At 48.9% G+C, this 139545-nt stretch overlaps 6 protein-coding genes across 8 annotated transcripts in view; 2 read left to right on the top strand and 4 right to left on the bottom strand.

The window, feature by feature from the left end:
• The window catches only part of FAM98A (family with sequence similarity 98 member A), a 17949-nt gene extending 14872 nt beyond the window's left edge, over nucleotides 1-3077 (bottom strand). For both annotated transcript variants that reach the window (XM_075707357.1, XM_075707358.1), the window contains exons 1-2: nucleotides 3045-3077; nucleotides 2763-2841 (exon numbers count right to left, since the gene is read on the bottom strand). In XM_075707357.1, coding sequence (XP_075563472.1) covers nucleotides 2763-2815 — 53 coding nt within the window. In that variant the 5' untranslated portion in view covers nucleotides 2816-2841; nucleotides 3045-3077. The remainder of the gene's footprint in view (nucleotides 1-2762; nucleotides 2842-3044) is intronic.
• Nucleotides 3078-14645: 11568 nt separating this feature from the next.
• ZNF318 (zinc finger protein 318) lies at nucleotides 14646-41836 on the bottom strand. The gene is made up of 10 exons (XM_075707245.1): nucleotides 41468-41836; nucleotides 35633-35778; nucleotides 30068-30701; nucleotides 27526-28950; nucleotides 24384-24483; nucleotides 23327-23613; nucleotides 20230-20433; nucleotides 19647-19746; nucleotides 18491-18609; nucleotides 14646-18077 (listed from the first exon to the last, which is right to left on the bottom strand). The coding sequence occupies exons 1-10, from the start codon at nucleotides 41834-41836 to the stop codon at nucleotides 14646-14648; spliced, it is 6816 nt and encodes a 2271-aa protein (XP_075563360.1).
• A 7438-nt stretch (nucleotides 41837-49274) lies between these two features.
• On the top strand, nucleotides 49275-65500 carry ABCC10 (ATP binding cassette subfamily C member 10). The gene is made up of 21 exons (XM_075706917.1): nucleotides 49275-49471; nucleotides 50380-51748; nucleotides 53022-53249; nucleotides 53460-53616; nucleotides 54311-54450; nucleotides 54931-55010; nucleotides 55152-55323; nucleotides 56315-56413; nucleotides 56649-56838; nucleotides 57226-57303; nucleotides 57694-57885; nucleotides 58316-58451; nucleotides 58850-59045; nucleotides 59844-60187; nucleotides 60359-60528; nucleotides 60824-60984; nucleotides 61403-61656; nucleotides 61980-62125; nucleotides 62609-62706; nucleotides 62883-62995; nucleotides 65044-65500. Exons 1-21 carry the CDS (start codon nucleotides 49311-49313, stop codon nucleotides 65177-65179), a joined length of 4620 nt encoding a protein of 1539 aa, XP_075563032.1. The 5' UTR covers nucleotides 49275-49310; the 3' UTR covers nucleotides 65180-65500.
• A 2236-nt stretch (nucleotides 65501-67736) lies between these two features.
• Nucleotides 67737-77099, bottom strand: DLK2 (delta like non-canonical Notch ligand 2). Its single transcript, XM_075708159.1, has 6 exons — nucleotides 77072-77099; nucleotides 74454-74555; nucleotides 72771-72834; nucleotides 69856-69986; nucleotides 69046-69190; nucleotides 67737-68514 (listed from the first exon to the last, which is right to left on the bottom strand). The coding sequence occupies exons 2-6, from the start codon at nucleotides 74524-74526 to the stop codon at nucleotides 67737-67739; spliced, it is 1191 nt and encodes a 396-aa protein (XP_075564274.1). The 5' UTR covers nucleotides 74527-74555; nucleotides 77072-77099.
• An 11641-nt stretch (nucleotides 77100-88740) lies between these two features.
• TJAP1 (tight junction associated protein 1) lies at nucleotides 88741-129535 on the top strand. Of its 2 annotated transcripts, XM_075706857.1 has the most exons (13): nucleotides 88741-88778; nucleotides 89345-89419; nucleotides 112639-112733; nucleotides 114197-114250; nucleotides 116166-116324; nucleotides 119387-119415; nucleotides 120549-120710; nucleotides 121354-121420; nucleotides 121886-121915; nucleotides 123143-123250; nucleotides 123971-124054; nucleotides 125768-126344; nucleotides 126414-129535. In XM_075706857.1, exons 5-13 carry the CDS (start codon nucleotides 116199-116201, stop codon nucleotides 127082-127084), a joined length of 1854 nt encoding a protein of 617 aa, XP_075562972.1. In that variant the 5' UTR covers nucleotides 88741-88778; nucleotides 89345-89419; nucleotides 112639-112733; nucleotides 114197-114250; nucleotides 116166-116198; the 3' UTR covers nucleotides 127085-129535. The 2 variants fall into 2 exon arrangements, with proteins under 2 accessions (XP_075562972.1, XP_075562971.1); XM_075706856.1 differs by lacking the exon at nucleotides 121886-121915 and having other exon boundaries at nucleotides 125768-129535.
• Nucleotides 129536-131775: 2240 nt separating this feature from the next.
• On the bottom strand, nucleotides 131776-137723 carry LRRC73 (leucine rich repeat containing 73). Its single transcript, XM_075708305.1, has 6 exons — nucleotides 137452-137723; nucleotides 136845-137005; nucleotides 135670-135792; nucleotides 134331-134431; nucleotides 133485-133668; nucleotides 131776-131846 (listed from the first exon to the last, which is right to left on the bottom strand). The coding sequence occupies exons 1-6, from the start codon at nucleotides 137721-137723 to the stop codon at nucleotides 131776-131778; spliced, it is 912 nt and encodes a 303-aa protein (XP_075564420.1).
• Nucleotides 137724-139545: the final 1822 nt, after the last annotated feature.

Here is a 139545-nt window from a genome sequence, read left to right as displayed (position 1 = left end):
CACTGCTTTACAGTATGTTGAATAATTACTGCTGAACTAGTGCATCTTTTCTGTCATTTCCAATCATGTATTAAAGGGTTGCCATGCAAAACAAAGCCTTCAATACAAACGTTACGAAAGTGATCTGGAAAACAATATCCTCTTTTGAAAAATTACCTTCTTAAATGGGCACAAGAAAAATAAATAGAATTACTTCTTTGCATAAGCAAAATAAGCCAAAATCAGGCCTAGTGTAAGAAAGCATGAGTGTACAGATCAGGTCTTAAAAGACAGTTTTCAGGTCATCTGTTTACTCATACTCTGTCAGGGGGAGGAGGAAGAATAGTGAGAAGACTGCCTTATTAACCAGGTAGAAGCACGAAGTCAGAGCTTACTAGAGTATTTAAGACAAAATGCACAGTATTATTTTGATATACTGCATCCAAAACAGAAAGACATCCAAGACTGAGCATAATCAACCAAAATCCCTCTTTCAAGCTTCCACGTAAAATCACCCACTATGTCACAGCAACCCAGTGAGTCCAGTCAACTCTTGGCAAACCTCAGAAGTAAAAAAAAAAAAAAAAAAAAATCTCAAAGAGCAAATTAAAATGTTACTCTCCACACTTTGTTCTTGTGCTTAACATCACATATAAAGGATTTGGTCTTCACTGTAACAGTCTGTTACTTCATCCAACCAAAATGAAGAAGCCACACTCAAAAATAACTTTTACCTCACAGAGCAGCTCAATTAGTGACACAGAGTTAACCTAGCAGCTGGTGGGAAGCTGTAATCTGAGGTATTACAACACTACTACATTACCACGGTAGGCCAGACAATTCCAACAGGCTAGCGAGAGCGAGTTTAAGTCACATCCCACAGAGGTTTCGGACCTACACATGCATAGGAACATCTGGGACTCAGAATAGAAACATCCAGTTATAGATCAAAGTAGAAGGAAAGCGATGACAAGCCCCTTGCTTTAGCAGGATTTGGATTTAAGTCACTAAGTGACTGGTCACGTCAGAGGCCCCTTTTCTAGAATTTTTCTTCAACAGATATGACATCTTGACTGTGTTATCTCCGATAATTATGACTTCAGTTACACATCTATTTGGCCAGTAATCCGACTTGCAGATTCCTGACTGCAAGCAGCTTTTTCCTTCCATTCCTGCCAATGGCACATGTTCTTGAACTACACTCCTCTTTTGGTAGCATTATGCTGTCCAGTTTGTTTGCTTTTTCAATAGTTCAACAAACTGACTTACAAGGCAAGAGGCCACTATTTGACCACCTTGAGCACAAATCCTAAAAGAAACAACTCTTCGATGTCCAATGCTATTAAACAAAAAAAGAAAAAAAAAATCAAGTAATATATTAGAAATGTCTTCAGCATATGGTTAGAAAAAAATAAGTTGAACTGTGAAGGATCATGGAGCTACTGCCAAAGCTTAAAACTTCAAACACCCCAGCCTTTCCAGACACAAGGAAACAGACTCCTTTAGTCACATACAGTACTTTTCCCAGTTGTTACCCATACTGTTGAAGCCCCATGTCTTTTGCCGTCCATATTTTCTTTTCAAACACTGTTGCCAATCTTGGTTGATATTACTTACTTTTTAACCTGCTTTCATTGTTCTCTTTATTTATGTCAAAAATCGACAGCAACACTTTCTGTCTATTATTACACAGAGAAAGAGCACAAATCACACATCCTTCAAGCCAGTAATATCCTTTTAAACATATGGCAGAAAAAAGAAGCCGATCATGGCACATGCATCACGGCAGAAACCTTTTCACGTTTTAGTTGGAGAAATACCTGCCCAAACAGAAGCCTATTTGTCAAGCTTTGGAACTATCATCACCAACTTAGCCTGGAAATATAATCTTTGTTGGAGCGTAATGACTCTAGCCACAAAGTGATTTATGGGAATGTGGCCAATGTGAGTAAATACAGCTGTTTGCATAGAACCAGCAGCAGCAGAATTGTAACTGCCTCTTGTCTGAACTCTCAACAGTTTACAGACATGGAAGCTTACAGTAGGGCACATTCTCCTTGCTCTCCTTTTATATTTACATAACTTTTACTGACCCTGACAGAGTAACAGGTTTAAACACCAAAAGTTTCCTTACTATATTATATTAAAAAAGAAAGTAGACGGGAAAAACACTGTATCATTTACATTTTTTTTCTATTATTACTGCTATATTATATTCAAAACGAAAGTAAAGGGGAAAAACAATGTGTCATTTACAATTTTTTTTTCTATTTTTTTTGCTAAGTATGAAGCCTAAAAGTTTTCCTCTCCCCTGACTTCTCTTAAAAGGTTTCTTTCTCTCTTCCCCACCTTCAGCCAGGACCGCTCTATCGAACAGAGGAGGGCTCGCAGATGAGATGGCCTCACAAGAACCGAGGAGATCGGCACGCAGGAAGAGGCAAAATGTTCGCAAAGGCCGCACGGCTAAAAAACGCGCCTGTTTGGCTCGGTGCGTTTCTCAAGCCCAGCCGGCACCGTCGCCAGCCCCGCTGCGGGGCCGGCACCTCAGAGAAGCGACCATTCCAGGCGCTGCCCTGGGCCGCGGCCCTCCGCGGCGACACCGGCCCCGCCTGCCCGCGGCGGACAGCGGCGCCCCCCGCGCCAGGGGCCCACACCGAGGCCGCCCTCCTGCTCCGGGCCCACGCCGGCCGCCCGGGGAGGCCACGGCCCCGCCAACGGCCGCCAAGCGCCCCCTCCCCTCCCCCCGCCCCGGGACAGGGCGTCGCTGGGCCCCGGGCACCTACCCCAGGTCCTCCAGCGACTCCAGCACGTCGCTCTCCAGGAGCTCGAACTCCATCCTGCGGCGGGGCACGGAGGCGGAACCTGCGCGACAGCGGGACTCAGCGCCCCCGGGACTCAGCGCCCCCGGTACCCGCAGCCCCGCCGCCTCCCTCCCCCGACCGCCCCCCCGCCCTCCCCCGCAGCCCGGCCCGGCTCAGCGGTCGCACCCCGCCCCCGCCTTAGCGCTGTGGGGGGAGCGAGGAGCCCCCGCCGCCCGCCCATCCCCCGCCGGCGGCCCCACGTACGCTACTCGCACGCTGCTGCGCCGCCGACTGCCGGGCTGGCATGTCAGGGTGGGGAGGGCGGGCGGAGCAGGTCCTCGGCCTGACCCTTCACCCGGCTTACCCTGGGGCCAGCCGCCGCCCTGCCTGATCGGCGCCGGCTCCCTCCGCGGTGGTCCCCGCCTACCCGCCGAGCCAGGCAGCGTTGCTAAATGGAGACGCGGGTGTGAGGAGGAGCGACGGGGAGTTTCTGTGGGACAGGAGCCCGGGACGAGCCAAGGATCCCACGTTTCTTTTCAGGCGGCTCTTCGGACAGGCCCAGAGGAAGGACCCCCCCCCTCCCCGCCGCGGAACCCACGCTGGAATGTGCTGTGGCGAGCGGTGTCGCGGCAACAGGCGGAGGGGGACGGGGCGGCAGAAGGCTCAAACTGCATCGGCGAGCGAGCGGTTCCCCACCCGGGAGGCCCCCGCGGCACCGGCGGGACCACAAATCCCAGCATGCCATGTGCCGCGCGGGACCCCTCGCGGCCGCCGTAGGGCCGCCTCCCGCCGCTCCCTTGGGGCCGGGGTCGGCGGGGGCCTGCTGCGCCGGGCCCAGGGGTGGTAGGCGGGGGCCGGAGGCAGGTGTCGCGGTTGCCACGGGAAATAATAAATTGGAATCGCTGCTTCCGCGGGTCTTGTTTCTGCCTGGGCGGGAACCGGTGGGCGGTGGCCTGTCTCTGCCGAGGCGGCGGGGGCCTGCGCCCCGTGCCCCGGCGGCGCCGGGTGCAGCAGTGACTCGCTGTCCTGCCGGTGGTGCGGCTTTTGAGGATGCTGAGGCGGTGCTGGCCATACCAGCGCCTGCCCGACTCTGTGCTGACAGTGAAGCTCCTTCAGGCAATGCTCTGGCAGCTTTTTTAAAATAATTTTAAATCTTGGGGGCCGGGGATGGTGTAACACCGTTCACTTCTTTTAGTTGCTCAGTTGCCAGCATCTTCAGAAGGAAGGCCATGCGTGCAAATACAGATGCATCATTAATAATGGAAAACTCAATTACAGGATTATAGGGGATAACTTTTCTTGCTCTTCCCAGTTCTCTTAGGAAGCATTGCCATACAGCCTGGGACACAGCAGCCCTGCAGAGAGCACATCGGTACTAAAAAGGAAGCACGGATAAGAGAGCAGGGTATGTCATAATGGCTAGGCCATGCCAGAGAAAGCCAAAAGTGCTCATGCCAAAAATAATCCTAGCCCGTCAACAGCGTGTGAGTTGATGCTTCAGCAGAGGAGTCCTGGCTGCCTGTACTTCATGACATTGCCCTTGGCAGGCGTAAAGGAGAAAAGTTGCGGTCAAATAAGGAGGGATCTGGTAGCCTCAAGATAGGTAGGAGGGCAAAGAAACAGTACCTCGAAGGGCCAGAAAGAAGTAATTCTTCACTAAGAAACATGTCTTAGTCACTGGTTCTGCTATCTACAATCTACACACCAATCTACAAATTTAGGGGAAAATTACCTCATAAAGACTAAAAGCTTAACATGAAAGGAACAGTATGGGCATTTCTGTTTCTTTGTATATTTGCTTCTAGTTGTACAGTGGTTGGTAAAGAGTAGCCATAGGCTATTTCATTTTTTTAAAAAACAAAACCAGATTAAGGCTCCTGGCAAGCTGTCTTATCACTCCTGGGGTAGACTTGGCTATAAGAATTTCCTGCCTTGACTTCAGTCCATTCACTTTGGATTTACTCACAGCATCTCAGATGTTCTGCCTGGGAGCCTTGCCTAGGTGGATATTCTAAACTGGAGGTTTGGGGGACTGGATTTTTTCCTCCCAGATTCAACACTGCAGCTGAAGGTTTGTGACACTTTTTTTGGTGTAATGGTTGAGTTCAGCTTGCTTGCACAGCTGAAAGAGTACAAAGGAGAGCAGTATGGCCATAGTCTGATGCTGCTCCTCAGTTGCTGCTGCTTCTGGACATAACGTTTAGCCCTTATTTCAGAACTTACTTCAGAACTTTTCTTGTCTTTTTTTTTTTCATCTGCCTTTTGTTTATTTCTCTCTTTGATTCAGTCATGGCAATACCGCAGGGTAGGGATGAGATGGAACGCATCTTCTTCAGTCTGTATTGCTCAGTTCCACAACTGTCTTATTTTCCTTTCTGTGCTGTGGGAACCAGTGGTTTCTTGGAAAACCATATGGATCTTGTGGTTGGGAAGAAGAACAGTCGGAGGCATGATGGTAATGCGGAGCAGGCAGCTAAAATTTGTGCTGACAGGGAAGACAGTGTTGCTTTGTCATTCTGTGTGGTTTTTGTTTTCCCCAGCTACATAGGGTTTTTCACCATCCAAATTTTGGAGGCATGGGAAGTGTGAATGGCAACTGTGCAACATCCTGGCCCCTCTAGAAGAAACTCACTTGGACACTGTATGGTTAGTTTTTTATTTGCGTACAACTACTTCTCGAACAAACTAATCTTCTTTGCTATCACGCAGTCAGATCCATGGCTTTGCAGGACGGTTACTTTTGGGAGCAGCAGCCACACAGGCTGTCAGCTCGCAACAGGGCTGTAAATCAGCTGGGGTAGCTGATTTCCATGGGCTACGAAAGGCTCAGTAGACTTGTCATGCTGCAGAACTGAGCTCAGCTCTCCTCATGTTTGTTCTCTCCCTGGCTGGGTTTGTTACAGCTCATTCCCTCCCCACCCTTGCCTGCAGGGAGCTGTAGCTCTGGGAGTCCACTCAGTCCTCAGGCAGCTTCACTGCAGCATCCTGGCTGGAGCCGTACATGACTCCCTACACTGTGCCAGCACTGGAAAAGCCGGGTAATACCAATTTCCCCTACAGGAAGAACCAAACCAGCCCAGGCTGCTGCTGTCCTGTCTGTTGGACCCCTGTAAACCCCTTCCAGCCCCCTTAGTCCTGGAGGGATGTAGATGTGTATGGTGGATCTTGGTCAGCTGCTCTCAGGCTGTGACATATAGGTTAAGGAATTTGGCAGTGCTTCTGTGGCCTGAGGCTGCGCAGCAGCCAGAAATATTTATTCTGAGAGGTGTGAGGTGCTCCACTGCTCTGATGCCAGTTGTCATTTAACAAAGACAACTGGTTTCCTGTGTATTTGCCTTTTGTGATTGATTGGTTTTGGTGTCCAGGATCATGTGAGCTCTGACTGAAAATAAAGGACCTCCTCCTGAGCGGATTCTCTCGCATCTAATAAAGGGTGAGCTGACGTTGCAGCCCCTCCTTCAGCTTTGCACCAAAAGGACCTGCTACCAGTGTGGAGAAGGCTTGTTAAACTTGCCTGGAATGGGTCACTGAGTTTGAAGATACACACCCTGATAGTTTAAACCTCACTTCCATAGAAAACCTGGCCAAAGATGACAACCTTAAGGCAGACATTATTTCATTACAGCCAAATTATTTTCACAGTGTTTACACCACCCTACCTCAGGTCTTGCCTGTTTGTTCTGTGGTTGTTAAATCCCCATGACAGAGGCATCCCGAAATCTGCACTTACGGAACAGCATGAAACAAACTTGAGTGTTACAAGGTGCACGGTGTGCACATTGAAGTGCCGCTAATCACTTCTGTATCAAAATGATTTTTTTTACTAATTTCTCTGAGGATGCTGCAGCTTTTCCAGAGTGCCTGGACACAGCAGAATCCAGCCACTGTGTTGCAGATACAAACCCGCTGGCTGCCAGATGTACAGCTCTATTTACCAGGTATCTAAGAACGTCCATTCTGGCCCAGACCATGCTCTGGTTAGCCAAATAGCCTGTTGGTAGTGTTAACTAAAACCAGATACCACAGGAAGATCAAGAGCAGGACAAGCAAGTATGACACTTCCCCTAATACTCTTCCAGCCGCCAACTGCTTTCAGCTCTCCAGACTTTCTTCAGTCCTCAGTGCTGTGCCATCAGGTTCTGCCTGAGAGGATTAGAGATGAGAGGGCACCAGAGCCAGCTACAGGGTGGGCAGCCTAAGGCCACTGGTTATTGAAGGGATCCATAGTCTGTGTGTACCCCTGTTTGTGGGGTCTGAGTACCAGCAACCTGAGTGGGGCAGCGGGCCTCTGGGGCTTGCGTGACCAGGTGTCTGCAGCTGGAGAGAACAAGGATCTGGGGCCAGCTACTAGATAAATGAGCATCTAAGGCCTGTTACTTAGATGGGGACCCATGTTGTATATATGTCTGTATGTTCCACTAAGGACCTTCATTCCACAGAGGGGAACAGGGTGATGCTGTTGGTCATGTTTCCATTTGCAGAAGTGCTGGTTTCTGGTTTTATATGTGTTTATCTGTGTGGCTGGCCAGATGAATACACATGCACGTGTTTGTGTGCGTGTGTGCCTACTGGGAGTACACACACAGCCTTACTACTGGGTGGACCTGGGGAGATGGAGCTGCAGGCAGCTTCACCTTTGCCAAGCTACCAAGTTTAGTAACTCCAACCAACACTTCTCTCCTGCTGCAGACAGGAGGCAATTTTTGTTAAAGAACAAGGTTAAAATGCAGCCTTTGTGTGGCAGTTAATTTTTTCACTAGCTATACCGTACCATGTTCCTGAATACCTTATCAGCAGAAATACATACTTATTTTCTAGAGTAGCTGGATCTCTGCTACTGTGCCATTTTGGTTACTGAAGAAAGGGATGAAAGTACAGGCAGTCTCTTCTAGACAGGGTGTTCAAATCCATCCCTGGATTACACCTGTATTAGCCAAAGGATGTCAGTGCTACGGTAAGTAGTTTGCTGGCCAGCCTCTGCAGTAGCAAATTAAGGAAGGAGAAAGGGAAAGTTGATCTGTAACACAACAGCAAGCTGAGAGCTGATTCAATACTTAAGATTATACAGCTGGGTAAGACTTACCAGGTGCTTCCGATAGGAAACATGTTAGCATTGTGTGGAGCTTGCATGGGGAAAATAAATATTCCTAAAGTGCTCTCCTTCCCTGAGCAGCAGCAACAAACTAGTTTGTGTTTTTTCATCACATATAAAACAGGATGAGCCTATCGACATACTGTAAAGCAAACACTTACACATTATTTTCTAGAATTATCAACAGTTATGATAAATCTATGCAAAAAAGCAGGCAGGCTGTTGCTTGTCTTTGTTCTTTTACATGCTTGGTAGCTGCTGTCAGGACATTTTTGTTGGTGAAACACAGCACCATCTCCCTCAGGTGAAATAATGGCGAAAAGAGTTAATGAGGGACTTCTGTGAACATATGACAAAAAAAGTTTGCATGAGTAATTTAACATGGTAGCTGAGTTTAAAAATAGCTGGAAGATTCCAGATTAAGTACAGAGACAGGAGTTTTAAAAAGCCTTTTTCCCTAATTTAAGCAGCTCTTCCAAGAGATACAGAAACTACATTACTGTAGGGCCATAAAGGCCCTATGAACCAAGAAGCTTCAGAATCTAACACCCTCTCTTGCCACCATTAATCCTTTGAAGTAGCCTAGACTTTTTTAATCCTCTTTAGAGAACAATTTTTAAACAAAAAGCACTCAGGATCCAGTGTTATTTCATAAAAGTTTAATGTTTGTTTTTAAAATAACACTGTTTAATCAAGAGAAAGGAAGCATCTGCACATACACAGTCTGCTTGGATGCCGGCAAAAGAACTTACATTACAGACATACCCACGAACAGCATGTTTAAGCATTAAGAATATAGAAAAAGCCTCACTGATTAATCATATTAATAATAATGAAAAGAATGTACCCTCATACCAAAGAGAAGACAAAGAGATACCATTCCAGTCATGCAAATCTGCACCCACCTTCTCAGAACAGGATTCCAGAAGTCCAGCAGTTCCAGGTAACATTTTCTTCGCTCCTGTGGAAATTAACCAAAAGCCAGGAAAGAGAATGGGCTTGTTACAGCAAACTCAGTGCTCATCCTAAAATCCTTCTTGCTGAGCATCTGGTGGGTTTGACTGTTACATTCCCAAATCTGAGGCCCTTTTAATTGTTTTCCCCTCTGCATCAAAAGCTTTCAATACCAAAAGCTTTTGATGTAGTCTGGAAGAAATCTGGCAAGCTTAATACAGAATGAAAACAGCTGTAGTTGAACATAACTGTGAATGTAGGTAGCGCACTTAAGAGATTTGTAAGAACTAGGATAACTAAAAGCTATGTATTTGATGCTTTGGTGTAGGATGCTAACCTTACAAAGCAGAGGTTTTCAACTTACAAACATGAAATAAACTTCCAACCTGTAAGCCTTTCTTGGGTTCTGAAACACAAATTCAACTCTCAGAGGAATAATTACAGGTCATTTAGTATCTTGGATGATCCTTCTTCTGCAGACATTGTAGCCAGCTTGAAGCAGGCTGTCCACACCTGTTATCTTCTATCAAATGCCAGACAGATAAAATGTGAATTATAAAGTACTGTAGCAAAAGCAGATATAGAATTTTTTTTCCCCCCGGCCAAACTGAATCCTTTGTATGAATTCATTGTACTGAATCCATGAAATACAAGTGTGAATTACTTTTGTAATCCTTTCTTGGATGATATGGCTAGAGACACAATCAAGATACATGGTTTTGACCCTCTCTCATACACCTTGGTAAAGCAATATAATCTGTGAAACTAACTGGCAGAGGACATAAAGTTTAAACAGTACCTGGGAAGCACTGTATTAAATGGGTTTAATTGCATTAAGCCTTCAGTTCTTATGAGAAAAAGCAGTGACTGATACTCCTTTGCTAATGGACTTTGTTCTTTTTTTCCCCCACTAATCAAGCATTTCTAAATACCCATCTTTCAGGTGCATAGCTACACGAGTCCTTCTCTCATCTCATTATTTAGCATTTACCTTTAATTTCTGTTTTTTCATATCTGAAAGGAGATGAATACAGCCTAACCTGAGTACTCCTAAAGTGTTATTTTGTTTCTACATTCATCTAAAGTTTGTAAACAAATTAGGGTGATATCCCAAGTGATTGGTACTAATTTCAGTGTTGCTTAGGTTCTGGCTAAAGCTCCCCCACAAAAGCAGTTTCTTGAAGAAAAATGACATAAGAATTGAAAACATTACCTTGTGTGTGTGCTTTCCTGTCTGTAAACTGAAGATTCTTCAGTCAGCCTACTGGAAAAGGGAACAGTTTCCCTCGAAGCAGCTCTGATACAGGTTTTATTTCTTGCAGGTATTCAACCGTCCTCCACCACCTGCCCGAGCAATTCTAATGGCTCTGCTCTCTGCATCCCCCATTGCTGTACAGTTTCATGGGAATTATTACAGCAGCTTGACTCATTTTACCAGAGCCTAGAACTGCTAACATATGGTAATCAGCCTTCTTACTGCAAGCAACAAGACAGCCCAAGAAGCGGAGGTGGGATCGCAAAACAAAACCCAGAAACTAGTGCTAAATATGGAGCCTCGGTTTTCTGCTCTAAGGCAGAATGTAAGAGACTGCAGCTGTGTTATTTTGCTAAAGTTGGTTAGAGTCAGGAATACGTCCATATTGGCTGAAAATAGCTAACAGAAAGGATGGTCTAACAACCATAACCTGCATCTCTCTCTCCTTCTTCATGCTAGATAGAGGCAGAGGAGTCAAGTAAAATCAGTTTTATGGCTGCTCTGTACTCCTACAGTGGTGGCACATAGGCTGTTTGCGCTTACTCTGTGCAGCAGGCAGAAGAGGACTTGGGGAATGATTTTGCTCCCTTTAGCTTTCTGTAATGCTCTGAGAGAGTAATAAACCAACAGTATTACACCAAGTGCCACATAAAAATTTGTCTCATGCGATTTCTTTTGCCCTTTGCACTACAGAAATAGAGTTTTATCATGCTTTGGGATGCACTAGTTTGATGGATGGTTCTGGATTTGTTTTTTTAAAGAGACTTCTGCTATCATTACTTACTTTCACTTACTCTTTCTGAAAACTGTTTGGAATTTACCAGGCTAAAAAAATAACCTGTCTTTGCCCACTTTCCTACTATCTGTTTCCATGGGCAAAATTTTAATATCTTTGTGCAGCTTCCCTTAGGTAGGAATTAGGCTTTTTTTTCCACCTTTGGCAAGAATTAAGAAATGGCAGAGACCTCGTATCTTAATCTACTACTTGTACTTTTTACCACTAAGACACAAATGCATTTGGAAAAAATTAGTAACAGAATACTCGTTGATACATTTCTTCCCTGCTCACATGCCACTTAAAAGTCTAAAGCAAAGAAACAATCCCCCCAAAAGCCTATCTGCTGCTTACTTAAAACTTAGTCAAAGACAAGATTCCAGCAAGCTAGAAGCAAGATTTACCCGCCCAAGAAACTACCCCAGGAAAAAAAAGAATTACTGTATTTTGTTTAAAACACTACTTTTGCTTTTAAAGTTTTCTGCCAATTGTAAACATTTGAAGGCTGCTTCTCCTTTCCAAATGCAGCCACAGATGTTAAAAGAAACTGGAAGAAGTATTAAAAAAAACCCTGGACTTAAGAGTAGACTGACAGAATGCCAGCAGCTTTCCCATGGTTCTTCTTCCACTGCCTCTTAATAAAGCTTGATTTTGCAACAAACTTCATCCAGGAGAAAGGCCTTTCTGCCAGCCTCTATCATGGCAAACTAAAGGTTGCAGCATCAAATGAAGGCTTAGAGTTAATCCATTGTCCTTTGAATTTACTAGTTACTTGTGCCAGGTTTCAAGTAGTATAAAGAAAGAAACATTCAAACTAGGCCTATTTCCTCCCTACCAGCAGCTTTCTAAAAATCCAGAGAAAGGTTGTTCTTACGCCTTATGCAGCTTTTAGAGAAATAGGTCAGGAAGGAGAGGTAATGCTGTATTGCACCATTCAAACACACAAGTAAATCCCCTCCATGAACTCACCCCTCCTCCTGAGGATCTGGAGTCAAGAGTCCAAGGCCAGCCTAGAACTTAAGGCTTCCCAGTCAGTGCACTATGCTACAGCTCTGCCAGCACAGGGGACCAGTACAGTGGATAAATCATTTACTGCATGTCTCTGGAAACCACAGCAAAAAAAAAAAGAAAAAGAAAAAAGAAATAAAAATAATACATAAATAAAAATATATGCCATTTTACGAAATTGCAAGACAGTGTTAAAGCCTCTGTCTGCCAGTCTGCTGAGATGTCATCATCTACACCATCCGTTTTGTTCTTGTCTGTTCCAGCAGTTGTAGGAGTACCTTCTACTCCTACCTCAAAAAAGACCAAATTAATCTTTCTTCCAGTGTGGAATAGAGAGCCCTACTCCACTCAGGGATAGAAGAACAATTATTTGACAAAAGGGCATGAAGAGAAGTAGTATTTAATTTGTACCATAGGAAGGTTCAGCTTCTGGAAAGCTGAAGACAAATATGGGGTAACAATTCTCAGTTTCTCATTTCCAAAATTCTTGCTTTCCCTTGGTGCTAGCTGCTCTCCATTTGTGGCCAGCCAGGTTCTGCATTGAACACCACCACTACTCGTAGAAGCAACTGCAGGAGAACAGACACAAGGATATTGGATTTATAGTGATGTCCTTTTCCCCAAAATAAAGTTAATCAAGAGTATGTCCCAAACAGGTAACACAACATTGAATAAGGTTGTCCGAAGAAGACAATTGTCCAAATGATTCTGTTTGCCGTTGCACACACCAAGACCTTCATGAAAACCAATGCGCAAAAGGAAACTAACCAGAAAGCATGTCTGTATTCCAAAACAGCACCATCTAAAATGCAGAACTGTGCAAAAATTCAGCCCTCCCTCTAATATCTCACTTCCCTGCACTGATACCCCTCAATACAAGGCAGGCAAGAAAATCAGTTCCCCTCTTCCTCTGGATTTACAAGGGACGAGGTACTTCACTGAAGAAATTGGAGAGAAAATGGGGAAAAAAAAATTTAGCTGTCAAATGTAAACAAATGAACTCAGATATATGATCAAAAAGCATTTCAAAAGAAAACTGAGGAACAACTAGAAAGGACTTTTTTATAAACCAGGATTTAAGCAATATCTGCTCATTACCCAATGCTATTTTAAAAGTATCAAAATATGTCAAACCTTTCTTTGGTTTTGACAGCAAATGGTTATTTGAAGAAAGTAGGGCAATGGTACTAACAAAGACTTCTTATATTCAATGCAGTAACTGCTTAACAGCATAAAACCAGCTCAAAGAGCCTTTCTCAAAACCCTCTTCCCTTCTTAATTACCTTTTTTTTGGTGACTTGACCATTTATACTAGATTTCCAAATTCAGCTTAGACAGTTCTTACATTTCTAATATGAAAACCACCATAATAACTCTAAAAAATGTTTCATACCTTCTTCACACACAGTCATGGGAACGGAAGAAAAATGGTGATTTTTGCCCCTCTGGAGGTCCACGTGCTGCTGGTGATTACTGAAATATGAACTCTGCTTGGGTTCTGCCCCCGACCCCCCCACCTCAAGCTTTACATAGGGCTCAGAACTTCAAACAAACTTCCACTGATGATGCTGACAGTAGTTCTTCCGTTGACTTCAGCTGGGAATAAATCAGGTTTTTACAGAGCAGGCTAACTGTTGAACGTCTTCATTGTCTACAGTTTCCCAATTTTATCAGCTACTACAGGAGTTAGAAACTAACTGAAATAAAACACTTTGAGTAAAAAAAAAAAAAAAAAAGAAAATCAAGAAGAAAGACTTGTTAACCACCATATGTTTATTTTTTAAACAATTTACAAATAAAAATGTTATATTTATCCAAGCAAACACATTTAATACTTTAGTCTTGAACAAGCTATACAAATGAGAACCATCACACTAGAGCTTTTGATAGCTCAAGGACCATTCAGGGTAGGCATGCATGTGTCTGTATCACATGAAGCGAGTCCAATTCCTGACACCAGGGTTCTGATCTTCTGCTTCTTCAGAGCTGGTCAGCTGCTAAATGATTTAACACAAATAGTTACTGGATCACAATACAATGAAAGAAAGCCCATTTCAAATCACGTAAGTGATCTCAATATGTCTGGTCCAGGTGTCAGGCCACAGAGCCTTACCGATTAGTCTTCCTCTCCAAAAGCCAGTCGGACAGATTTTCTCCCCTTGCTTAGTGATGTGGCATCCATACATGTGCTTATACAATACAATGAAACAGCTTAAGTACAGATGTAATACAACAGTAATTACAAATCACAGAGACATAAACAAACAAACAAAAAAATCAACTCTAATCACATTCTTGCATTTCAAACAATGAAAGTAAACAAAACCATGCATTACAGTTTAAAGAAATTTTCAGTTTTAGCTCTTCTGCAAGTCTCCATTTCCTCAAGTTCTAAATTGCTGTTCTCAAGCTTGTCCCAGCAGCTGGGCTACTCACGGTGCTACTGACACAAACAGGGTGAGCTGGAAATCATCCAAGAATGGTCAAAGCCCCCAAAATAAACAACAGAGACGCACGCATTATAAACGAGAGATTCCATTTTAATAGCAGAGTGTAGAAAAGAAATTGGCAAAAAAATTCACATGAAAAAACATTTTACACAATTAATTATGTACAGAATAAAGTATGTGTCTGGTTTCCGATGACGTAAGCTTCACTTCAGTCAAGTCCTACCACAGGATGCAAAATACACCCAAAACCCTCAGCTGGAACAAAAAACCAAACAACATATACATAATCCCAGCTCTAGGTCCTCAAATATTGGGACTGGCTGGGTTCACTTCAACCCACTGGGCTTTCTGCTAAGCTTTCAGCAATTCCTGAATTTGTTGTAGCTTCCAAACTACTGTCAGCATTTTCTGTTTGCTCAGTCTTCTTGCTCTGGATGGTGCATACTCCCTTGCCTCCTGAGCCACCCTCCTTTCCGTGTGTTTCTTTGAGCCCAGAAAGGAAAGCTTCCACGCACCCAGAAGCCTGACCTTCTATGTTGCCTCCGTCACAACTCAGTGACGGCATTTCAACAGCGCCACCTTTGCTCTCCTCCACTTGCAGAGGGATCTCAGGCATGGGAGAAATCCCCTGCATTTCCAGAACTGGCATGACCACTTCTGTAGTGTCACTATTTGAGGACTGCAATCCAAGCTGCGGCATAGCTGTTTGAGAAATCCGTGTGCAAAATTTATCTTCCCGACTACCAGAAGTCAATGTAGCAAAATCAGTAATCTCTGTTTCATCCACTGTTTTTTCAATGCCCAGCTTCCTAAGTTTACTGGACTCCACCCTAATGGATGCAATAGTTTCTAGTTTTGAGACTTCTTCTGTATTCTCGTTTAAAAGTCCCGCTGCAAGGATGCTGAAGCATTCATGTTTTACCTTAGTATCTCCCAAACTGAAATCAGTGCTTTTGAACTCGAGCTCTGCTTTCTGGGAGGAAGTCTCACTGTGTTTCACATCTTCTGATGTCAAAGAAACTTTCTTGTTATCCACACAAACATTTGCAGGGAGAGTTTCAGATTGCTCAGTGTTCAATCCTGAGTGAGTGGTATTCAGATGAAAGTCACTGGCTACTGAGGTTCTTAGAACCTTATGCTTTGTTTCTGGGGAGAGGACAGCTTCTTCTGAAAGATGCTCCCTATGGAAATCTGCTGATAAAGCAGCTACTGACTCTTGGACAAGATCAGAGCGAGTCCTGGAAAAGCCTCCAGTCCCTACTTCTTTTGCATCTCTCTTGACAAAAACATTATCTAATGTTGCATCAGATCCAGTGTGTCCTAATGATTTTTTTCCAACTTCAACTACTAATTCTACACTGGATCTGAGTTCAACAATGTTCGCAGAGCAGGCATTGACTAACCATGCAACTTCCTGCCTTTGAGTTTGGTTATCTAATACTGCATGGCCTGAAGGTTCAGGCTGAACTTTTTCTTGAGCTTCTAGTATGCTACTTCTAGTTTCTGTGTTGGTGAGACATGTGTCTGGCCGTACCTCTGTCAATTCTGAAGCACTAACTTCATTAGAACCAGTTTTTATTTCTACATTTGGAGTATTTGATAGATCCCAAGCACTTTCAGAACAAGAACAGGTTGTGATATCCTGTTCTTCTCCATTACTAGTTCTGGAAGTGTCCCATTCACCAGGACTTCTTGTCAATTCTGAAATCTTATTTTGGGTTTCTGAAATTCGGGAAGCTTCGCCAAGGACTCCTGGCTGAGATACTTCCAAAGCTACACTTTTCAGTTTTACATCTTTTAAGGAGGCATCAATAGAATTCTGCTCTGTCATTACTGATATTAAAGCTTTTTCTTTTGAAGTGTTTTGAGAATCACAGAGCAAGTCTGGACTATCAGTTTCTGAGTGAGTCCTACAGTTATCACTTAACTTTTCCTCTGCCAAATGAGAATTTCCCAAATTTTGAATTTCATTCTGTGTTTCAGGTAACAAAGTCTTTGGGTGTAAGCTAAGCTCAGGCTTTACCACTTTTACTTTGCAGTCTTTCATCTCTGCATCTTCCCCCAAGGTACCAGGGACATTTGTATTAGTAAACACAATTTTATTTGAACCTCCCTGTCCAACTTTCTCTTGGACATCTGTTTTCTGTAGATCACAGAATTCCTGACTGCCTACCTGCTCTCTACCCTCTATATCCACAAGTCCAATTTCTGCAGGCATCTGGATACCAGAAGCAGTTTTTGTTTCTAGCAATTCTGTGACTGATGTTTCCGATAGCTGAGGCTGAACTGGTTTCTTCTTCATTTCAGCCTGACTCTCACCAAGAACCCAACTCCCTGTTACTTGATTATTACACTGTGAGGAATCTTCTTTCAATTTAGTCTGAACATCTGCTGAAAGAGGAGTCTGAAATTTTTGACCTACATCTTTCTGAATACCATTTTCAATGTCAGGGCTCATTTCAGTATGAAGTATTAAGGTCTCCTGAATATCAGTTTTCTCCAGTTCTGAGCTTCTCTCAGCTGAGTGGACTTGGCTAACTTCAGCAGCCGCACTCTGAGAATCCTCTTTCAAGGAGGATGAGCTATTATTTGTTCTAGGGTTTGCAGGTAAGTCTGCAGGTTTTGTTAGGTTAGAGTTTTCTCCATTTGGAATTGCAGAACTTGCAAGCTTGCTGTCAGCTGAGCCCTTTCCACCACTACTGTAGAAAATATCATAGAGATCTTTAGCATTGGCTGTGGCTAAGCAAGAGTTTCGTTTCTCTACCTTTTTTGCCTGTTCACTGAAAGCAGTTGAAGGTGGTGGTGGTGGAGGGGGTCTCACAGGCATTGCCAACATTGTCTGTTCACTTTCAGACACACCTGGAGCTACTTCATCTGCAGGGATGACTGCCTGCTGGACTGCTGGTGGAGGAGGGGGTGGAGGTGGTATATCAGAAGTCTGAGAAGACTCACTTTTCTCTGCTGCTTTCAAATCCTCCTCTGCCCCTTTTAAAATTACTTCTTCTCCTCCAAAAGCTTTTGAGATGATATCTGGAGGCAGCAGAAGATCTGCATTTGTTTCTTTTACCACAGGCAGTGGTTTGGTCGTAGCTCCAGAGGATTTTATGGATAAAAAGGTGTTCAAAGGTGCTGGTTTGCTAACTGTTGCAGTAGTAGACTTCCTGAAAATCATAGTGGGTACTGGTAGATTGGGTAGAATTTTTGCTGGTGTTGGTGTGGAAACAACTGGTGTCCATGGACTAGTGTGTGGGATAACAGTTTTCCCAGACAGCTTGATTTCAATGGGCTTGACATGGGGTTTTCCAGACTGACACTTGTTCTCCTCTTTGTTTCCTTCTGTACTCTCCTCCTTTGGAATAGCTCCTCCTGGGGTTTTATCCTCTCTCTCTGTCTTTTTCCAGCTGAATTTCCCAAAGGAAGTCTGGCTTGGTGATTCCTTTTTAGATTCCTCTTTCTTTTCTTCTTTTTTCTCCTCCTTCTTCTCTTCCTTCTTCAGCTTAAGCTTGATACCCATTTTTCGCCCAGAAGAATCTATTTTGCCTTGAGTTTCACTAGTCCCTTCTCCAAGCTCCGGGATGCTCTTTATTTCCTCTTTCTTTATTATTTTTGGTTTCTTCTCATCCTTCTCTTCTTTCTGTTTCTCGACTAGTTTCCGTTTCAGCTCGCTCTGCCGCCTGCGCTCGGTTTCCAGAACTACAGCCAATCCAGCTTGACGGTCTAGATTTCTCCTCTCTTCATAGAGTGGGTTTTCATCTATGTATTTCTGTGGAAATAAATGGCATAATTTTAGCCACTGTTTCCATGAGGAGAAAAAAAAAAAAAATCAGCTCTGTAACAGTGTTGACTTGCTCAGTAAGTGCCATCTCAACACTAAGTGCTAAAAACTCCACATTCTGCAATTTAATGTGAATTAAGTCGTGGTTTGCAGCAGTGGTGTCACTTTACAGAAGAGTTTGAAAATCAACACTGGGACTTAAACACCATTTCAACCTCATGCAGATGAAAGATTAGTCTCTATGTAGTGGGAAGTTCTGCTTGTTTAGTTCAGTAGAATGTAGTGAATATAACCAAACACATATACTCTGAGGAGTCAAATGTCATTCTTCAGGAAAGGAAGACAGAACAAGTAGAAGCTAACAGAAAGAATGACTCACTCCTGATACACCAGTTACCAACCTTATATTTCTCATTGTGGGGATGACTTTTCACATGCTGCTCTGCTGAGATTTGATCTCCAAAAAATTCATGACAGAGCTGGCAATAATATCCAGTGATGGGAATCAGAAACTCAGAGCCTGAAAAGGCCGAAGAAAATAATCAGAGAAACAAAACTTAATAAATGCCAAGCTCTTAACAAAGCCAGATAAACATATCAAAGAACAACAGCAAAACCTCCAGCAACGTTCCTTTTGGAACAATTAATGCTGCTCTCCTTATGCTTAGAGTATGGGGAAACACCACGACCAGGAGCAAACATGTAAAGTGAAGAAGCTTGATTACTATGATTCAAAAAATTATTTTAGTGCTCTCCATAGTATTAAGGCTATACTCTATTCAAGTAGGTTAACACTTCCTAAAATCTTAATCTATTTTTCCATCTTTGCGGTATACTCTGCTCAAATACTAAACACCTGGTTTATAAAAAGAACACAAGTATTTTCATTGAAGTTCAGCAAGACTGCATCCTTGTGCCTACAGAACCAGCTGCAGTTATCTATCACACTGCAGATCCTCCTTTAGCGGGCACTATTAGAAGTACATAACACATTAATAAACTGAGATTGATCACTGGCAGACCTATTTAGACATTCAGATTTTAAATCTTATATTAATTTCAAATCACTTACAGCCCCTTCCATATGGCTTTCTCAGATTCTCTGTATCCACACTCTACCAAGTATTCATCAGTGATTTTTCAGGGACACCTCTACCAAAATGTATTGAACAGAAGAGTCTGTTGCAAGACTGTGTGGAGTACTGCACAAGATCTGCCCAAACACAGCAAGCTCTCATGGTCGTATTCTGAATTCTGATGTTAGCAAAAAGCACTTCAGAACTACACTGGAGAAAGAAAAAGTCACCTGGTATTCAAAATAAAAAACTAAACACTAAAAAGAAAAGAAGGAACCATCCTATGTTTTCCTACACTCTTGCTTCATGACCTTTTCCACAAGAACAACCAGGAAATTAAATTGTTTGCCTTTTACCTAATAATACAGTATCTATATGTGCTCCTATAACAAGGTAAAGTTTTGAAATTCCTTTCTCTGAGCAACTGGAACCTGCTGGAGGGCAAAGGGAGATGATACCCAAGTTAAAAAAAATATCGTACCTTTGGCAGGAACAGTTATCTTATCGATGCGTTTTATGGAGTCTTGTTTGGTCTCACTCTGGGTCTTCGAAGCCCAAGGTCTGTTGTAAGGATCCAGGGTCTATTTGCACAGTGACAGAGGCATACAGGCTCATATATTACACTGGCAAGGCAAGTACACTTGTCTTTTTCCTTTTTAAAATCCTTTCAGAACACCAAACATTAAAATCAACGCGCAAATATTTACAGGAACTATGTTTTCCTCTCTTTCCCCTCCCATTTTGCAATTTATAATGAGAAAATAACCTGTGAAAAGGGTAAGATGTAAATGATAGCAAAGGACAGGTAAAACATATGAAACACAAATACCAAATGCTAGTTCCCAAGTGAACTGAACACAAGCCCCATTTACACTAGTCGGAACACACCGGTAGCTGTACAAACTGCTGAAGTCCAACATTAGGGAAAAATAATGTGATAAGCAACTTCTTGGGTTCATTATTACTTCAGGTTCTCTTGTAACATGTAGTTCTGTGATGTATGTTTTAGTGTTAATATTTATAGCAACATGAAATGCACTTAGTGAAGGAAGCCTGCAACATACCTGTCTGTGTTTCTTATTATGCATGTGTGTGAAAAAGTCAAACATGGTCCCGCAGATGGTATTGCAGTCTTTGCACCAGTGGTTCCCTGCATCATAATATTCATAAATATTGGCCAACTGGAAAGGATGTTTGGAGGACTGTGAAGAGGATTCTGCTGGCTTCGGGCTTCTACCTCTGGATTTTTCATTAGTAGTTTTTGATTCCTAAATTGAACAAAAGGAAACACTTCTCTAAGACAAGGCAGGACAGACATAATGCTCTATAACTCAGAACCTGCCTCCAGCAGAAGCCACACACACCAAAAAAAAAAAAAATATATCACCTGCTTTTCAGCGCCCAGGCTAATTCCACTGTTTCAGAGAGCTGGTATTGCCGACTAAGACGCTGCGTGGCCGCAGTGAAGAGCTTCCAATAAGGCTCCCAGATGTAATGGCAGGATGGTTGTAGGTAATCAGGGAACCAAATGAACAAATTCCCTACGGCATGCACCCTTCCCACTTTATGGGTTTCATATAAAGACCTGAATAGTTCCAATTTACCATACTAGCCAAACAGTGCCCAGAAGACCTAAAATGGTTCCCCTAGAAGCATTCAGAAGTTACTGTAAAAGTAGCTTGCATGAAAGCAGAATGAAAAAGGAAGTAAGAATTAGTTGACTGGAAGTATTTAACTCAATCAGCTTTATCAGATTATTTGAGAGTTCCTGAATTTTCCAGAAGACTTGTTGCTTAGCAAGAACAGAAAGATGGTGTTAATTACCTAAGTATATAAGGTGAAGCATCTTGTGATTTAAGCACGTGATATTTGCACTTACATTGATTTGTACAGAAAGACCCTGTACAGTGATACACAGACATTTCAGGACTCTAGCCAAAATTAATACTAAACTAACACTGCAGAGTAGCAAAACAAATAATCCCTGAAACAGATAATGAATGAGCCCTGCTAATTTAGATTAAGATAGTACTAGATGTATTTTGAGTTTAGAGTTACATTTTCAATGGCTGAAAGCCCATTATGTTATCATTTCTAATCTGCATGGCAGTCTGGAAAGAATAGCATGTTAACGTAGCAGACCCAAGCTGGTTGCATGATTTCCAAGTTATTCACTATCAGTGTTGAACATATTTACTTAAGCAGATTCAAAACTGTTAAATAACATCTGCCTTACTTGAAATTCCTTTTGATAAAAAGGGACAGATTCTCTCCTATTAACACCACCCCACACAACATACATTGTAAATCAAACAATGAAGAGACACCCAGGCCACTATGCACCCCACAGATATCCATATCCCAATACAATATAGTTCTTTGTAGCAGGGTAGGAAGTGACCCAGTGAATATTTGCATATATTCTGTCTGCAAGAACACAGCAAAGCTGACATTCTCTTAAACAATGAGAAGATCAACTTATGATCTGCAGGAAATGCATGGAAGGATGTCATGATGTCTGAGAAGTGTCATTGTTTATGTTATTTACAGACAGACACCCACCCAATATATCCTATAAAAATACTATCTCATCAGCACTTTAAAAGGATAATGTTTCTCACATAGATAGGTGACAGCCAACTCTTAACTCCAGTTTGTGCTTAACCCCAGCTCAAAGATGCCTTTATAATGTGCTACTATTTAAAGCCCAGAAGGGATGATCTGTCTGTTTAATACAAGACTAGCTTCACCTCCGCACTGAGTATGTAACTACAACACATAGACACAGGTTCAGCAGCAAGGGACCACAAGGTAGCTTGCAAATAAGCAGAAAGGCATACATTTTTTCCCTTAGGTTGGTAGCGTCAACCGATCTCAGCGTCAAAAGGCCTGCACCATCTTTCTTTTAATTAAAAAAAGTTAACAATCAGAATGACAAGGTGAATCTTAGAGACTAAAGCAGTGTCCTATGTGCCTACGGATATCTGCAAATATTAAATGTTCCTGGCCAGAACTCAGAATTTTCCATGTTAAAATAAGGAACTATGAAAAGGGGATCAAGCCATTATGGGTTTGGACAATACAAAAAATGAAAGTTAAAATAATGAAAAATATATTCACACATGCCATATCTCAAGAAAATAAAGCAATATAACTTAATGCAATGTAGAATTTAACAGCCATTGTTGCTTACTTTAGTTTTACAATGTGGTGACTGAAGCAAATGATTTGTAAAAGTAAGTGGATACCAAACTTCAGTGACGTTTTGAGAAACAACAAAAACAAAACACAAAAGCAAGCCTTAAAATGAAAGACATCTAATGAGTTCTCTGAACCAGACCAGGATGAAGCATAAGAAAAAGTTTACAGGATACACAGATTTCAGTGACCTTGTAGGAAATACCTCTTACCCTACTACCATCTTCCTCTCTGCAAAAAATATACAGTAAGATCTACACAAAAAGCATCTACCATCAGCTATTTGTTACATATTTGAATAAACATCTGAAAAGCAGGATAATTAATCTCCTGAATACATGCATAACCTTTCAGATGTTACTATCATACACTACTTCCAAAGTAAAAACTATCTTCTGAAATGCAGTAAGCCTGTTTTGGTATATCCAGCACCCAGTAGTATAGACCATGTCAGAGAGACCATACTGATGCATACTGACATTTCTTAAGACAGAATACATAGCATGTACATAATAATCATGTTAAGCTGACAATCAGGTAAGTCTTGCAATTTGTTAATACCATCACCCAGTGAGAAGACCAACATGCTCCAAACCTGCAGAGAGCTTTGCTGCTGTAAACACTCCTCCTTGACAGGCAATGCCAGAAATGTAGAGAAAAAGCGTCTGTCCTCCTGGTACGGCACTGAGACCGAACAGCTATGAACACTCATGATACTGTTCAATCCAATGACACCTCAGCAAAACCAAGATCAAAACCAGTACTGAACTGCACAAACCCTAAGGGAAATTATAAACACTGATACATTGACTCTCACCTGCATGCACCATCAAAACCAGCATATGAGATGTGATAACAAATGACATCAAATGATCCGCTAGTAAATGTTCGGGAGCAGCTGTCTCCCCAGTGCCCTCTTCTCTTAGTGGGAAAATCATTAGCACACAAGCCAGAAGACTTTACCTTGTTGGAGGAAGATGTTTTCTCCAGACCTTTTGCATTTTCTGACTTGCTGTTCTTCTCCGAGGAATCTTTGGTTTCCACAGATGGTTTCCGGGGTTTTTCAAATATGTTAATCCCCAGGATTTGTGCTACTTTGTCAAGCTCAGACTGCTTCTTGTCAGCTGCATCGGATTCTTTATGCAGCTCTGAAATCTCCTTCATAATATTCTCTTGTAGTCTGTTCACCTCAACCAACAAGGGGTCTTTGTGTCCATCCTTCTCACGACGTTTCTTCCTCAACATCTCTCCTGAGCCAATCAAGGAAGTAGAAGAGTTGGAAATGCAAGAGGAAAATTGTCTTAAGATCTGTACAACTACTCCAGTAACAAGTAAAATACTAATATAAAATATTACAGCTAGATCTTGACTAGGAAGTTGTAAAGATGGAACTGACTCTCAGGTACAGTATCACTAAATCTGCACGATCCACCTCTATAAGGATTGCTTTAATACACACTTCTAATAGAGGAACCATAATCCTCAAGAGAGAGAGTCAATTTAATAATCACTTGTTCCCTGCAGGACCAGACAAGCAAAAGTTAATCATACATTCTATCCTGAAAGTATCATTGTCCAAATCTGAGGGAAATTAGTATTTACCAAACAAAAGTTTTAAAAATAAAAGAAGTCAGCTCTGTCTAGAGAGGACTTTTCCTTCTCCAAATAAGATTCATGAAAAATTGAAAGGCATGATGACATGTCTTCAGTTACTATTTCTCACTTCTTCTAAAGAAGCACTAAAATGCACAAAGTGCAATTCATTTAACTTATCAAGCTGCCGAAGAAGATGCAAGAGCAACTGTTTGCTTCAGTGTAACAGCCAAATTTTGACATAATTAGTTTTAGTATAGTAATTAGGTCACTGCTTTCTCAAGAGTTCTGCATTGCCTGGAGTATGAAAATACTAGTTTTAAACTATAGACTATTATTATTTTGGTCTTCACTTCTCCTAGCAGGTACTAGGACTTGTGACACATCCCGGTGGAAAAAAAAAAAGCAGAGGGGGGATGCACTGTACCTTGCTGTTTACGAAGCCTGTCCAATTCAGTCTTGAGATAGTAAAGCTTCTTCTGCCGTGCTTCTCGTTCATTCTTCAGTTTTTCTCTCTCTTCTATCACCTAAACAGATTGGAAGGGGACTTGATTTTCTTCTCTTCCCAACACAAGTTAATCAGTCTTGCAAGAATGACAGCAAGACTTCAATTTGCCAGTCACAGAACACTGTTCACTATTCTCAAAATGTTCTGGAGTATTTTAACACAACAAATGCACCTCTTCCTCTGCATCTGCAGGTAACTATATCATGTGCCTATGCTTCAACCCTATATGAAGGCGATTTTTTTCTTTTGGGCAGTGTATTCTCCAAAACTGCTTTGTTTGTCGCACCATTTCCCAAGGCACTTAGGCTCAGCTGACTATCTTCTACAGGGGTGAGCAAGATCAGTCCTAAATGGCTCTTCAACACTCATGCAGTGTCTCTACAGCTAGCATGTTCCATCAGTGAGAAAGACTTCACAGCCCTTCACCTTGCCTCCTGCTTTGACTCTGGCCGATTTTAGCTATTACTTAGGCTTCTGCTTCAATCTGATTGTAACTGTATCACCAGATATATTTTGCAGGCATAACTGTCTGAAACAAAACACCTGGATGAAGTTTGTTTCTTGCTCAATAAGGTGAACTCTGGCATGAGGAGCTCACAAATCTGCTTGTCGCTGGTTTTCATTGATTGTCACAGAAGAAAACCAGGCAATATGCTAAAATGAAACCTGAAAAGTTCTTTCAATTTCTTTCCCAGCTTCATTTTTCAAGAGACAAATCCCAAATTTTTACCTTCACAATGCTCTTAAAGCTTACTGATAACTCCTCCCTTGAGCAAACAACAACTGACCTAAGGCCTTGTCTTCCCTAGAGAATCACTACTACTATGGCAATGTAAATGTTGGCAGGATCCCTAGATCCTGCCTGGAGTAAGCCCTGGAAGGAGTTCTACCAACACAGTCAGGCCGCATCTTAAATGCCACAAGTTTTTTGGGTTTTTGTGGGTTTTTTTTAATCACCAAAACACCATTCTCTCATTCTGGGTTTTCTGCCAGCATAGGAGTATCAACTGGAGCATGCAAGTTTTTATACTCCAAGACATCCCAGCAAAAAAACAGTGGACTAAGCCCAAGCCAAAGATGTCTGTAGTGCAGACAAAGCCCTAGAAGTTCTGCCAAGATGCATAGGTGAGCTACCAGGCTATGTCATGGCAGGAGAAAACCACACACCTTCAGCCAACAGAGCTCTTCCAGAAGCGTCAAGTTTCATTGACAACAAAATTTCAACTGTCAGCTGAAGAAATTATTATTCCTGCAAGCAGTGAAAGCTCACTTATCTGCTGATGTAGCACTTTGTGTAAGCACTCCTCTTTAAGTCACTTCAAACAAAAAGCAGAGAGGTTATCTCATACCAAAAAATTAAAGTGACTTCTTTTGAGCCTCTCTTGGATTCAGTGGTCCATCTTTCCATGGTCTGATTTGTTCTGAGGAGCATGATATAACTGAGTAAGCAAAAAGCTTCCAGCTTCTGCCATGTGCTGCTCTTCTACTAGCAGATCTACCAACATAATGTATCATTAACACAGCTATACTGAAAGAATGTCTCTAATGCAGATATGCATATGTAGATGAAAAATTATTTATGAGCTGGCAATGCGCGCTTGCAGCTCAAACTGTGTCCCAGGCTGCACAAAAACCATGGCCAGCAGGTCAAGGGAGGTGATTCTCCACCTCTACTCTGCTCTGAGACCCCACCCGGAGTACTGCATCCAGCTCTGGAGCCCCCAGCACAAGAAAGACATGGACCTGTTTAAGCCATGAAAATGATTAGAGGACTGGGACACCTCCCCTATGAAGAAAGGCTGAGAGAGTTGGGGTTGCTCAGCCTGGAGAAGAGAAGGCTCTGGGGAGACCTTATTGTGGCCTTCCAAAGCCCCTTTTCAGGGGGCTTATAAGAAAGAGAGAGAGAGAGACTTTTTACCAGGGCCTGTAGTGACAGGACATGGGGCAAGAGTTTTAAACTAAATAACGGTAGACTTAAATTGGACATAAGGAAGACATTTTTTACAATGAGGGTGGTGAGACGTTGGAACAGACTGCCCAGAGAAACTGTGGATGCCCTATCCCTGGCAGTATTCAAGGCCAGGTTGCATGGGGCTTTGAGAAACCTGATCTAGTGAAAGATGTCCCTACCCACAGCAGGGGGGTGGAACTAGATGATCTTTAAAGGTCCCTTCCAACCCAAATCATTCTATGGTTCTATGCCCTTATTTTAACAACAAAGATTGAGTGGACATGAGTTTGAAAACCCAAACAACTTTCACGAATCTTCCAGTCCTTTGACAGTTATATAACTAGAGTTTCCTATTTTAAAATATGTTCTTCCCCACTACTTTCTAACTATCATACAAACCAGGTAACTAGAAGAGGAAAACATTAACACCCATAACCTAAACTGGTGTCAGATGCACCAAGTAAAGAACAGTTTCCCTTAAGTCCTTCTGATTTTGTGATTATAAGAGATAATTAATACAAATGTAGAGGGAAAATTGTATGCAACTGTGAATGATGACATCCTTTAGTATGTATTTAAGAATGCCTGATATAGGTATAACCATGGTATTATTGTACCACGTACCATGTTCAGATGGAGCTTCCTGTGTTTCAGTTTGTGCCCATTGCCTCTTGCCCTGCCACTGGACACCACTGAAAAAAGCCCAGATCCATCTTCTTTATACCATCCCTTCAGGCATTTATATATCTAGATAACTTCAGGTATTTCAGTGTCTAAAGTTCAATGGAATAAAGCCAAGCTGTGGCCACCACGTGTTTTTTCTGTAAGATCTTGGCTGGCCCCAAGAACTTCAACTTTGTGCTTGATTTCATCTGTTCAGCCATAACCTACAGGCATACAACTCTGGGGAATTTTAAACACATTTCTTTAAAATTGTCACAGAGTAATACAGACAAATGCCTAGAAATCTTTAACAAAAGCACATTTAGCCCAACTGCTTTTAAACTGGAACCACTCGGGAAAAAAAAAGGCACACCTGAAGAGGAAAAGCTTCTACCCCAGCAATCAAGCAGTCCAACATATTTTGATGTATCAGAATAGATAACATACCTTCTGCTTTTGAGCTGCCCGATTTTTTTCATCCGACATCTTTTCTGTGGTATTTTTGAGAGGGTCTGAAGACAGACGAAGGGGCACTTTGGAATGAGCAGGAGTGGTAGGGACACGAACAAGCACAGAACCATCTCTTTTTAAATCAGGGACATCCTTTCCCATAGAGACTGTCTCAATCACCCGGAGGTTGGGACGTGTGGGGTTTGCTGACATGGCCATAGTAAGAAGACCATGAGCTTCTGGCAGTGTAGGATTAGGCTGCTGGGCAGGGGGGTACATGGTCCAGCCAGGGGCTGCATATGCCATATAGTGCCCATATGCATCGTACCCTGGAGGAGCCATTGTGGGAGGTGGATAGTTTTGGGGCATTTGAGTGGCAGTGAACTGGGAATAGTTGGGAATTTGGTACTGGGAAACAGAAGTAGGTGTAGGTGGCAAACTAGCAGGAGGTGGTGGAACTGAGGGAATGAGAGAGACAGAAGGAAGAGGCTGTTCTGGTGCACATGGAGGTATATCCTGTCCCACTGGCTTGTTCTTAGTATATTCTGATTTCTGAAGAGAGGATGCATCTTTAGACGGCTGGAAAGAGACTGGAGGTGATGCTGAGTGCTGCTGGCCTGACTCAGGAGAACGAGTGTCACTCCGGCTACGACGCAAGTCCCAGGGGTCCAGTCTGCGAGGATCTGAAGAGCGACGATCAGGAGAACGAGATGCCAACTTTTTGCCATGAAGGCGTTCCTGGGTACGAACAGCCAGTTTTCCAATTTCAGCAACACCAATGTCAAGTCCAATGGTTTTGAGTAAGTCATGGATCTTCGCATACTCAGCATTAGACTCTTCTAAAGGATCCAGCTTGACAGCTGGAGCAGGAGAAGGAGGTGGGCTCACTTTCTGGCTTATTATCTCATTGCCACAACTCACTGGGGGCTTCTGAACGGGGAGAGATTCAGTTTTGGTATCTTCATCCTCATCACCATACAGAAATTTCTCTTCATCCTCAATGTCAGGAAAACTACGTCTCCTCTTCTCCTGAGCACTGACAGAATCAGCCATCATGCCCAGAATTCGGGAGAAACCACTGCCATCCTGACTGGCCCTCTCGTGAGGCAGCAAAAAGTCAGTATGGCGATCAGCAGGCTCTGACTTGGGTTCTACCTTTTCCTTGTGACTTAAGAAGCTTCCAAACTTCTCTTCAAATGTGAAAGTGTCTTTGGGAGCCCCAGAAAGCGGGCTCCACTCATATAAACTGTCACGCAACTCCTTGTTTGCAGACTCCACAACAGAGTCTTTGTTAAACCGTTTGAGAAAGTTCTCCACTTCAGAAGCAAAAGGAGCTGTGTCGTTGCTCTGGGGCAAAGATGAATGACTAGAAAGAAGAGGAAGATCCTTGCTGGGAGCCGGACTGCTTGAAAATCCCTCAGACTGAAAGAGAGAGAAGTTACTATTTACTACAGAACCTTCTGAGGCGACTATGCACCTCACAGAACAAACAAAGGAACATGCTAATTTCTCCTTGAGTTCGCAGCTGAAGAAAAGAGTTAGAAAAGATAATATACATTTGAAAGAGAACACAGAAGATTACAAAACAAGTTGCCCAATGATTCTGGAATGTCACGTCCAGCAATGAACGCTTATTTCAGAGAATACACAAAATCACAATTATATTTCATTAACTTTTTGCAAGCATTAAGAACTGAAACTTTTAAATTGAAACCCTGTAACATAATTTTGGCTATGCTTTAAGTTTAATCACAGACAAATAGGATTTCAACACCTTAAGACAGGTAAAAACAACTGCACTGGGGTTATTCCCAGTCACTTCTTCAGAAATGCATAATTAATGCCATGTTAAATAGGATTACAATAATAGGTACAGAATGGGATCCTCAGTATTGGAGCACCTCCTGAGATAAACATGTCACTGTCAAACCAACATTGATCAGTACAACAGGCAGATCAAAAGTGATGCCCTAAAACATGAGAAAAGCCAATTTATCACAGTGGTCACAACCGCTTATCTTTCCATTGCTCTAATTTTGAGACTCAGTTGTTATAGCTTGGGTACAAATTAGGTAGAATCGACCCCAGCCTACAGTCCAAATGTAAAAAAATAAGGAAACTCAAAGATGTTTTCAGCCAGAGGTACTGAGGATGCATTAGGAATTCTCTAAGTCTATAAAGAAGCAAGAAAGAGATACTGTGACAGAGAGGTTCAATCAATGTCCTGACTGCCTGTGGTACAAGAAGACTCAGCTTTTCTATAAAAGCTGGCCCAGATCTCAGCATCCTGGGCTGAATTTCAACAAGGATATTTTGCTCTGCCTCAGATTTTATATATATATGATCTTGATTAAATGCCTTCACCGTTTAAAGTTGCAATCCTAACTTGTGCAGGGCTGCAAAAAGATACCTGTCCTCTCAAAGACAGGAAGAAGTAAAGATTTGACTTTTCTATTTTGGAAATCAAACTAACATTCTGTATCATGAAGTGACTCTTTTGGAAAGTAGAAACATATAGACAGACAGACAGAGATCAAACCTGAATAGGAGACTCTACTTCCATCTCCACTCGTTTCTTCAAAATAGATTTTTTGGGCATGGATGGGATTTCCTCAGGCCTATATGTATACCGAGGCTCAGAAGTCTGCAGTGTGTTAGTCAAGCCGGGGATCACATAACCACTGCCTGAAACATCATGATTCAAGTTTCTACTACGCTCTTCTTCTTCTCTTTTCCTCCTTGCACGGTCAAGCTCTCGGAATTCTTCATTCAGGTATGATGGGCTTGGGCTTCTACTGCGGCTGCGGCTTCGTCTACGATAGTTTCGTGTTCCTGATGAGAAACCCTGATGCTCTCCACTCACACCATGCATCTTCTCATCCTTTTCATACCGTGGACGCTTTATTTCTCGTCCCCTCTCTTCTGGCCTCGATGGGTAGGAGGATTTCCTGAGTTTGTCACCATCTCTGTCAGATCCACGAGGCAGCTCTTCTCGACGACCATAATGGGGACTATAATCTGAACGATGAAGGAAAACATCTCGGTTGCGGTAGTCTTCGTCATGTCTCATGATGAAGGGACTTGAAGGTTGATCTTCATGAGACGGGTATCTCTCAAGGCCTCGAGGACATGAGAGGCCTCTAGTGAATATTGGACCATCAGCCATATCATCCCTGTGTAAGAGAAGCACAGAATAAATGTATGTACTTGAGTCAGAGTAAACTAAGTCTTACTCAAGAGTAAGAAATTTCCAAATCAGTTTCAGAATAACATCTCCATCACTAAACAGAAGCAACATTTTATGTACTTAAAGGGCAGGAGAGAGAGGGAGACTTATTTTTAATGGTACTATACATTCCTCTTAGGAAGTCATCTGCAAACACAGTGACATGAACAATTTAACTCATACTGCAGAAGGAGAGCCTTGAAAAATTGATAGGATGGATTTCTGTGAACGAGAAAGACTACACATTTTTTAAAAACCTTACTATCATATTTCAGACCACAACCCCTTTCCTCACCTCTCCCAGCAAGATGCCAAGGTCACATTTCATATGAATTATTCAAGGTGTAACTCAGTTTCACACTGGCAAATGCAAACAGATCCTCTTTTTATCTTCAGCTGTGGACAAGGACCACAAATTCTAGCAACATTTTCTGTTGCAACAGATCTATAGACAGGACTGTCACTAATCACATGAACCACTATACCCAAAAAGAAGCAGAGTTTTTGATAAGGTATCTATGAATCAGGGATATTAAATGTAGTATTATTCATTCCTTAGTGCCAGCCCCTGCATTATTACACACAGTGGACGTGCAACTGGCACACCACCAGAATAACTAGCTCCATCTCTTGAAGTATCTTCTTTTGGACCAATTCCTACACACACCTCCAATTAGGAGTACTGTTTTAACTAAGGCCTTTTTCCCCACTCCTAAAAGCTTTTCTGGGACTGTTCTTCAGATCAGGCAGAAACAAACCAAACCACTTTAAAAATACCAGCTGCTGTTTTTACTCACAGGTATTTAAAAAAATCTAGCAAGATTCTCCAAGAATGGGAAACAAATGAGCTCCATAAGTGAAATCAATGGGACAGAAAACCTAGAGAAATGTCTTTCCTGAGTGATCAAGACATTGACTTGAGATAAACTATATATAATCGCCTGAATCCTCAAAATCACCTCCTCCTACTTGGAAAAGTCACTCCATAGATCTGAGAAGGGACAAATCAAGTCAAGCCAGATGACATCGTCAAAAAAATTTGCAGATAAATTACAGCCCCAGTTTTTAAAGTCACCAGACTAAAGAATAACAGACATAAACAGACAAGGTCTTTTTCTTGAGTATTTTCATAGCTTACACATGCATATTTAAGAACAAAACCAACACAAAACTTTACTTTATCTCTAACCTGCATCATTGCAAAGCATTTCATGTTATTAGATGCTTTATCAGCCCAACATGTAAGGAAAATACGGCATACCCCAGTACCCAAAGTATTACATGGTATTTTTCCAGTTTCCAGCATACTACGTACATCCATCCCCTCCAAAAGCATGAAAATATCTAAACAGTAGCTAGAATTAAATTTCATACATAAATGTTGCTGTTCACAGCCTACATAAAGGCATGTCTATCCCCAGTGTCACCTTTTCTGAGACCCTGCTAAACCTATACAAGCTGCATGAACACACCTGGTGGAGTAACAGATGTATTTCACCATACACCTTCAGCTGATTTTTGTGCAAATAATTTGCATGCATGCTTGCCAGGTGTCACCTACAATTCAAATGCTCTGACTGCAGTGACAAACCAGAAGGAATACTTAATCGTACTTTGGAAAGAACGGAACAGCAAACCTACTATATTTACAACTAGAAAGATGTTCCAAATACACTCTGAACAGCTAAGATGCAAATTTAAAACCCAAAGATTAAATACAGGTGTGAGGAAAAGAACCTCTTGCCTTACAGAAACTGTGATTCTTTGAAATGTTTTCTGTAAATACAGTCCAACAGAGATATATCCCTCTTAACTGGTTTGGGTGCTTTTAGCCAGCAATGTCCACTACAGGCTATTGCATCCCTGAGAGATGATACAAGGTGGTACTACTGTGACCATCCCAATTCCTTCACCAACACAGAATCCATTAATTACTAGAATTTGCAGTTTCAGAGAAGGAGAACAGACCACAGACATAGACATGATGCCTCAGAGAACTACAGCTAGTGTAAGTATGGTTGGACTTGATGATCTTAAAGGTCTTTTCCAACCTAAATGATTCTATGATTCTATTACCTTTTGGCATATTTATTCACATGTACAGAAAGAGAAATAAATAATGGTATTCTGCTGTCAGCAACCAACAGGACTCCACCTTAACACACAGTCTTAGAATAGGAAGTCAGATGAGCTGTGCATATTCAAGCCAACTGTCACTCTTGATATTATGCCAAAAAAATGCTATTTCAGAGCACAGCTTAACACAGACCAAGTCTCTGCAGTGATACTGTCTAATCTTTTGGATTAACCTCAGATGAAAAAAATGGTGGGATGCTCTGTATAGCTTATGCCAGCTCAGAGAGTAGTAGAATGTCTTAAAAATACTGACAGAGGGAAAGATGGAAAACAGGGAGAGTGGTTAAGATATATTCTTCACTTTCACAGACTGAGATTCTAGAAGACAAAAAAATACTAATCTGTTGAAGTAGAAGACTGAAACTGCTTAGGTGACCTTGAAGTCACAGGCCAGCAGCATTCAGTACGCTTACTCAGACATGTGCAGGAGGCCAGCTGCCCTGGAAACTCGGGGCAAGTTCTTACAGATGTTTTAGGATGGACATGGACATGCACCCTGAGAAATTCTCCTGGTGCATCCTGAAAATCCACTGCTGCAGGAGAATCCAAAAGCATCCCTGATTTCCATCCTTTGGCATTTTATTTCCTTTACAGGCTAATGAACCTCTCTACCATCCCAAGGCCCTGCAAATTACAGAGAATAATTTGTAAAAGTGATTGCTTGAAAACTCTAAGTAGAATAGTTAGCAAAAATAGCTGAGAATAACTTAATTCAGAATTATTTGCTCAGATTACTTCAAAATTTGAAGATACATCTTCAGAAAACACTTTTTTTTTTTTTTTTAAATGAGAATGAGAATGAGAATGTACCACATGCCAAATAAGAATGTGGTATGCCCACTATTAAACCCAATGACAATTCACAAAAAGGGCTACTTTAAAGCCCAGTGATAGATATAAAATCAGTGTCCCAGTACCAGGGCAGCCTCTCAGAGGGGCAAAAATATACATGACTAAAAAATGCATGATAAACACTGTCTTTAACCGACTACAAAGTGTGTTTTAAAAACAACCAAAGTGGTTAAACAGTGAAGAAATTTGAAGTCAGAAGCAGTACCTAGAAGATTTTGGAAAAGCTAAGGGGTGACCAGGCTGTCACACACTTCAAGCTTCTGGACAGCGGCCACCACTCAGACAAGTGCAGCCAGCACAAACAGATTGGACAAAAAAATAAAATTAAAAAAAAAGTAAATGTAACCACATGGAGTTCTTGCATCCCTACTCTACAAATACATGTGAAGTCACTTAAAAACTGAGGTCTACACGGTCTCTCTTATTCTCGTTCTGATTCATCTGTCACTTTTATACCTCCTCAGGAGTCTATCCTGGCCATTTTTTTACATCTATGGGTCCTGTAATAGAGATAAAGTGAAAGTTCTTCGTCATTTTCACTCTTATGTTAAAATAAACTCCACTGTACCTGATGTTACTTCTAACCATGCATCATAACCACAAACAGGTTAAATATAAAACCTCACTGGAGAAAAGGAAGCAATGGGACAAACACACGCCCGCACCCTGCATGTTCTTAATTTGCCAGAGCAGTGCCAGTTCTCCTGCATACCATTTCCTGCTCCTTCCAACCACTGTACTCTCCCTGGGCAGATGCACTCATTTCATTCAGAAGACTGCAGACTGCACAGGGGATTTACAAATCGAACACTGATCCCAGAACTGAGGTAAAGGCGTAAAAGTGACAGTACTGAAAACTAAACTCTCATTTGGTTTTCCACACCTGCTGAAACTTAACCTTACACTTGAGAAAGACAGGAAATTCACTTACTCTGCTCACTTCCCTCTTTTTCTCTTTTTTTTAACAGTTGGAGATATTTGCATCAAAAATAGAAATTACAGTGCTTTTTTTACATTGGATGCTTACCCCTGACCTGAAACTGCAATTGTATGCTCTGGGACACAAACTGTGCCATCTTTAACTTCACAATTCAAGACAAAGAAAATTATTTTAATTGCACAAAGTCTTCTTGTTTCACTTCTTTTTCCAGATTATACCTGTTCTCCTACTGACGGCAAAAATTTCCAAACAGTATCCACTAATATTTATACTTCACTGTTCACAGCAGTATTTTTAACGTAAAAGATGTCTCTTCATTAACTATGTTTCTTTCCAATTCCAATTAAGGGACCCTAAGAATTCTAACACTTATTTGATCATGTATGAGACTGATTGACTACATTCACTTCTCTTCTGCAGGGTTTTTAAAGTCAAAATAATAAATTTTATTCAAGCAACACTAGAACTTTCTGCCAGACTATTCTCAAAAATCAGGAAAGTAGATCATTCCTCCCAATAAATGAGGAAGTTGAAGATTTACGCTATCCATAAACAAACTTTCTTTCAGTCAGGACTAGGTAGCTTCATAACAAACAGAAGAAGGTGGCTGAAGCTGTGAAATGTCAAATGAAGCAGCTCCCACCTGCAACATACTCTGGGCACTTTTAGTTTATATGGGTTTCAGAAGCAGTTGACAAAAATCAGAGAAGAAATACCTGTTTGGAGTTACTATGAACACAGGCAGCGACTTCTGTTCAGGAATCCCCTGCACCACAACTTGCTGGAGGCTGGGGGAGTATTCCAGGGAAGCATCACTACATGCTTGCCCTCTTACCCTCATTCCCTAGGCATTCTCTGGGCTAATTAGATGTTTGGTCTCATCCAGTACAGCCATTCCCACGTTCTTACTGTTTCATACAACTTGAATCCCCATCTGTGGAGGACCATACCTGTCACTCAGGTTATCAATTGGTGAGCCCAGTCTATCAGGCAGCCTCCTTCGCTCTGGTGTGCCAATGCAATACCGGTCATTACCAACAGTAATCCGCAAACTCTCTTCCAGTGAAGACTCAGAGCGGAGACTCGGTGAACGTCTCTGTAAATTGAAGAAAGAGTGCAAGCCCATCAATCAGGGAATTTTAATCTCAGCTACAGAAAGGCAAGTGACTCTGCTCTGCTTAACATATGAGACTTGGGGTGGATGGATCAATTAAAAAATCAAACTAGAAGAACAATTGTTCCAAGTATTTCAATTGCCTTTAGCTACTAAAGGGGAGGGTATTGACTACATTTCGTTTCTCATCCCAGCTGCCGATAACACACTCTATATTGACATTATCTAGAAGGGAAGTTTTCAACTCAAAAATACATTTCGTAAAGCACCATTTTGAAGGTGGAAAAACAGAGAGAAGTTCAAGAAGTCCCAGATTTGCTGCTGTCCTCTTTTCTTTGTAGAGGAGAAGAAGCTAAACAAACATCGCACAAAAAACAGTGCCAGGAATTTCTTAATAAAAGTGTCTGGATTTCTGGCCCTTTCCAACTTTAGTAACAACATGAACCAAGTATAAACCAGTGTAAACAAAGATTTTCCTAGCAGTGATGTTTTCAACAGTTTTCCTCACCTCATGCTGCTTGCAGCAGATAAGCGCAACATAATACTAAAAACGCCAGTGACTATAGAAACACCTTCTATAATAGAATTACCATTATTATATATTATTGGTAGACCTAAACCAGAGCTAAGTAAAGTTGCCTTTGAAAAAACTACAGCAGAGAAGGCCTGAGCTAACTGCCTCTGCAGAGACCTTTCTTTGGACACATACTCAATACAGAAAATGTCATTACTGGAAAATTATGCTTAACTAGTTACGCCTCACATCATTCTAGAATATGGCACTAGAATACAGGAATGATCAAAGTAAGAAGAGTTCCGTAAGAAACAGATGAGACTGCCTGAGTCTCAGATACTTGATTTGCTTTTTTAAACCAACATGGTTTAGATTCTGCTTAACAGGAAGCAATGAACCAGCTTCAGTTCTGCCAAACCAGTCATGCACTGCATATTGCTTTCACTGCTGAAAACTGCAGTAGCAAGCAGCAGGTGCACTATGTTGTCTGCATCCACCCTGAGAAGATGCAGCAGATTCAGCTTGATCCTCCAAGAGACCAAAAGAACAGTACATATCTCCAGCAAGAAAGCAAAAGAATTCCCTCACAAATTCGCCTGCCTGAACAAAATTCACTTTCAGTACAAATCTGCACTACAATCCATTGTGCTCATAACCTTGTCCTAAGGTAACATACTAGTGATTCCTGTTTTGCTCCATTAATCTGAATCCCAGCATTTATCAGAACACATTTTAATTACTTTCCAAGGCCAGCTGTGTTGTATAGCACAATACGATCCTGCAACAGCCTGGCTGAGATACAACATATACAAGGTGCACGTGTCTCATACAAACACACTCTGAAGGCTCACGTGCCCAGTATAAGACTGAATTTTGAAAGCTGTCTCGAGAAGTGATTATCTTGAAGGGCATCTTCTTGCCGTCAAAACTTTTGGCAAGTTGGGCACATACATGACAACCATCTCCAGGAACTGGAGACAGCAAAGTGATGATTACATCTCAGAACAAACTTCTAGGCAAAGGAAAGAAATAGTTTATATTTAGAAAGTTTGGGATGTCAGGACTGGATATGACTGCCATACAGATGACTTGCCCAGAGACAGCAGTTATGGTGGTACGTATTTCAACTTCACAAATACTTTTCTCAGTTTGAGAAATTCCAGTTTTAACAGCTTTTTCATTCAGAGCACTGAACACCACCACTCGTCATTCCTACCTATGCACTGCACTGAATTTTAGTCCCTTCCTGTTCTGGCGCCTAAACCACAGTTACCATCGCCATATTATTGCACAGGTTGCATACCAGCTCTTCATTTCTTTTTTCTCTGTTGACCCAACATACTCCAGTCCTCTAATTTCAGCCAATTTTCTTACAAGAAAGCAAAGAAGCTGAGAGAAACTATAAAAAGAACAAGCACGCAGGCCAGCAGGGAAATAAAAGCAGCATGTGTCAGCCTTGCAAGAACAAATAAAGTCCGCCAAAATCTCCCACTGTACAGCCCTGACCTTCCTCTCCTCCATTACATTTTTCAGTACTCGCCCCAAATGTTTGCTCTCACTCCATGCTCTTCCAATGCCCACAAAGTTTTCCCCAGCTACTAAGAAACTAACACCATCCGTACTTATAATGTCCAATACACAGCTCCACTGGCAGTCAGCATCCCAGTTACGGATGAGAAAATGGGCAATGATGCTGATAACCTGGGAATGCATGCACTTCATCTCAAAAAAAAACCCAACCAAAACAACTCCCATAATCAAGAAAAGGGAATAAGAAGTCTCTAAGGCTGCTCCTTCCATACTCCAATTCATATGAAGGGTAGGGGCGGTAACTTAGAGCTTGTACTCAAAACTTTTCTGCATTTCAACCCCATGCCCTTACCCCATCAGTGTCCTCATTCCACATCCTACATCTTCCAGCCTTACACATATACTCGCTTCTTCCAAGTCCTCCTTCCTCGTTGCAGCTTAAATTCCTCTTCCTCAGTCTTCTGTCTGAATTCATCTCCTTTCAGTGACAGCTCCAAAATGCCACTTACTAACACCTTTGTGTAACTCCACACTGCCACACTCTTGTCCTGGTTTCGGCTGGAATATAATTAATTTTCTTCCTAGCAGCAGGCATAGTGCTGTGGTTTGGATTTAGTAGGAGAATGTTGATAACACACTAATGTTTTTAGTTGTTGCTAAGTAGTGCTTATGTTAGTCAAGGACTTTTCAGCTTCCCATGCTCTGCCAGGTACACAAGAAATTGGGAGGGGGCACAGCCAGAATAGTTGATCCAAATTGACCAAAGGGCTATTCTATACCATATGACATCATGCTCAGTATATAAACTGGGGGGGGTTGGCCGGAGAGCAGCGATTGCTGCTCAGGAACTGTCTGGGTATCAGTCGGCAGGTGGTGAGCAATTGTATTGTGCATTACTTGCTTTGTATATTGTTATTATTATTATCATTATTATAGTTGTTGTTATTATTATTACTGTTTTCCTTTATTTCAATTATTAAACTGTTCTTATCTCAACCCAGGAGTGTTTCTCACTCTTACTCCTCCGATTCTCTCCCCCATCCCATCGGGGTAGGGGGAGTGAGCGAGTGGCTTTGTGGTGCTTAGTTGCTGGCTGGGGCTAAACCACAACAACTCTGTATCCTCAAACTTCTGGAGAGAGGGACGTAAGTCATATAAATCTGAAAACTTTATTAAAACTTTACCCGATCATGCTGACCCAATATATCTGCTGTCTGCTTTGTTCTGATCACACTTAGTTCCATTGTTTGGAAAATATCAGCATAATCCCAGCTTTTTATCTTTCTCTAATTAATGCTAATTTTGTAAGCAGTACTTCAAAAAAGTAAAATCAACCTGTATGTGTATTTTATGCTTTACAACATCACTTTTAAAGAAGAAGTAGTGCTGGTCAAACACCTTTTGGTGGACAAAAACTTCCATTGAAAAAATGTGCATAATGTACACCCTAAGAATTACTTACACTGCGCTTTAGCATACGCAAGAGACGGCACAATACAGGTTAAAGAGCTATATTTAATTGCCTCAAGGTCCCTCTTATTGTGAGAGCTGCTTCTGAGAGAAAGGTTTTCCTTGAATGCAGTAATAATCTTATAAATAAACAAAAAATCTGTTTGGCTTAGCAGTTCAGCACTAGCTAACTTGCTAAAGCCTAATTTCTAGGATTAATAATTTTTCAATCCTTCTCTGAAATTAGAATAGGCAAGAAAAACATCAAGAATCTGCAACAATTTCCTGAGATGACTACGGTAACTTGAGCCAGAAGGGTGCAAAATAACACTGGAAGAATAGCATCCGTCAAGAATGTTTTTGTGAAGTCAGGGGTTTTGGTGGCTTTTTTTTTCTCCAAGTCTGAACCACCAACACACTTGGCATTGAAAGTTTTCTTAGAGCCAGCACAGGTTCACAGCCTACCATAGATACAGTCAAATGAACGACTGAGTGATGGTGAAGCCAGTTTAAGAAAGTTCTGCTCCTGTATCCCAGTTTGTCATCCCCTCAGTTGTGACCATGCAACTGTCCATCAAGCCACAACACAAACTGACATGAATCAGATTTTAAATTATATCCTTTTAAAAAAATTACTTATTTTCAACCTGGGTCTTACTAGTAATGCAATTTGTAGGGCTACCCCACAGACAACTTACAGGACTGAGATAATGGTGAAATACAGCCTAAAAACAAATGGCCAGAGGCAAGCTTCCCAGCCTGGCTTGGCTTAACTGTCAAATACAACATTATCTTTCCATACCTTCAGGACAGCTCACCATTAAATAATGAATAGCACCAATAGCTGAATTTTAACTCCACTACAATCAGCTGTGATCTCTTCTATGGCTACAGCTCCAAAGAAATCCAGTAAGACCATGTACCGCCATCACAAAGGGCAATCCCCATTCTCTCTTGGGGTCCTATCATGCAACAAATCACAGCAGACAACATACTTCTGTTGGATTGACTTTCAGCCACATCATTTCCCCAAATCAGCTCACCCTGCAACTCCACAAATACAAGTGTGAACACAAGGGAGAGGGGGCAGAACATACTACAGAGCGAGAGGAAAAAGTGAGTGTACCATTCTTTTTAACTGTACACATGCTGGATTGAGTGACCGTGGAACCATAGCCTAAAATATCCCAGTATGAAAATCTCTTCTTTCAGTGCAATACAAATGCACAGTGAACCTACTACATACCACAGGTAACAGTTACCAGACAAGACAATCACTGCACCAAGGAGTAACAAGAAAAAAACTGAGTGAGCAAATGCCACTCGCTCAAAAAAAGTATAGCTATACACTCTGGTTTAGTACGAAGGTGTCTGCATTCAAGATGGTATCGCTTCAGATGCCAAACCAGAGCTCCACATGCCCAAATCAGATTTTGCCAAGACTGAGTGAGAAGACTGGAACACCTTGTGCACAGCTCCAACTACAAAGCACTGCCTACCAAAGAATACTTCTCAAAGATATAAATCTGCAACAGAGTCTACTTTGTATGCCTATGACAGCAGGAAGAACTCAAAGTACTCATTCAATACGCTATTAAAAAAGTTATCTTCCCATAAATTGATATTTATGCAACAGCACAAACCAGGGTTAAATGGTGGTTAAAAGGGTTAAAAGTTACATCCTTTGCCTTAGCAAAAGATAGCATCACTTTTGAGCCTTATCTAAAATGGCCCTAGCTGATAAGAGAGAAATAAAAATGTAACGGAAATTAAAGGAAAAGCATTATTTAAAATTGATTCCCCCCCCCCCCCCCCCATTTGGCTCTCTAAGGAACAGGGGGGAAATCGCCCTTCTCCCTCCGCACAGGGAGAGCCCGAGGCGGGTGCAATTCTGCAAGGACCCCGCCACGCCAACTTTGGGGCCCTGGCCCCGCTGCCCCCCGCTCCCGCCCTTCCGCCGGCGGCGGCGCGGGCTGACCCCAGGGCACAGCCGGGGGGCCGGGGTACCGCTGTGGGGAGGCCGGTGCCGGGAAAGACAGCCGCCGTCAAGGCGCGGGGGACGGTGGCCGCCATCGCCGGGGGCCGCGGAGGCGGCGGGGACCCCCCCCGCGGCCTGACAGCCCCCGAGGGAGGGGGCAAGCCCCGCACCGAGATCCCTCAGCGCACGGCGGTAGTTACCCGGCTGCTGCTGCTGCCGTCTCCGTGCTCGCTCCCCCGGCGGCCCCGGGTCCCCCCGGGCCCCGGTCCTCCCGGCGGCGATGGCAACCTCCTGCTGCGGTGCGGCGACGGGGATCGGCGGGAGGCGCCGCGGTGGCCCGACGGGGAGCGGTGGCGGCGCGGCAAGGGACGGGGCGAAGCGGGGCGCGGCGGCGAAGCGGAGGCGGCGGAGGCAGCGGCAGGCGGCGGCGGGGGAGGCCGGCCGCGGCCTGGCCCCGGCCCCGATGTGCTGGAGCGGGAGGCGCGGGACCCCGACGAGCTGCCCTCTTTCAGCCGGTGGGAGGAAGACGAGGACGAGGGGCCGGAGCGGCCGCTGCTGGAGCGGTACATGATGGCGCCGGCGGCCCGGGGGTCCCGGCGGCCTGCGCGGGCGCCCCAGCTCCTCTGACCCGGCCACCCCCCCCCCCGGCTGCCCCCCCCCGCCCCCCGCGCGTGCGCGCCACCGGCCGCCCTGCGCGCGCTCCCGAGCCAGGCACCCCCGGAGCCGGCGGGGGGGGGCGGGGCGGGGTGAGCCCAGGCCGGGGAGGGGGCGGGGGGCGGGAGGCGTTGCTTGGGGACGCCCGCACAAAATGGCGGCCGCCGGCCCCCCGTCACGTGTGGCAGGGCGGGCTGCGGCCCGGCGCGGGGCGGGTGCTGCCGCCGTGCTCGGCGGCGCGGGGCGCCGCTTCCTCCTCACGGCTCCTGGAGCCCGGTGGCCGTGAGGGGGACGCGCTCGGGTGCGCACAGGCAGCTGCTCCATCCTGTTTGTCTCTCCTCCGGGGCGGCCGGCTGCGCCGCCCCCCTCAGCGGGAGCCGCCGGGGGCGAAGGCGATGGGGAGGGAGCGAGGGAGCTTCGCCGTGGGGGGGCCTTCCCCTCACGGAGGCTGAGGGGAGACGCCGAGGGACGGGCTGCGAGGCCGTGGGCCGCGAGGCAGTGGGCCTCGGCCGGGCTTCGCCGCAGCTTGGTGTGCCTGCGGCGACAGCAGCCTCTAGGTCAAAGCCAAAAGGGCTTTGGGGTTGTTTTTTTTCCCCCCACACTGTGCTGTGGAGCTTGTCGGTATGGGTGTTGTCCTTATGCAGAAGTAGTGTTCAATCCTTGGCTGCTCGGTGAGGCGATGCTGAGCCTGAGCCTCCAGCTCAGAAAATTTCTGAACGAATTTCCTTGCTGTGACCGCCAGCAGCTGGGATGACATGATGGGAGGAATTGCTTCCCGCTTCCTCCCTCTCCTCACCTGAGCACCCGCTACCGACCATGCTTAGTGCGGGCAAGTGAGTATGACGGTTTCGATTCTTGGAAGTGAAGCATGAAATGTTCCTCTTATTTCATGCTGGGGGCTGTCTCTGGTGAGGAGGAAGAAGAGTGTTTTCAGTTAACTGAAATGGGCTAACAGTAGAAAGAAATGAATGCAGAGAAATGAAGGTTCTGATAAAATTCTCCATTTCCTAAATTCCTGAGCCTTTAGATCTTGTTTAGAACCTGGGAGAAGTTTCATGTGTTAGATTTGTATTTTATTATTAGCTAGATGATGTGTGAGGGCTTGTATTTGAAGACCCAGTCAATTTTTGCAGAGTTGGATGAAATTTTGCCTGTGTTCTTGGGGAATGTAGTTGCTAGAACATAACACCATTTGAAACATACTACTTAGAGTAGCAGCAACGAAGAGCAGCAGGCTGATGGGTGAGGGTCCATCTGATGCTATAATAAGGTATTTCTGCTGGGAGTGGTTGGGTATAATTGTGTATTAAAACTAACTGCCCCACCTTGACATTTTCTGAGTGAGTGCACCACTACACAGGCTCAGGAAATATGCTCAGTTATGCCGATCATCAAAATAAGCATGAGCTATATAAAAAAATCTTACTTTCTGTTACCATTGTGCACTCCTCCCCCTTCTCTCCAAAGGTTGGTAATGTTTATCAATTACAAGTATCCTGGGATACGAACTTCATCTTTGAAGATGCCCAGCAGACTGCAGATCTGCTTCTGTTGGGAGTGAAACGCAACAATGGTAGAAGCAATCGATACTCAGCCTGTTCCAACTAACCTGAACAGCAGACAGTGATACTTGGAGAGGCACAGAGCTGTGCTTTATGATAACTACAAAACTGATGTGTATGTAGGAATTTCCCATGTAGTGTACTGTAGATCACATCCAAGTAGTTTATCACAATAAGGAATATACTACTATCCCAAATGCATTCTGCTTCTTCATTAAAAGGAAACCCAGATTTTCATGCATTAGTGTCAGGCATCTGCATCAAGCACTTGGTTTCACTAGCTGAAAGAAATAAAAACAGCCTAGCAAGAGGGAGAAAATGGACTTGTTTGGTTTTGGACATATCTTCCATGCTGTTGCTTTCTTTACATCAGTTTAAAAAAATGGTTTTAAACCACAGTTTGGTTTCAGAACTGTCAAGAGTAAAAAGCCACAAACCTAAGAAAACCAGCAATTTTTTTTTTTCTGTCAGAGGTTTATATAAAGTTTTGCTATTATATGCATAAAGCTTTGTAAAATGCCAGAACATTAAAATGTTTTCTAATTTCTTTTTGTCTTGTATCCAGAGGAGGTCTACAGGCGATGTCCTGGTGGTTTCTGGTGATAGATTTCAGTAGCATTTGGAAGGTGAAGGAATCCAGATAGCAATAACTTAATCAGAAAGTTCATTAAAATGTCTGTCTGCACACCAGTAAGTAAACTGCTCAAGGGAGGAATGGTAAAAATAAAACAAACTGCCTATGTGTTGTGGTATTAAAAGTTCAGAAGAGGAAAAATTCCATTTGTTGGAGAAAAATACTTGACTGATTAGTGCTCATTAGCATTTTGTAGCACCCTGTCATCTTAGTGAGCATGCTTTACAATTTATAAACTCATTCTGTACTAGCTGTAGCATCATCTTGCAGTCACATGCCGTACTGAGTTAAGTTTTTAAAGGGACTGAGCACCCGTAGTGGGGTTCAGTTAAATTATTTCTAAAATCAGTACTGAAATTTGGGCCCAGTGGTGCAGAGCAAATTGAGAGTTTTCACATCTTTGCAAGAGGAAGCACTACAGTTTGTCTTGGGGATTGAAAAAGTCAGGCAAGGTCCTTACCTGCTTTGCAGAGGTTTTTGTAATACTGCTGCAACTGGTGCTCCAGATTCTCACTGGGCAAAAGAGGTGCCAGTCAGTCTGCTCTGCTACAAGTTCAGCTCCCAAACTCCTCATTGGAATTCCAAAGCTCATCTTTGAACTTGCAATTAGCTGCTGCTTGGAGATGTTTTAGGTAATTGGATGCTGAGGGCAATGTTGGGGTAATAAGGTGTCTCTGAATTCTTATTAGGCCTCAAATAAGAAAGTCACGGGAGCAAATGACATTGAGAAAGAAAAGAACAGAGTGAGAAAAGTTAGCAGTAGCTCAGTGTGAACAAGTAAACAAATCAGAATTGAACTTGATTCAGCTTGGACTGTTAGGTTAAAAAGCAGTACAGTAATGGAGAAAAAAGATAAAACCTTAATTATACCTTTTTTACCTTCTTATATCTGAGTCAAGATTAGATCCACGGGCCCGAGACAACCATGCAGCACTCCCTCTAATGTTAAATGGCTAGGTTACTAGTAAGAAGAAAGACAATTTCTGTGGTTTTACAACAAAATGAGTGTTCTTGTGAGAAGGTGCGGTGGAAGATATTCCTCTGTCTTCTGCATTAATTTTTCCCCTGGAAAACAGCGCAAAATATGTATGTTATGTCTTCAGGTCCAGGCAAAGCAGCCGATTCATGAAAAATTTTGGACTGAGCCTTCCTTGGTCATGACGTCATGGAATTTGAGGATGGTCCAGTTGATAGCAGAGCCCTGGCTGGGAGCACAGAAAACACTTCCAAACAGACAATTGCTTTCAGAGATTTTTACATCTATAATTACAAGGTTGATATGTCTGAATGTAAGGCTTGTCTAGGCTGGCTTCTGTTTCAGCTCAATATTTACTTCTAGCTGGGAAGTGGAATGGGCACTCAGCCTACACTCATTCCTTGACTCCAAGTCCTGGGGAAGGGTATTAACTAATCTGTTACAACAAAATGAACTTGGAAGAGAAGGGTGGGGGGCAGTCTCTCTTTGCCAGATAGCTCTTCCTTGCTGGGGGTATAGCAATCTAGAGCATTAAAAAATGCTGAATAATAGTGAATAAAATCTAGCCTGCATTGGCCTGTGGTGGTGGATAAAATTAAACTTGATGCTGGGTTTTTTTTCCCCATTTTGAATGCTCTGATTTTTTGATAAATGTCAGGTGTATGATTATTTTTAGTGTGCAGGGTAGTTTTTAAGTAATATACCCACAGAGCCTGTACTCCCCATGGCACACATCTTAAATCAGTCAACTACATAGCAGTAAATGTCACAGGCAGCAATATTCAGGAAGAGGAGACATAGCCAAAAGGAAGCACGAAAAGGAGGAATGTCTATTTAGATTCTTGCTGTGCTTCTATTTAAATGTACTTAAGCAGAACAGGCACCAGTGATTTCGGATCAGTTAGGGTGAATTGGTATTCTCCTAGGGTTCCTTTTTTTTTTTTTTTTTTTTTTAAATACCCTTTATGTTTGTTTTCCTGTATGAGTGTAGATGATGCTGTCTGGAGCAAAAAGGGGTCTGTGACATCTGAAAGCTGCCTGTCAGTTAAGTGGAAAAGTTCATGGTTTTGAACATGAAGAGGTTAGGAGAGATGGGCAAGCAGAATGCAGCACATGAAAAAGGAGAACGCTAGAACACAATGTGGCTGAAATGGAAAAGCTCTGGGAGTGATTAGCGAGAGAGAGGATGGTCTTTGTTGTGGTATCTGAGAACTTCTCTGGTATCTTATTAGGTTGGGGAAGTGGTTGGTTGGTTGGGGTTTTTTTTGGTGGTTTTTTTTAATTTGAAAATAAATAAGACATCAGAGCCACAAAATCTGAAAGTTTCACTTGTGCACAGCTTGCTCACACATCCTCTATTTGCTGTCTTGAGAGTTTGCTGCTTCTACAGCATTTTATTTTTTTTTTTGAAGGGAAGCTTCCTTGAGCAGAGAGGACATAAAACTTACTATCAAGGACTACAGGAATGTTTATTCTAGAAACCTTTGGACGACCTGTGGGAGAAAGAGCAGGCTGGCCAAATACACACAGTGTGCAGTATCAGTAGGTAGCTTGGTTGTGAAAAGGCAGACTTGCAACTCTGACACAAAGGCAAAGATTACTTTTGGGCCTGTCAGAAGTCAGAATCCTCAGAGACAACAGTTAAACAAGGAGATATATATAGGTTTAGGGAAAACCACGCTCTCCTCCTGCTCCTTTCAAGGAAAGTATGATTAGAGGGTACTGCGGCCTCTAAGCTCTTGCTCTTGTCTCTGCTGTTTCACGCTCCCTCAGCCAGATCGCTGTGTTTTCTCGGACAGGAATGTTACTGATATTTTCTTTCCTCAGCACCCCACTGATAACACTTCTAAGCTCAGAGAATGCTGTATTGTATCTATGATGAACTGCATGTTGAAACTAAAGTTTGCTGCCTGTGATGAATTATTTACAGGGATATGCTGATTTTCCCTGGCAAGAGACAGTACTGATGGAGGCTTTGGGAAAGTGCAGTACCCAGAGCATCTGCTATAAAATCACCAGTAGCAGCTAAAATTGCCAGGCAGCGTGGTGATGTTTACTGCACACTCCTGTTATACAATAACAGTCTGGAGGGAATGAGGCTGGATGTCCTCTCAGGTTCGTTTTCTCTCACCTGGAAAGTTGAGCATTTACTCGCCACCACCCCACCCCCCCATATGCAATGTGCCCTTGTAACTCGTGAAAACTGAGTGTCGTATTTGGAGATGCTGATTACATGTGTGTGTTCATGCTCTGGACAAACATAGTCACTGAGCACAATACAGGTAAAACTGAGTGGATTTGTTTAGCTTGTGTTGATCAGGTGATTGTATTAGGTTAACATAATGATCTCTGTTTATATGGTTATTACTTCAGTAGGAGAGCTCTGCTACTTTGGGCCTACTGATCTAGTGGCAAAGTGCTCTTGTAGTAGTATCTGCTACAAGCAAAGAATGCTGTACACATAAAAGCATATTTATTACCTGTGAAAGTACTGCTTGGGCTGTACCTGCTGGTGCTGACTTCGGGAAGAGCAGCAGTGTGTAAATACTTCTGTGCTGGTTGACACAGTTACACTGCAAGGCTGTAGCGTGCCTCTGGTGTGTGCCAGTATAAAAATGTTCGTGGAGCACCAGGCACCGTGGGCTGCATATGGTAGGAGAGGTGGGAGAAGTATGATCACCAGGAAGGAACTAGAGGAATTTTGGGGGAAATCCCATTTGTTCGTGACTGGGGACTGATTTTTAGTTTGCTTTTAACTGGAAAATAAAAGTCTGAACAAGCTGCTAAATGTGTTTAATTCGTTTGCTTCTCCTCCTCATCTCGGCCTTGTGCTTTTGACCGAATCCCTGAACTCCCTCGGGTTCGCCATCTGCTTGGCAGCGGCGCGGCGCCGGAAGGCAGCGGAGCTGGAGCTGCCGGGGAAGAGATGACGGCTGCTCCCCCGCGCAGGGCCCTTGCGCGTCGCCTCCCCGGCAGCCTGGGGCCGCCGCCGGGGCCTGGCCCTCCGCCTCCGAGCGGCCTCCCTGGTCCCGATCGCCCGGTTTGACTCGCGCTCTCGTTTCGCTGCCCGCCGGCTGGTCCGGGCCCGGCCCCGGCCCTACGGCGCCTCCCCGCAGCCCCTGCCCCGGGCTCCTGGGCATCGCCGCTGCCAGGCTGCAGTCCTCCCGTCCCCCAGGGGGCGCACGGGGCGGCCCTGCGCTCGCTCCTCCCCCTGCGGTGAGCGCGGGGGCGGGGCGAGCCGAGGTACGGCGGGGGGCAGGGGTCAAAGTTCCGCGCGTGGTGGGAGCGCAGGGAGGGGGTGGCGGTGCAGCTGCGTGCCGCCCCCGTGGGAGCGGCCAGGGGGGTCCCCGGGGGGTCCCGCCCGCTGCCGGCCACGGTGCCGGCCTCTCCGCCTGCCCCTTGGCCCAGCGAGGCGGTCGCCAGGCTGGGCCTTAGCCAGGGCTTCCCCGCACCGAGGGCTGTACGGGCGCAGGCCGGGAGGGCCGCCATGACAGCGCCCGTTCCCCCGGCTCCGGTGCTGCAGTGCCATGTTCCTGCGTGCCGAGCTCGGCCCCGCGGCGAGCCTGTGGCTGTCAGCCGGTCCCGGGCTGGAGATAGGAGCAGCTGGTGCGAACAAAGAAATCGCTGTAAAGCCGAGGCGTTCCCAGGAGTGCTTCGGCACGCCAGGACCGAGTCCTGCTGGTTCCCCTGTCCTGGGTAGCTTGGAGGTGCCGAGGGACGCCGGCATCCTCCCCGGCGATCCGGAGGGTGTGTAATGTTACACGCTGTCTTGAGGAGTGCCGTTGTGGGAATTGTTTTGAAGGTGGAAATAAAGTTGATTGTTGTTTAAGCAGCTCAAAATAGCTTTAAGAGCGATCAATAGAAAAGCACATGCTTCCTGATGTTAGTTTCAAAGGATAAACTGACCGTGGGAAAAAATCAGCCTGGAAATAAGCAGAAAGCTTCAAATTAATTGAGGGCCCAGGGTGACTTAAGGGGACAAACAACATTATTGTAAGCTGGAGCTTGATCATTTTGTAAAGTAGATGATACGATAGCAAATGTGCAATAGCAGGGCATGGACTGTGTGACCCAGGAAGTTCCTGCTAGCCCTGTGTTCATTTCTTATCACAGTCTGCCTTGGGCTGGGGCTGTACTTCTTTCATTTTGTACCTCATGCTGTTTTTTCTTTTCTACCCTAGGAGCTCCTGTCTCTCACATTGAATTCCCAGCAAAGGATGGAGAACATCCTAGCTGGTTTGTGTGGGACCAGCCCAGAAGATCCATTCCCTGTGTGGGTTCATGGCAACGTTGGCCATTGCTTTAATCAGCTGACATTAAATGTGATTCCTCATATGGTCCTTGCAGTGGTTAGTGCCTGCTTCCTTGGCACTCCAAGGTATGACAACTAACTTGTCTAGCTCTTGATTATTTTTCAGGATTGGAGGTGGGGTGGAAAGGCTGGAAATTAGATCTCCCTATAATGTGCTGAATATGTAATTAGAGAAGGACACAATATTATAGTGCTATTATATTTGTCAGCATCCGGCCTAATTCAGAGTACTGTGCACCACTCTGGTCCCTCCATTGCAGAAGGGAATCCAGAAAGAATAGAGAGGGTAGTGAGCATAAAATCACAGAAAATAATTCAAAATATTTTCAGTGAATGGGGATTGGGAAAACTGGAGAGAATATAAATCCAAGGTGGCAGGAAGATGTATATAAGGTAATAAGGGCTTCAGAGAAACCAAAAATTGTTTTTCTGTTTACCCTTTTCTGAAATTCGTTAGCGTGGTAATGTTCACTGATATTGAAAGGCCACAAATGATAATGAATCAAGTGATAATGAAATATTTTGTTAGGCAGTAGATTACAGACTTTACATACACAGCATCAATGAAACCAAGAGTGATAAAAATAATGTTTCTAGACAAAATATCACAAAGACAAAAGAATCAAGGATCAAAGATGTGACACAGAATTTGATCATCCAGATTTTGTGTTAAAGAGGTTAAATATACTTTTTCTTTTAAATCCTCAAGGATTGGTTGCAAACAAATTTCTGTAGAGAAATGCTATTCTTTGGTAGCATCTGAATCTCTGGTATTGATCAGATACTGAGCTGTATTGATCTAGTTTAGCAATGCCTACAGTCTGAAAAAGTTACAAATCTGGGGAGGTGAATCTAAGAGGTTAACTAAGAGTGAACAGATAGAGGAGGGAAGAGGAGAGGAAGAAAGGAGAGTACTGAGTGAAAGGTGATGGAATTTCAACTGTAAATTTTTTCTCTGCTCTTTCCTCCTCTAGATCTGGCTCCAGGGTACCTTGCAGGCCTGGCTGGGGATGCAGAATTGCCACCTCCTTCGTACTTGCTGGCCTATTCCTTGCTGATACCATCCCAGCCACCATTTTTCAGCAGGAGCTGGGCCCTGTGTACCTGGAAGTGCTGGCAAATGGCACTGCTGCGCTGACATGGCTCACGCACGGCCTCGCTCTTCTCATGCTCTTCAAGTCCGTTCATGGCTCTACCAGGGGCCCTGTCGCCCTGGTTCTCCTCACTCTCTTACCCCTACCTTCCTTCATTATCACGCTGGTGTGGTACTACCAAAGCCGGACAGCTTGGTCCCCTACCCACCCTGCTGCCTCCTCCAGGTTCGCCATTCTCTGTCTGCAGCTGGCCTCTCTGCTTGTCTATGTGATTGGCTACCTCTTACCCACCACTGGCAGGCAAGACTTCCTCTCCATCAATCACTCCTGGCAGCAAGTTCAGGTCATCTCAGAGCCAGGGATCCCAGTGCCTGATCAGCAGAGAGTGGCAGAAGATGGTGAGAGCTGGCTCTCGCGCTTCTTTTATGTTTGGATGAACCCTCTTATGAAACGTGGCTATCAGTGGAAGCTGAACCAGCCACAGGATGTCTATGAGCTTCCTCGCCAGCTCCAGGCTGCCAGGGTCTGTGATCGGTTCTACTCTTGCTGGCAGAAGAAGGCAGCTCTGCACCAAGTAGAGGAGGAGACGGTGTCTCTTACTAGCCCAATCATTGCTGGAGACAATGGGAGTAGCAATGCCCCAGCCAGCTCACACAGTGCCCAGGAGGCCGTGCGACTCTTCTCAGTCCTTCATGCAGCCTTTGGGCTCCGTTTCTACTCCCTTGGACTTCTCAAGGTGGCTGGCAACCTGCTGGGTTTCTCAGGTCCTCTGCTTCTGAACCTGCTGGTGAACTTCATGGAGTCAAGGCAGGAGCCCCTGAGCCATGGAGTGCTCTATGCCCTCGGGCTCTTTGCTGGCTCCTTCCTGGGCGCTCTCTTGCGGAACCAGTTCAGCTATGAGGTGAACAAGGTGACGCTGATGGTGCGGGCCGCCATCATCTCTGCCATCTATCGCAAGGCTCTGCGTGTCAGCAGCACCAGCCTTACCCGCTTCACCGTGGGGGAAATTGTCAACTTCATGAGCACGGACAGCAGTAGGTTGGTGAACTTCTGCCATAGCTTCCACGAGGTGTGGAGCCTTCCTTTCCAGTTTGCCATTACCCTCTACCTCCTCTACCAGCAAGTGGGGGTTGCCTTTCTGGGAGGCTTGGCCCTGGCACTGCTGCTTGTGCCCATCAACAAGGTCATAGCCAACCGCATCATGATGAACAACAAGGAGATGCTGAAACACAAGGACACACGGGTCAAGGTGAGGGGCAGCTGGTGGCTCTCTGAGTTTGTTGCTATATTTTCTCCCCGTTTGTCCCTAGGATGTTGGCTTTTTGGCCACTTGCCATGATCCCAAGCAGATTAATTGAATCACAGCTGTTGGGAAAAATGCCAGAGGGGGCACACACGCACACATGCGCACGCGCACACACGCACACACATATGGTTCAAAAGCGTTTCAGGGTGATGCAGTTTCACCATCCACCACATGTGAACCTCTAATGCTTGTCTTGCCCCCTGGGCTAATTCAGGTTCCCCTGCAGGTTTCTTCTCTGTGTGTAGTAGTCAAGGTAGGTGTCCTGATTGCTTCTTCTAGACATGCTTCTATCCTATTACTCCAGTAGTGTTATCAGTGGTGAGGTGGCTCGCAGTCTGGACAGAGGCAATGATTACAGACGTAGTAGTTTTATATCACTCCAGTGTGGCACCCTCAATTATCTTTTCCACTGCTTTCTGCATATTTGCAGTGCTATCTCCTTGCCACGTGTCAAACATTTGATTCTCACCTTTTAGCCTTGTATCTCGAATGTGAGGGGGAAGCATTTTCACTTGCTATTTCTATCATGCTTTGGAAACATGAAATGTAAGTCACTTCCATAGCAGAGATGTTGGGAGCTTTGAAAATATTTCTCTTCCTGACAGAAGGTGCATCTAGTTGTATGGGGTATGCTAGACCTTCTCCAACTATTGCAAGACTGGTTTGTTGAGTGGACTCTCACTTTTTAGTTTTCTTTAATGTTGGGCACAGACACATCTCAGCTTGCTCTGCACATGCTGACCTGAGAACAGGAATGAGAGGGCAGCATGCTGCAGGGACACCTGAGCTCCCGGATGTGAGCCAGCCAGGCTCTGGATACAGACTAGCTGTGTCATGGCAGCAGTCAGGTGGCATTATCTCAAGGCGCTGTCAGGCCAACGTAGGCAAATGGCATCCAGGCTGGAGCTAGTAGTTCCACACATCCCTTCACTTGCGTTGCACATCCTTCAGCTGGGATGTAGTGTAATATTTTGCCTTTTCCTGAGCTGTACACAGCACAGATGGCTGAAGAAGCTGGTGGAATGAGTGAGAGCAAAGTTCCCAGTAGCTGCCACTTGAGTTTATGTCTTTGTTACCAATAAATGGTTCCTGGTATCTCTAGCCTGGCCCTTACCAGGAGGCAACTGCAAACCTGGCCCAAGCCCAGATACCTATGTGGCATCTGGTGTGGTAGGCAGGTACCAGTTGCTGTATGTGCTTTTCCTCTTTGCCTCAGCTAATGACAGAGTTCCTATGTGGCATTCGTGTGATCAAGTTTTACGCCTGGGAGAAGCACTTCAGCACTAGGATAAACGCCTGCCGGGCTAAAGAGCTGCAGAAGTTAAGAGCCATCAAGTACTTGGATGCTGTGTGCGTGTATCTGTGGGCAGCACTGCCTGTTGTTGTCTCCATTGCCATCTTCATCACCTATGTCCTGTTGGGTCACCAGCTCACTGCCACAAAGGTGAGTAGGTAGTAGGGAGAGCTCCAACCTTGTCTCATGCAGAGGACAATCTACAGTGGGGCTGCAGTCCTGAGGTGTCTTCTCTGGGAAATGAACCCAGCCTGTCTCTCCCCACAGCTCTTCAGGCTCTCATTGGTGAAACTGTTTGGAGGATACAAGATGCAAGGGAAGTACTTCCTCCAACTTATGGCTGTTTCCTTACCCATGCAGGTGTTCACAGCATTGGCCCTTGTCGGGATGCTCATTCTCCCCCTCAACAGCTTCCCTTGGGTGTTGAATGGGACCTTGGAAGCCAAAGTTTCCCTGGATCGAATCCAGCATTTCCTTGAACTCGTAGACCAGGACCTGGAAGCTTATTATGTCCTAGGTAACGGCGAAGGATGCTGCTGGGCTTGGGACCCTGGGCATTCAGCGCAGAGAGCTGGGGTGTGAGATCCAGGAACAGTACTGGAGGGCAGCTGGCTGTCACCCCATGATTCAAGATGTTCAGTTGTCAGAGGCAGAGTGAAGGCGTTTAATTTCTGTGGAAAATGGGAGACAAGGCTATAACATTCCTCTTTACCAGCCATAGGCCATTGCTTGTCCCCATAACAGCCCTGCCATTATTGTCCCTTTAGAAGAAGCTGCTCCCTCCTCTGTCCAAAGCTTCTCTGACACTGAAGTCATCAACAACCTTGGCTTTGCCTGGCAGAAAGGCTTGAGTGGTTGCCCTTCTCCTGAGCCATCTCGGCTCCCTTTCTGTCCTTCCTTGCCTTTTGCCAGCTCCCCGCCATTCTTTTACCTTCAACAATAATAAAACCAGGTTATCCTTACAGTTTCTCCCTGACAGCTAGCAGGTCACCATGGTGGGAGCCTGGAGGAGGGAGGGGACAGGTATAACTTTAAGGCCAGGTCAGTAGGCAACCATCTCATTTTGTGGTTGGGTGAAGGGCATCATGGTGGTACCCTGTCTGTGGTCTCATCCATTTGGGAACAAAGCTGATAGTATTTGAGATACCAGGTGCCTTTCATTTTCTGGCCTTCTCATAGTAGTGCAATGCTGTGCTGCTTTTCTCTTTCAGATAGCCCTTCAGGTACTGCAACTGCCTTGGAGATGCTATGTGCAGCCTTCTCATGGGTGCCAGCTGAGGAGGAAAGCACCAGGCAGCCCTTATCCACAGGCACTCTGCAACTGTACATTGAGAACCTGTCGGTGAGAAAGGTGAGCAAGGATGCAGGAGGTAGCAGAGAAGAATGGCACTAGAGAAGCTAAATAATGGAGCAGGGGTGGCATGTTTTCATGTTTTCCTGATCTTATGAGCCGTGCATCAAAATCTTCTCTTGGTCAAGAAGCACAGGGCACATATCACATCTCTCAGACCTGAAGGATGCTGGAGGAGATCAAGGCATGGCTTACAGACAAGAGATGAACCAGCTCCCTCTGCTTTCCACTGCTGCAGGAGAGGACTGGGAAGGGAACACAGCTGGGCTCCAGAGTTAAACACTCCTCGCAGACTTGTGTCCTGTCGTATCAGGATTCTGGTTTACCCAACAACTGTACCCAGCTCTGCTGCTGAACCTGTGAGATAGTCCTAGTTTAAGACAGCAGTCAGCTTTCTTACAGGCTACATGTGGCTCAAGAAATCTGGACAAGCCACCCATGTTAGCACATCAGGTTGCTCCTTTTCATTTCCCTTTGCAGGGGATGCTCCTGGGCGTTGTTGGGAAGGTTGGCTCTGGCAAAAGCTCTCTGCTTGCAGCAATCACTGGAGAGCTCATTAAGTAAGTAGCCTAAAGACTCCTTTCTGCATGGTCCCTCCATGCCACGGCAGGCAGGGACTATCCAGTGCTATCCCTATTTGTAGGCCATTTTGATCTGCCAATAGTTGTTGGCCTTTCCACCCACTTCTGGTGTGCTTGCAGACAAGGTGGACGAGTGTGTGTTTGTGACCTGGAGCAAGGATTTGGTCTGGCCACACAGGAGCCTTGGATACAGTTTACCACTGTCCGTGAGAACATCCTTTTTGGGAGGGAATATGATGCCAGGTTGTATGAGGAGGTGGTGGAGGCCTGTGCCCTCTCTGAGGACCTGAATGTAAGTGCTTAAACTGTAAACCTGCCTGGGCCGCCTTGGCCAGCTTTTGCATCCAGCCTGAGCCTTGCTGGGAGCAGTTCTCATTCCTTCAGGCTATGACTGCTTTTCCAATGTCCCAATCACACAGCGTTACCCTGATTACCATACCTGGCCCCACAGTTCTTTACGGTGTGAAGTCACTCTGGTAGTACTTTAGATGGTTTCTTCTGCTGCTGAGCCAAAAGCTCTTGATCCTGGGGAAAGGAGATGTTCTTGCAGAGCTGATGACTGCTGGGTTTTTCAGGCAGAACCTATCAGCAGCTGATGCTTTTTTAGATCAGAAGGAACTTCCCTGGGATCTGGAAGGGCTGAGTCTGTGGTCCTCCCATCAGTAATACACATATTCTAGGTTTGAAGCTTACGGCTATATTAGCCAGTAAACCTGGCTGTTATATATGGTAGGAAGCTAGCCTTCTCCTTCCAGTTTATAACCTGATGCCTGATTTTCTGAAGTGCCAGGCACTAGGAGCTCCTGTTTGCTTTGGCAGGAGCTATGAGTACTCTGTAAAGGCAAGATATTTATTTGAGAAGTAGTAGACTATGCCTGTGCTACCAAATCAAGAGGAAACTGTTTCCAGCTACTGAAACTCTGTAGTTTTTACTGCTAGACTGTTTGGATGGGCCCTGGCATGATTTTGGTGCAGGCACAGCTCTTGCTCTCCCAGAAAATTCCCAGGTGCAATTTCAGAGTTATCTCAGACCAGAAGTTGCTCTCGATGGGTAGTTTAGATGTGGCCACCCTATTCTGGAGTGTAAGAGAGTTTAGTTGCATAAATGCCAAGCTTCCCAGTTGTCTGCAGAACTAGTGTATAGACTGCTGCATTGTTTAATTTTTGGTAAGGTGTCGCCCTAAGGAATTACTGCCAGAGGCAGGAGAGGGACCCCAGTGTTCTGCTTTTGGGTCCCCAGTAGTTTCCTGTCCCTTCTAAATGGATTTTCTTGAATGTTTCAGATCTTACCAGCAGGTGACCAGACAGAGGTGGGTGAAAATGGTGTGACACTCAGTGGGGGACAGAAGGCTCGAATAGCCCTTGCCAGAGCCGTTTACCAGGTAAATCGCAAAGCGGTCATGCTGTGGCAGATTGTGCCCAGTGCCCCAAGTCAGATGTAAAGATGCTGGAAGCACCCAGCTGTACAATGTGTTCTGGCAGCATGTCTTAAACTGCATCATGCTGGCCTGAAGGTGCTGGCGGTGTGTCACACAGAGGCACTTGCACTTTTCTCTACAGCACTGCCTGCTTCAGGAGGGCCAGCAGCTGTATCGTTGTCTTTTGTCTCCCTCTCAGGAGAAAGAGCTTTACCTCCTTGATGATCCCCTGGCTGCTGTTGATGCAGATGTAGCCAATCATCTTATGCGGAAATGCATTCTCGGAGTTCTCAAAGACAAGACAAGGATCCTTTGCACTCACAGGACGGAGTTTTTGGAGAAGGCTGATGCCTTGTTGTTGATAGACAATGGCAGGATAGTTAAGACAGGTACACTGGCTGTCTTCTCAGGCATTTGCTTGTGCCTGTGTGCCGGTCTTGGAATGGCTTGAGCAAAGATGGACATAAGGGAGTAGGATTAACTAGAAGGGAACCCAATGATAAGGAGCGTGGGGACACTGCATGTGGGCAAAGATGGGGTGGAAGGGAATGTGCAGATGCACAGATAAAACAGGACAGCCCTAGAGGTGGGGAGCTGGTAAGGCAGAAGGCCATAGCAGGTTGTATGGAGCAGGGCCTTCAAGGGTGCAGGTGCTAGAAGAGAAAATAGGAAATGTTATGAGAGAACAAAATGAGGCCATTTCATAGCAAGAGGCAATGAGTAGCTGGCATCTGTTCCTCACAGACTCTGAAGCATTTGCATGTCTCTCTTTGCAGGCACACCAGCTGATATCCTGCCACTCATGGAAGCCTTCCCCAAGCTCAAGGATATGGACAAGAAGTGGAAGGATAAAGGTCTATACCTGGCGAGCTTGAGGGTGGCTGGGGCAGCACAGCTCAGCTGAGCACCCAAACAGAACCTGTACCTGATGGCTGCTGGCCTTAGAGCAGAGCTCCCACCACCTTGCTCTGCTGTGGCAGTGCTGGTCTGTGGGTAGTGTGTGCAGAGGGAGAGGAGGCCCACATATCATTGGGTATTGGTCTGGAGCAGTATTTGAATCTTTTGTTCGACTTGTGGTTCAGCTTTGGATGAAGGTCTGCCAGGATTGGTGCACCTGTCTTGAAAGGGGAGAGAGGAGGGAAGAAAAGTCTCCCTCATAGCCTAGACTCTCTCTGTTCACAGCAAGGAGCAAGGAGGAGGAACTTAGGTTGCACTGACCTTTGCTTTTGCCTCCATTCCCACAGCCCCTGATGAACAGGGCCAAGAAGAGGCCGTAGAGACAGAAGCAGAAGAATCAACCCAAAACAATCATCTCATCCACAAGGAGGAAGAGAAGAAGGAAGGGGCAGTGTCTTTTCAGGTGTACAAGGCATATTGGCTGGCAGTGGGCAGCTGCTTGGCATTATCCATCCTCTTCTCGCTGCTCCTGATGCAAGGTGAGGCAGTGGCCCAGCAGCCCATCTGTCTTTAGACATTCCTTTCCTCTCGTTCCCTGGTTGTGTGGAGTCCAGGGAAGAAAAGAGGCCAGGGGTTTAATTGCTTTCCCTGCAGCAGGAAGACCCTTTTTCTCTTCCCCAAACTAAAGTAGCAATGTTGGGAGGGGGCGCATGAGGGAACAGGATCTGTTGTCTCACTGCTGCAGTTGCATGTCTGCTCCTCTAGCAGTGCGCTGTCCCTGCTGCAGCTCAAGGCTGTTCCCTTGCTCCTGCTGTACTACTAACAGTGAGGAATGAAGGCAGGGGAAGACTAGACTGGGCAGTGAACAATAACAAAAGTTGTCCAGCAGCTTCCCCTCCAGCTTTTCTACTTCATACTTGCTGATTCGAAGGTTGAATCCCTCTTTATGCAATCTGTCTTTCCCTGTAGCATCCAGAAATATCTCAGATTGGTGGCTGTCACACTGGATCTCCAGCATATCCCAGACAGCACATACCTCTGTGACGGTCTGCTCAGCTTCCCTGCCTTCCCCAGAGCTGCTTCTCTTCTCCATTGTTGGGCTTGTGTAAGTGAATGCTGGTCAGGAGATGTCAAAGGAAGCTGGAAACACACTCCCATTTTGTCCTTAAGTGCATTTCCTGTGAAGATCCCTGTTTATCCCTTATCCAGAGATAAACTGACCACCCCGCTGCAGGGGATCTGTGTGGCTGCATTGACAAAGAATGAGAATCAAAATCTCTGACCTGATGAGCTGATTTCTGCCTGGGGCTGATGGAAGACCCCTAGGTGCATAGTAATCAGAGTGTTTGTCCCAGCATGCCAAGGGGGTGGTCTCTTATAGGAGTATCAGGTTGAAGTATCCTGGTTTCCCCTTGAGTACGCTCCTGGGTTCTCACGCCATCTGTGAGTTTACTGTCATGGGGACCTTGGCAGATTCATAATCTTCCTCCTTCTGTGTTCCAGCTCCCCCATTCAAGCTCTGGACACCACCCCAGTCCCTTCCAATGGTTCACTGGATGTGAATTTCTACCTGATAGTTTATGGGAGCATTGCAGGGGCCAATTCCCTCTTCACCATTCTTCGGGCCTTCCTCTTTGCTTATGGCACTATCCGTGCTGCCACTGTCATTCACAACCGACTGCTCCAGAGGGCTCTAAAGGTAATGGTCAGCAAGTCCAGGGCAGGCTGGGGCTCCTGCAAGTCACTCTGCCCTGACGTTGTTATCATAGTTGTAAGGGTTTGGGAGGTGGATTAGGATTTGTGCTGGTATTAGCTGATGAGCTCCCCTTAGGACTATATCCAAAACGAACTGCACCACAGCCAGCAGAAGGGACCAATGAGCTAGAATTCAAAATGTATCCTGTAAGGCTTGTTCCATTCCATGGAGGGGTGTTTTATGGCTGGCACCTGCATCTATTCACTCAGTAGGCTTAGATATATAGCCAAAATGAGAGCCAGTTGAATCATAGTAGCTTTTGCAGGTTCATGCTCAGATTCAGAGGAGATTGGAAGGAGTCATTAAGCAAGATTTAGGGCTGGTGCTGATATGTACTGGTTAACTTTCTTTAGGGCTTGGGCTTCTTTGGGTCCTCAGGCTAGAGTTAGGATTAGAGGATTAGAAGATAGGATTAGAGGCTAGGATTAGAGTTTTGTCTCACTGGCTACTGGTGGGCCAGTATGGGATCTGACTGACTACTATCTTGGTAGCTGTCTGCCATTCGCCACAGAAGGGCTCCTTCCTTTTACCATGTGAACAGCCTGAGTTGTTTGGCTGTGAGTGGATGCTGGCTTTGGGGTCTGAGATTTCTCCTCCAGCTGAGAAAAGGAAGGAGGCCGTGGTGGCCACCCCTTTGTGGCATTATCTACTCCCCTTGGTGCTGCTCTCCTGGGTGCTATTCTTGTGGCTGGATCTCACTGCAGCTGACTGAGTCTTACTTTATGTTTCCCTTGTTGCCAGGCCACAGTCACCTTCTTTGACACCACACCAACAGGCCGGATCCTGAATCGCTTCTCCTCAGACCTGTACTGCGTGGATGACAGCCTGCCATTTATCCTCAACATCTTCCTGGCCAACATGTACGGGCTCCTGGGCATGCTGGTGATAATAACCTATGGCCTCCCTTGGATTGGTCTGGTCTTATTCCCTCTGGCTGCTCTCTACTTCTCCATCCAGCGCTATTACCGACGCACATCCCGGGAGCTCAAGCGCCTTTACAGCGTCACCCTGTCTCCTATTTACACCCACTTCTCAGAGACCCTCTCAGGACTGAGCAGCATCAGAGCCATGCGGGCAACACAGAGGTGAGTGGAAAGAAAGAGCACCCAGAGAGCAAGAGCTTTGGCTTTATAGACCAGGGTCATCCTGACGTGGGGCTGGTTATAGGGTGGCAGGAATGCTCCTGGTCTGGGGCAGCAGGAATGGAGGTTGAGTGGTGCACAGCCTGGTGCGAACCTCTGTTGTGCACCTGCCAGGTTTGAGTTGGAGAATCAGCTGCGCCTGGAGCAGAACCAGCGCTGTCTCTTTGCCAGCAACACAGCGATGCAGTGGCTGGACATCCGCCTGCAGATGATTGGGGTTGCTGTGGTTACCACTATTGCAGGAATTGCCATCATCCAGCACCAGAAGCAACTGGGAAATCCAGGTAGGCTGCCAGGGATTGTTCTGTGACGGCTCCTAAGCTGTGGCCCAGGGGTTCCTCCTCTTCTAGTCCACATCCCCCTACACTAGGGTAGGATCCAGAGCTCCTGCTCCCTGTCCCTCTGCAAGTCACCCACAGTGTAGTGCTTCAGCTCCTGTCCCTTCACCTGCATGTCACCATCCTAGAGAGGGATCCCAGACTCCACAGTGCTGAGTTTTCCCTTGTTCTTTGTCCTGCCACCAAGATCCCAGCTCCTTCCCTCCTAGTAACATTCTTGCTTATGCTTTTGTCCTCACAGGACTTGTGGGCCTTGCGCTCTCATATGCCCTGTCTGTCACGAACCTGCTCTCAGGCCTCATTTCCAGCTTCACTCTGACAGAGACCATGATGGTGAGTGTGGAGCGGACAGAGGAATACACCACAGACATCCCCATGGAGTCCCAGGATAAACTGGTCCAGGTAAAAGTTCAAATGTGTTCTCAGGGACTGGCCCATCTTCTGGCTCTGTGCCTGCACTTGCCTCCTGGGGAGATCACAGGGTTCCAGTGAATGGGTGGAGGGCCCTCACCCACAGAAACCACCTTCATCGCTCATGCTTTACCAGTACCTTCCCTGGAGGGGATGAGTCTCTGGCAGGAGTTGGTGAAGGTTAGAATGACGGGAAGGGGTAGGAGAGCAGAACAGGTCCTAGATCCAAGCTGTGAGAGAAAAACAAGCCTAGGAGTGGGCTGGAGATGGAGCTGGGCTGTGCATTGGGTCTGCTCAGAAGCCGAGCAACTGTCCAAAGGGACGGATGGGGCTTGGCCTGTGGGGAGGTGAGGATGAAGATGACAGCGGGTGACGGTCATACCCTGTCTCACCCTGGTATCCTTCTTAGGTTGCTGCTGACTGGCCAAGCCAGGGGATTGTGGAGTTCCAGCAGGTGGTCCTGGCCTACCGAGAGGGCCTGCCCAATGCACTCGACGGGGTAAACTTCACTGTTTACCCTGGAGAGAAGTTGGGGATTGTGGGTCGCACAGGATCTGGAAAATCCACCCTTTTCTTGGCCCTTTTCCGCATGCTGGAGCTGAAATCAGGCCGGATTCTCCTGGATGGTGTTGACAGCCAGCTGGTGGGCTTGGAGGAGCTGAGGTACGGAGGGCTGAGCAGAGTGGAGGGCAGCCAGGGGGGCCTGGAGGCTGAGAGCTGTCAGTGGTTGGACGCCAAAGGGAAGAGTGAGGAGCAAAGGACTTCCTGTTGTGGCACCCTCTTGTCTGATTGTGGCAGCTTCTTATGAGTTGCTCTGTTGTTTCCGAACAGCTGTGCTAGGGAAACCAAGCTGAATATGTGACCCATGTCTCTGTGCCTCTAAGATATGCAGCAAGCCAAGACACCCCACCCCAGCTAAAAAGAAAAAGGCTTTTGCTTTTCTGCAGCATCCACTCCATGAGGCCTCAGTTCTCATTTGCTTGCAGATCTAGGCTGGCCATCATCCCCCAGGATCCATTTTTGTTCAGTGGCTCAATCCGAGAGAACCTGGACCCCCAGGGAAAAAGGACAGATGCTGAGCTCCACGAGGTGCTAGAGCAGTGCCACCTGTGGGATGCCGTTACTCAGATGGGTGAGTCCAAACCCAGTGAGAAAAGGCTGGTGAGTCCTGGTACTGGGAGAGGGGGGAAGGCCTCAGCTCAGTCAGGAAGCTGAGGAAAAGGAGCCAAGTGGATGCAGTGGGGAACTGATTAGGTGAGGCCACACTAGAACCAGGGTGGGAACAGGTCAGTGGGACCCTGGTGACTTTCCCTGGGATTTAGTGGCATGAGACTGGCAGGTGATGGATCGGGTGGCGGCGTCTTGCTGATGAGCCCAGGCATGAGTGGATGTTAGAGCAGAGCCTGAGAGAGAAGCCAGCCCCTACTTCTAGGGGAGCGTGGCATCTCTGTGCCAGTCATTGCTTGCATCCGAGTGTAAATGCTCCGGTTCCCAAGGCCTAGGCCTGAGCAGGATTGAGATTTTGAGTGCTACTGGGAATACCCCAGACTAGGGGAGCCATTTGAGGCCCTGTGCAGAGCCTGGTGGGCTTGACTGCTGAGCTTGACCCCTGCAGGTGGATTGGACAGCGAGCTGGGAGAGAGGGGAAAGAGTCTGTCTGTGGGACAGAGGCAGCTGGTGTGTCTGGCAAGAGCCCTCCTGACGCAGGCCAAGGTGAGTACCTGCCTCCACTGGAGCGAGGGGGAGGATGAACTGCTGTTGGTCATGCTCTAGAGTTGGGGTGTAGTGGGAACAGACAACCTATGTTACCTTCTCGGGCTGTCCCTGGGCAGGGATTGGGGTCTCCCCTGTGGTGCTTGGGAGCTCCCTTCACTCTCTGTCCCTGGCAGGTGCTGTGCATTGATGAGGCCACAGCCAGCGTGGATCAGAAGACAGACCAGCTGCTGCAGCAGACCATCCGCCAGCGCTTTGCTGACAAAACCGTTTTGACGATTGCTCACAGGTACAGAGGAAGCAGCTCTCTGTGCCTAAATTCATCCTACCACTCGCAGGGAGTGGTGGCTGTGCCTGCCATTCCTGGACCTTGAGCTGAGCAGGGAGGTCTCTCTGATGAGGCTTTTCAAGTGCAAAAGGCTGGACCTTGCCTGTTTGCCTTTTCTGCTTTATTAGTCCCTGAGTGCTGGGAACAACTGGATGTGAAAACGTTGTACCCAGAAAGTGGGGGACAGCAAAGGGCAAAACACCGCATCGTGTGGCAGATGGCTCTTCCTGGGCACTGCCTACTGGGACCGGGGGAGTGAATCTGGGCCTTGTGGTTCTGCCAAATTAGTGCAAGGAGCAATGGAGAACTGTCCTACAGAAAGGAGCAGCGTGGAGACCCGGGAGGAGCAGGTGTGTCTGGCTCAGTAGATGGCACTGCAGGACAGCCGGCAGCGAAGGGCTGCAGCCAGCTCCTGGCCAGGGGAAGCAGAACACTGAGTAGTTCTGTTTTCCAAAACCCTGAGTTTTGGTCCCAGCCTGCACTGCCGGCAAGCTAGACACTGCCTAGGCAGGACAGGGCAGCAGTGGTTGCCCCACAGCTGAGAGATTTAGTGTAAGAGTAGGGGCAGTAGATGGGTACAGGAGGAGGGCAAAACATGAATACCTTGGCTACTGAGAAGGGACGGGTTAGCATTAGGCAGTGCTCCCACTCTTGCCAAGTGGAGGAGAATTCAGAGGAGGGTTGTGAAGTTGTATGGAGGGTGTTTTCAAAACACAAAGGTTACCACAAAAATAAAAATCAAATGAGCAGGTGGTAGGGGCTGATGTCCTGCTGCACAGAAGTGGGAGTGATGGATGACAGGCAGGGTGGGCTGGGCCTGGCAAGTGAATCCAGTGGGTCTTGTTAAATACATCAGATAGGAGCGAGGCAGGAGGGGTGTGAAGGGAACGTGGTTCCTACGCTAGGGATATTATGCATAAATAGAGTAGAAAGGTAAGGGCACCGTGGGCTGAGGTGTGTGTTTGGGTTGGGTGGAGGGAGGCCACTTCTGATGGAGGGGTAATTAGAGAGGAGAACCAGCAGAGGAAGGAGTGGCAAAAGGCAAGGCAGCAAGACTGGGTTGAAGATGGCCCCAGCCCCTCTTCCACTGGCCTGAAGGGAGATGGGAGAGAGCAGTAAGGAGGGGGAGAGGTGGTGATGGGGTTGTTTTGTACCCGTGTTTCTTCCATGCCATGCAGCTTCAGGTGAACCATTAATTGGATGGGTGAAATCTAGGACAGGAAGTGACTCAGTACTCGTCCCTTGCCCGTCCAGGTTACTTTCAGTGCTGCAGCCTGGTGCTCTTTTGGGGATGAATGTATAACCGGAGTCCTGAACTCCATAACACTTTTTACCTGCTCAAATCTGTGCGGTGTCTGCCCTGTGACTTGCAGCTTTGTAGGGCTATAGTTTCGCACTGAACAGTGCACGACTGTGCAAAGGCATTCCTGCTCCTCTGTCTTCCCTCCCCAGGGCCACAGGTTGCTGCCCTGCTAGCAGTCTGGGCAGAACTGGGCGCATACGTGTGCTGTGGGTGCTGTGGTTGGCAGCCTGGTAACTAGAAATCCACGGGTGGTGGCAGCGTAAGCAAAGATGCCAGACTGCTGGGGAACGGCAGCAGATGCACAAGTCCATTTCTGCTGCCCTCAGGAGGTGGCAGGTGAGGAAATGTAGGGGCAAACAGAAGCAACTCAATAACTCTCCTGTGGGAATGGAGATATCTTGTGCAACTGCAGACTCAGGCATGCCCTGAGCTCTCCCTCCACAGAGCTTCCCTCTGCGCTCCTGGTGCCCTGCCATGCCCAGCAACTGGAAGGCATTGCTGTGCTCTCCTAAGAGGTGGTGTGTTTCAGCAGTGTGCAGAGGCTCTCTGGGGAGCTGGACTGCAGTGTGCTCCCGAGTGCACAGGGAGATGCTCTGGAAGTCCTGATGTTGGGCATGTCTTGGGCCATCCCTTGGCAGCAGGGAAGCAGTATGCAGGGTTTGTCCCAAGATCCACTAACGTGTGTCCTGGCATTTGCTGTCCACAGGCTGAACACCATCTTGGACTCAGACCGTGTGCTGGTGATGCAAGCTGGGAGAGTGGCAGAGCTGGATTCACCCACCCACCTAAGCCAGAAAGATGGCTCCTTGTTCCAGCACCTCCTGCACAGCGGGCAGCAGTGACCTCCCTCCTGGCTCTGTGCCTGGCTTTCCTCTCACCTTAGCCACCAGCCCTGTCCCTGCAGGGCCAGGAGCTGCTGAGGTGAGGGAAGGGGTTATTTCTGCCTGCAGGCAGCGATTGTGTGTCCTCAGGGATGGGAGCATGGCACTGCAGCCTTTCCTTTAGTATGGAAGATGGGACCTGGTGTTCAGGGCTATGGAAGCCTGGCTGGTGGGATACTGCTCCCTTCCAAGGCTCCCCTTTGAGATTACAGAGGGATTTTGTGCTCACTGAAGAATTAGTGACTCCTAGTCTGAGAGTTAGTCTCACATGTAAAATTTAAAATAAAGTGGAAACATCCTTGTGAAGCTCTGTTATTCGGGTCCCTGTCCCCTTTTCCCCCCAGACACAGACTTCCTTGTGAGATACAGGAGTAGTGCCCTCCCTGCACAAAGACAACCCTACCTGCCCCCTACTACTTTAAGAGAGCACTGACCTTCCCAAGCCCAGTAGGTTGCACCCAAGGACCTTGCTACTTTTCCTCCAGTTTACAGTGGAGAAGGCCTTACCCTGAAGGGCCAGAATGTGATTACATTAAAGGCTTCTAAGGCTAGTTTATTTCAAGACCACGTTTCCAAGGGAAACTCCCTATCCCTCCTGCCCTGCTCCCAGCTGCACAAACCCACAGCTGCTTACAGTTTTAGGATCAGATTGCTCTTCCCATCAGCACCGTTGGACTCAGTCTTGGGTTTTCCCTTTCTCAACACTCTAAGGCAACGCCTGGCAGGTACACACCTTTGCTACGCTGTCCTGAGGCAGGTCCCGTTCCTTCCCCTGAGGCTGTGGGAGCCATCTCCACCCCTCCAGTCAGAGCACGGGGCAGGACAACTCCTGTGCCACAATCTGGTTTTGCATTCTTGAAGGAAGTGATGGAGATACTCATCCAGAACAAGCAGCTGAGCAACCTGATCTAATTGGATCTGCTGAGAACAGGAGGTTGGTGTCTAGAGGGCCCTTGCAACCTAAATTATTTTATGATTCTCTGATATGCTGTTTCTGGGCTTGTATTTGTTTTATTTGATAAAGGTACATCATCCATCCATGTATTAAAAAAATAATCTTTCTGATGAAGCCCCAGTCCCCTCTCCCAGGTCTCCTTCCTGGCTGAGCGCTCACTTCTCTGCTCTCCACACCATCTTGAACTCAGCTCTGCAACCCTACAGGCCAGTAGTAGGGTTTCGGTCGTGGTTTTTTTTACCCCGCTGCTTAGCTCTCTGTGCCCATGCGGAGGCACAGAAAACCCCGGCCCTGGCAGAGAGACACTGATTGCTGCACACCGGACCAGCACAAGTGGGAGCAGACCCAGTACAAAGGCTAAGTGACCTGGCCATCTACTGCCTCTTAGCTGTGCTTTAGCAATGGTGGAGAAGGCAGTATCGTATCTGCTTCCTATGATCATCCCAGGCTCGGCAGCCTGTCCTCACATCCACTGTGGGGAGCTTAGCCTTTGTTGTATCAAGAAACGCTACAATGGCTGATTTGAGGTTAGTGCCAGCTGCCTGCCTCAGAGTGACTGGGAGAGGAAAGGCGGATCTGGATCTTGTATTGCTCCTGAACCAGCCACAGCGCATCTCCAGCCTTGTCCATCTCCAGTTTCACCTGCGAGGGCACGTGAGGAGGACCAGCTGAGGTTCAGAGGACCCCAGAGGGGAGCCGGCCACGCTCCTCTTTGTCAGTAAATGGTGAGGCAGAAGGGCATGCGGAGAGGGGAAGGAGCTTGGTCGTTTGTGGCCAGACCAGAAAGGACGGCTTGGTAACTGGGGGGGGAGAAGACCCCTGGATCATCAGGAGGAAAGTACAGAATGTGTTTGTAACCCCAAGTCTGACAGCAAGAGGAGAAGGCATCACCCAGGGCAGAAGAAGGGCACAAGGAGACCCCAAATGATCTCCAGAGTCTCTTTGAACTGGCTCACAGAACCACAAGGCCAGGGAGCAAGGATGTTTACTCGCTCCCTAGGGACATGGCATCTGAAACGACAGCCTTCAGAAACAGCCGGGAGCCACCCCATCCAGTATTGGGGCAGGGAGGCCTGTGCAGCCACGACCGTCCCAAAGGCCCCAAAAGAAACATCCCAACACCAGCGGAAACGAGGACAAAGCCCCTTCCAGTAGTCACAGAGAGGAGTTACAAAGGGCTTGGCAGAATTTGGGCTTGCAAGAAGGCCGTGCACTCCTCAGCGCTACCCGTCCTGTTTCTGAAAGCTCACATCAGATGATACCGGCAGTGCATGGCGTGGGCTGCCGCAAGCAGCACGTTGCCGCTCCCCTGCAGGGCTGGCCCAACACAGCCCTGCTTTCAGATGCCTGTGGGTGCCGGCTGTGCCGGCCAGGCAGGAGACAGCTCAGACCCAGGCGGGGCCATCACACCAATGCTCAACACCCAGGGGTTTTGTTGATGCGTTCACTGCCCTGGGAGCCCTTCCCTGCTGCCCGGCTTCTGCCAGCGTGGCTCCCCAGGGTGCAGTTCGAGGGTTTGCCAGCGCGACGCCCTGCCAGGGCCTGGCTCAGAGTCCTCGCAGCTCACAGCTCCGTTGTCTTCCTGGGCTCGATCAGGACGGTGTTGAGCATGCCCACCTGACACTCCTGGTCCTGGAGCTTCCCTGCAGCCTGAGAAGGGCTTTGGCACCAGTTCGACCTCTGACGGCCCCTCTGCCAGTTCCTCAGCATTAGCAGGACGGTGATGAGGACCAGCACTGCTGTCAGTACCCCGAACACCAGCACTGTCACTAGCTGGGCTTCGCTCAGCCCCGAGTCCCTTTGGGTCACCACCTCCTTCACAGAGATTTTCAACAACCCTCCCCCCGGCTCCTTCTCGCTGTGGTTGGCCACGCGCCGCCCTGTGACCGCGGTCCTGACAGGCTCCGGCTGCGTCACCCCTGGCATCTCGCTGGTGGTGCTTTTCACACCCCCGCCGTTCTCATGGTTCGCAGGGTGATACGGGGGAGCCCAGGTGGGCTCAGGGACGGAGATCTCACAGGTTTTGCCAGTGAAACGGTCGGGACACAGGCAGTCATAGTCATTGATGCGGTCGTAGCACTTTGCCCCGTTTTTGCATGGCTGGCTGGCGCAGTCATTGATGTTGATGGTGCAGAAACGCCCTTCGAAGCCCACCTGGCACTGGCAGGAGAAGCGGTTGATCCCGTCGTGACAGGTGGCACCATTGGCACAGGGACGCATCAGGCAGTCGTCCACGTCGTTCTCACAGAGAGTCCCCACAAAGCCAGCGAGGCACCGGCAGGTGAAGTTGCTGGCAAAGCCATTTTCGTCTTGACACTGACCCCCATTCTTGCACGGAGACCTGCGTGGAGAGAGCAAGGATGGGTCATGGCCCTGGAGAGCAAGCAGCTTCCCCCACCCCAGGGAGGTAACCACACACAGCTGCTCATGTGGCCAGTGGGTCTGGTACTGGCCCTCTCCATGGGGGCAGCTCTTTCAAGGAGAAGACCGGGCAAGAGTTTCCGCCTCCCCGATTGAGAGCCTGTGGGACCTCCTCAAAGGCTGTGGCTGTGCACAGGCCCACCACCCATTAGGGAGGTTCTTCAGCCAAATGATCTAAAAAGGAAACATGCCTTCCTGATGCTCCCCAAAGGCATGACGGGTATCAGCTCATCACGCCTACAGCAGCGAGGGACAGGAATCTGTTCAGATCACAGCAAAGACCTTGCCCTGGTGGGACTGCGGGGTGCACCAACTAAACCAAAGCCAAAGATGGTTTTGGCTTAACTCCTTAGCACATGGAAATCCACAGATAACAAGCCAAGCTGGGCCACTGCTTGGCAGTGCGTGACCCAAAGTTAATGCTGTCTGTAATCTCGCTGCCGTGTCTCACCCTGCCTTCTCACATGGCCCCGTCTTCATCTCACAGTCCTTCCCATGGAAGCCTTCTGGACACAGGCAGGAATATTCCCCATCTCGATCATAGATGCACTGAGCCCCATTCTGGCATGGGGACTGGTGTTCGCAGATGTGTATGTCTGAGGGGAAAGAAAAAGGTGGGAATTAGTGAGAAAAGAGGGGCAATGTAGCCAATTCAGTTTAAACACAGCCCAGGGATGGAGAAATGGCAGGAGCTTCTCCCTCCTCCCCTCCAATGGGCACCTGCAGCAATAGAAATGCAGTGCCTATGTGGTGCCTCCCAGCTACAGTCTGCAAAATGTGCAGGCTTAGGGGTGCAGATAAAGCAAATCATTCTGCAAATCTGCATGACGTGAAGATGCTGTGCATGCCACCTGGCCGGCCAGTGCAGACCCTGTGGCACAGAGGAGCCTCTGAGGCCGGAGGAGGGGAATCCACCAGCCACCTGCCAAAGGCAGGAAGCCCCAGGGGGAAGCAGGAGGTGCTGCCCAGAGCCCAGCCGTGGCATGGGAAAGGCAATGAGTTCATCTGTTCCATTTCCTGAGGCTGGCCAGTGCTGCAGCAGCTCTTGCTGTGCAGCCAGGGAGCAGGTGCCGGCAGCCTGACCTCTTCTGCAGGAAGGGGAGGGTCCCATCTCTGGCAGCCAGGCAACTTCCCATCTCCCAGGCAGCTCAAGCAGCATTACCCGGGTGGCTTCTGGCTATGCTGGCTCACCCGTTCATGCCGGGTGTGCTGGGCTTCTACCCTCAGCACTGGAGGCTGGGATGTCCAGCCTGTAACTCACCTTTGTCACAGAACTTGCCGGCCCAGCCGGTGTGACAGATGCACTGCCAAGGCTGGTGGCACGTCCCGTGGAGACAGCCTGGCATACGCACGCACTCCTCGCAGTACTCGCCCTCCCAGCCTGGATCGCACCTGCAGGAGGACAGGGCATGGCAGCGTGATAAAACCCAAGCAGGGGCTGCAGAAAAGCTGGCTGCTTGCCATGCAGGGTTCCTCTGCAGATACAGATACGGTGGCACTGGGAAACCCTCCCAAAGCCTGCCATGAACCTGCTGGCTTCCTCCTCCAGAGGAGGTCAGTACTGGCGTCTCATCCTTCTGAGGAAGCAAGCGGACAGAGCAGGAGCAGACTCACCCTCTGCAGCCAGGGAGGGTGAGGGGGCAGAAACAGAGCTCAGCAGCTTCGCTTTCAGTGCCTACGTCCCACTGCTCTCCTCCAGCCAACTGCTCTGTATACACCACCGCATTAGCTCAGCAATTCCTGAGCCTGCCTCATCACTGTCCTGGTTTCGGCTGGGATAGAGTTAATTTTCTTCCTAGTAGCAGGCATAGTACTGTGGTTTGGATTTAGGATGAGAAGAATGTTGATAACACACTAAATGTTTTAGTTGTTGCTAAGTACTGCTTATGTTAGTCAAGGACTTTTCAGCTTCCCATGCTCTGCCAGGCACACAAGAAACTGGGAGGGGGCACAGCCAGAACAGTTGATCCAAACTGACCAAAGGGCTATTCCATACAATATGACGTCATGCTCAGTATGTAAACTGGGGGGAGTTGGCCGGGGAGCAGCAATTGCTGCTCGGGAGCTGTCTGGGTATCGGTTGGCGGGTGGTGAGCAATTGCATTGTGCATCACTTGCTTTGTATATTATTATTGTTATTATCATTATTATATTGTTATTAATATCATTACTATTTTACTTTATTTCAATTATCAAACTGTTCTTATCTCAACCCAGGAGTGTTTCTCACTCTTACTCCTCCAATTCTCTCCCCCATCCCATCAGGGTAGGGGGAGTGAGCGAGCGGCTGCGTGGTGCTGAGTTGCTGGCTGGGGCTAAACAACGACAATCGCACAGCCAGCCTGATGGGCAGAGAACATCCCCATCCCTAACCCTGAAATCCCTGAGGAAAAGGGACAAGAGGCCCCTGAGGCCTGCGTGTTTCATTGCACCCCTTTGCATTATCCCATGTGCCATTTTTCATCTGAAGTGCATTGTAATCCAGCTGCGAAACCTTGCTTGCCATGGCTGGCACGTGGAATAGACTTATCAGCCAGCTCACAAGGGCAGTACGGTGGGAAAACATGCAGCACATAACAAGCCTTCTGGTCCCAGGAGAGCGAGGCTGTGGCGATGCCTAGGTAAAGCCAAGCTGCATTGCTCCAGTGGCTTCCCTCAGGCCTGCCAGCTCCAAGGGGGAAAGCAAGTGATAACAAGATGAGAGCTGAGTGGAGGTGGCACCAGCCACAACAAAAGCTATACTAAAACCAGCATGAAATTAAACCTAACAAAAACAACACGGTCTCTGGAGTGAGCAAGGGGGTTCATTTTCATGGCTGGGACTCATTTCAGCATGATGTGCAGTGCCTGCAGCTTTGCCAGGCTGGTCCGAGGCTGCACTTTCACACCTGGACTGGCTATTGTCACTGCAGGTTGTTCCAAAGAGTTATCTCCCTGAGTTTGGGGTTATTTCAATGGGGTACTGCCAAGCTGCTGAAGGGTTCAGCAAATGCTCTGGAGGCCTGAAATCTGGAGCAGCAACTCACATGTGCCTCCACCGGGAAGACCTGCAGCTGGCCCACCCACCACATGGAGAAGTGCGGCGTCTCTGGCCGGGGATTTGCAGCATTGAGCTCACCCGACCAGCCACAGCCGCTGAAAGGGCTCAGGGAGGAGTGAGCTTTTTGCAGCTGCAACCGGGGGTCCAGCAAAACCAGAGCTGGACGCTCCCTGATGCAGCAGTCAGTGCGGTTACGGTCACCGCCAGGCCACATCTGCTCCATTAGGCGAGAACAAGTGGCCCAGGTGTGGTGTGACACGGGGCTGTGCTGTGAAAGGGGGCTGAGCATGCCCCAGCAAGGAGAACAGGGTGGCGGCGGGCAGTCTGTCCCCTTGCAGCACAGGTGTCCAGGCCAGCCCGAAGCAGCCTGCTCCTCCCAGGGCTGCCCTGCAGGATGGGGGCTCTGGGTGGCCCTATGGTGGGACGAGAGGCAGTGCCTGGGGCCGGGGCAGCCCGGGGCAGCCACGTGGTTGCTTCCCAGGCTGAAGTGCAGGGTCAGGCGCTGAGCTCTGCCCCTCTGGGATCTGGACACCAGTTGGAGCTGGGATGCCAGGGATCATGCACGCACTTCTGCTGCAGTAGCCCACAGCTTGCTGGCGAGATGTTTATGAAAACACCTGGAGACCCCCACCACAGCCCAGGCTTCTGAGAGGGGACCCTGACGCCCTCAGACATTTACGTGCACGCTGCCAGCTCTTCTTTTCCGCGCCCCCAGGGAGAGCATCCCCATCTCAACCAGTGAGGAGGCCAAGCAAGCTGGCCGACCCCCAAGCCTGCCCTGCTGTCTGACGACCTTCCCCATTGTATCTGAGCCTGAAGGCTGCCTCCCATCACCCAGGCACGGCCGGGCTGTCCTAAGCTCCCATCTAGACAAAAAGGGCTCAGCAGAATGACATCGGTCAGTGTGTGGCGGGGGGGACCCTGGAAGCACTGGAGCAAAGGCTGGAGGGGACCAGCAAGAGGTTGAGGGATCAAAATCTCCCACTCCAAAGGGTGTCAGGTAAAAAGAGAGCAGAGTTGTCGATTCTAGGTGTGGGTGAGTGGGGTAGGGGTGGGCACCGGGGACACAGCATCAAGGGAGGGAGAGCAGTTACGGTCAGGGGCAGCAGGAGCGGAGAGCCAAAGACAAGCCGTACCTGCACTTCCCATCCTGGTCACAGCAGCCGTGGGCAAGATTACAGCGCTCGCTGCAGTCATCACCTACAAGGCAGGAGACGGGTGGAGTTGGATTAAGCACACACCGTAGATGACTCCAGATCTGCCCATGGCCCTGCCGGCTCACAGCTTTTTCTTCCTTCCAAAGTGTTCAGCCTGCCCTTCCCCAGAACTCTAAGGTGGGGGACCTTCCTTTCAGTGGCTGGCTGCCACATGAGAGATGAGGATTTCGCAGTCACTCAAGCAGCGATAACACTGCCTTTATTGAGAAATGGGACCCCGCTTCAAAACTACCTGGTCTCTGACCATCTTTCCCACCCTCTCTCTGCCTCCCTTAGACTTCGGGCCCTTCTGGGCAAGAGCTGGAGTTGCCCATGCATTAAGGCAACCTTTGTAATAGGGCCTGACCCACCTGGGACCTTGGTCCCATGGTCATGCAGTAAGTATGATGGGAAAGCTCAGGGCTAGGTACTGTGAGGGGCACAAAGGGACCAAGGATGGAAACAGAAAGAACGGCTCCTCTTTATCTCCCAGGATGTCCCCATCCCCAGGGACAGCTATTGGCATGGAGAGGTCTGGTCGGGCCTCCTGCCCTCCACCAGGACCCAGCTGCCAACACTCCCCCTCCAGTGTGGGGTGCAGGACTGGGCATCGCATGGGACCAAGTATCCAGTTCTGTTTATTTATTTAAAGGCTGCAGAAGCTGTAACTGAGCCATGGCCTCGACATGCCACTTTTCATCCTCCACTCGGTGCTGGCCTGCTTTCTCCAGCCAGGTGTCCCCTTTCACTTCCACCTTTCCCTTTCCCCCATCACTTGCTTGTACCTTAGCCCCATGGGGAGCTGGCTCTCTCTGGCTCCATGCGCAGTAGAGCTAGAGCAAATGTCAGGAGGCAGGGGGTTTCTCCAGGAGCCCAGTGTGATCGCAGGACCAGCCCAGGAGATAAATGCCCTTACCTGACTGAGCCCCTCCACCCCGGACCGGGGCAGGTTAAAGGCCCCACGCCAAGAGGCACGCTCAGGCTTTCCCCAAGCTGCGTCATGTGCTGCCTAGGAAGCAAGCAGGGGGAGAAATCCCCCATGCATGCGTTTTTGCTGCAGTGAGGCAGTAGGTCCCACTGCTCAGGATAAGAGCCTCCCAAAATAAGCCACCGTGGAGCTAGAGCAGCATCCTGGGACTGCTCAGCCCAAGTCTGGGTATTGTCGCCTGTCCTATTTGTAACCCTCTCTCCTGGCAGATGGCTTTGGGAATTCATTGCTTATCCAGAGCCGGGGGAGAGCAAACTAATCTTTGGAAAGGGATTTTGTCTCACGGGATCCAGGATTAGCCATTCAGTTTTGGGATCTTCTTTCCCCCTCACCGTGCCTCTCTGAACAGACTCATCGGTTCAGCGACCCATTCAGCCTAACTGCGAGAGAGAGAGCAGCGGGACCTCTCACTGCTCGTCTGCTCAGGCACCACCACCCCCATGGGTACCAGAGCAGGGGTCTCTACGGTTGCCACCAGTCACCCCCCAGGTGCCAGATGACTGAGCAGCATTTTCTGGTCTTCCAGGTCAGGCCAGCTCTGTTTTGGATGGAGAACTAGGAGACTTCAGCAATGCCAAGGACAGGTTTGGAAAGATGGATGTAAGAGAGAAGGACCCATGTCTACAGAGACTCACCTTGGGCAAGCTGGTGATGGGCCAAGAGGATCCAAACCAAGGACATGAGCTGGAGACAGAAGCTCCTGAGCATGGTCAGTGTGGCCCCACCGAGATGAACACCTACAGAGAGGAAAAGAGTAAGCTCAGAAAAATCCCCTGGCAGACACCACAGCTTCGCTTCACGCATCCCTTCCTCTCCGCTACCCAGGAGTTTTGAGCTGAAACATCCAGTTTTGTACAGACTTGTCACTGCACTCCTCTCTGTCCCTCCAGACTCCTTCCTCTAAGGCAACGTTGGAGCACTGAGAATCAAAAAGCCTTTAAAAATGCCTGTATGGGAGAACTGAGTGCACACACTCAATCCTGAGCGCGTAATAACTCAGGCTGTTAACACCGCATCTTGGAGCACCTGCCCCCGCTAGCTGCTGTCAAGAGAGGAGAAGCCTCCAGAAACAAGAGTCCAGTTGTGGGGACCTTCATCTTCCCTCCCTAGGTCTGGGGGGCTTCAGCTTGGTGCTAAGCAAAGTCCCTGCAGTGCATGTTCAAATGAATAGATGGGCTGTCTTTTTACAACACCCAGGCTGCTTTTCAAGACCTTCAAGGAAGACAAGGAGTCAAGCAGATCTAGCAGATGAGCAGGCGGTAAACAACAGCCCTGTTTCATTTTCAAGCAAGGGAGTGAAGCGATAGGCACTAGACCCAGGCTGCAGCCCCAGGTAGGAAAGGCAAACACGCACCTCTTGCTAGGTGCGGTCCTTTTCCTCGGCTGTCCTGCAGAGAGCCCCGTCAGCCCAGGGTTCCTGCACCCATCTATTTTCCGACTGCCTCCTGCCCTCTTGAAGTAACATTAAATACTTTCCAAAAATGCTTCATTCCCTCCCAGCCTTCTGGGGTTGTTAAGGGCAGGAAATTCGAGGGTGATATCATAAACATATTACTATAATGAGACGGGAGGGGTTAAACAGTTGTGCTAGAAGAGTGGTGAAGGTACGGAGCAGACTCCATCCAGCTGCATGGGTGTGATGGACAGGGGCCATTCCACTTTCAGCTGGACTCTTTAGCTTGGGAAGTTTGTGTTGGGTCAACAGTTGCATGAAAGGCTTCTCAGATGGGGACAAAAGTCCTCCCCCCCAAACACACACATACACATGCATTGCAGGAAGAGGTGTTGGGGTCTCTGCTAAGGGTTTCACCTTCCTGGACCAGACAAAATAGCCTACAAAAAGCAATGATGATGCTTGAAGCACCTCTGCAGCAAACAAACCATCACCTATGAAGGATGCAGCATTTTCAGAGGGGCTACAGGATGTTCCTGTCACTGCCCCAGCCAAATCCCAGCGTGGACTGCTGCATCCTCCCTCCCCACGGTCCCCTTGTCACCATGCTCGCAGGACCCTCCTTCGCCTCCTGCCCCAAAACGCTGGGGACGCTGGGCAGTGGCGAACAGCTGCTGCATTTCAGAGGAGGGTGAAGCAATTCCCATGAAACTTATAAAATAATTTAGGGCTGAACGGTTGGTATCCTCTTCCTTCAGGGCTGTAAGGAGCTCAACCTCCGACCGCATGTCATTGTAAAGGTCGTTTCCCCCACGGCTCCCCACAGCCCCCTCGCTCGAGGAGCAGCCTCTCAGACCTCCCGATGCAGCCGCCCCACGGGCACTGCTCCCAGCACCCACCCAGGGGCCACCCCGGACCCCAGCAAGGCGCCGGGGGCATCCTGGGGGGCAGCGGGTGCCCGAGGGAGCTGTGAGCAGCACCCGGGCAGGCCTGGCTTTGGGTCACAGGGACGCAGGGGAGGGAGCGCCCTCCGTCCCACTCCTCCTAAGGCCTGGCTGGGTTGGGGGCTACCAGCCCCCCCAGGGGTTGCGGGCTATTAGGGACGCCCCCGGGAGCTATTAACCTGCCCCTCGGGGGTATTAGGGGCCTTCGTACGGTTGGGGGTTTCCAGGGACAACCCCAGGAGGGGGGCTATCGGGCACTGCCCCCCAGACTGGGGGCTATCAGGGACCCCTCCGGGCTGGGGGTCCGGGGGCAGGGGTGGGAACCCAGAGGATGTCGCGCTGCTGCGGCTCGCCCCTCTTGCTCCGCCCCCCCCCCCCCCCCGCGGCTTTGGGACCACCCCGAGCCCCCAGTGCCCCCCAGAGGGGCACGGCCACGGGGGTGCCCGCCTTCCCCCGACCCCCCGGCCGGCCGGAGGGGCCGCTCCGCGGAGCCCCGCGCCTCCCCGGCCCCGCCGGTCCCCCTGCGGCCGCGGCGGAGGTGGGGAGCCGGGGGCGGTGGTGGGGGGAAGCCGCCGGTCCCCGCCGCGCTCTGCCCCCCGCCCCCCTGCTCACCTCGGCGACGCGGCGGGTCGTGGGGCTATCGCGGGGCGCGGCGGCGGGGGGCGGCCATGCCCGGCGCGGCGGCGGCGGCGGCGGCGGCGGGGCTGGGGAGGCGCGGGGCTGCGGAGGGAGCTGCCGCCGCGTGTGCCGCGCCGCGCCGCTCCGCCCGCCGCCGCCGCCGCCGCCGCCGTGCAGCCCCGGCCGCCTGCCAGCGGCTGCGTGTGCCTGCACATCCCCGCTCCCTCCCCGGGACATCCCGCCTCCCGCCGCCCCAAACCGCAGGCAGCCCCCGGCCCGGCCCGCCCTGCCCGCTCACCCCTGCCCTGCTCCCGCCGCCGGGGGCGGGGGGGGGGGGGGCTCGGCACGGCCCCACGCGGGCCCGCCCCGGGGTGTGGGGGCTGCGTCTGCGAGGGGTCACTGGTCCCGATCCCCCAGGACCGGCCCGCAGAGGATGGAGGGGTGCCCCGGGTTGGGGGTGCCCCACCCCCCCGCAGCGCGGCCCTGCGGGGGAGACCCCCGCCCGCGGCTCGGGGGGTGCGGTGCTCGCCCCCCTCGCGGGTGGACACACGCTCGGGTAGGGGCTCCAGCCCGCTGCTGCCGGCCTCCCGCGGGGCACCTCCGCCTCGCTGCCCGGTTCCTCTCTCAGAATATAGGTGCGGGATGATCCGAGCCCTCACTTCGCTCAGATTATCCGAAATAAGCGCAAACGCCTCCTGCAGCCCCTCCCTGCCGGCTTCAGGGGCCACTAACACACCTCCACTGGCAAACCGTAGGGTTAAGAAGCCCCATCCTTAAAGCAGAGGTGCAACGTGGGGCGGTCACCCCACAAGAAAGAAGCCATCTGGTGAAGCTGTGGTTCCTGGCACTTCTCTTGCTGCTGCTCACAAGCCGTGGATGCCAGCGCCTTGGTGAACAATAAGACAACCCGGGGAGAGGGGCTGGGCGGTCACATCTTCGGGAGGAACAGCTGCCCGCTTTCCTCCTCACCTTGCATGGCCTTTCTGCTACTTCACAAGATCATATCTGTCACCTTCAAAGTCCTAGCAATCCTTAATGAGATTACAAGTTCACCTCAGCTAGCCTTCTTCTACACCTGTGCCCCACAAGTTTTGCTATTTTCCACCAGGAAGGAAGAAGAACTCCTGGCACTTACGTGGATGCTTCCACATCCCATCTCATCTCACCAGACAAAGCTCACCCCATCCCTGCTCTTCACCTTCTCCAGTCCCCCTGGCCCTCTGCAGTTCCTGACGGCCCCCTCAGCACCACGCACCCTGCGGTGGCACTGTGGGCCCCAGCGCCCTGGGACAGCCCAACAGCCAGCAGCCCCATCTGCTGACTCTGACTGCGGACCCCTGCTTGCTCCATCCTCGGCAGGTCTCAACAACACAACCCTACTGAGCAATAACACGGAAGCCTCCCACCCTGCCCACTGCTGCAGGAGCTGCCTCCTTCCTGCTCTCCTGTCGGCCAGGAGCACTGTTCCTTTCCTTGCTTGCCTCCTCCTGTCTCTGTCACCCCACGTAACTGCTCCAAGGTCCCCAAGGGCCAGAGAGGTCCAAACCTCCTGCTGCTCAGGCCGCTCCATCAGTTCCTTGCGTATTTATGGGACAGGTGTGCACCAGCTCTGCTCTGAGATGCTTCCTGTGGTTCTCATCCCCTGATCCTTCATGTCCAGCTCAGCCTGCTTCTGAGTCCTGGTTCACACCGTATCTGGGACTTAGAGCAAAAGGGAGAGGGGGAGGCTGAGGGCAAAGCACAGCTCCTGGTACTCAGTTAAAAACCAGACAGCCTCTCCTTCAGTCACCACTGCTCTAGGACCTGGGAGGATCCATCTTTCTCCTCTGACCCCCGCAACACCTGCCTTGCACTCCTTGCTCTGCCAGTCACGGTTGAAGGCCAAGTTTTTACTGGCGGCATCTCCAACAATGAATGTAGGCTGCTCAGCCTCACTCTCACCTCCTCCTTGAAATCCTACTGCCTACAATGACCGTCTCAGGTACGACACCACCTCCCGCATCATCCTCACCTGCTCTCACACTCCTCTACTGGGATCTGCCCCAGTCCTGACCTCGCTGCGCTGCAACGCCATTGCACAACCATGCCTGGGTGCTCTTAAACTTCACTTGGTTGAATGTGCCTAAGAAAACCCTCTGGACACTCTGTGCATTTGAACGGGCAGGTAGGAGGGTGCTTGCGGAGGGGTCCCAGCGCACATTGATAGCCTAAGTGTCTGTGCCCACAACACGAGCGCTACGGGAGAGGGAGATGGGGTCAGGCTGCAGTCAGTGGAGCAGGACACGTGGCTCTCCCTGTGCCACTTCTCTCAGAGGTGAGAGCCATGGCATGGAGCAAGGGCCGTCCAGGCTGAGGTTGGTTGCTGGAGATCTGAACTCCAAGGCAGAGGAATGGAGAACAGAAACGAGGGTGGGATTTCAGAGAAGGGGCAAATGGGCATATTTGAAGAAATGGAGTTTGATATTTGGTTTTGCATGCAAGTATCACAGACAGAAGCAGGCAGGGATGGCTGGGAGTAAAAAAGGTGCGTATAGAGGAGGGGGAAGGGACCAGAAAGGAACCTCAAGCACAGTGGACCTTGGGTGCGCTCCTTCCTCGGCACTGAAGGGTTCCTGTCCCGTCCCTGGGCACACTCCCAAGTCCCAGTCTTGCTCTGGCAGTCAAGCAGATTCAAGCAGAGCAGCTCTATTTGCGGACCCAAGAAATGGGCGTTGAGGAGGGGATTCCTGCACTTGGCTTAGACCCTGCTCTACTGGGCTCGGATCCCTGCCATGCCATCCCTAGAGGCGTCTCGGATGGAACAGCTGCTAGGTCAGAATTAGGAAGGATTTTTTCCTAGCCATAAGAGTCCCTCCACCGCTTTTCCCTCCGGTGAAGGAAATCCCACAAAGCAGGGACCTGGAGTGGGAACAGGAATGACCTGTTGCCACCGTCTCCCCCTCTGATGTGTGCCAGCCGCAGGCTCCCTCCCCTGCCATCCTTCCAAAGCACCATCACCGCTCCCAGCCGGAGGGAGGAATTACCTGTCAAAACCAGCTGGAGCTGCTTCCCTTTCTTCCAGCGTCTGGAACCTGCACCTTGGAGGCAGCCAGACATCAGAGGTGAGGAGCGGATGCTGGGCTGAGGGAACAGGTGATGTTGCCTCTTCTCCTCTACCGAGGAGCCTTCCCCGGAGCAAGGAGAGAAAGAAACTCTTCCCTGTGCAGAAGCCCAGAGAAACTCACCCCTTCCTGCCCACTCTAATCCCTCGAGGGAGGCAGAGGAGCGGCACAAACCAGCTGGAGAAAGACCGCAAACACCTCCAAACTGCCAACTCAAATGATCATCCTCTCCCGCAGCTCTCGTTCCGGGTCACCCTCTCCGCCTTACGCACGACACCAGCCCGGGGTCTCCGGGTTAAAACAAATGTTCTCCCCCATCCCACCCCCCTTGCTTTTCCCATTCCACCCCAGCCCACAACAAACATCAGCAGCTCGCTGGCCCTGCAGCCATGTAACCCAACCCTGGCCATTGTTCCCCCTTCCCCAAGGTCTATATTTGACTCTGCGGCAGCACCGTGGCTGTGCGTGTGTGTGTGTGTGTGTGTGTGTGTGCACGCTCACTGCACGCACACGCTCCGATATTTGTTCAGAGCCTCATTCCCCAGATGCCCGGGATTGCTTAGAAATAGCTTCCATGGGCAGTAGGTGTTTGTGCCTGCAGTGGGGAAGTGGAGGGGGCGGGCGAAAAAGAAGCGGGGAGAGGGTGAAGGTCGAAGGTGGAAAACCTCCTGGCTCTTCCCTCCCAATTTGCACCATCTCGATGATCTGCTGCCCTGCGGAGCGTGGCCGGGTCGACAGACAGCAATACATACAACAGTGGGACTGGCAGCAGATCTGGGGAATGATGGAGAAAAGGCCAAGTTGCGGTCTTGGTGAATCCAACCTGTGTCACCCTGCCCTAAGTATCACTCTCTGGTAGCAAAAGTGCAGTTCAGCCTCCAAAAGCCCTCACACCTTCCTAGGTCTGGTGGCTGAGGCCACCAGAAACGGCACAGGGGAGGGAAGTACCTAATTCCCTTAGTCTGGTGGCTCTGCGAGTGGTGCCTCAGTGTACAGGAGCTGCCCTGGTATTCACCCTCCTCCATTTCAGTACTGCATTAAGGGTAGCCACCTTGGGCTACCCCGGGATGTATTTTGTGCTTTCTAAAAGCCTCCAGGAATGCTGCCCAAGCCCAGTGTCACATTCCCTGTGACCCTGGAGTCCCTGGGAACACTGCCTAGGATCAGCACGAGCCTCTTTTATTTGCATCCTTTGTGGCCTGCCAGGACACCCGGCAAAATCAGAAATAAGTGCAGTCAAAATGAACAACAGGAAGGATTGCCTTTATCCTAAACATTGATGATCTGGGGAACTCGTTGCCACTGGGTAACAAGAAAAGGCATTAATTTAAAAAATTACTAGACACTTATATAGATAGTGAGAATAAATAGAAATGAACTCTGGAGAGCTATAAAACCTCCTGCTCCAGGGCACTGAAGATGAGCTCCAGGCCATGGGGTAAGCTTTCCACAAGGGCAGGTTCTTCAGTAAATTTGCTTGTACCTTCCCCTGAGCTCTGCGGACCTGGCCCTGGGAGAGGAAGGATGCTGGGCATGAGGAGGCACCATCCACACATGCCCACTGGACAGAGGGGTGGCCCAGCGTACATTTCCCATCACCAAGGCCAAGGGGGGATGGACTACATGGATGCTCCAGTGGTGCCTGTGAGATGTCCTGGAGAGGTGATTCCCAGGTGTTCAGAGCCAAGTGTCAGCCTCCATCCAAGCCTCTGACCACCAGCTTGCCTCTCCTCTGCTCCAAGCCAGCTGCAGGGAGTCCCTCATCATCAGGGCTGCTGCTTCCTGATGGGGGTCTGAACCATGCACTCGCTTCCAGGCAGCTGCTCTGTGGGACTAGCTAATATCTGAGTGTCTGCTGGGCTGCCCCGCTAAAACAGATCCTCCCAGCATAGGGGGGTACTCGTGTCATTGTAATGGACATAAGCTCAGTCCCCGGCAGCCCCCAAACCTGCTGTGGAAAAGTAAGCTTAAGTCACACATTATTTTGAGATACAGATTCCCTGAGTCCACCCACAGTACTTTTATCCAAGACAGGACAGAGCCACCAGGGGAAAAAAAAAAAAAGATGACATCCTGGAGGCAAGAGGAGCTAGACTTGAAGAGAGAGGGAAAGAGACAGAGGTATATATATAGAGGGTGGCTAGAGAAAAGACGTCTTATCTTGAGCCCCCACAGCTCAAAAGACTGAGTCATCCCCCTTCAAAAAACCCCCATAAGTTCATTGAGAAGGTACAGGATCTTGTTTTGCCCTGTGATTTCTGGATTCCCTCTGCATGTTTGTGACAGCTAATGTCAGGGCTCTCCCAAGGGCACAGACTTCAGGGGGTGTACCCGTTCCCCCCGCCTGCCTCCCAGTGCCCAGAGGAGATCTGGAAGGACTGGAGTGGGAAGGAGATGTCTGCCAGGCTTTCCCTTTGCTGGCGCACACCCGTGGGTGCCTCGAAGCCCACCTCCAGCCATGTCCTCTCCCTTTCCAGCTGGCAGCTCTAGCAAGAAACCTCTTAATCTCACTGGGAGCGTGCAAGCATTTAACGGGAGTCTTGAAGCAAATGTTTTGAGCTTCCTCAGTGGTTGCCTCTGAGCTTGCTCCTGGTTATTTACAGAGATTGGCATACCTTGGCCTTTGCAGCGAAACCTGGCAGGAGAGCCTGTTGCAGTGAATTTCAAGGTCATTTTACGAAAGTAGGGCCTGTGCTTAGAAAGGCTTGAACCCTGGGTGCAGAGGAGGGGAGTCCATAATTACCAGCCCCAGGGGGTATGGACGAGTGTTGTGGGGGGAGGCTAATTGCAGACTGACTGGCTCCTTGGCCTTCAGCAACTCCCGTGAAGCAGGAAAGCAGTGTGCTCAGCCAAGGACCAAGCGTGTCCTAGGGAAAGGTAATTCCTCCCCGGCCTGCCTGGACCCGTCCCTATAAACAACGAGAGCTGCACGGGGAGAGCAGCGCTGGAGATTTCACAAAAAAAGGTCTCTGTGAGCTGGAGACACGCGCTAGGCACGCAGAAGGGCTCCTCGGGAGACGACACAGAGCCACGTGCTTCTGCCTGAAAGAGCCTGCAAGTCCCTGCTCTGCCCTCGGAGAGCTTGGGGGATCAGGTCCTTCCTCCCCATTTGTGCAGCCTGGTGAAGTGCCATCCCCGACACCCGGTGTGCAGTGATCTTCCCTCGCGCGCGGGCGAGCGCTCTGCCCCACGAAGCCCCGTCTGCCCGTGCATGCCGGGGAGAGCCAGCGTCACGCCTAACCCCTCCGCCACCTCCCCACAAGCTCTGGTGAGAGAGACATCCCCCGCCTTCCTCTCCACATACTTTTAACTTGGTTCATTTCAAACACTTTATTAGCATGACAAGCTAAACAAGTTTTGACAAAGGGGAAGGGAGGCAGAGCCCCTCAAGTCTCTGTCTGAGGCTGACACTGTGACTCCAGCCTTTGCTTCCCGTGGGGTTTTGCCTTGCATTGGGAGCAGCCGTCTTGCCCCTTGGGCGCATGTGCCGTTTCCCTCTGCTTCTTCACCAGGCTAAATCGCTGGTGTGGGAGGATGACTGCCCTTCAGTCTCTGCTGCATGGCAGCACCCATGCTGGATTTAGCACCCATTGGGGCAAAGGCTTTACAGGGAGCGTTGGCAGGGCTCGGGCGAGGCTGCGGGAGGAGAAACTGTGCAGTGCTGGGGCAGCTCCTCCCGTGAGGAGCTCACCCAGGGAGCAGTGGTAACCGTGGTGTGAGTCCCAGCTGGGAACAGGCTTTTTCTGGCAGAATACCCTGTATAAGGTCACAGCCCGGTGCCTGGTCCCTGGGTAAGAGTTAGAGCTCAGTGCAAGGGCCGGGACTGGATCACCGGGTGAATGTGGCATGGAGCTAGCTGTGAGCAGAGGGATAAGGGAGATGCCACAACCAACTACTTTGAGGCCAGAAGACCCCAATTTCTGCTGCTTGCCCCCCGGATTGATGGAACTGGAGCAAGGCGAGAGCAGAGTCCAATCCACCGCTGCCAGGCTCTGCGGTCCCTGCCCCGCGATGAGAGACTGCGCTAGGGACCAGGCAAGAGGCAAGAGCCAGCTGTTGCTGCACTGTTTTATGGCTAGTTAGAAATGGCCAGTAGGGGTCACTGATATCTATTTTATTTATTTTATTTTTACACATATGCATTTATAAACATAAGAAACATGCATAGGCAGCAATTGTAATGGGGAAGTGTTGATGTGCAATGCATTAATCAGGCATAGAGGTAGGGGGAAAGTGCCCCTACGTAGGTTTGAAATACCAGTGCGATCTGTGCATCCCTCTCTGCTCAAACTCCATGATGGCATGAAACCACCAAGCCATGCCAAGCGCCAGGGTACTGCGACGGTGGTTTTCTGTTGTCATTCTCCAGTTCTGCCTTCATCCTCCATCCTGCATTGGCAGAGATGCTTTGAGAGAGATTCAAGAAATTCAGAGATTCAAGCCTCAGGGGCAGGATATTGTGTCTGCTTGTCTTTCTGTGCGGTGCCCAGCACAATTACATCCCAGCCATGATGGGTGCCTTTAGGCAGTCCCATAATACAAACAGCACTTTGGGTTGGGATGGGTCAGGGCAGTTCTGTTCTTCAGCCACTGTTGCTGGGGATCCTGACAGCAGAGTGTTTGCCTGTGAAAACACTCCAGGAGTTTTTTGAGGGTTGTGTCTTCATGTTAAAATAGAGTCCCAACCCTCACTCTTAGGTAGTGGGATAGACTGCATTATACACATGGGTGTTGTTAGCAAGTGTTTTACTGGTGGGTTGTATTTTTCTAGTAGGTGCATGCTCCAGGCATACTGGCAGGATGTGTTTGGCCATCCAATTCTGCATCCACAGACTTGTTTGGCTGTCCCAGGCTGGCTGTGCTTCGCTGTTCTTACTGTTCCCGAGATGCTGTTGGTTTTGGGTGCTGGGTTCCTCTTGTGTTGGCTTATCCCAGAGTGCAAGCTCTGCTCAAAAGTCTTGGGTTTTTTTGGTGTTGGTGGGCTCAACCCATGCATGAAACCTCTTCTGCCTCTGAGGGTTTCCCACCTGAGGTCTAGCAGGGAATCCTCTGTGCAGCCTCTTCAGACAGCTGGAGTCAGAGAAGTAGCGGAGGAGGTGAGCGTTTCCTGAGTCCCTTCAGGACTGCAGCATCCAAGCAGGAGGAGCTGGGGCTTCATGCAACTCTCAGGCAGGTGATAGCCTCCGAACCAGCCACCAAAGGGTGGTCCGGCACCCGCCATCTTCTCAGCTTGACCCGGGTTGGTGGGGAACTTGGGACCAAGCCTGCGCTGCCTTCTTCTGGTGGGGAGACATTACTTCCAGCATCGACTTCTTCAGCAGCCAAGACCGTAGGCACTTCAGAGGGATTTGTCCCTCCACAGGGTGGCACCTGCCCCTCCAGGGGTTCCTTTTATACAGTTACAGGGGTCTATATAAAGTGCTGCCAGCTGGAAAGTATTTTGAAGAGATTCCTCCTTGCTCTTCACTAAGGGTCATAAATTCAGCTGGTATTTGAGAGAATCTCAAATGTACTTCCAGGACTGTTTGCTGAGGGCTTTACATCCGCCAGAGGCCCCTTAAAATAAAAGGATTATTGGGAGTCAAGTGTTAGATTACCTGGCGCTTGTTAATTGAACTTCAGAGGCTTTAGCGAGCAACTGGCTCTAGCAGGGAGCAGCACTTTGGTATTAATGGTGTTATATAAATGAATATAATGTAACCTAACGTCACGCTTCCGCATCATGTCACTTCTCTGGGCTCAGGGCAGTGGTGAGTCCAGCTCACATGCATATCAGATACGGGAAAAGGCAGGGTGGATGTGTGTGGAAAGAGAGGGACAGGGACTGGGAACCAAGGCCTTCGGGATCTCAGGAAAGAGTGTTTTTTGGTGCTCAGAGCAGGTGACTGGTGTTCAGGCATGCCAAATTCTGTTCCTGTCTCCCTTTGGCTGTCTGACCATGGAAGCAATAAATGCTGAGACCATCTGAAAATCAAGCTCTCTCCTTGCAGGGCTTATTTCACCTAGACTTGCAAAAAGCTTGGAGATGCTACTCTGAAAGGTCACCAAAAGAAAGCAAAGGACTCTAATCATTGCTGCCATCGGTGTGCACCCACGGAAACCTGAACAGACCACAACTGTGAAGGCTCCAAGGCAGCAAGGCCCGGTGGAAATGAGAAACCTCATCAGCTATGAAAATTTCATCAGCTGGCGCTGTGGAAGCAAGAATCTGGAAGTGCAGAGCAGATGGGCAGCCTGGATTCTTGGAGCCATTGTCCTTCTGCTTGTTATCTGACTCCGGCACAGGGAGGATTTGGAGAATTTATGGGGGCACAAGTACTGAAGGCTTTCTTGAAATATCCCTGGCTGACGCGTGGCATGGTGCAGACGGCACTTGCTGGGTGCACAGCAGACGTTTTTGCACAATATTCCCAAGGTCATGGAATCGAGGTCCTGCTGAGCACCTGTCTTTTATTGTGTAAGAGAAGGGACCATTTGGGTAGAGTGTGCAGCGCTGCGAACCTGGTACTACCTGAATGCAAATCTGAAGGCTTCGTAAATGTAGTACATTGGGGAACATCTTCCAAATGTTATCAGGACTTTTCTTGACCATGTGAATTTCCTCTGGACTAAGCTCCATTATTTACCACATGAATATCAACTCAGCAGATGTTTGTAAAAGAAACCATAATAGGGAAGGGGAGGCTGGAGGGTGAGTAAGGCTATGCACCAGGCATGAGAGGCAATGGACAAAGTACCTGTGTGAGCTCAGAGCGGAATAAATGGAGTCATTTGGTTCAAAATTAAAATGTGTTGATTTCTGGAAGTCCCAAGGCTAGAACAATAGAGTGGGTGATTTTGCAAATAAAGACCAAAGCGCATTACCTATGTCGTGTCCAGGTTTGACTAGCTCTTGTCCACCCTCGACTGCTACACACTGTCCTCAGCCCCTGTCCTTTAAGAAGCAGGCAGTTGTCCTTGGGGGGTTTAGGTGGATTTTTCCACTCACTGCTCTCCTCCCCTCCCTCCTTCTCCACCTGGCCCCACGGATGGGGTTATACTTTCCTAGTGACAGGCTGTGATACGCCTCAGAGTGTCGGGGTGTTTCTCGGGGACTGAGGAACATAACAAGGGGAAGGAGCTGATCCTGGACGCTGCCTCCCGGTGAATTATCCTGGCTGGCAAAGATCTGAAGAGGGCAGATCACCTGCAGCTACTGTGAGCCCACTTTGGGGTCCTGAGGGCACCCACAGGCTCTAATTGTGGGAACCAGCCTATGCTATTGTTTTTCCTGTCATCTTCATCAGCTCAGAGGTTGAGCTGCCTCTTTTCAAGGTCTGCTCTGATACGGGACAACTGTGTAACCTCAGAAGTAGCCTGGGAGATGACCAAGGGCTGCAGCCCAGCTGCTGTGTTGGAGCCTCCAGAAGCAAATGCCGGGGCAGGTTCTGCGTCCTTCCCCAGCCAGGCGAGAGGCCTCTGCCAGAGCCATGCAGCAAAAGGCAGCGGACAGCCTGTCAGCCCCCCCCCCCGCCGTGTCCCTAAAAACATACGGAGGCATCTCAACCCTGCCAATTTCCTACCTGAGGGCACATGGGTCCCGGTTTGTTGGACTATCTCCGTGCCATGCCCTCGGTGGTACTTTTCGAGCCGGCTTCTCTCATCAGGGAGATTTATTGAATATGAACGTCCACACATAACCGCGTGGCACAACCGTGTCCCCAAGCGTCCCCACGGGCAGAGCCGTGCAAAGGCCTCCCGGGAACCTCCTCTTACTGGGGAGCACGGAGCGGGGAGGGGGGGGGGGGGGTGAGGCCTCTCCACGGGGCCTGTCGGGGAAGGAGCCCAAAGAGCCTGGCAAAGCTCTCCCAGGCAAACGCGGACCTGCCCGAAGCTGCCACCCGCCGCTTGCTACCATGGCCCCAGACCCCAGCAGCCCGGAGGGGGTAAGCGCGCCCGGCCCGGCGACAGGCCGAGGCCGCGGGCAGCGCCGCTAGAGAAGGCAGAGGGGCCCGCCTCGCCCCCTCCGGAGGGGAGGGCACCGTACCCGTCCCCGTCCCCCCCCCCTCGCTGGCACTTGGGTTCGCCTGTGCTGCCCCCCACCCCGCGCGGCCCCGTTGGTCTCGCCCCGTCGCCCCGCTCCCCCGCCCCGCCCCTGGCGTTGCCGCGGTGACGGGGGGCACGCGCCGCCCGCCGCCACCGCCCCTGGCCCCGCCCCGTCCTGTGCTGCCCGATGACGCAGCTGCGCTGCGGCGTGGGGATTCCGCCGGATTACCCGGCGTGCCCCGCGGCAAAATGGCGGCCTGAGGCGAGAGCGTGGGGCCGGGCCGAGCGGGGGCAAAGTTTGGGGCGGGCCCGAGGCGGGGCCGAACCGGGGCAGAACCGGCCGCAAAGTCACTGGGACCCCGGGCGGAGCCGCGCCCGACCGGGTCAGAGCCGGGCTGGGGCCCCGGGGGCGGGGAGCGGGGAAGGCGACCGGCTGGGGACCGAGCCCGGGCCCGGGCCCGGGCGGGGCCCCCCGTGCCCCCGGGCCTCGCCGGTCTTCCCGGGCGGGCTTCGGGCCGGCGCCCCGCGAGTGGGGGGCTCTCCCTGTCTCCGTGTGTGGCCTGGGGCCGGGAGGAGGTGTCGAGTCCCCCGACAGCGGGTCCGGGCGGGTCGCACCGTGGGCAGGGCGAGTCAGCCGGGCGGGGCGGGCGGCAGGTGGGGGCCGGGTGCGGGAGGGTGGTAGGGTCACAGCCTCGGCCCCGGGGAAGGGTCTGTTCCCGTGGGGGAGGGTGGTAGTGCCACCGCCTCGGCCATCAGGGCGTTAGGGAGCTCTTCACCCGCCCCCCGGGGGGAGACCTGTGGCGGGGAGCAGAGCGGGCACGGAAGCGGCAGGCCGAACCGGGTCCACGCAGGGTGTAGCCTTGTCTGGGTGATGGAGAGGTAGGTGGTGTGGGGGATGAGAAAGCGGTATCTGTGCAGGGAGCGTTGCTGGAGCAGGAGCTGCGAAGTGGAACAAGTCTGGGCCAGCATGTGTGTGTTGAGGAACCAGAGTATAACTGACAGGCAGAGTTGGAAGGGAGGGAGCAGCGTTCCCCTGGTGCCAAACCTGGCAGGGGAGAATGGGAAATTTACCAGCCTGGACACCCTGTCTAGTGCAAGGGATGCTTCCTTCTGTAGAATTAGTGAGCAGCCCCTGGGAACATGGGAAGACTTTAAAGAAAAACAGGTGAACAATAAATACTGAACTGCATCTGGCTCTGGGCTTGAGCACACTGCATGGAGCAGAGTAAAAGATTGAGTGCTAATAAATGGATTTTTAGAAGGGCAGGCGATTGCATTGGTAGGCATCAGAGTGTGCAAACGATATGCAGGTCTGGCAAGGCTGAGAATGACCTAGATCTGAGAGATGCGAGGTGGAGTTTGTCCACTGAGAAGAATCGTCCATCAAATGTAGATAGTTCTGTGCCAGAGAAAGCTTTTCAGAGGTATGCATCTCTGTTTTACAGATTCAGAGAAGGAACTGGGATAAAGGGCTTACGTAAGAGGAAGCAATGAATCCTTGTTGAAGCATCAGACAGCAGGTAAGAAAGCCAGGAATGAGCTGATGCTGAGTCAGACTGTGTTCTTTTGGTCCCAGTACTGGAATTTTTTGAGAATATGTGAACCACATACCTGAAAAACTGTCTGTGGTGTTCTCTGCATCATAGTAGGCCTTTGTTGTCTGAATTGAGAGGCTAGGGGTGTCAATGAAATGGGAGTGACCCTGAAGAAGAGCCCCTGGGAAGAAGAGCTCAGCTGAAGATGTAAGCCAGTGCTCTTTAGATGCCATCCAGAGAAGCAGTCTAAAGTCAGTGCTGAAGTAGCTGTGTTCTCTGTGTAATCACAAGAGGTCTACCCAGTCAGAATCCCAAAGAAATTCTTTCTGATGATCCCGCAATAATTGCGATGCCAAAGTTGGGTAATTCTAGTGATCCTCTGTTCTGATAGGTTATTTCTTCCACCGCGTTGTTTTTTTTCCACCTGTATTTTAACTGATCCCCTGATGGGTGGTGCAGCTGTACTGCTGGCCTTTCTGTCCTCTCCTGACCTCACTGTTGAGACCCAGTTTAGAGGGGCAGCTCTTTGGTACCCAGCAGCTGGTCCTTTGAGTTGTTCATACCTTTCAGTTACTTGTCAAATCGCTTTTAGTGCAACTCCTTTCTCTTCACTTCTTAATGAATCACTGCAGAAAGTATATGTACCTCAACAGTGCTTTGCATGCAGCGTGTTTCAGCTTCTGGATGTTAAATCAGCATTTAAGCTAGCAGGTCTTAGTTGTGGTATCAGAAGCTTTTGGCTTTTCATTCCTTCCCGGGCACCCTGTGCTCTTGAAATCATGGGAAAGCATTTTAGCAGGACCAGCGGAGTTCCAAAGTGCAGCCCATGGCTATCTTCATCCTTAATATTAACAAGGCATTGGGTCAGGAGGGAATGAGTTACATGCCAAGACCTGTTGCCTCCTCAAACCAGCTTTCTGAACCAAAGATGACCTTGCATTCTTTTCCACTCTGTTTCATGTTGGCTGCTGCTAAGTCACTTGCTTTGCAGCTTTCAAACCCTGAATTCTTATCTCTACCATCCACTCTTAAGTACAATCATGTGGTATAGAATGTAGGGGAAATAGACGATATCTTTAAAAGAGGTATAGTCCTTTGCAGGTCTGTCCCCTTTTTGTCCTAGAGCAGGATAGATAAAGTCAGATGGGACAACGAGTGATCTTTGGTCAACGTGCTGGTGTGAACGGTACCAGAGCTGGCTTGGAGAAAAGATTTGTGGCAGTTGGTGTGGCATATAAAGTGCTTTTAAAAAGGTGAAGAAAGCCAAGCTGTTTGAGCAATAGCAAAATAAGCACGTTTCAGTAAAATGTGACTGTATTTTTCAGTAGTTGTTTGAAGTAGACTTGATGCTTGTGAGTCCTGGAGGCTGATGATTTTTCTGAAGGTGAGCTCCCTAACCTCTTAAAACGTCTGCTGTGTTCTATGGAGGATCCACTGAAAGCTGGACTCTGTGAGATCTCCATGTGTCACCACATCTCAGCATAGTCCCGAGAAATAATTCTGGAGGTTAGATCATAAAGAGTTAACTGTGTTGTGTCCTTGTTAGCAAGGCCCTAGCTTTTACAGCACAGTGTGACAAGAATAATGTAGTAATGGCTAATAACTCTCTGCCTTTCATGTTGCTGGGAGAAATATAACATGTAGGGATCTCAAATGAGTCTGCGTGTGGTACAGATTGAGGGCAGAATTCCTCCACTAAGAGATGAACATCTGGTTTGACACCTTTTTGACTTATCTCTGCTCTTTTGACTGGGATTGTCAAGAACTGGAATTGTCATAATAGAGCAGATTTTCTTGGCTGTTCAACTTGGTTGATGCTTTGCAAGTAAATTTAAGGTCCTGAAGCTGGGTACGTTCATCTCCTTGCTTGCAGGCTTTGGTTGGGAAGATACCCCTTTTTGTATGACACCTTGAGCTGTGGAGAGAGTGAGTGCTTGTGGCATTTGTGCTAGCTGTGTGTATTTCAAGTCACTAGTAACTGGGTACATACGATCCTCTCTGAAATTCGTTTTACACAGGACTGCAAAGGAGCTATGTGCATAATCTGTGCCAACAGGGCTAATGCCTTAGGGCATGAAATAGTCCATCCTGTTTCCCTGCCAGTTCCCCTACCTGAGGGCTTTTCCTTAGATCTAGATTGGCTGGGTCTGTAACTGTAGTAGGAAGAATGTTACTTTATAAAATTGAAGTACCTTTACAGCTGGTTGGAGGGGAAGCATGACCCTGTGGCTGGAATTCTGGACTGCAATGTAGAATACCTAATTTCTGCCACAGATCTGTTGTGTGATTGTGTTCAGATTATTATTGTTTCTTGCTCTTCATTCTTTGGTTGCAAAATGCGATTAATACCCATCTTACTGGGGATTTGAGGAAGAGTCTTGTAAGTGTCTATAAGATGCTTGGATACTGTGGTGTTGAATGCTTTAGTAAAGCTTGGTGGAAGATAAATGAAAAGGATGTTCCAAGCTGTGACTTCAAAATGAAGCAGACCCCTATGTGATCCGCTGTCCTGCATATTCTGTAGCATGGTGAAATTGCTACAGAGAGCAAGTCAGGCCCTGCTTTGTTTAAAGCAAGTGGGGACTCTGAGCCCCCCCCCCCCCCAATTTCTTCCCTTCCCAGGAGCAGTTTGTTTGTTTCCACAGCTTGTAATGCTGTATCTGGCTGAATCTTTTTGACTTTAATTAATCTTTTCTCTTTTTTTGCCCCCTTGTTTGTTCCAGACTTGGAAGGTGTTCTCTTCATTGTCAGGATGTTCATGTATGGTCTTATTGCTAATATGCTCAGTCAGAGGGGGCCAAGAGCAGCAGCTTACAGGCTGCTGTCTCATATTTGGAATGACATGAGCCACTGTCTCTGCAGTGTCCTCCTGGGAGCTGTGCTTAGGAAGGAAATGGTGTGGAAGGCCATGTAGGAGTGTGAGAATAGCATTGCAATGGTTGGAATGCAGGATAAGCATCACTTGGGTGGGCTCAGTTTTCCTCTGCTTTTCAACAATGCTGGGTGCCAAGCCTGAGGAAGACCGCTGTGCAGAGGTGAAGGAGCTGGCATGTATTCTTCCGTTGAGGTGAAGGCAATTCAGTGAAACTGATAGGCATCAAACTGAATAATGATTTTAAAGTATTTTCACATGATGTCTAATCTGTGGAAATTCACTACCACATAATAGCACTGAGGCTAAGAGCTGAGCAGGATTCAGAAAAGATCAAGCACTTACAAGTGGAAATGTTCAGACTTGCTTTAGCTAAAGAACTTGTTTAAGAAGGTGTATTTTTCAGACATAACCCAACCTCTAACAGGTAAAGGTTTGAAGAAAGGGCAGTTTGTTCCATAATTTTCCACTGGGGCTTCTTGCTCCATCTTCTAAACCACCTTGTATTGGCCTGTGTCAGAGTCAAGGTATTGAATCACACTTCTTTGCTATGTTAGGTTGCCCACTAACCTTTCTTTTTTGTGATAACTGCATTAGGGGGGGAAAAAAACCCCACCAACCAAAAAACACAAACCCACAAAGCACTCCAGTTGCTCTCATTAGGCCTGGTGGTTGAGGATTTTAAGCTGGAGGGGAGCAGGGTCCTTGGAAAGATAGTGCAGTCCATGGATGAGGACTGTCTTATTCATGAATGTGAAGATATGTAAGTATTGTCTCTTCATGCCGAGTGGTCAGGCAAAGTGCTTTGTGCTTCTTGCCTTTGCTTGTAAGAGAGAAAAGAATGTGTGGAGTTTGGCCTTTCCACGTTGCAGTCTTGTAGTGGACTTTAGTCTGGAAGGCGTCTGAAAGGAAGGGCTTTAAGGCTGTTCAAGTGAGATCCGGTATGTTGTAACTTGGGCCTCAATGTATTAGTGTCTGGGAAGACACAATCTGTGTCCTGTGCTCATGTCCAATCTGTGTTGAGGATCAAGAGAATCATCAGTGCTGCTTGGTCAAGTAGGCATACAGTTGGTTTGATGGATAGGCTAATAAAGGTAAGTGGCAGTGGTATGGATATGTATAAAAAGGTGTGTGTTTGTAATGACTGCCTAAATGCAAGGGGAATTCCTGAAGAAAAGAGTGTGTGTGTAGATTTTCAGAGCTAGGAGCAGGTCCTGCAAACCTTGAGATCCCTGAATGGATACCCTTCCTATGGGCTGTTCTGGGAACAACATGTGCTTTAGGGCACAACGTTTTGTAGCAGGCGTAACAGCTCTAAGTAAAGGGTTACTGACTTTCACAGAAGTTTTGTGACACTGAGAAAGTAAAATGGGTCAGGGTTGGAAAGTAAGGTTTCCTGCAAGGGTTAGGCTGGTTTTTAGGCACAGAGGATCTGACCTGCTGCTAGTGGCAAGAGAGAACTGGTTTAAATTTCTGATTTCTAGGGGTCAGCAAATTCAGAACTAAAAGTCCCACAGTGACTACTGTGTCTTTGGTTGAGTTCTATATTTGTATTTTGGCTCTGCGATAAAGCTGGCTTTGGCAATGTTGTAGGAGTCATAACTGGATTTTCTTACTCTTGTGTTTAAAGTCTCAGTTGTCCAGCTGCATTAATGTAACACTCACGCATGAATGGTTCTGAAATCAAAAAGGACAGATGAGTTAGTTTCTCTAACTATTGGGGAATTATACTTAGGCTCATAAAAAGCCTTAGGCGAGTTTTGCTTTACAGCATTTGTTTCAAAAGAATATAAGTTATTTTTCTGAGATAATAATTAGATAATCATTGTGGCAGTAAGGTTTTTGACCATTATTTTAGCATATGCTACTCAGGGTGACTGCATTTAGACCTGGGTATGTCTTGCTGCACAAGCTCTATACAATTGCCAAACATGCCTTGCTTCATTGTCTCCTGAATCAGATTTCATCCTGCAGCTTTGCTGCTCATTAGTGAGGACTATGCCGCTGCCCAACAGGAAGGTTAAAAATATTCTAGGGAGATGACTTGAAATCTCGTCTATCACACATGACTGAAAAGTGATTGCAGTTAATTCTGCTGTTCTGGTTTTTCTTGTGTGTTTTTATTTATAATTTTTTTCCTTATTGAGAACTCTTCCCCTTTCCCTTTTTACCTGTGGGAGATACCTGGTGTATTGTGTGCACAGCCCTTTCAAATGGGGGAAAGGAAAATAATGGAAAATGGCAGGATATTTGTTTCAAATTAGAGTTGTTCTAAGTAACGTTTCTTGAGAATGGGCTTCAAGTTCACAACCTATCTTTAAGTGGTTTCATTTTTCTGAGCAGAAAGTGTCTCATGCACTAAAGCATGCAAAATATATTTCTTGAATTTTTGGAATTGAAATTCTAAGCATTGCTTGCACTATGGTTTTGTAAATACTAGGAAACAAAAACTTTGCTCAGAAGGATTTTCTCAGGTGACTGCATTTTGCTAACAATACACTTTGTTCGTAGATGTCTGTGTAGGCGCTCAATCCAATTTCTTCTAGGGCTAGTACTGAGTGTCATTTTTGGGAAGCGTCTCGTACCAAGTCGGATTGATTCCTGAAAACAAATCACCCTTGCTGGGCTGCAGAATTTCTGTAGAGGCTACTTATAAGTGTATTCATTTTTCTTTGATTAGATGATGCCTTTGTAAATAGGTCCCCAAGTGTATCTGAAATGGCTATAACAGGATTCAGTGTCATCAAGGCTCCAGCTGGATGGGGAGAGCTGTATTACTATGCAGCTCCAGAGATGATTTACTACCCGACTGACAACTTGCAATATAAACATTAGTCCAAGCATGATCTTGTCCCAAAACCCCGCCTACACAGGGAGCCAGGAGTCTTCCTGCCACGCGCCATAAATCGTTTACGGTTTGCTCATGCCCGTACATTTGAAAAACAGCTGTGTATTGGGGATTAGCAGTTTGCAGAAGGCCCGTGCGGGGCTAAATTAGGGTCTCTTGCCCTGGTGGTGAATACCGGTATCGGAATAGCAGGAGTGCTTCTCTGCAGTGGAAGGCAATTTACTCTGGGAATGGGGGGTGGGTGCAGGGTATCTGTGAGGGTACAGCAGCCTGGGGAGAGCGTTGGATTGCAGTGCTCCAATTTGAGCTCAGATGCCTGACTGACAGTTGCCCAGCATGGTGGGGGATTGAACAATTCATTGTTAGCTGTGTGGATTTTTTAAAATTTTATTTATATATTTATTATTTCTATGTATTTTACACGTGTGTGTGTATATATATACACACCAAATGCAAGCAGACTAATTCTGTCTCCTAGAAGCTGAAGGATGATAGAGTTTTGCGGTCTTTTTTTTACAGTGTGAGGAGTAGTTTCCCTCTTCCTAGGCTATGGTAGCAGAATCAAATTATATACAAGGCCATCTGGGGCTTCACAACTAATTTCCAGCTTTTATAAAAAGTTTTACTGTGTCACTTGGATTTATTACAGCTTTGTAACTTCAACTCCCAAAACTATTTTTGTGCTGGCTGCGATAATTTAAATTACCTCCTGAAGCTTCTAATGACTAACTTGTGTTTATGGTGAAACCTCCCATTTGTCCAAACCCTGGAAGCACGATCTGTTTGATAACTAAATGTATTGATGCTTTTACATCAATGCTGAGTACCTCAGAGCCTGAAGACAGTTGGTGCCTTCAGGTCTTTCTGTAATAAAGAGAATATGCAGATTTTGCTGTACAAATGACGCTAGACAGTATGGTCAGATACCTCCTATGTGCTGGCTGAAGGACCAGCTGCTGAGTAAAGCACATACAAGTAGATAATTTTTAGCTGGGTTGGTGTCTCCATCAACAAATCCTTTCTTGGATGGGTTGGGTAAGAATCTGGGTGGAATGTGTCAGCAAGGCACCCCCTTCTAGATGCATCGGCTGAACACAAGTGCTTCCAGACTGTACCATGAGCATCCATGGGGCCATGGGCAAAGCCAGTGGGCACTGGGTAAAGCAGGTGACTTGTTTCCAAAACAACACAGTTAGAAGGGTTCTTACTATTTTTTTGTTGAAGGTGCTGCACAGGCGTCCCTCTGAAATAGGACCATTTTCCTGGAGCTTCCTGCTCTGTTCTTCTCTGTAGTAGGTGTGGGGGGGGAGTAGCTAGAAGGGCTCATCCTAGGCTTGTTTGAGCCTAGGAGTTGCCTCCATTTTTCTTATTCCTTTTGGTGAAAGGCTGTAGAGTCTGTTTGATTCCTTGTGCTTTGCTGAGATTGAGGCCAGATAGCACCAAATAATGTTTGTGGCTGTTTGTGTGGGCATTTGAGATTTGGAAGGCACCTGCTAACGAGTTGTAGGTCATTTCATGTCAGATTGGCTAAGTTTCCATCAGGCTGGTTCTTTGTTGCGGCAGTGCATATGGACTGTGCATGTTTGGGGATCCCTATTATCCATCTCAGATGGAGAGGGCTTTCCTGCTGTTTGCTGACTCCTCTCTCCCCACAAGAAAAAATGTCACCTGATTCTGGAGAGCTTTTAACCTCTAGATTGAATTAGATGCTTTGCTCTTACTTATATAGACTTTCCAGATACATACAGAGGTTAGAGAGGGGCGTGGGTATGTGATCATATTTTGAGCTTTCCCTCCTTCTCCTTGTTTTTGATGCTGCTGTTGGAATTCACCCTTCCCTTTTCCTGGGAACTGGTGTGAAGGAATTGCTGTCACCCAGAGCAAAACTCAATGCGCTTGCCTCAAGGCCTTACCTCTCCAGGTTAGGACGTTGCCTGACTTCCACAGGTGGCAGTTTGTTTATGACCTTACATTATCTGAATCTTCTGGGGTAGGTCTGAAGGGAACAATTCAGGGCAGTGGAAATCTCAACTTGGAGGTGCTGGGATAGGGGAGGGAAGGAAAGAATAGTTAGCAGTACAGTTAACTCTCCCCCCCCCCCCCCCCCCACCTTTTTCCCCCTGTTTCCTCACATGCCCAGCTGTGTAGTAGGTTAGCAGTACGTGTCTGTTCTTATTCTTATGAAAGTAGACTTTGTTCTCTGAAGACTGCTAATCATGCCCCATGGGGGTGTAATCAGTTATAAGGTATTTAATACAGTGCAGGCGGGAACAGGCTGCCTGGCCGGGCTGGCAGATTGCAACACTACAATTATAAAGGGCCCCTTTCCCCCACTCACCCGCCCACCGGTGGCAGGATGAGGGTTGTACCTTGAAACAGTATTAAGTGTATGAAAAATAAAGGTGTAGTGGGGGAAGGGAGAGGAGAGGCTGAAGAGGCAGCTCCTATTCCGGGAAACAGCCAGACCTACATTCTGCGAGAGCTGCAGCCATGGCAGGTTGCACTGTTGAGACTTGTGGGAGTTTGGGTGCTGCCACTATCGAAGTGGATTGCACAGGGATGGCCCTTGGCAACCTGTAGAGCAGCAGGGGCTTCTGTCCTCTCTGAAATGGGTTTTCTTGTGGTGGCTGGGGTTGGAGAGGTATGGAGTGGTTAGAAGTGGAGAAGCCCTTTCTTCCGCATGCGGTGATTTAGACACCTAATCTGTTTGGGTGCTTTTGTAAATCCTGCCAGGCTTCTATTTATATCTTTGGATATAAATCTATTGGTAAATCTGGCCTTTCATGCTTCTTTTTTCCAAGTACTGGAGCTACTGCAGCAGCCTACCTTACTGGCTTGGAAGGGAATAGATAGCTTGAGGCCTTGAATTTTAATGGGAATGGAAAAATCTACTGGACTTCATGTGGTCTGTTCTTGTTACCTAATACGAGACCATTCCCCTTAGAGAGGGCCTTGAAATGTACGTGTGGGGTGTGGAGCAGCTGGGCCACAGCCTTATAAACCGTCCCTGCTCCGGCAGCTTGCTAGATGCGTCAACATGTTTCTGGAGCTTGTGGCTACATTGACTTTTCCCCTTCCAGGTTCCCCAGAGACTGCAGTGTTTCAACCCTTCATTGGTGTTCTTTGAATTTGCTGACACTGTTTTGTGCAGTGACAGCACAGGGCGCTCTCCACGTGTGTGCTCTTTGCCTCTTGGAAATTAGAAGGGAATATATATTCTGCCATATCTGCTTGTGTTAAATAGTTTCTGTCATTTTTGCCTTATGAAATCCTGCATCTTTCTGTCATCCCTGTGCTTTGCTAAAGTTCAGAACCTACTCTGTGAAGCACATCAGATAGAAGTTCTTTTTGGCAGCCTTTGGCATATTGGTGTAGATTCAAGTGGTTATGTTCTTGCGACAGTGCTCATGAGAGTGTTGGCTTTCCTGCTTGGCACTGAGAGAACACTGGCTATTAAGTCTCACAGTTGGCCCTTAGCACTGGGCAATGGGTTTTTAGGAGTGGGCTGATGTTTAATTGTATTACACAAAGTAAGTGCAGGTTCAGAACATGGGTGTCAGAATATAGCCTTCCTTTTGTGGGCTTGAGAATGCTGCTGAAAACTTCACCTCCTCATGCATCCTCATCTTTTTACCTTTGGGGTAACTTTGTGTTTGGGAGCTGTGAATGCTTTGGAAAGCTTTGGGATTTGCAGCAGTGCTGCAGGTAAGAGGAGTAGTGTCTTTTCTGACAAGAGCATAAGGTCTGCTTGTGACTGCAAAATCGCGAGGTCCGGAGACAAGAGGTTACCTGATGTCTTCATTTTTTTATATTGAGTCTCTCTTCTCTTGACGATGTAAGTGACCAGGTGTCAGTGCTGTAGGGGGAGAATAATGTACAGTGAATATCAGATCTGTTTCTGTGGGCAGTGGGCACAGTGTTTACAAAAGGATTTTTGGGTCATGAGGAAGTACCTGCATCTCGGAGAAGCTGCTTGACTTACAGTAGAGTGGTTTACTGGAGGTGGAAAAAGGCCTGGATCCTTCCAAGCACCCTTGATGCCTGAAGTCAGCTTCCTATTCAGTTCTGCCCCCTTAGCTCAACAAGGCTCAGTGTTATGTTCGCCCCTTGTCTTATAGGAAAAAACAGGGAAATTCCCTTCCCAGGCTACTGCACAGAGCTCTCCGTTCCTGCCCTGGAACGTGGTTACTTCCCAGCCCCGGTCGTGGCTCTTCTCTTTCCCATGGCTTGTGTGCCCGGTTGATAACTCTCCTGCTTTGCTCTGTTTCTCTTGCCCCATGGCTCAAAGTTGCCTGGAGAACTTGAGGACTCTCCCACACATGAGTTTGAGGCTGGAGCTGTTGTTGGGGTCCTGGCAGTGGCAGGGCTGGCATGCGTGGGGAGCGTGGTGGGTGTCAGCGTGGTGGGTGTGTGGGCTTGCTGCTTGTTTTCCTTCCCTGCCTGGTGAGGAATGCAATGTGTTTGCCTTCCTTGGCCTGTGGTTGCAGCCACATTCCTGCACTGGGAGTCAGCACGGCGGCGGGCGGCGTGCTGTTCATGCCCCCTGGCTACATGCTTTCAGCTCCACATCAAAGGTGTGTTTAGTGTGTAGCTTGTGCCATTCCTGGCCACACCTGGTGGCCTGCAGGCATGCAGGAGGTGGAGTCTGGCTGTGTTTGCAGATGGCATTCAGGGTTCAGACTTCTTGCTTGTGGAAAGGCTGGAGCTGAGTCCATGCTAAACAACCCCAGGAATGCAGCAGGAGAGCTGAGCAGCACAGTCACTCCAGGGGCATGTCCTAGCAGCAATGTTTCCTTTATAGCTGCAGCAAAATAACTCATGCCTGCTCCTCCAAAGGAACTGGCTGTTTGCTTGGGTGTGTTGTAGGGTTTAATTTACACTGATAAGGCCAATTAAGGTTGGCTTGTCCCCCCTGCAGCCTATGTGCTCTTGGCAATCAGTAGATGATTGAGTGGTTTGTGCCATCAAGCTCTGCTAGGTAAAAACTGTGCATGAGATGTCTGCCTGGAGATGGAATGGCTCCGGGATTTAACCCGGGCAGGATTGCTTCTGCCAGTCAGTGGGTAAATGTTCTTGCACGTATGCACTGCAGCTGAACTGCTCCAGCTTCTGGAAAGGCTTCCTTTTTCTGGCTGGTACCTCAAGAGATGAGGATGGGGAGCTTGGTGAAAGATGGCAGATTAGGATGCAGATGCATTGGTTTGGGATCCTTGACATGGTGTATGTGAGAAATGCTCACTAGTTTTCTATGCCCCCATCATGCAAGCCATCCTTGTCCTTTTTATCTAAGTCTTTCCTTTGCCTGGCACAAGGTAATGTCCTTTTTGGCACTGTCAGTATGGGCAGCCCATGGGCAAGGCTTGTGGAAAGAACAGCAGAGCATCTTCTGTGTCCTGGGTAAGCACTGGCCTGTACACTTCATTAGCCAGTTTGCTTTGATCTTTGGGACTTCCAGTTTCCATTCTGGAAATGTCTAGTAGCCTGAAATTCTGTGACCTGCCAGTCATTTCCATATTACAGTTAGTCTTCTCTAGAAGACCTCCCTACTGCCATTCTTAGACAGTAGTAGGCATGAAAGAATTGGCTCTCCAAAGTGCTCTGGCTTTATAGCATATTTTTTGCTTTTTAGCTGTTGCCACAGTCTCTGGATCAGTTGCTGCAGAGCTACTGTTACCAGACTGGTCCATGCCACCCTCTCTTGAGAAGGATGTTTCACTTGTCAAAGCAGGATCTCAATGATGTGTGATTAGGGGAATGTTACTTGTTGCAAAAGACTTTTACCATTCTGAAATGCTTGGAAATCACTCACACTGGGCTCTGTTCTCCCTTGATTTCATGTAAACTATGCTTTTTATTTCAAACTAGTTGCCACTGACTCTGTAACTGACTTTTAGGGCTTGGGTGTTGATGATAAAGTGTGTTCCCTGAATCTTCGTTTTCCTTCCTCTGTTCTGCAGTGCCAAACTGAACAATATGCCCTGTGGCAACATGAGCAAAATGTGAGTCTAAAAATGGAATGTCATTGATAGAACATTTAAGTGTGTATTGTCATTGGGTGTTTGAGCTTTGTCGTGCAATATAGGCTACGGCTGCCAAAATGGAGGTCTCGTTTAGGATTAAATACTGCTTCTGCTGTCACTTTTTGATTGCCAGGAAGGGAGTAAGGGAACTGGAGTGAAATGGATGAGGAGGAAGGAGGGATGATTCTTGCCCTTTCTCTTTCCTGTCAGTGAGGTTTAATATGTTGTGGAGAGAAAGTGACTAGTTCCTTGTTTTGGCTTCCCTGCTGGCCTTCAGGACTGTGTAGGAATCCAGATCTCTCTGCTTCTGTGTGCAGTCCCAAACACCTCTATTGGGGAGATGTGCTCCTCTGGCTAGAGCAGTAACCCTCACCAAGTAGCTAGATCTCCCCCTGGTGGGACAGGGAGCAGAAAGCAGGGCTACGGCTGGACACTAAAACTGGGAATTGGTCTCATCCTTGAGGTGGCAGCAGATGTGGTGTTTCTCCAGTTGAGACATTCCTTAATCCAGAGTCACAGACTCTGTAGAGCTCAGCTCGTGCAGCTGCATGAAGCTGAAGGTGTGAGCGAACAGCTTGCTGTCGGCACTGGACAAACACCTTATCTTTGCAACATCTGCCTGGCTATACACTGGCATTCATCCATAGTCTTTGCCCTTAGATGAGCCGTGAGCTGCTAGCTCTTTGAGTGGTTTAGTCTGACACTTGACCAAAAAAAAAAATAAAAGGTACCTGGAACATGATGGCTTGCTTGCTTTAGGATATCTGGGGCTGATCATCCTCTGCTCTCAGTTAGAGCCCTGTTGAGGATAGGTGACTTCATTTGCAGCTTGACTATCTCTCATTCCCACCTTGCTCTCTGAAGCACTGCACAGAGTTTACTTACAGGGGGGTCTACAGGGAGGAGCCCTGTGGAGGTGAAGAGCTTGTCTTCACTGCTAAAAAGATGTTTTTCCTTAACCTCAGAATAATTAATGGGGTTATGCTATCCCAAAGGATAATGGCGGTAAAGACCAGGCATTTCAGTTTTACAAGAGCAGTGCTGGGCAGGGGATGTAGTGCTAGTCTTGACAAGCTGACCTTGTGGTAAAACTAAACTGCTGGGCCTTTGCTGCAATTGCCCCTTGAGACAACTTATGCTCATTATTGGCTCCAGCTGAAGAACAGCAGTGGTGCTAGCAATGATGATGAATGTGGAAGGAGATGGTTGATGAGAGCTCTGACTCTGCCCTGGGGAGTGGTTGTGTCCGAGGGAAGAGCTGAAGCAACCCTGCCTGGTCTCAGGTGGGGCATCTGTGATTATCCCCCGCAAGGGAGGAAGGTGAACCTAGGAGGTACAATACAGCATATACAGAAGAACAAGCAGTGCATAGAATCATAGAATCGTTTAGGTTGGAAAAGACCTTTAAGATCATCCAGTCCAACCATTAACCTAACACTACCAAGTCCACACTAAACCAGTTAAGGGTAGATTAGACTAAACCATGTCCCAGAGTGCCACGTCTACCCGTTTTTTGAACACTTCCAGGGATGGTGACTCCACCACCTCTCTGGGCAGCCTGTTGCAATGCTTAACTACCCTTTCCATGAAGAAATTTTTGCTAATATCCAACCTAAACCTCCCCTGGCGCAGCTTGAGCCCATTTCCTCTTGTCCTGTCGCTAGCTACTTGGGAGAAGAGACCAACACCCACCTCACTACAACCTCCTTTCAGGTAGTTGTAGAGAGCGATAAGGTCTCCCCTCAGCCTCCTCTTCTCCAGGCTAAACAATCCCAGTTCCCTCAGCCGCTCCTCATAAGGCCTGTGCTCCAGACCCTTCACCAGCTTCCTTGCCCTTCTCTGAACATGCTCCAGCACCTCAATGTCTTTCTTGTATTGAGGGGCCCAAAACTGGACACAGGATTCCAGGTGCGGCCTCACCAGCGCCAAGTACAGGGGGACAATCACCTCCCTGCTCCTGCTGGCCACACTATTCCTGATACAAGCCAGGATGCTGTTGGCCTTCTTGGCCACCTGGGCACACTGCTGGCTCATGTTCAGCCGGCTGTCAACCAGCACCCCCAGGTCCTTTTTGGCCAGGCAGCTTTCCAGCCACTCTTCCCCAAGCCTGTAGCGCTGCATGGGGTTGTTGTGACCCAAGTGCAGGACCTGGCACTTGGCCTTGTTAAACCCCATACAGTTGGCCTCGGCCCATGGGTCCAGCCTGTCCAGGTCCCTCTGCAGGGCCATCCTACCCTCCAGCAGATCGACACTCCCACCCAACTTGGTGTCATCTGCAGACTTACTGAGGGTGCACTCAATCCCCTCATCCAGATCATCGATAAAGATATTAAACAAGGCTGGCCCCAAAACGGAGCCCTGGGGAACACCGCTTGTGACCAGCTGCCAACTGGACTTAACTCCATTCACCACTACTCTCTGGGCTCGGCCACCCAACCAGTTTTTTACCCAGCAAAGAGTACACCCGTCCAAGCCATGAGCTGCCAGCTTCCCAAGGAGAATTATCATGGGACACTGTGTCAAAGGCTTTGCTAAAGTCCAGGTAAATGACATGCACAGCCTTTCCTTCATCCACCAGGCGGGTCACCAGGTCATAAAAGGAGATCAGGTTGGTCAAGCCTGTGACTGCTGGTGACAGGCAGCCTCCTCATGTACAGCCTGTAGGGCGGGGGGTGGAGGTGTGGGTCCCCTCTGCTGTGGTTAGGATCCTGCTGTTAAAAGGACTGACTGAAGCCCAGGTGAATGGGAAGAGAAGAGCTGTAGCCAGTTGCATGCTTTATACAGGTCACCAATGAAAGATGGGTGGGTGGATCTGTTTGTTTTTCCTAAGCTGGATTAAACCGTGTTGTATTTCTGTGACTGAACTCTCAGAATAAAATGTCTCAGCAGTTCAGTGGTGCTGAAGGCTAAGAGAATCATTAAAAAAAACAAACCAAAACAAAAAAAGCTTGAAAAACCTACACCCCACCAAAACCAAACAAAAAATATATAAAAAAAAAAAAAAACAAATGAGGCAAACTGAGGCAGATTAACTACTGGGCCACCCCACAAAAAAGAGAGAAGATGCTCCAGGGTTATGTTCTGCTTCAGGAGCCATGCTGCTCTATTATTTACAGAGTTGAGACAAGTTTTGTGCCTGTTCCTGCCCTTGGCTCAGGCTCTGAATCTGCTAGGCACAAAGCATGTTTTTGAAAGCTGTCTCCTTTCCTTGTTCTACCATTATGGCCTGTTCAGATGACTACTGCCAGTGTGTAGGTGTGGGTGCTCTAACACTCCACATAGTGCCTGGGTGCAGAGGCTGAGTAGAAGTCGATGGGGAATACTTGGTTTGGTCTCCAGAGTAGGCAGTGGCTGTGACTTGGGTTAAGTGGGAGGTGTCTGTGCCTGGTAGGAATCCTGCTTTGCAGACGAGTCAGTAGCAATATCACTTGTAACTTCTGGGAAAGGAAAGTGGCAGGATGTGATCAGCTTTGGGAAAAGGCTGTGAACCCCTTTCTCTTTTCTCCCTTTGGCTGGATAGGTTTATTCCTCTAACACCGCTTCTGTTTCTCTCAGTGCTACACTGCTTTTCCCTGCCAGCTTCTAACAAGCTATTGCTCCTTGTAGGTGAAGTGAGGATCAGGCAGCTTGGTTGAAGAATGACCCACTGCTATCCTTGCACAATGCTGGAGTCTGTAATATTACTTCATTATACTGACTGCTGTCTGTATTCAGTGCTGTAGAGATCATAAAATATTTCTGTGATAGAAGATCTCTGATGAATAGCACAGACGATGGCTCAAGTTTCCATGGCAATGCTTCTGAATGTACTTCTGTCACCAAAGAAAGAGGGACTTTCAGCTGATTAAGGTTTGAGGGTTTTGTCTGAGGAAAGGGATTGTGGTGAGACTGCATGTTAGTTGTTTGCCTGCCTTTGGGTAGTGCCTCTGACTGATATATAGTCTGGAGAAAGAGGAAGCTGACATTTGGCTAATGGCAGAGACGGACTGTGTCATGCAAACTACAGCTGGACTCCTGGACAGGCTTAACTGTTCAGCTACAGGTGCAGCTGCACAATCACCCAGCAGTTAAGCCTGTACCATTCTCTGCCTCTCACATCTGACCATCTGCTAGGGAAAAGCTAATTAAACCAAAACGATTCTTGCTGGGATTAAACCCCAGCAGCAGAGAGAATTGAGTATAGTACAAATATTGTTCTCCTACTACTGCATCAAGGTTGCTGCTTTATTTGTACTTATAAAGAATTCCAGCCTATTCAACTCAATTGCTGTCAGGTAGGTATTTAGCTTGTGCACACTTTCCTTCTCTTTTCTATCCCAGATCACTCTTGTTTTAGGTGCAAGAAATGAGGCTGTGTCTTGCTGAATTTTCCTGCAGTTCCTTTCTTATGACAGCTGAGGCTGTTTTTCTTTAACATGGAATTTCATGCAAAAACAATGCACAAAGCTGTTTTTTTCTCCGAGTGCCTCAATTTCTTTACTTATGGAATGGAAATTGTTCCTGCCTTCCTGATTGCATGTATTTATGGTGAGCATGAATCCTCGAGTTGGTCTGGGGCCACATAACCTTATAATTGCTAGAAGCTACCAGTGTGAATCTGAGACTCAAGACCAAACAGTTCATTGCAAAAATGTGCCTGCAGCCCTTTGAGAGTTGAAATTTAAATCTTGTAAAATAGAAAATGTGGAAGTGTGGTTCCCTTAGCAACTGAACTCTTGTGTGTACCTACAGTCCATGTTGCCATATGATCAGGGCTTCAAAATAGCTTTTTAAAAAAAAAAATTAAATGGACTTACAACTCTGGCTGATTTCATGGCTGCTGCTGGTACTCAGCAGAAGTGACAGCTCACCACATTGTCAGAGTTGTGGCACAATTTAGTTTCTGAAGGCCAGTAAGGGATTTGGTTCTCTGCAAGGGGCTCTGAGAGGATTCTCACTATTGTGCTTCTGTGCTGAACATGGAAAACTTGTACTGAAGAGGAAATTAGTTCTGTATATGGTAGCCTGGAGACAGCAATAGAAAGCGGCAGTGAGGAGAGGGTGATGGTTGAGTTGCTGGAGTGGATGTGAGGAAGGTTGGAGTGAGCTTGAAGAGACCCAATTGAAGAAGCGGGTAGAGGTGAGAGTACCAAAAGAATGAAGTCTTGATATTCAGGAGGAACAATTCAGATAGTTTGGAATGAGGAATGGGAAAAAACCCAGTAATTTTGGAGTTGCTGGAATTTAATTTTGACAAATATGTTTCAAGGGGAAATGCTGCAGGAACTGAGGAGATGAGAGGTGATTTTTAGAGTGTGGATTTGTAGCATGTTAGGTCTGTGACCTCAGACTTGTTTTGTGTATGTGCTTACCCCACAGTTAGCAAGAGAACTTCGTATCTTGGTGGAAGAGGGGCAGTAGTAAGACCATGCTTAGGGGAAGTTAGATAACTGCTCTTAACTCCACAGTCCAGTTTGCTCAGATAAGCTGTTGGTGAGCCATACTCTTAGGAATGAGCGAGTGGGGAACGTTGCCTTCCTGCTGTCTGAACTGCTCCAGGTATTTTGGACATTAGCAAGCAAAAGCTGCGTGGGTGTATGGAAAGCAGGGTCCAGCACAAGTATTTGTGATCACCCTTCCCCTTTTGATTGGGGAGAGTAGAGAAAATGTTATGTCATGCTGGTCTGAGCATTATTATGATGTTTGGTTGGCGTAGGAGTAGTAAAACTTTCAAGTCATATAAAAGTCAATACCTTTAATACTTTACTATACCTTGTGTAGTGTAGTTAGCTTATATTGAGAGAGATGTCACTCTGGGTTTTTTGGAAGAAAAAAAAATAAACACACACAACCCCCAGCAAAACCTTTGGAAGTAGCAAAGGGCAAAAAAGGGTTAACTTCAATAATGGTAAGGATTTTGCCATTGCAGGGAAGTTGTAGTGATTTAACTTAATCAGATTAGAAACAGCTGTGATTATATTAGTGCAGCATTCTTGTATAGGCATCCTTAATTTAGTTTGTGTCTTGTATCTATCTATTTAACTTAAGTTGATTCAATGTAAAGTGCTCTTAAACTGAATTAAGAACATTTACCCAGGAGGGTTATACTGCTTTACATTATTTTCTAAGGCAATTTCATTTAGTACAGTGTATATGTAGACAAGACCTTGGGGAAAAAGCTGATCCTTTTTATTACTTGCTGAACAGTATGTCATGTTTGGCTGCAGCCATGTGATAGTGGAATGAAAGAGCCTGTTGTGGTGCATGTTGGTGGAGGATGGGCGAACTGATCATTGCAAGCCTTTGTACAACTTGGTCGTTCTTAGCCACAGTGTTTGATTGAAGTACATTGCTCCTCCTTATAGATTAGGCTTTTTCTTGTCTAGAACAGATGTGAGACCCTGGAATGTTATTTTAAGGTTCCTCCTCAGCCTGCCAATAAAAGTGCCTGCAGATCTGGTTAACGTGCTGTGTATGTAGCAAAAGCAACATCTCAAAACTTTCGCAAATGTTTAAAGTTTCAAAAGATTTCAGGTGGCTGAGCAGGTTTGAGCTGGACTTTTCTACAGCTAGGCAGAGCTTGAAAGAAATTTCAGCCAATTTTGATGCTGTTTCCTAGGCACTGTCTCCCCCCAGTATGTGCCTTGATATGTGTGGTGACTTATGCACGTACAAATCTCATGACCAAGGAAGAAGTTACTACATAAGTACTGCAGATGTCAGTTCTCTTTCTTGTTGAAAAGGATAAATCTAGTCAATACATCTTGTGTTTTCTGCTTGTGAGTAAAGGCTCTATGGGAACAAAACTGGCAAGTGAATTACTCTGCAAGCGTGGTTGTAGCGATAGCATTTCAGAATAAAGCTGGCTGCTGTAAACAGCCATTTCATTTCTTGAAATTTGCTTTTGCCAGCACCTGCAAGCATCAGGGCTGGACTTAATGCCTCCTCAACATTGCAGATGCTCTGTAGGCTGGGTCACTGCAACAACTTGTCCATCTGTCCTCTGTAAACAATGCAAATAACATGCTCTGCTCCGTTGTCCGGCTGTGTAGATACTGCATAGTGTGTTAGCCATCTGTGCATCACTGCAACTCATAGACAGAAGGGATGTTTTGGAGAGCATATTGAGGCAAGTATATACATTGCAGTAATGGAGCATTCTCTAGCATTGCTATAGTCTCTCTCTGCTAGAGGCATGGTTCAGTGACATTCAGTCCCTGGCACTGAGGAGCTGGAGACTGTAGTTTTCCCAGAATTTCTGAAACCAAAGGCTGAAACAAGAGGAGTGCTGATATTAATTGCTGGGGGGTTGTGTGAGACTTAGGGAATACTTGCAGGGGCTGAGAATCCGCTTCCAAGTGGTTGAAGAATTTAGGCTGTTGTTACCTTGTCCTAATTAAATGCCTTTTGATTTTATGCTCTAGGAAGGTAATGTATGATTTTTTTTTTTTCCCCCTTTTCTTCCCCTACTACATGGCACAGGAGCTGACAGAGGTCTGGGAAGGGAATCCCTACATGTTGATTTTCTACAGAAATCTTCACCCACTCCCTCCTTCACTTCTCTTCAAATGTTTGCTTGCTGTAGCTGTTCCCTAGCTTGTGTTTTGAAAAAGTTTAAGGCCGTGCCTCCCAAATTTCCCTCACGCAATCTACCAGCTTTTTGCCAGACACATGTTGTTAGAGTATCAAGATTTGCTTTTTCTAGCAGGGCCCAGACAGTTATTTTCAGGAATTATTGAGAGTTCTCCTAATCTCCGTGAGTTGTTTTCTGATGGCCTGGTCTACATCTCTTTAAATATGACAGAAACATGCTCCAAAAGTCTTCTCATGGAAGATCTTAAAAGAACACAGGTAAGAAGACAGAGTGAGGAAAGACATGAAACCCAAGGTGCAAAGACAAAAAGGCTCTTGAATTTTGTAGCCTAAGCCACCTTGTGAGAGTTGAAAGGATCACTGAACAAACTAAAGAGATCAAGCTAACAGGATCACTGAACAAACTAAACGGGCTTCTGGTGTGTCAGCATTTCTGGATGAGAAGCTGTCATTAGCCCCCAATGTAGCTGTCAGTGCTAAAGGTAACTTGGCAAATGACCTTTTGCTGAGCTGGTTCTTGTGCAATTTCAGATGTAGCCATTAAAGGTAGTTCTATGCTTTCATATGCATTAGAAAGCTAGCGTTCATTTCCTGGTCAAAATCTCCCCTGGGTATTTTTATTCTCCATTAACATTCCTTCTGGGGATTGGATTCGGGTCCTTTGCTTCCTGTCCTGTTCCTGTTCAGATGTTAATCAGCTGTTGCATTCTATTCCAGTTACATGTTAGCGATGTTAGTGTTTCTTGGGCAATGCTGATCTGTCCTGGCTTTTATAAAACAGTTAGGGAAGCTAAGCTACTCTTAACACAGCAAAGAGAGTAGATAATAAAATGCATACTTAAGGATACGGAGTGCATCTGAATTAGGGGGAGTGGGATCTTTGTTTTGTGGAAGGAGGGAGTGGGACTGTAAGAAAAATGCGATTCTGATTACTTTTAAGAGACTTCTACAGGGTGCAGTGGGTATGACAGACACATGATATGTGCGGTGGTATTTACATTCAATAAGAACTGTGTAAGACTGTAGAGTCTAGGGATTTCACTTTCTTTGGAAATATGTTAGGTGTTAAGTAGGGCTTGTCACATGGACTGTTGTTCAACAGCTAGCCTGATCCCTTTTTCTTGATAGCTCTTGGAATTGTTCCCATGCAAGGAACAGGTTTCTGCCTAACAGTCAAGGTTAATTGGTATGGAAAAGCAGGAATGAGCAATAATCCTCCTGAAACTCGATTTTAATCCAAGAATCACTATAATGCTATTACTCAGATCTGAATCATGAGCATTAACGTACAGGCAGAACTGAGATGTGAGTTTCTGCACTAGGAGCTGTCATCCTTTTATTTTAAAATGAGCTTCAAAGTAGCCAGCAGAAGAATGGATCTGAACATACTTTTAATTGAGATGCCTTCTCTGACTGAAAAGATCTCTCATTAAATGTTAAAGTGTCCTTTAATAACCTTGCAGTCCTTTTCCATCTTACTCGGCACCAGCAGTCTACAGGTGCTGCTTTTAACTTCACATAGCTTGTTTGTCTGTCCTGGACAAGACCTCTTCATGCAGTTATTGCATCATCCATCTCGCTGATTAGTTGTCTTGATCAGGCTTACTGCAGCAGCTTCTCATGTAGTCTAGCTTGAGACAAGTAGAGGCTGAGGTTGCCTCTATCCATAAGCACAGGAAGGCAGCTGGACAAGTCTCTCTTTCTTTTGCTTCTCATGGTGCTAGTGAAGAGACATTGTTGCTGCCTAAAACAGGATGTACCAGTGTCCTGTATTGGATATGTATTCAGAGTATAGGTTGGCCCACACAAAGTGAAAATTCTGGGTTAGCTGTGGTGATCCGATATATGGCACAGGACAGTAGCAGCATTTTTTTTACATGTGGGTATTGCATTTGGAGTTTTCTGGAGTACACTGACTCTGTGATAGCCAATGAATGTTTCGGTAGTGTTGCATTAGAAACAAATGTGACTGTGAATATGTTATGGAATGTATTTTCTCTGTCATACAAGTTTATCTTTCTGAATAAAAAGCAAGGTTAAAGAAATGCTGCTTTTAAGAGAAAGAGGCTGGAAAGATGACACTGCCTGAAATAAGAAACATCGTCTGTAACATAATCACCATATTTCTTTTGAGGAAGGGAGGCTGCTGACCCTGAACACTGGTAAGTAGGCTGTTTTGTAAGGTCAGAAAAGGCAACACAAGAGAAGGTGACGATGAAGAAAACCCTGCAAGTCCTCTGCCTCTTTGCAGGAGATGTTCAGCTGCTGCAACAGCAAGTAGGGAGAAACTGTGCATCCTAGAACCAAAGCTCAGTATTAGCTACCTCAGGCCTCAAGGGACTTGCCAAGTATCAGGAAGACAGTAGGTGCCTACAAAGGTTGCTTTTTTTCCTTCGGTGCTTTCCCTTTTTGTCCAAAGGGTTCCTTTTTGGACCTTTTTTTTGTATGCTGTGGACCTCTTTCTTGTTACTGGGGTCAAAGTGATGCTAATGGGTAGTGTTGTGGTTTTGCATGCATGCCAAGTGGCTGTTAGTTCTGTGGGCCCTGTACCGAATAGTCTTAAGCAATTCTGTTCTAGGTCACATCTGTTCCTGGTGTGCGGTAAAGGTTTTTGCCTTTCTCAGATCCCACAGAGAACATAGCTACTCTGCAAGTGGATTTTACACTGAGAGATGACTCTGGTAAAAACAGCTAGTCAAGTTTGTATACTGCCTGTGCAGCTGCACTCAGTCACTGTCACTGCATTCCCTCACTGTGAAGAGGAAAGAGGTTGTGTGTGTTTTGTCTTCGTGAGAGGGCACAGAAATCCTCAGCTTTTTGCATTGACAAAGCAAATTGTTAGGTTTCCACTGCAGTCTTCCGACCCTTTGTGTGTTCATGTCCATTTGCCTGGAATATGTGACTATTGCTGATCCGTGTGAGCCCAAGCCTTGTAGCCCTCAATGAACCATTCCAGTGAAGCTGTAACTGTCAGTGAGCTTAGAAATGAGACTGGAACTACAGTGGGTAGTAGCTAGAAGACAGTAGAATTGGAGCTAATGCAGATGACAGCCTGCTAGGAAGAGGACTGTAAATGTTAAGGAACGTTACTGATGAGAGATGGAAAGGGCAGATAAAAGGAACCAGGAGGTTAAGTTTCTTCTTGTATTACAGTGCTAATTAGAATAACTGAAGAGCTACCTCCTGCTTTAGCTCCAGGCTAAAGCTGAGCTTCTCCAGGGTAGTCAGAATGTGGACTTGACAGCAAGCTCCTTCAGAGAGATGCTTGTGAATAGCATGGTGAGAAGAATTAGTGCCGCCTTCTATTTCTGGATATTACCTATGTCTATTTCTGCTTTGGAGCACAAGGTCTGTCTATTCTGCAGAGAGTATCTGCTCCTCTCTGCACAGAGGTGTGGGGAATTGAGCCACCTTGGGACTCTCTCTCTGTGGTAGCAAAGGATGCTCGGGTATTGTAGGCAAGGATGGCTTAACTGTGCTGTTCAGTGCAGGGAAGTCTGCACAACAAAATTAGGTCGGTGTGGCAGGGTGGTTGGAGCAGAATGACAGAGGCTGGGTTCCTGGTGTTGGACAGGAATGCAGGTGGGGAAGCAGTGACCCCTGGAGCCATCTAGAAAAAAACAGTTGCCTTTCAGAGGTCAGTTACTAGTCTGCACAGGCATCCTGCTCAGTGGAGAGATGGTTAAAACACCTTCCTTTTCTGGGACACAGTGAAGACAAGGAGCTTATTTCACTGGAGGGTCCTGGCATTAGATAGTAGCCTGATGGTACAGCAGTTTACTGCCAACTCCTGCCCTGGCACCTAGCCATGGGTTGCTCTGCGCATGCCTGGCTGTTTCCATGTGTTGTGCTGATAGGTGACTGACACCAAGTTTCCTTTCTCCTGTTTCAGGAGCTGTTGGCCAGATGCTGCTGGATGCTTACAGGGGAAAGCTGATTCGGAGACAAGTGGCCAGAAATGTTTGGACACATCGTCACTTTGGATCTGTAAGTCCTTGTTTGAGGAGAAGTTGCCTGGAGGCACTGTGAGTATTTAAGTGCCTCTGGAAATTCTCAGATCATGAGGGTAAGGTGTCAAATCCTGGTATCTTTTCCAGGTAGGTAGGGATGAGATGGCAGGTAGCATAGTTGCTGGCTCTGGGGTAGGAAGCAGGACAGTCCTATTTGAGCCTGAGGAACTGTGTGCTGAGAGACAGGGAGGTCTTTGACATGTTTGTTCTGAGCACCTCTGCAATGGAAACATGCATGGACCCATGGGTGCAGCTGTTCCTGGAAGCCTCCGCTTGTCTGCCAGCCCATGTGGCTGGTGGTTTTGCCTTGGTGCTGAACCAGCTCCTGCTGGGAGTTGGTGGAAAAGCAGATTCAAACTATGCTGGCCTGGTCCTTCCTGGAGGTGCACGTTCTCCCTCTCTCTTTCTTTCTCCCCCCTGTACTTTACAGTTTGCCCCACAGAGCAGTTATGCTGTTGTGAAGCTGTTTTTTCCTGTGCTAGTTGAGACCCGACTATAGCATTGTAGTAAGGAAAGGGGCCAGACAGCTTGTTGGGGCAAAGCCAGTGCTAGGGCACCTCTTCAGTTTGTTTTGGCAAAGCTTGAGTTTGCGTGGTCCTGGTTGCCTGCCTGTTCCATTCACCTTCAATCTGGCTCTCCCCGTGTGCATACAACTGCTCCACACCCTGCACTCCTGTCATGCCTCCCAGGGCTTGGTGCCATTGACAGGGAAAAAGCAGCACAGCTGCAGAAGTGCATCAGGGAAGGGAAGGCTCCACTGTAGTGTGCCAGTGGCAGAGTAATGGCTACAGAGCTGCACTCTTACGGATGGCTCACAGATCAACCCAATTCTCTTCTTGTAGTGATGGGTACCTTGGGCTTTGAGCAGAGATGAAGGTTGTTTCTGAACTTGTGTTGTATTCCTGGTTGGCTGGACATTATTTTACAGAAGCCTGTTAGCAGCAAGGTAGAGCATGGCATGCTGCTTGTTGGAAGTCAGAGAGTAGCTTGCCTTCCTCTCTTGTGGAGGTGTGGGTTTTCACAGCTGTAGGCACAAGGACATAATGTTTTGGCTCAAACAAGAGTCTGATAATTGCCAGCTCATTTGTAGGTGAGAAGTGCTGACTTAAAAGGAGTGAGGTAATTGTTAGCATTACCAAGCTTCTGTACTGAAGGTTTCACAGGTAGCATCCCTCTGCAGTAGTGGGGAAGATTAGCTGGGAGGGTCCCATTTCAAAGGAGGTTTAGTCTTTCCTGGAACTAAGGTTCCCTTGAAGCTATTGCTTCATGAATTTTGAGTTTGTGTGATCCCAGTTGCCCGAGTGCTCTGGACATGTCCTTGGCAGGTGCCTTTCCAGCTCTTACTGGGTGATGTGGCCTAGCTGTCATAAGCTAATTTCATTTACTTTCAGAAGATCTGATGTTTTGATGGATGCTAAGCTATTTGTTTCTTTTCTTCAGGGCATCTGAGTGAGCGTCCCTGCTTCATGAGGCTTCAAACTTGAGCCCAGGCTGGTAAGTGCTCAGGTCCTTGTGGTCTAGAGAAATGATTGTGATTTCAGCTTGGGATATCTCCATGTGCATCTTGTATCCTTAGCCTGGCAGGAATTGACAGAAGAGTCACCTCGATCACCTGTTTGATAGTGGTGTGGTGTTGACAAACGTGTTTCTGGTCAGGATTTCAGCATTCCTCTTTGAAGAAAAGAAATGTCTTCCCAGCAAGTCAGACCCATCTGTTTTGCTTGGGGATGCAGTGGAATGTGCATTTGGTATGCTGGATGTGATTCTTCTAAAGTATTGGAGATCTCTTCACCTACTCAAGTCTTTTTAGGAGAAGGGACCTTGAGGGAATGACTGCAGCAAGGGGGAGTTTGCAGCATTCTGGTGATGGAGATTTACAGGTTAGTCCTAGGAAATTGTTCATGTCTGTGGAAAGGCATGAGAAACTTTTGTGAGCTTGTGTTTTTAGCAGAGTGGAGGACAGCTTGCAAAAGTTCCTGTGAACTGTAAACCCTGTTGTGGCTTGGAGCCGCTCTGTGCTTGGTGCAGACACCTCACACTTGCCAGTCCTCCCAGGGGATTCAGTCTAAGTGTCAAGAAGACACAGCTAGGCAAGAGTGGGTAAGAATTGGGAGAGAATTCTTGGGGGTCCCTTTAGACACTTAACATGTAAAACTCCACTGGCCAAAACACAAAGCAGGTGAAGCCTGCTAGGTCACTGGCCCAGTGGTATCCATTGACTGCCTTGAACGTATGTGAATGGGAGTCAAATGGCCCTGCCTGTGGAGGAGGGGAGAGGGTGATCTGAGTTTAGGTGGATCCTGCACTTTGAAGTGCTGGAGGTCAGGTACTGAGGGTTGCAGAGCTACTAGGCTTGATCAGTTTTAGGATCCAGCCAGGGAAAGGGGAATGAGAAGTGGGCGCATACCCCAAATGTAGGGGGACTATGAACAATGCATATGTTGTCATCAGGGAAAGTCTGGTATTGGGCTGTGCAGGGACTGCTTGGGATCTCTGAGACTTCTTGTCTTGTGTGCAATGGGGTAGTTGAAGTCCTGGCTTCTTGAGGGGAAGTCTTCCTGCCCTCCACTGCAGCCACAAAGTAGTGGAAAGGAAGGAGATTCTTCCATGTGTACAAGATAGCTGCTTTCCTTCTACCCCATTTTTTGCTCTTGTACTGCTCCTGCAGCAGGAAGAATTCTGCCCAGCATGGCTGGGGTAAAGGGACTAATCTGGTCTTTCCACTAGTGGTACTGCTGCACGTTGCAAAATCTGGTCTTAGGTACCAATGTCAATGGCATTGCTCCCTAATTTGATGCCACCTGTGACTTGGGGGTGGTCTTTGTCTTTTCTGACAGAGTGAGCAGTTGTAATGGTGTGGTACCTCCTTCTGATGAGCCTCCTGTGGTCTGCTCAATTGGGGTTCCAGTGTAAGCCAAAAACCTCTGGGTTTGGGCTCTTTAATGGCAAGAGTCTCCTCCCACATAGTCCCTGCTGACAGTGACAGCACATGATCAATAACTCCTGCTCCAGCTGTCACTGCTGCCTGTAAGGCTTGCAGTTTCCATATTGGAAAAGGCCTTTCCTAAAGAGCCTAATCAATATGCTGCTGTGAGGTCTGTTCTCGTTTGCTATATATAATCTGGACACACACAAACTACGTGAGTGAGCGTGTGTAGGGGTGGGGGGAGAGGATGTGCCAGCCCTCTGCTCTCACTGGCTGGGAGAAGGACACAGCTACCTCTTACTTTGCTCCCTCTCCTGCAGCTGCTGCTCAAGGCTTGTGGCCACATCCTTTCCCTGCTCTATTAGCACTCTGCATGGGGACCTGCTCTGGGACTCCAGGGGAGCCGAATTCCTGCTGGGTCACTTCTAGGGTTCGATGGAGCACCTGTGACGCTCTCTTCTGTGCACTTTCTGCTGTTGGTAGGTAACCCGCTTTCGGAGCCACGCAGGTGGGAGGATGTCGAGCACAGCTTCATCAAAGAAGCCTTACCGCAAGGCACCCCCACAGCATCGTGAGATCCGCCATGAAGTACCCATCATTCGTGATGACCAGGATGGAGTGATCTTGGCTGAGCAGAGTCAGGTAACAGCTTGCCGGGTGGCAAAGGGCTTAACACCATTGCACCAGCAAACAGGGTTTAGTTACACCGAGGCAGGCCAGCTCAAGCAGGCAGAGGGGTTTGAGGTTTGCAACCTGAACTTCTCCTCATCGTGGTCCCTGGAGTCCAGCAGTGAGAAGGAAGTGACAGGGTGCAGAGCAGAGCTGAACGTCAAGAGCCAGACTGTCTCGCCAGCACTTCCACGTGGTGGGAAGATGTGGCAGCGAAGTGGGAAGAGGTGCCCAAACCGCAGTCATGGGCACCTCAGCAAATCTGTGAGCCGTAGCATGGAGACAGTTGTGGTGTCTGGAGATGAAGGACACCATCCCACTTGCTCTTTCAAGAGCAGAAGCCTGGAACGCTCGCTTATGTTTAAAGAGCCTCCTGAAGTCCTGACACCGAGGAAGTTTCGGGTTTCCTCTACACACCTGCCTCTCAAAGGGATCCTGAAGCAGACCAACATGAGAGGCCCATGCACTGAGAGCTTACACAAGTCCCGCTCAGTAGAGACACTTTCCCGTGGCCACGGCTCATGCAAGTACAGTGATCCTCAGCTCTGCCTCAGCCGTAGGGAGAAGCACTCACTGGAGCACAGCAGCAGCAGTGCCGCTGACCCTGTCAAGCGCAGGGAGAAGATCACAGAGGAAAAACTGCAGTTCTCCAAATTCCTGGATGAGATTACCCAGCGGGTGCTGAGTCCCATCCGCTTGCGCTCACTGGGAGAGACCAGGGGAGCAGAACAAGACCAGAACTCTCCCCTTTGCCTTAGAATCTCCGTGCCAGAAGACCAAGGGGAAGGTCACCTGCAAGGGGTCAAAACCAAGCGTGCAACTGAAAGATCCTCCTGCCCAAGCAGAAGAAAAGCAGAAATGAAATGTGAGGGGCTGGGAATGGCTTCATGCCAGAGGAAGTGTGCCGAGGAGGCTGAGAGAGCTTCCAGACTAAGAAAGAAACCCATCCTTGGGAGGAAGGACAGTAAGGAAAAACTCCTTTCCTCGGAGAAAAGGGTAGTAGATCTGTGTCAGTATGAGCTGCAGCAGCTGGCAGACCTGGGGCTGGCAGGGACATCCTCTGGGCAGCAGCACGCACTGTCTTCATGGAAGAGCAGTGCAGAGGGCAGAAGGGATGAAAGCAGTCCCTGTTCACGGCTGTTACAGCCACACCATTTGTGTGCTAAACTTGGGCAGAAGCATGCAGTGGAGCCGAACTACCCAGAGAAAGGATCCTTCTCCACTCCAACATGCTGGAGTCGGGAGGAGGGGCCTACCCCATCTAGATCCTCCCCTTCCTTCAGCCTGGCACTAAACAAGGTAGGTGCCAGGGCCACCGACTCACAGACAGGGGTCTCACAAAGGCCAAAGCCCCCACCTGGGTCTCATCTAGTCTTTAATGCCAGTGGGGAGAGTGAGAGCAGGCCCCCAGACCTCATGTTGTGGGTGCTTAATCACCAGAAGCTGCCCTCTTGTGGGTGCCACTCATGGCTGTGCTCCAGGTTGGGTATATCTTTCTGGGAGGAACCAGCTTCCCTTTGGCCCCAGAAGTTAGGAAGGTAGGAGCTGGTGCTGTTCTCCCCACTGCAGACTTCCCAGGTGTTTGCAGGCTGGAGGCCCTTCAGGCTGCAGGGCAGCTGCTCTGTTGTCAGGAGGTGTTGGGATGCTCCCAGTGCTTTGTGTGTGCCCTGTGCCTGGCTGTGTTGGGGTACTGGATCTTTGTATGATGGCTGTTTCAGGTCTTTGTAAGCCTTCTCTTTTCTCCAGCCTGCTTTGGGGCCATTGCCTTGTTTTAATAGGAATCATATTATCCGCTTTGCCTGGTCACTAGCATCTGGTATGTGTGTATTTGTGGGGGTAGGGGAGGCAGTTGCTAGATAATTCTGCATGAATTAATTACCATGTGGGGTCAGGATGTAAGAAAAGAATGGATTGATGCTTTGCCTTTAGGGATAGGAGGATGTATGCCTTAGGGACAGGAGGTAAGGACCATTCTTTTAAAGTGTGAATTGATGAAGGAAGCAGCCCTGTGATGTCTTAGGGCCAGGACTGGCGTGGTTTGCCTTCTGTAATATTGCTAGCAGCTCAACAACCTCATCCACAGGTTGAGTGGCATGGCCTCTTCAGCCTAGAGCTGGCTGTGACACTTAATGGACAATCTAAAGTGTGGCAGCACTTTGGGTTTGTGCAGTGCTGTTGGTACCAAGCACCAAAAATAATCCATGGTCAGCTTGGACTTTATGAGAATGGTCACAGTCTTGGGCTTTCACAGAAAGTACGGCTGCTTCTAGTGCTAATTAAATCACTCCCAGCCATGCTGGCAGGCAGCAGCCATCTCGCGGGTTGATACAGAGAGTGCAAAGAAAGTGAGAATAGCTGAGCCATGTGCCCTTGTCACTGCATTGTGTCTCCTTGTTCTGCAGGTCCCTGCTCCAGATATCTCTGGGGTTCTTGCCTGGAACATTAATTTCTTTCACAGGCTTTTCTGACCTTTGGTGTTTCTTCTGCTATCCCAGAATAGTTACAATGGCTGGTTTCAGGTCTGCAGAAAGAAACCCTTTTCACAGCGCAATCTGGGTGGTATAAATGGTAGACACATTTTTCAGCTCCCAAATGATTCTCTCATTCTTTTTGTGGGGCTTCAAGGGTGTTGTGGTTGCTGTGGTGACAATTTAATCCTCAGTGTATGCTGGCCTGTGAGATTCCTGCTGCCCACTAACTGTGGATGTGGAGGAAGCTGAAACACCAGCTAAGGTGATGATGTTACAAGAGATGCTGAGATTGCACCGTGGGAGAGTAAAGTTACCTAACTTGTGTGGTGGTTTCTAGTCTAGCTCTTCTACCCTGAACCAGAACACACAGTCTGTCTTGCTGTCGGACAGCTGAGTGGTGTGTACAGGTCCTAGCAGCTCTAAGCTTGCCTAGCATGACCTGTCAGAGCAGGTGAGGAAGAGTCACAGGTAGGGTCTGGCAACCAAGACACTGCCCTTTAGGACAGTGTAAGAGACCAACTCCTCCTCTGAAAGAATCTCACAGCTGTTTTCTTTCCTGTGCAGGAACCCTTGACGGATGCAGAAAGGATGAAGTAAGTGTCCTGCTCCCCCTTTATGCCTGTCATACTGCAACTGTGTGGGTGCTGATTCCTCACATCCTGCCTGTGCCACCTGCACAGTGAAGCTGACTGGCCCTGCGGGCTTTTCTCAGGTCCTCAGTGTTCTTGGGGCCATGTGGGCAGAGCTTTAGTCTGTGCCTTGCCAACCTCTGCCTTGCATGTCTCTTCCCCTGGAGGGGGAGGAAACACAGACCCCTAGTGCAGGTGCATGCAGAGGAGTTGGTGGGTGTGAAAGTAGGAGATGAAGCTTTTAATACAGGTGGAGGGAGGAGTGCCTTTTTTAACCCTTCTTGTTGTTGCCACTGTTTTGGTGTAAGCCACCAGAAGCAGTATGCAGAGGCCTGCTGCTGACTGAGGGTGATAGCTGAGCCCTTTGCTGGTGGTGGTGTGAGGCACAGACAGCTGCTAGCACTGAGCTTCAAGCCATAGTGAGGAGAAAGCTTGCCCTGCCAGAAAGAAGCTGTGCTTCTGGGTTTCTCTGAGCAACTGAGCACAAAGGAATGAAAAACAACAGGAAATCCTTCTGACCACCAGGCATGTCCTGGCTGGGGAAGAACAGAGCAGTTTGTGTTGGAATGGGGTTGACTGGCAGCTGTGATCACATCTGTAAACACACCCCATCACCTCTGCTTCTGGGCTTAAGGGTATATGGAGTTCTCTTTCCACCATGTATTAAAGATGTGAGGGCTTTTGAACAGTTTCAGGGGAGCAGAAGGTGATTTTACTCTTTTTGCCTTCAACTCTTCTAACCTAGACTGGGATAAATTATTGAGTGAGTTTCATTCACCAGTGAGGGACACTGGAGCTGCGCAGCTCATCTGGCTAGTGGGCTTTGTCCAAGCACTGTAACCTGAGAGTGAGCTGGGAGCCATGGCTGGCCAGCTGGCATGTGTTTCTTTGCCCCTGCTCCAAGAGAGTTCAAGTCTCCCTCTCCTGACAGAGATGCACCTCTTGCTGCATGTGCTGGAGTCTCCTGCCAGTTCAGTTCCTGACTTCCTGGGGCCGCTGTGTGGGCTCTTGGGCCCTAGAGCAGGGCAGCAGGGTGGGGGGGCTAGAGTGGAGTACCCCTTGTGCACTCAGTGGTACCTTGTTCCTGTGTGCCCCAGGCTTCTGCAGCATGAGAATGAGGAGCTGCGCCGACGGCTGACGTATGTGACTAACAAAATGGAGGCGATGGAGAGGGAGCTGGAGTCAGGTCAGGACTACCTGGAGATGGAGCTGGGCCAGAACCGTGAGGAGCTGGAGAAATTCAAAGACAAATTCCGTAGGTATGAAAAAGAAAATGAGAGGGGTAGAGTTAGAGAGATTCCTTCCATCAAGGACTCCCTTGGCTGGCGTGAGCAGGCTGTGCCCTGTTGTGTAAATCAAAGGCATGCCACTTCCTCAGAAGGTTGCACCCCCAGACTGTAGGGGAGTTGAGGGCTCTGCAGCTGTTACTCACTCCAGGGTACAGTGTAGGAATACTGCCAGTGCAAGGGGCTGACGACAACAACAGGGAATTCTTCATCTCTTGGATGTAAGGCAGGATCCAGCTTGGATGGTTACCCTGCATGTGCAAAAGGAGCCACTGAAGAAAATACATCACCACTTTACCTGAAAAGTACCTCAGTTAAAAATCAGTGCCAGTCACTGGTCGTATGCTTATACATGACATAGCTCAGAGGAGTCCTCCAAAGTCATTCACACCCTCCCCTGCAAGATCTTTTCACCCAGCCAGCCTCATTTTGCTTCCAGTAACTTGGGGTCTGAAGGCCATTATGTGGCAGAGGTGAGGCATAGTTAATATGTTTGGTTGTCTTAGTACTGTGAATACCACTCTTTCTGAACTTGTGGAGTTGGTGGTTTGCTTGGCAGCTATGAAGGGGACTTGAGTGCCTGAGATCCATTCCCATGTATATCTTGTTTCTGTAGGCTGCAGAACAGCTACACTGCTTCCCAGAGAACCAACCAAGACCTGGAGGAGAAGCTGCATGCCCTGGTAAGTGCCCTATTAAGACATTACAGAGAGGAGATGGAAGAGGCCTGTGTTTTAGGAGCAGATGGGGGAAGGGGTCCTGGCTTTACCCAGCAGATGTGGCATTGGGTGAGGGCTGAGATTCTGGCCATGACCATCTACTCCCCATTCTGGCTGGTGTCATGAACTGGTTTCTTGATTTACTGAGCCCCTACTTGGTCATGCACATGAGCTTTGGTTCCCCACAACATAATTGCATGGTATTCCGTCATGTTGCTTCAGTCCCTCTCAAAATGCCAGGGGTGTGTCAGCCAGTCTTGGGGTGGTCATCCTGGGAGGACGGGGGCATTCAGAGCAGAGCCAATGTGCATGTATGTCTGTTGTGTGCATTCATAACACTCATGGCTGTTTCTTTTCTCTCCCTCCCCCTCTCTCTCTTTCTTCTCCCCATGCTGCCGCTGGCACACGCTGGGCGCACTCACCTCTCAGGCCTCTCTCAGCCAAAGCTGGATTTTTGCAGTTGCGTCTTTTCGTTTGTGTGTTTTTCCTTTTTCCTCTTTACGTGTCTCAGCCTGTTGGTTTCATTGTCAGTCCCACATAGACCATCCCAGATGGAGGGGCCCCAGCCCTCGTCCAGCCAAGGGCTCACCTGGTATCCAGCAGCTGCCCGCAGATGCAGCAGGTCCTAGCTTGCAGTGCTCCATCTTAAGAGCGTTTGACTCTGAGCCAGCTGGAGCATGGCGTGCTGGGAAGTGGTGCCCATAAACTGTGGCACTGCACAAGATGTGGATGGCTGTGAGCCTTGTTTGCTCCCTTTCCTTCCCCTTCTGGGCTGTGAGCAGGCAAGTCAAACAGCTGAGATGCTGATTGCCTCCATGTAGCCCAGGATGAGATTTTTTTGGTTCTAGCACTTGAATTTCTTGGATTAAGATTCATTGTGCTGGTGCCTGAAGAGACCGCATATGTGGGAAGCATTGCCCTCCCCTACCCCGTTGTGTGTCACTGTGCTGTATGCCCAACGCACAGCTGGGCTCTGGTGGTCACAGCCTCAGAGCAGAATGGGGAGGTGTTGAAGGAACTTCTTGAGAAGAGGATGGCTTCATTGTTCTGAGCTGTTGCCCCTCTCTGCTGTTACATCTGGGTCTCTGTCAGCCCTGTACCTGAACTGTTAGGGAGTGCGAAGAGGCAAGATTGCCTGCTTTAGGAAAGGCAGTAACTGAGCTCCAGATGAAGCTGCACAGGTCTCTTTTCTTACTAGAGTAAGGCTTGAGCTCTTTCAAGATGGTGCCCTCTCCCTGCCAAACAAACTTTTTGGACATTCAGCATGGACTGCTGGATCTTTATGGGCAGTATTCTCATTCTGTTGCCCCAGAGAAGAGGGCTAGGTATCACAAGCTCAGAGGTCTTTGCTGCAGGATGGGATTGACTGGTTGAAACCACTAGCTTTCCACCAGGCACAGTGTGAACGAGGGCAGAGAGGAAACATGGTTGTGCTGCAAGAAGAGATACTGCATTAAGGAGGTTCAAACTCAACCTGTTGTCTCTGTAACTAGCAGAGTGGCTGGCTCTGTTTGGCCTTTGGAGTCCCTCCCTTGGTGAAGAGCCAGGCTGCCCCCTTGTCTGTCTGTCTGGAAGTTTTTGTATCCTAGCTGAACATGTCATTGTGCTATGCTTGGGCTGAGGTGGGTGGTGAAGCCAGGTTTTTCTGTGCTGGGCGGATTTACACCTGGTGTTCTTGCATCCCAGATTAAAAAGGCAGAGATGGACCGCAAGACGCTGGACTGGGAGATTGTAGAGCTCACTAATAAATTGCTTGATGCCAAAACCACCATCAATAAGCTGGAGGAACTCAATGTAAGTGTCAGTCTGCAAATGGCTATGGAAGTGTGTGAGGTGTGGGCTTTTCCTCTTGTTCAAAGTCCTTAGTGTAAAGGAACACATGAATGACTTCAATGTGTATGAAAGTGAGGGAGCTGCACACAACAGTAGGGACAGACAAACAGAAAAGTGTCTGAGGGGTTGAGCAAGGAAGAACTGATCTTCAAGTTTGTTGTATTTGCTCTTTTGAGCTTAGGGTTTAAACTGTGTCCAGGCTATATGAACAGAGGGGTCATTTACTCTGGAGCTGGGAGGGAGCTGATGCCTTTTCTACACCATTAATATAGAAGTTCCTGGATCTGGCGCTTGTTTCTATTAACTGCTCTCAACTCCCTCCATTCTGTCTGCAAGATGCGTGACATCAGGCAGTGTCTTCAGGCATGGCTGAGAGCTCTGGGATGGGATAGCAAATTTGGTGGGACTTCTGGAGGTTATTAAAATCCTCAGAGGGAGAGGGTGTTGATACACTGACAGAGTATATGCCTGGAGCAAGGGCTGGAGTTGAAAGGGACACCTTGGCTGTGTTGTAAGAAAATACACAGGGGTGTGGGAAGGAGGGCATGGCAGGTGCCCTTATGAGTGACTCATCGGATGCCACCTCCTGCTTCTGTTCAGGCAGCATCTGGTCAGGTGGCACCTTTTCAGGTAAGAGATTGGGTCAGTCTGACACTTGCACACCTGTGCCCTTTCTTGCAGGAACGCTATCGACAGGACTGTAACCTTGCAGTACAGCTGCTCAAGTGTAACAAGTCCCACTTCAGGAACCACAAGTTTGCTGACGTGAGTAGCAGTCCTGCTGAGGTGGGGAAGAAGGGCTCATGGTCTCTGCCTGCATCTTGCTTTCTCCAGCTTTCTCTGCAGGGCTGCTGGTCTCATCCTTCAGCCTCAGACAGAATTGAGGGGGGGGCTCCTGTTCCCAGTCCCACTGAGAAGGCAGCACAGAGCCTCTGCCAGCTCCTCTTTCATGCCAGCTCCATTTCACAGCTCAGCCAGGAGTCGTTATAAAAAGCACAATAACCTTGAATTTGATAGCCTGCTGGGTGCCTGATGGGAGCTGGCAGGAGGACAGACCTCTCTCTTACCCTGCTCTGTCCCCTTCCCTTCCTCACCTGGCCACATGGAAGGGCCTTCCTTCCTGATAAGGAGTCAAGCAGCAGTAGTCTGGCCCTGCTTCGATACTTTCTCTGAGGAGAAACGTGGTAGGCAGCGTTCAGGGTGTCTTTTAGGCCTCCTGAATGGGATAAGTTGGTACCAACTCATACTCACCTTTGTGGGGTCTGTTAAAGCTCATCCTGCCCTCGGGTTGGGCAAAGATAGAGTTTAGGCCTTTCATTATTAGTAGCATCACTTCTTTGGTTGGATGTATCATTCAGGCCCTTACCCCAACTCTCTCTTTGCTGTACCCCTGGTCTCCATCCCTTCTTATGTTCCTCTCAGCAAAACCATGTGCTTGTCTTTTTTAAGTTAGCAGGTGACCAATTTGTCACCCTCCCCCTCCCCCATCGTGTCTCAAATTAGCACTCTTGAGGTCAGTGTATCAGTTACTGCTGGGGTAACCTTGACATCTCTCCCAGCTGTCTCCCCTCCCTGGAGCTTTGAATTCTGCCCCCCAGGGCGCTGCGTCCCACGTGGCTGCCACTGCAGGGGGGCTGGTGGTGAGCAGTTGTGCAGACAGTCTGCCTCACAGCCAGCTGTTGTCACGCAGTGTGTGCTGCATCCCCAGCTTTGGATGCAGTTTCCTTCTGGCTGTGATGGGACAGACCTTGGTGTGCCACTGCATGGCTTGTGGAGCTCTGCTCTCCACTTCATGCTCTGCATGGGTGTGGTGACCAAGATGAGGGCAGCTTGGCAGGGTGATGAGGAGAGCAGTAGTGCCCGTTTGCAGGACAAGGAGCAGTGCTTACCCCCTGTTGACACCCGGTCCTGGAGCTTTGGTAATAAACCCCACGCTTGCCTCTCTGAAATGTAGAGAGTAAGGAAGTGGGATGAGGTGGTGGAGTTGGTGGGAACAAGGGAAGTCATCGATTCTGGTCTGCGGGCCAGCTGCCAAGGCAGCATGGCTGCAATTACTGCATTCGGGGAGCACTGCGGATCCCAGCACTGGGGGCTGTTGAGTCACTTCAGTGCAACCACCGGCTGATTTTCCACAGATCAATAGACGCCTTTCTAGCATGTGCTGGCTGGGTCTTGTCTCTGTGCTCACAGGCGTTGGGGACTCAGCCCGTGTGCCGTATTTTCTTGTTCTCTTCGCAAAATGGGGCCTGTGAACCATGGCCTAGAAACATGACTGGTGAGACAGCTAAAGAGTCTTGTTAGTCCCTCGTGGGGCAGATGTGCTTTGGAAAGAGATACCTTTCTCAAGGCAAGGTAGGTGAATGTTAAGGTCAAGATGAGTGCAAAGTACACATGAAGGTTATTTGGAAAAAGCAGATTATTTGGAACTAAATGGCTTGCATGGCAGCCCCCTTCTAATGTCCTTCTCCTTCTCCCTAGCTTCCCTATGAGCTGCAGGACATGGTCAATAAGCATTTGCACAGCACTCAGGAGTCCGCAGGCCCTGGTCAAGAGGCAACCCACACCTTGGCTCCATCTGATGTTGTGCCCACCTCGGTTATTGCCAGAGTCTTGGAGAAACCAGAATCTCTGGTTCTGAATTCAGCCAAGTCTAGCAGTGGCAGCTGTCCCATGGCTGAGGATGTCTTTGTGCATGTGGACATGAGTGGAGCCCCTCCTGATGCCTGCAACAGCGCCGGGCAGATGGGGAAGGAGGGAGGAGATACGGGGAAGCAGCAGAATGGTGGCTGCAAGCCACAGAGCAGTGTGGAAAGCATGCCAGAGGAGGTGCCTGCCTTTGAGAAGCTAAGCCCGTACCCTACACCCTCGCCTCCCCATCCTATGTATCCTGGGCGCAAAGTGATTGAGTTCTCTGAGGACAAGGTAAGAATCCCAAAGAACAGCCCCCTGCCCAACTGCACATACGCTACGCGCCAGGCCATCTCCCTCAGCCTGGTACAGAGCGAAGATGAGAGCTGCGACAGGCACCGGACGCTCCCCAACAGCCCTGCTTCAGAAGGGCGCCGTTCAGCCTCCAGCTGTTCCTGTCAGCAGTCCCCCAAAGCAGCCAGGGCTCATGGCTCTTCCCAGAGCAGCCCATTCAGCAGCCCTCCCCAAATCCCGAGTGCATTTGCCAGCTCTGCCAGCTCTGAGGAGGACCTGCTGGCCAATTGGCAGTGTATGTTTGTGGACAAGGCACCCCCCACCTCAGAGCGGGTGCTGATGAACCGCACAGCCTTCAGCCGTGACACAGCCACTGAGCTCCAGAAGAGGTTCAGCTGCTCCATGCAGGAGCTGGGTAGGGCAGCCTCGGCTTACTCAGATGGTGAGGAGTCTGCACAGAGCTGCAGCTGGACCGTGAGCCGGGACTCGAGTGTGGACACAGACAGCACCGAATCCAGAGCCCGCAGGAGCCATTTGTCTTCAGACTATGGTACAGATTTCTCCCAGGATGAAGCCCAGAAGCTGTTGCAGGAAAGCGGTGGAGGCACTGCTGAGCCTGGAAGCCCCTCACCAGAGAAGCACAAGGATTATGTGGACCTTGGCTTGCCTGAGAGCCCAGCTGAGGAGAGAGAAATGTTGCTCCAAGGAAGCAAGGAGAGCAACCAAGGAGGTGCCCAAGAGGAAAGTGGAGAAGGCAGGGTCAAGCCTCCCTTCAGTCGGCCGCACCGCAGCCCCAAGAGGATGGGGGTCCACCACTTACATCGCAAGGACAGTCTGACGCAAGCCCAGGAGCAGGGCAACCTTCTCAGCTGAGGCAGGGCAAGAAGCAGCCGCGCTGCAGAGCTGTAGGATGCCTCCATCTGTCCACCTTCTGAGGGAGAAACCTCCCTTAGTACCCTCCTGCTGGAGGGGCTCTGCTCTGAAATTTTATATTTATTCTCCTCTTCTGCTACCTGGAAGAGCTGGGGTCCCCCTTCCCCAGTACCTCAGACCCACAGTACTAGCACACACAGTGTGCAGAAGCACACCCACTGCCCTGGCACACTCGCAGCTCTCTTCACAGCCTCACACTGGTGCCTGTACCAGAGCTTGTTCTTGGTACCCCTCGTCCTGGTGCCTGTGCCTCTTTATGCTTGCACCTTCCTTCCCCCTTCCCACTCAGGTACCTGGGGCCCTGGGTGCTCTCATGCTGGTTGCCCGCAGCTGCTCTGCTCTCTTTTAACTTGTGCCAACAGGGCAGAGTGCCTGTGTGGTGGTGTCTAATTCCTGGGAGCCTGCAGGGGATGTGAGTGGGGCATGAGGAGTCTCCCAGCGGATGGCTCTGGGCCCCTGGGGATGTGCTGAGATTGCTGGTGTCTCATTTTCCTGCTGGGTTTTGTTTTCCCCAGCTACCCTCTGGGTGGTTCTCCAGAATCTGCCTCTGCAGGTCCCCATCACTTGGCTCCTGCGTCAGGCTCAGCACCCGGCCCCCGCTGAGGCAACGCATGGATGCTGGTGCTGTGGCATGGGGCACGGGTGCTGTCTGCCGGGGTGGTTCGGGGAGGCACTGCCCGCTAGGTGCTGGGGTTTGTGTTTGTGTGTCTCTTCCCTCACACCTCTTCCCCCGCTCTCTGTGCTGTTGTTTTGTTTGAATGGTGCTGATGCTTTGCTCTTGGGTGGGCTTCTTTCTTCTTTCCAAGCCTTTGGTTTTGGGGTGTATTGTTTTTTCTTTCTCCCCGCCCTGCATAAACAGACACAGCCGTTGGCAGCCAGTCTGATGCCTGTGTTGAGGGTGTGTTGAGGAGGCTCAGCTCTTAGAGCTGTGCTTCCCTCTGATCCTGGCCTGCAGCCTGCAGAAACCCCTCCAGACTTGAGAACAAGGTCTCACCTCAGGCGAGCAAGGCGTGAAGGATGCTACTGGGCTTTTCTGGGCAAGGCTCGGTGCAGGGCTGGCAGGGACGCGAGGGCAGCGTGCTGAGGAGCTGCTCCGTGTAGACACGCTACCTCACGGCTTGGCAGCAGCCCTTTGCCAGGGTTTCCTTGCATGCCCCCTTCTCTGGGGGGCTCCAGGCTGGCTCTGGTGTCTCTCCGGGGCCTCCCTTTCTGGGTAGGGCCTCTCTGCGTGTTTTTCCTAGTGTAGCGTGATACTGTGTGACTTTTCTTCTCAGTCTTGTGTGCTTGGTGTCTTGTTGTGGGGGGAGGGAAGGGGAGAGGTCTGTAGATGTAGGTATTTTTTTTGAGGGCTTACAAAGTCCGGGCGTCCTGTTTTAATTTTGTCCTATGCCCTCGTCTGTCTGGTGTTTCTCGACTCCCCTGGGGGTGCAAGGCAGAGAATAGCCTAGTTCCCTGCACCATGCCCCCCTCAAACCCTGCTGGCTGTCCTCAGCCTGCTGTCTGGTTTTTGAGTTGGGTTTGTGTTGTCCTCCCACCCTACTCAATGAGGGCTCTTCACTGGGCTGTAGGAGAGCAGCCCTGTGTCCAGGAGGGAGCTCCCATTCATATGTGTACAGCAAGATGTGCAGGCAAGAGCTGCCTGGGGGCCCTGCTCCCCTCCCCAAACCCCTGTCTCTGCAGAGGGCTTGCAGCTGGGGCCAGCCAGGGCTTCAGCTCGAGCCTGGAGGCTCCTGGGCCTGTGAAAGGGAGCTGCAGGCCTCTCTGGCAGCTGTGTAGGTTGCTTTATGTATCCTGGCTAGAGCTGCTGCCTACACGCTCGCCTTGTTTCCCGCCTCGAACAGTTGTGGAGCTGGATGCCACCCTCTGGCGAGGAGGTGGGACTCGGTATTTCACTACAGTATTTTGCTTGATACCTGTGCAAACAGGCTGGTGCGGAGAGCAGGAGCCTCCTCTGAGCCTGCAGGGTGTTCATCTCCCCTGTCCTGAATGTGGTGGTGGGGTCCTTGCGTTTGCTCTCATCAGCCACTCGCTGCTGCATTTCTTCTGTTCTTCTGCAGCGTTGCTGAGGGGCTTGCACCTGCAGCAGCTGCCAGCTCCTGCCTCACGGACATCACCTGGGGTTGGGTGCTCACTGAGTGAGCTCCTCTGGCTCTGAGGCTGCTGGTGGCCTGCCTGTGGGACAGCACAGCCGCTTGGGCAGTGGGGGAGGCATTGCCCCTCAGGGCTCAGCCCCATCTCCCCTGAATCCTGGCAGCTGGTCAGGGGACAAAACCCACTCTTGCTGAAGCAGCTGGTGCTGATGGTGCTGGGCAGAGCCAGCCTCCCTCTGCTTTTTGGTCAAGGTAGACTTAAAAGCAAAACAGTGGAGAAATGGAGGGGTGGCAAAGGGGTGCCCGATGCCTCACCAGATGCTTCTGCTTCCCAGCGTTAGGCTGCTGGCAGAGGTTGAGAGGGAGCAGCAGCCTCAAGAGGAGCAGAGCCCTCTCCCGGCAGGCACGGTGCCTGCCCTCTGCGCTCCCGCTCACCTGCAGCATTGGCTCTGGGGCCTTCAGCTGACCCCACGTTCAGTGTCCCAACTCCAGACTGTTAATCTGTAACTAATGTGGGGTTTTTTTCTGAAATTTTCAAACTGATGTATATTTTAAGACCAGAAATAAACTATTTTAAAAGTAGGTGGCAATGGCTATGGTGTTCTCTCTGTTGGTTAAGACCTGGACTGGACCGATCCTTTCGTGGTACCATGTCCCAAGTTTGCTGAACTGCGTGTGCCACCCATGAGCTCTCCCATGGAGAGCGATCCTGTGACCTGTTAGCTTTCCAGGAGGCTGTGAATTCATTGGTCATCCTGAGTGGCCCCTTTAGCAGCAGCCTGGTTCAAGGTGCTTGTACAAATCAAGCTATCTGTGCTGGAGAAAAGGCACAGTCCCAGGCAAGGAGTGATGTGTGGGATGAGCAGTGTTTCACTTCTGTAACTGTATGCAAGCTCTGAAAACTGCTCTCTGGGTCTGAATGTAGACTGTCAGCTCAAAGGTCATACTGAGCCAGCATCCACTGTTCACAGGAGCACTCGTGTCATTTTTGACTCAGAAGATGAGAGTGGCTTAAAAAAGGGCAAACTACTTAACCAGGCAACTTTGTTTTTTAATGTTTCTCGATGTGGGCAATTTTCATGTTACTTAAAAGCTGTAGAGGCTAGGCTTGTCAAAACCTCTGCAGTGGAGCTTGTGCTGTAAGCAGCCTCAGTGTTACTCATAAAATTCTGCCTACCCCATTTCAAGTATTTTGCTGGCTGTCCTTCTGTTTGCCAGGACACAGATCAAAGACATCCACATGCTGATCTAAAGTAGGATGAGGTGTAGCTAATCCTTCTAGTATTTGTTGGTTTTCTTGAAGCCCCAGCTCTAAGAGCCATGTGAGAGTATCAGTTCTCCATTTCAGAAACTGAGTTATGTGGGAACATGTAACATACCCCCTCCCTGGAGTTCATAAGAGTTTTATAATTCTAGTGGCAGTTATTTTGTGTTTTTATTTTGTGTGGGGAGGCAGGATTGGGGTAGACTGGATGTACCGCAGATAGGAAGCCCTCCAAACCTGGGAGGGAGTTCCTGTAGGATGCTGCTATGGGCATTTGGAAGCATTTCCTTTTCATGTTGAGTGGTGCTGCAGAGGTCAGAGGGCTGTGGTGAAAATTCCTCCACCTGCCTAGTTATGCTGCCTGTGCTCTGCTGACCTAGGTGTATGCAAAGCGTAACACAGGAAGAGGTTTTTGTTTCTTTGTCCCTGTAATTAATGATTTTATTCTGTGTTCCCTTGAGTAGCAGCTGCTGCCACAATTTAATCTTCCAGCCTAATCCAAGCCTTGAAACACAATCTTCCTTGCCCAGCCGCAGCAAGGGGCACTTGGCTGAGCAGTGAAACCTGCAGTGCTGGTGCGGGCTGAAGCCTTCACCAGAGGGTGCATGGCTGGTGCCAAGCTCCTTGCAGATGGGCTCTAATCTAGCCCCAGCCATCTACCTCCTGGGCAGAGGGAAGGCCTGGGGGTCAGCAAATTGGGCTATGACCAACCTCCCTCCAGGGCCAGGTGAGCATCATGGAGAACCTGCCCCTGAGAGGACAGAGAAAGCCCGTGAGCCTCCAGCACAGCCCCTGCCCGCTCCTGCCAGCGGGCAGCTGCCGGTACCTGTCTGTGTCTGTCCCACCGAGGGCGCAGCGTGACGGAGGCTCACGCCACTGAGAGTGGTGCCACGTCTGTGACTTTTATAAAACTCTTCATCGCGACAGCAGTACAAGCAATAGAAAGAACATCTCTTATACACATCTGAATAAATACAGCCTGCACCCTGCGGGCACAGCCGGGTGCGGGGGGGAGGCAGGGCAGCGTGAGCTACACATGCAGCGACTGGACTGGACAATCACAAGCGGCCAACGGGGCGTGTGACAACACAGAGACATGTGTAGAGATTCGCTCGGACCAGGCTCCGGTGCTCAGACAGCCGAGAGAGGCATCAACAGGACATGAAATGTGTGAGAAGACGGCTAGGGCAGCCCACCAGAGGCGGGGGGGCTGGCAGACGCACGCTCTCCCAGTGGGCACGGTGTTCTTCTCAGCAGAAGCAGGCAGGGTAGCCCAGCTACATTTCTGTTTCTGCTAAGAGGCTGTCACCGAGCCCTGACGTCATTAGGACCATTTGGGAGCTGGAATCTGTGGAGAAAAGGAGAAAACCATGAGCCGTTTGGGCTGCTGGAGAGTGCCAGAGCTGTACTCCAGATCCAGAAGTGAGGGTGAGGAATTAGAGTGCCGCAGGGTGGGAAGCGAACTGCTGAGAGGATTGTGAGATTAAGTATTAACTAGGTCTACTCTGGCCACGCAGCAGAACAGAATCAATGTTTGGGGAGGGGGGGAGGCAGCAACAGCAGCAAGAGCCCAGGGTGGGGATCTGGATTTGTTATCTTGGCTGTCGAGAGGAACATCAGCTCTAAATCCTCTGCACATACACTTGCAGGTGATGCTGGTTGTGCTGACCCAGCCCTGCCCTTACCCAGTCCTGTGCAGACCTTTACATCTGCACTCACCAAGTATCTTTTCAGCTAGAGAGACGGCATCCAGCTGGGACGGGCTGGCAGGCTGCAAGCCAACCAAACCCATGTAGGGTGGTGGTGTTGTCTTCCCAAGAACAGGGAACGCAGCGGGTGAGCAGCCATTTTATGGCAGCAGAGGCCTGGAAATCCTGACTTTCTGCGCTGCATGAAAGGAGGGTTTGTCCAGCCCTCCCTGCCTGCCTCAGGAAGGTGAGGGCAGCTTGCTGGCTATGTGTCGGCACAGAGCACCAGCCAGGAATGCTGCGACTCTCCCCATGCCAAATATATCAGCTGCAAGGAGGATGGGCACACACAGGAAGTAAGAAACTCAGCAGGGTACCAGTTTCCCATCCAGAAGCCTTTTTACACAGAAGAAAATTTGTTTTTTCCTGGATGTGAGGGAGGAGATCTTTAGTGCCCATGTGCTTCAGATCCAGAGTCCTACGCGTTCAAAACTGCTGCGTGGGATCTCTATTTTGGGGATCAGTTTCTGGAAACTGGATCCAAAACTTGGCCAGAGCTGTCAGTAAAGGATTTTTATGGCTCTAGTAAATGAGGATCCAGATGTTTTGAGGCCCAGGGAGTGGTTGTGCTTGTCTGCTGCTGGTCTGATACAAGAATTGGGAGGAGGGAAGGACAACTAAAGGTAAAAAAAAAAAAAACCAAAAAAACCCCAAACCAGCAGGATCACAAGGTAGGCATGACAATATGCAGTATCATATATACAAACAATACACAACAGGCTACTGCTATCTGCATAGTATACCTTTTTTCTGTTACAAACAACAGACAGGCTGTGGCACCTGGCTAACCCTTCATACGTTTGGGATGCAGTGCTAGGTGTAGCTGATGCTGTGTGGATTGCAGGGAGGTTCTGGAAGCAGTGAGGAATGACACAAGTTTTGGCTAGGATGTCTGGCAAAGGCCCCCGAGATCTTTAATGCTCCTGCCCTTGAGTTTTAAGACTTTGCACAAAGATTTCGTTCCTGCAGCATCAGGGAAAACGCCTCTGAGGTACCGTTTCCACTCTCTGCAGCAACTGCATTGTCCTTGGAGGCTGCCCTTCCAAGCTTGGCTCAGCCCAACGCTATTTAACATGAAGGTCACACCTGGAGGCTGTCTGGATTCCAGTTCACAGGGAGAAGGGACAGACCCCATTCACCAACCCCACCATGAGAGACCAGTAGCGTTGGAAACACCCCAGACACCCCAATTCCTGCCTGACAGCCCCTGCCCGCAGCCCAGGTCTCAGAACTCTTACTGTTCTGGCAGATCCAGGGGTTCTTCTCCCTGGCTGTGACTTCGCGAGCCTCCATCTCCTCCTCTTCCTCACCCTCTGAGAGCAGGTCAGATATCTGCTGCTGCAGCTCAGGACTAATGTTGTTCTCCGCCAGGATGAGAGTCCGTAGGGCTGTGGGATAATTCTCTACCATGTCCAGCAAGGTCTGGGCAGAGAGCAAGATAAACAGGCTGACAAACAGCACAAACAGCAGCTAGGCTGAGCAGAGCGAGCTTCAACTGTCTCCCTGCAAACTCCAGCCCTCCTCTTCTTACCTCTACTTTCCCTTGGCCTTGACTTCCCTTCGCCAGGCTTTCTGTGAGTCTGAAGACTTCCTATCTTTCTGTAGGAAGAGCTGAGCCTGGATTTCCTCGCTCTATCTAAAGAGGAAGGGACTGCTCTACACCCTGTTGCTGCCACATACCGAGGATACTTCCCTCTTACACTGGGAGCTGGGGCTCTGAGAGGAGAGCCTGGGCTACCAAGCCTTGTCCCCTATCTGTCCACAGAGCTTTAGCTCGGATCCTCAGTCACTCGTCCAACCCCTTACTTCTTCCAAGAAAACCAAACTACAAATAGAGCCACGTGTTTCTCCTTGCTGACTTGAGGGAGATCCAAGAGCCCTAGCTCAGAGCTGTGGCTTAGGAGCTCCTGCTGTAGCTGAATGCAACGGGCCAGGGGAAAACAGCAGCACCCTTGGGCACAAGGAGGGAAGGGGACTCAGGCAGATGATGGAGGCAGGTATAGGTCCTAGGGCATCTATAGACAGCCAAGACCTATGCCCTTGAGACATCAGTGATGCTGTAGAGCAACTGTAGGCTCTCATACCTGGGCTGACTGGTTGGTAAGTCCTGTTCCCTCCAAGTCCAGAACTTCGAGGGTTCTACTGGAGGCCACAGCGACAGCGAGCATCCCTGCTACTTGGTCACCTGTGGGAGAAGCAAACCAGGGCTGTCAGCAGTGCCTGCCTTCCCTCATGTAATACCACATGTCCTCATGGGCCTGGGGCTGTCATGGAAACATCCTCTCAGTATTTCTGCCATCAGACAACCTCTAAACCTCAGTTACCTCGGGGGCGGGGGGAAGCTGTTAACTGAGAAAAGAGACAAAGTAAAGGTGTACCATTTTGTGGTTATGGGAGCAGTCACTGATTGTCAGGGGGAACATGAAGGAACACAGTGAAATTGTTTTTATTCCCCGAGGAACCATATCTTAAATCTCCTTCCTACTCAAGGATGCAAGGGCCTTTAACAGTCCCTGTAAGGCATCCCAGACCCAGAATAAGAAGCTGAATACCTCAGTCGAGGGCGAGGTTGGAGCCAGGCAGAGGACTCTGCACCAGCTGATGGAGTGCCTCTCTGGAAAGGGAGCAGACTTTTGGGGGTGGACGCAGGAGGACCAGCAGCACTAAAGATTGATGCTGGTGAAGAGACAAGACTCCAGTGTGTTCTCCTGACATCCCCAGCAAGTGCCAAGATACTGTACAACTGTGACACCTTCTCTAGGAAAAAGCCCAGGCTGCTGTCAGGAAACACCCTCAGGCCTTTCCTGACCAAGAGGAGGTACCTGGTCAGACAGACGGGGCGTGGAGGGAGGCTCTGTTTCCAGACAGGGTGAGGAGGGGAGTGCCCAGTGCCCTGCTGATGCTCAGGGAGGCATGGCTGGGTCTCCTCCTCACCACCTTGCAGCAGAGCTGGAGAGAGTTGGTTTCTATGGCAACGAGTGCCAGGCTCTCCTCCTCCTCCTCCCTGCTCCGCTGGGAAGATGAAGGGGGGGGGTGTGCTGGGACATATTGCATCTGCCAAGCCAGCATCAGCGCCCAGGGCTTCGGGAACAGGGGAGATGTGAAGGGTCAAACGTGACGACAAAGGCGGTGGAGCGAGCAAGGCACAACCTTATTTCTGCACCTCCCCACTGGGCACGGGCCGCCTCACACAAGCAGAGCAGCAAGGCTGGCTTTCCCTACAGCTGAAGGTATGTCTGGCAGGGTGAACTTGCTGCCGGGGACCTTAAGGGACCTATGCAAGAAACTGCCCCATCCTGCTGGTGATGTTCTGCCACCCTTCTAGAGCTTGGTCCCTGGCCACCCACCAGTGCACATCGCACAAATACTGAGAGGCAGGAGTGCAGCGTCCCCTGCTCCTCCTCCCTGCCCCCCCCAGCTTACCTAGGGGGTTGTAGTCCAGGTTCAGCACGCGGAGCTGTGAGCTGTGAGCCACTGCAATGGCCAGGCGTCCCCAGCCTTTGCTTGTGACGCCTGGGTTGGCGCTCAGCGTTAGCTCTTTGAGGCCTGGAGAAGAGCGAGAAGCCAAACCAGAGCCTTAGGGTCACCAAAGCAGTCTCAGGAGAACTAGTTCAGCTAACCAGAACAGCTTTGAGTCATGTCCCCTGTACTCCAATGGGCTAAAGGGTTTGGTTTGCTCTGACAACTGTCATCACATATTTCATTGATCAATTAAACAGTTCACTGCCTTCAGCAGTAGCCCTTCATTTGCCCATGCTGTGACTGCCCCATTTCTCTGCTCTCCCAGCCTGTGTCCTCCTTACCCTAAATAGCAAACACAATGGAAACAAGGGGTGTGCGAGGTGACTGACCAGGAGAAGGAGGTGGCACAAGGTGACAGGTTGGAAAGAGGATAACACAGACAGTAGGCTCTGAAGCCTGTACCTGGGAGGGGAGGCCAGCAGAAATAACAGCATCAGCAGCACTGAGCACACAGAGGAGAAGGTGCTGGGGAGAGGTGGAAAGCACTTCGAGAGTCAGGAGAGAAGGGTGGTGTTACCTCAGCACATGGTGTTACCTCAGCACATGCCAACTCTCAGCTTAACTGGCCCACTGGCCTCTGATCACCAAAGATTATCCCCTGCAAAGATCTGAGTCTTGGCACTAAGGCTGTGACCACGCAACTAGACACAGAGCGCACCCACAAGCAGGGACAATCCCCAGGCACTAACAATAAAACCAAGTGCTGAGGTGGGGGCACACCATACATTTATCTACGGTCATTATCAACACGCAAATGCAAAATAATAAATTCAAAGTCCAAGCTGTCCCCTTCTCCAGTTTCAAATGCTCCTGTCATGAACCAGAAGAAACCTGTTGGTCCCTGAGCTCCAAACTGCCAGCAGGACAGATCAATAGCAGAAAGCCCATGCCTGCCCAAGGGAACCACTCCTCTATTGCTTGGCTTTTCTGCTTTACGTAAGTTGAGGAAAGAAGTTCCTCAGCCCAGACAAACTACAGAGCCTGCCTCCTCCAGGGCTGAGGATTTACTGCTGCATGTATCTGCTCCATGTGAAGCTCCACTGGTCACTGTGCAGCCCACAACCCCTGGTGCTTACCGGACTTGGCCCCATCAGGCGGCAGGAGCCCACAGATGAGGTTGATGCCTTCATCACCCAGCATGCAGTCTCCTAGATCCAGAGCCACCAGCGAGGGGTGGATGGAGAGAGCAGGGTTGAGGAGGGCCAAGCCTGCATCTGTCAGGGGACTCCCATGGAGGCTGTGCAGGTAAAAGGGAAAATTACTAAGCAGCCTTCATCCTGGGGGCTAACTAACCCAACGGGGAGGGAGAAGCAGACGAAATGAGGAGGATGACAAATCCTAACCCCAGGTGGGGAAGAAGCGCTGGGAAGCCTCTGCCACGAGGGTCAGCCAGCTGCTACGGTGACCCTCCTCTCCTAGCCGGGGACGAGGGGGTACGGGGGATGCCAGCGAGGCCGCCCAGGTTGGAGGGGCCGGGATGCGAAGCCAGGGCCGTGCCCAGCCGGCGGGCGCAGAGGTGGCTCCCTCCCAGGCGGGTGAAGGGCGAGGGGTTACCCTCTGCAACGTCAAGGGCGTTTTTCCTCTGACGAGACTTAGATTCAGCTGCGAGCCCCCGGAAGACCCGTCCCTGCTCGGGAGGTGGCCAGGGGCACCCCCCGCAGCCCCCCGCCCCGCTGTACTCACAAGAGGGACTGGACGGAGCGGTTCGTCTTCAGGGCCTCGGCCAGCTGCTTGACGCGGTTGATGTTGGAGACGATGCCCAGGTTGAGGTTGAGCTGGGCCAGGGAGCGGGACTCGGCCGCCCCCCGGCAGACGTGCCCGAAGTCCCGCTCGGAGAGCTGGCAGCCGCGCAGCGACAGCAGCCGCACCGAGTTCTCCCGCAGGCTCTCGCAGATGTCCCGGATCTCCGCGCCCGACAGCGTCTCCCCGGAGATCTGGATGGACCCCGGCAGCATCTTCCCCCGGCTCGGGGAGCCGCCGCCCGCCGCCGCCGCCGCCCGCCGATCCCGTCGCGGCGGCTGGGCGCCGGGGGGGAGCCGCGCTGCGCGCTGCGAGGCGGGGCGGGCGCCAACGCCGCCGCCGCCGCCGCCGCCGCTACCGCCGGGCAGTCCCGGCCCGGCCCACCGCGGCCCCGGAGGCGTCACCGCGCAGCCCTACCGGCGGCCGCCGGGCCGCGCCGCTCCACCCGGCGGGGCCGCCACCCCTCCGCGGGCGGCGGGACCCGGGGCCGCCATCGGCGGGGGCTAAGCCGGACCGCCGCCGGACTCTGAGCCCCGCGGGGCCGCGCCGCCCCGCTGCGCCAGCATCGCCGGGAGGGGAGCGGGCAGCCCCGCCGCTCCCCGCCCCGCTCCGCCCGCACCTGCCGGGCCGCCCCGCCTCCTCCTGCCGCCGCTCCGGGCCCTCCTACCCCCCGGGGCGGGCCGCCGCCGCCGCCACCCTCCCCGCGGTCCCCCGCCGGGCGGGGCCGCCTACTCGCGAAAGGGGGCGGGCGGGGAGGGACCCCCCAGCGCACCCCGGCGGCCCCCGCCGCCATCTTGGGCCCCGGCGCCACTCGAAGCCCGTCAGGGGCGACGCCGGTGCCCGCCGGCTCCTGCCCGCCGCCCTGAGGCGATGTCGGGGCCGAGGCCGGCGGGGCTGTGTCCCCGGCGCTGAGGGGGCACAGGAGGGGAGGGAGGGTGGGAGAAGACGCTGGGAAGGGCTCTCCTTGCCGGCCCCGCGCCCGCCTGGGGAAGGGGCCAAAGCCATTGGGCCATGGCGTACTCTGGGTGCTTCTTGGGTCTGAGGAACAGCGGTCTTCCCTCAGCTTCGGTGACGCTTACGCTTAAACCTGCTACACCTCGAGATTGGACCCATGGCTTAATGGCGAGGTCGGTGTGAACCGCTCGTCGTGGCCCAGGGCTGACGGAGCTGCTGCTCGGAGGCAGCTGGTGAAAGGTGGAGGGTTGGGGAAGTGCCGCAGGCTTCCATGTCCCTGCAAGCACGCAGCCTTGGCCCTCAGCCTGACCCGAGGGGTGAGGGGCATACCTTGCCCCCTGCTAATTTGCAGGTACGGATCAGAGGGATTTCTCCCTTCTCTCCCCACGTCGGGTAATCCTGTACTTGGAGAGAAATAGGAAGCAGGGCCCCTGCGTTTTCAACTTCACTGAGCTGAAAAAGGAAGCCGGTGATGTGGAAATTAGGTTAAACCGCCTAAGTAGGCAGCTTTCTGCACGTAACTAATCTGGCCGCTGCATATAGCGGTGCTCAAGTGAATTCCAGTCCGGTGGGTAACTCTGGGACAAACCCAGGCTCCTCTGCTTGGTTTGCAGGCCAGGGCAGGAGAGAGGGGATGGAAAGTGAGGGGAAAAATAGAATGTGGAGGGGGACATGAAGCAATTCTCCTCCACTGATATGGAGGAGCAGGTCACCTGAGCTGAGGGCTGCATCTTAGGTCCTGAATGAGACCAGGGGAGCAGCAGATAAGAAGCCGGACTCAGATGTCAGCTTTAAGACTTTGGCTGCAGCATCTAATTTACAGTGTGGGTGTCACCATGCCCTTTGAGTAATCCATTGCTGTTCTCTAGCGCTATCTATACACCTCTCTCTGTTTCCCTGTTGCACAGGGGTGCATGGGCTTGATACTGTACCTGCAAGCCGCACCAAGACCAGACCACTGGCCTGGCAACACATCTGTGCTGGGATATGAGCAGCAGCTGCGAGCATCCAGCTGTGGTACAGGTGATGGCTTTCAAAAAAGGAGCGACTGTTCTCTAATAAGGTCACATTAAATGGTCCAGG

The sequence above is a fragment of the Pelecanus crispus genome, chromosome 3 (assembly GCF_030463565.1).
Source record: "Pelecanus crispus isolate bPelCri1 chromosome 3, bPelCri1.pri, whole genome shotgun sequence".
In the NCBI taxonomy this organism is placed as follows: Eukaryota; Metazoa; Chordata; class Aves; order Pelecaniformes; family Pelecanidae; genus Pelecanus; species Pelecanus crispus.
Note: the sequence above shows the minus strand (reverse complement) of the source record. Positions and strands in the feature narration are given on the sequence as shown.

Excerpts from the sequence above, each read along its gene's own strand:
- LRRC73 (XM_075708305.1), bottom strand. The coding sequence starts at position 137,723 with ATGCTGCCGGGGTCCATCCAGATCTCCGGGGAGACGCTGTCGGGCGCG. Across the intron at positions 133,669-134,330 it reads TTACCAACCAGTCAGCCCAG|ACCTTGCTGGACATGGTAGA; the intron begins GTATGAGAGCCT and ends CTCTCTGCCCAG. Across the intron at positions 131,847-133,484 it reads CCCCTGGATCTGCCAGAACA|ATTCCAGCTCCCAAATGGTC; the intron begins GTAAGAGTTCTG and ends TTTTCTCCACAG.
- ZNF318 (XM_075707245.1), bottom strand. The coding sequence starts at position 41,836 with ATGTACCGCTCCAGCAGCGGCCGCTCCGGCCCCTCGTCCTCGTCTTCC. Across the intron at positions 35,779-41,467 it reads ACGGCAGCAGCAGCAGCCGG|AGACGTTCACCGAGTCTCCG; the intron begins GTAACTACCGCC and ends TTCAATTTACAG. Across the intron at positions 18,610-19,646 it reads GATAACTGTTCCTGCCAAAG|GCTCTGAGTTTCTGATTCCC; the intron begins GTACGATATTTT and ends CGGCCTTTTCAG.
- ABCC10 (XM_075706917.1), top strand. The coding sequence starts at position 49,311 with ATGGAGAACATCCTAGCTGGTTTGTGTGGGACCAGCCCAGAAGATCCA. Across the intron at positions 55,011-55,151 it reads ATCACTGGAGAGCTCATTAA|ACAAGGTGGACGAGTGTGTG; the intron begins GTAAGTAGCCTA and ends GTGTGCTTGCAG. Across the intron at positions 61,657-61,979 it reads GTGGGCTTGGAGGAGCTGAG|ATCTAGGCTGGCCATCATCC; the intron begins GTACGGAGGGCT and ends ATTTGCTTGCAG.
- TJAP1 (XM_075706856.1), top strand. The coding sequence starts at position 116,199 with ATGTCGAGCACAGCTTCATCAAAGAAGCCTTACCGCAAGGCACCCCCA. Across the intron at positions 116,325-119,386 it reads TCTTGGCTGAGCAGAGTCAG|GAACCCTTGACGGATGCAGA; the intron begins GTAACAGCTTGC and ends TTTCCTGTGCAG. Across the intron at positions 124,055-125,767 it reads GGAACCACAAGTTTGCTGAC|CTTCCCTATGAGCTGCAGGA; the intron begins GTGAGTAGCAGT and ends CCTTCTCCCTAG.
- DLK2 (XM_075708159.1), bottom strand. The coding sequence starts at position 74,526 with ATGCTCAGGAGCTTCTGTCTCCAGCTCATGTCCTTGGTTTGGATCCTC. Across the intron at positions 72,835-74,453 it reads CCATCACCAGCTTGCCCAAG|GTGATGACTGCAGCGAGCGC; the intron begins GTGAGTCTCTGT and ends CCTGCCTTGTAG. Across the intron at positions 69,191-69,855 it reads CGGCAAGTTCTGTGACAAAG|ACATACACATCTGCGAACAC; the intron begins GTGAGTTACAGG and ends CTTTCCCCTCAG.